A 141,682-nucleotide genomic window follows, 5' to 3' on the forward strand; every position below is an offset into this window, starting at 1 on the left:
AATCGCTGTATCGCGACAGGGAATCAGAGCAGCAGAGAAGAGGGGAACGAGACACTCTCGTCTCGGAGAGAACCGAGCGCTCGCAGGGAGGAGGAGGCTCTGACCGCGGAGCACCGACACCGCGGTAAGAAGGAAGTCAATCCGGCTGCTGATTCACGGGACTGGGAACAGATCAGGTCTGGTGGGAAAGGTGGGATTCACTGAACGGCGACCCGATCCAGTTGGAGTGACGGGTCGGGAGCTCGTGGGAAGGTTGCTGTTGCCAGGGGCAACCGCAGGACGCGAGTCGGACCCGAGCCAGGCAGGACAGTCGCTTGTGAAGAAAGACAACAGCTGTGACAGTATTTTACTGATTTACTGAAAGACATGATTAATGGAGAGACAATAGAAAATAGAGCAATGACATGGACTGAAAGTAGAAAGTAGAACAGTTTGTCACAAGCGAGTAATCATTTCATTTTCCAAGAGAGCCCCTCCCACAGGTGATGTTGTTTCTGGTGACTGAACGAGTAGCGTTGAGAGCAGATGTGGACGTGCCCAGCAGTGGGTGGAGAAAACAACACCGAAGAAACAGAAGAACAATTTCAAATGAAAAAGACTAAATGATTTACATTCCAGGAGAGAGAATCAGACAATGTGCTGATTCAGTCTGTGTGACTGACAGGACAGATGATCAGTGGGGCTGAGTTTGTACCTCCCTCATGAAGATAAGGGCAGAAGTATGGAAAGAGTTTCTCAGTGAAGGAGGCAGTGAAGGTGTAGATATGAGACCTGTTGTCCACATTGTAAAAGGAGACCTGTCCCCCCTCATAGTCCACATACACCCCCACCTTCTGGGGCTTCTGGCTCAGGGGGAGGAAGACTGAGGGTCCAGCCCAAGCCCAGTACTCATTCCCATTCCTCAGACACACAGCCCAGTAACCATCCTCAGGGCTCAGTGTGTTCTCCTCCTTCCTGTTGATGGACTCTCTGACGACTCCTAAATCCCAGTCAGTCTTCTCCCCCACCTCCACCTCCCAGTAGTGTCTCCCTGAGGTGATCCCATCCTTTCCCAAGACACAGACAGTATCAAATCTCTCTGGATTGTCAGGGAGATCCTGTCGTGCGTCTCCCAGTCTCACTTGTTTCCCATCCTCAGACAGGATGAGATCAGGATGAGCTGTATTGGGGTCCAGAGTCACATCAGCTGGGGATCAGAGAGCAGACAGACAGGATGAAATGATCTGTATCTCACTCCTCTCTCAGATGAAAGTACAGATGCAGGTGTCTAGAGTGTGTATCAGGATTCACACCAGCAGAAAGCTCACTGCAGTAAACTACAGTTCTGTTCAGTCTGCTGATTTCAGCTGGACTGGGCCTGCCTGTCCTGAAACACCCAGGGCATTCAGTGACAAAGATAAAACTGAGCGATGGATTAATTAATCACACCAAACCCATTGTCCTCTTTTCCACTGTTCTGTTACAGTTTGAACGTGATGCCTGCAGTCACAGGTTCACATCACTGGTTTGGGTTGAACTCGTCTGCAGTCACTGGCGCTTGTTTGTGTGCAGCAGGTAAAAATAAAGAAAACACTTCAGAAAGTGTCAGTATTGTGTGGCCAGCGTGTAGTGGACATTACAGTGTGGACAGGACAGGTCCAGATGCTCTGGATGTGTTCTGATATGACTGGAGAGACTGGGCAGGCGGACCTGTGGAAATGGGGTCTCCTGGGTTGGTCAGGACAGACAGGCCCAGCCCGGCTGAGATGAGCTGTGAGCGTGTGCAGAGCTCTCACACTGCGAGAGTCTGGCTCCTGTGGGAGAAAGTGTCTTTAAATCTGAAGGAGACCTGATGATCCACTGTGTGCAGATCACACGGCTGAGGGCATCTCTATACTGATGGATACATTATTTCTCAAGAAGAAAAATAAGCAAACTGTCTTTTCATGGTTATTCTGGTTCCTCTCTATCAGTTAGATTGTAAAAGTCTCATTAAGACAAAATTCTTAGAAGCTGAAATTGCTGCCACTTCATTAACAATAACAGGACCCTGAGTCACACAGGCAGTAACTGCAAGCTTGTCTCCTCCTGCGCTGCTGAGGACAGTAAGAAAAAGGATCTGTTGTTTGTGTGTGTTAAGAGCTGTCTGTCAGTGTATTGAACTCTGTCACCTGAATTAAGGCTGAAGTTGTCTTTACACAAGACAGGGGAACCCGAGAGAGAACAGACAAAGCTTGTGTGTCTTTTTTCTTGTTCGTTACACACAAATCAGTGTAATACGTATGGAAACCTGAAAAACAGACACTGTGGGTCAGTTGTAACGAAGTGACCCAGCGCACTAACTGGAGCTCAGCCCCTGGTCAGCACACAGCTCCGTGTTAAACCAGCGCGCCAACTTCAGACCAAGAGCAACGAACTTGGCCGCTGAAATCAGTCCGCAGCTCCGATCTGGGTGTGAATTGAACATTTTTGTTATTTTTTGTGGTGATGAGGCTCTACAATTGTATTTCTTAAGGGAAAGCAGGGATATTCAGAAATTGGGGGAACAGATATTAAAGTTATGTAGTCAAATGTAAAGGTTAAAGAAATAAAAATACTGAAATCCCCATCTTTTTAAAAGTGATGATTTGTGTCTGTTCTAGATGAAGGCAGTCTGCAGGAATGGCTGTAAGAGCTGATGGAAGGACATCTGTGGATATTACTGCACAGAATGATTTCACCTCAATAACTTTCCTTACTCGTCTCGACATCAGTTTGCTGGACTAATAATGAATTTCCCACCAGATCTCACTGTTTTCACTGTTTGTGTTTGTTGAGCCATGTGTTGGTGACCCTGCTCTTCAAGGCTCAGCTGTGTGAGTCTGCAGGTGTGTGTTCATACTGAAGATCACGATGGTCAGGTCCAGTATAACTCCTACAGGCAGCGCCTGGCTCAGACAGACTACAGAAGGAGAGAACCTGGCAGTGCTGCTGCAGACCAGTGAAGAGAGCTTTCCCTGGATGGCCAGGAGAGAGGATGGAGTCACTGGTACTGAACTCCTCTGTGCAGAACCGTGCGTCTCGAGAGCAGTGCCAGCAGGAAATGCCGAGTGGCCCTCAAGCTAATAGCAGCGAGGGGCCACACCTCCTCCTGGGTACCAGTGCAACAGCTCCAGAGCAGCTGAGAGTTACCATGGAGATACAGCAGGGAGCCCAGAGACTCCCCCTGAGCCAGGAGACACTGACCCACGGTGCGAGGGAGCAGCATCCTGAAACTGAGGACAGGGGCTCGGCCTTCAAGACCACAACAAAATCAGACAAAATGGTGGAGGAGCTTTCTCAGCGCAGCAAAGAGGGACTGAGTGAGGCAGAGCAGGGACAACCAAGGACTCTGCTACGAGAGTTTGCAGATGTGTTTGCTGGAAGAGAGGAAGACTGTAATCGTACAAACGAAGCTCAGCGCACCATCGACACTGGCGAAGCAAGACCCATCTGTATCCCTCCCCCCGCCTGGCCATCCACAAGAGAGCCGAGGCAGAGGAAGCAGTCCAGGGTCTGACTGCAGCAGGGGAGATCGAGCCCTCTGACAGGCCCTGATCTCCCCCTGCAGAAGGACGCTTCACTGCTGGTCTGTACAGACTACAGGGACTCAACAACGTCACCAAGAAGGACTCTTGTCCCCTGAGCCACACTGACGAGGTGCTGGATTATTTCAGTGTAGATTCTAGTTTACAGGTTTAACAGGATTACAATCCTATGTTTCACAATGATGGAATAGAGAACTGCAGTTCTGGCACAGTGTTGGAGTCCAAATCCTCATCAATCCTGGTAAAGACAAAGCCCATCTGAGGGACTTTGCTCACAACATTAAACACGTCAGCTGTGTATAAAGCAGGAGTTACAACATCTCCCCCTGTTAGAGTAAGAGCCTGTATTGACCCCTGTGACCCTGCTGTGACCTTTGTAAATGACAAGTTCCTGTCAGTGACAACAGACTCACCTGCATGTTTGCGAAGCCTCTCAAACTCTGAAAACAGAGAGAAAGATGTTAGAGAGCTGAGAGCACATTCCTGCTGGAGTCTGGTCTCCAGGTGTGCAGTGTTGTGTGTTGTAGTGCTGTGCTGATCTCTCAGGCAGGACAGTAACACACAGGAGTGTGCTGTCTGGCCAGTGGAGCTGTGGGTCTGTAAGAGACACTGACAGCTCATCCAGCTGTACTGGAACAAACTACTGATCCTGAAGAAAACCCCACTAATCTGTCAGGAGATTATGATTGAAAAACACAGTCATGAGGATCTTGTGTCCAGATACAGTCAGGGGGAGGTAAATAAAGTAAAAAATATGAACATGAAGGTAAACATGATTACTAATAGCACCTAATATGAATTAAATTTTGAAAAGATACAATGTATAAATTAATTAAAATAAAAATAAAAATAAAAACATAAGATAAGTATAACATGAAACATGAAATAAAAAGTTACATTTCCTAACTGACACTTAACACTTTTTTTCTTTTGTTAAATTCTGAAGAACATTGAGGGAAACACAAACCTTCCTCTGAGAGCCTCTTGACTTCCTCTCTGAGTCTGTCCTCCAGCTGACACACAGCCCTCCTCACAGTCCCCAGACACAGATCAGGGTGAACAGGGATGTCAGACCAGTCCTTGGGGTGTGGAGGGGAGCACAGGGAGGGGAAACTCTACAGCAGGAGAGACTCAGAGTCATGGGGGGTCACAGCCCTCTAAGGCAATAAGTCACCTATGAGTCTGAAACCTAGAGCCCAGTATAGATCACTAAGAGTCACACAGTGAGCTCTCTCTGCTCTCTGTAGATACTGTATCTGCTCTCTACAGTGTGTGCTGACCTGTAGGACTCTCTGCTCTCTGTAGATACTGTATCTGCTCTCTACAGTGTGTGCTGACCTGTAGGACTCTCTGCTCTCTGTAGATACTGTATCTGCTCTCTACAGTGTGTGCTGACCTGTAGGACTCTCTGCTCTCTGTAGATACTGTATCTGCTCTCTACAGTGGGTGCTGACCTGTAGCTCTCTCTGCTCTCTGTAGATACTGTATCTGCTCTCTATAGTGGGTGCTGACCTGTAGGACTCTCTGCTCTCTGTAGATACTGTATCTGCTCTCTACAGCGTGTGCTGACCTGTAGGACTCTCTGCTCTCTGTAGATACTGTATCTGCTCTCTACAGCGTGTGCTGACCTGTAGGACTCTCTGCTCTCTGTAGATACTGTATCTGCTCTCTACAGCGTGTGCTGACCTGTAGGACTCTCTGCTCTCTGTAGATACTGTATCTGCTCTCTACAGCGTGTGCTGACCTGTAGGACTCTCTGCTCTCTGTAGATACTGTATCTGCTCTCTACAGTGTGTGCTGACCTGTAGGACTCCCTGCTCTCTGTAGATACTGTATCTGCTCTCTACAGAGTGTGCTGACCTGTAGGACTCTCTGCTCTCTGTAGATACTGTATCTGTTCTCTACAGTGTGTGCTGACCTGTAGGACTCTCTGCTCTCTGTAGATACTGTATCTGCTCTCTACAGTGTGTGCTGACCTGTAGGACTCTCTGCTCTCTGTAGATACTGTATCTGCTCTCTACAGTGTGTGCTGACCTGTAGGACTCTCTGCTCTCTGTAGATACTGCATCTGCTCTCTACAGTGTGTGCTGACCTGTAGGACTCTCTACTCTCTGTAGATACTATATCTGCTCTCTACAGTGTGTGCTGACCTGTAGGACTCTCTACTCTCTGTAGATACTATATCTGCTCTCTACAGTGTGTGCTGACCTGTAGGACTCTCTGCTCTCTGTAGATACTGTATCTGCTCTCTACAGGTCAGTGTGTGCTGACCTGTAGGACTCTCTGCTCTCTGTAGATACTGTATCTGCTCTCTACAGTGTGTGCTGACCTGTAGGACTCTCTGCACTCTGTAGATACTGTATCTGCTCTCTACAGTGTGTGCTGACCTGTAGGACTCTCTGCTCTCTGTAGATACTGTATCTGCTCTCTACAGTGTGTGCTGACCTGTAGGACTCTCTGCTCTCTGTAGACACTGTATCTGCTCTCTACAGTGTGTGCTGACCTGTAGGACTCTCTTCTCTCTGTAGACACTGTATCTGCTCTCTACAGTGTGTGCTGACCTGTAGGAATTGGATGTGGTCCTCAGTGTGGGAGAGCTGCTCCAGCTCAGTGTTTCTCCTCTTGAGCTCAGTGATTTCCTGCTCCAGCTCTTTAATGATCCCTTCAGCCCTCCTCTCTGCTGTTCTCTGCTTCTCCTCTATCAGCTCAATGAGCTCAGCCAAGCTTCTGTCAATGGAGACCTGGAGAGCAGTGAAGAACTGTAAACTGTCCTCCATCTCTCTCTGGGCACAGCTCTGCGGAGACACCAGGAGACTTCATGAGGTAACAGGAATTACTGAAATAATACTGACATGTCAGAAATGAGTAATTATTTGTATGTATATACAGATTTTAATCCTGAAAGTCCACAAAGTCTACATACAGGAAGGACAGCATTTGTAGTGTAGCCCCACCTGGGTGACACAATCTTCACCAGCAGCCCCTCTACACAGAAAGTCTGATTATCATATACTGTAGTTATAATTGGGGGGGTTATGAAAATGGTGAAAATCAGGAATTGACCGAGCGGTTTAGTCTACAAGTGAAAAAAATATTCATAACCCCCAACTTGTAAGTGATTCTCCAGAGTATACCCGAGCGGCTGGGATCCACAACTGTTCTGTATAACGTGAATTCCTTGTTCTCTGGCAGAAATTTGCTGGAAAGTAATAATCCTCTTGTAAACAAATATTTATTACAATGAGAAGACACAAGCTACACTAGACACAAAAAGAAACATGCGACACACAAGTGACTCTCTATGTACTGTACAATATTTACAAAAAAGGCTTTTCAGAGACCCAGCATCCTAATCACCCAGAACCCCCCCAGACTTCTACTGAGCAGTAAACTCTTCATGCCTACAGAGGCCACATTATAGATTAGCTGCCTTCTAAATAAATACAAATCAACTCGCAGTTACACCTCTCTCTCTTCACCCAGGATGCCACAAAATAAATGTTTTGTAAACATCCCTATAACCCTGTCCTTAAAAATGAACCCTAAGCAGGAAAGACGTTTCTAACCGATGTATCTTTTAGCCAGGAAACCCAACCTCCCTAAAACACAGAACAGCTCTCTCTCTCAGGGTTCAGATACTGAGCTCCAGTCAGGTTTGGTCTGGATGATCATGAAGTCGAGGCTCTCGCCTGGCGCAAGCTTCAAGTTCCAACTCTTCCGGACTCCTCTCTCTCCTCTCCTCGTGTCCTCATTCTTGTTTCTTACTCTCCATCATTGCTCTTAATTATCTCACCCTCTACAGCCAGGGGGCGCTCCTACTCTGTCCTGTCCCTAGTTTCCAGTGTTTTGCTGTCCTTCCAGTGTCTCTCTCTCTGGGGCTCATTCACCTTCGCTCAGCGTTGAGGTTCGGATGTCCTGAGACCCTCCTAGGACCAGGTCGCCCCACGTCCGCTACCTGAGGGCCTACAGTGCCTTGCGAAAGTATTCGCTCCCCTTGAACTTTTCAACCTTTTGCCACATTTCAGGCTTCAAACATAAAGATATACATTTTTTATTTTATGTGAAGAATCACCAACAAGTGGGACACAATTGTGAAGTGGAACGAAATCTATTGGATTTTTGAAACTTTTTTAACTAATAAAAAAATGAAAAGTGGGGCGTGCAAAATTATTCGGCCCCTTTACTTTCAGTGCAGCAAACTCACTCCAGAAGTTCAGCGAGGATCTCTGAATGATCCAATGTTGTCCTAAATGACTGATGGTGATAAATAGAATCCACCTGTGTGTAATCAAGTCTCTGTATAAATGCACCTGCTCTGTGATAGTCTCAAGGTTCTGTTGAAAGCGCAGAGAGCATCATGAAGACCAAGGAACACACCAGGCAGGTCCGTAATACTGTTGTGGAGAAGTTTAAAGCCGGATTTGGATACAAAAAGATTTCCCAAGCTTCAAACATCCCAAGGAGCACTGTGCAAGCGATCATCTTGAAATGGAAGGAGTATCAGACCACTGCAAATCTACCAAGACCTGGCCGTCCCTCTAAACTTTCAGCTCAGACAAGGAGAAGACTGATCAGAGATGCAGCCAAGAGGCCCATGATCACTCTGGATGAACTGCAGAGAACTACAGCTGAGGTGGGAGAGTCTGTCCATAGGACAACAATCAGTCTTACACTGCACAAATCTGGCCTTTATGGAAGAGTGGCAAGAAGAAAGCCATTTCTCAAAGATATCCATAAAAAGTCTCGTCTAAAGTTTGCCACAAGCCACCTGGGAGACACCCCAAACATGTGGAAGAAGGTGCTCTGGTCAGATGAAACCAAAATCGAACTTTTTGGCCACAATGCAAAACGATATGTTTGGCGTAAAAGCAACACAGCTCATCACCCTCAACACACCATCCCCACTGTCAAACATGGTGGTGGCAGCATCATGGTTTGGGCCTGCTTTTCTTCAGCAGGGACAGGGAAGATGGTTAAAATTGAGGGGAAGATGGATGCAGCCAAATACAGGACCATTCTGGATGAAAACCTGTTGGAGTCTGCAAAAGACCTGAGACTGGGACGGAGATTTATCTTCCAACAAGACAATGATCCCAAACATACAGCAAAATCTACAAAGGAATGGTTCACAAATAAACGTATCCAGGTGTTTGAATGGCCAAGTCAAAGTCCAGACCTGAATCCAATCGAGAATCTGTGGAAAGAGCTGAAAACTGCTGTTCACAAACGCTCTCCATCCAACCTCACTGAGCTCGAGCTGTTTTGCAAGGAAGAATGGGCAAGAATTTCAGTCTCTCGATGTGCAAAACTGATAGAGACATACCCCAAGCGACTTGCAGCTGTAATCGCAGCAAAAGGTGGCTCTACAAAGTATTAACGCAAGGGGGCCGAATAATTTTGCACGCCCCACTTTTCATTTTTTTATTAGTTAAAAAAGTTTCAAAAATCCAATAGATTTCATTCCACTTCACAATTGTGTCCCACTTGTTGGTGATTCTTCACATAAAATAAAAAATTTATATCTTTATGTTTGAAGCCTGAAATGTGGCAAAAGGTTGAAAAGTTCAAGGGGGCCGAATACTTTCGCAAGGCACTGTAGGTTTCTATACGGCTTCTCCTGAACAGCTGAGCCCGGGCTAACCCCCGTCTCACCGCTACACATAGGGTCTTCCTCACCCTCATGCCATTCCACAGTTCGTCCCTTCAGACATCCCTGACATTAATGTGATCTTATATTGTGTGTGTCTGCCCTGCTCCTTGACCATCATGAACCCTCCTCTTCCTCAGGTATACTAAGGTACACTTTACTATTGTTTCTGCTCAAGGGACCCCCAGACCCCCCAGACTTCAACAAACATCCTCCTTGCTTTAAAGTTAGAAGAGTTTACTCTTCCCAGTGTCACAAACCTTATCTAAATTCTAGTATACACTGCTCAGTCACCTAAAGCTGGAACAATATAAATAAACTGTTATGAAGGTAGTTAGAGTAGTGGACTCTATGTGGAGTCCCGGCAACAGGGTTGTTGTTAACAGCCGGAATTAAGCAAAGAAGTTGAGAGTACTTATCTAGGAAAAGTTCCAAACGGAGAGCCAGAGACGGTCAAGAAGTTGTAGTCAGAAGGGAAGCCTTTGTCCAGAAACCAGGAACACACACAAGTAGATACTAACGCAAAGCAGGAAGTGTAGCTCATCAGATAGACTCCAATCCTGAGCAAGGTGACTACTGTGAGCTAGGACCTGGAGGTGTGGTACACACAGCTCCGTGCAGTTGCCCCCCCCACAGACGGCACAAACGATGAGAACCACCTCATTTGTTAGTGCTGCGTTTGTGCTGCTTTCGTTCCCGAGATATAGCGCCTTGTTTATTCGGGGTCGTGACGCCACTCAGCCCCCCTGCAACATTGTAGGGAAACATATAACGTCTTCTTTTTTGGGGGGTGACCTTGTCCAGCCCCCCTACAACGTCGTAGGGGAACTGGACTGGTTACAATCGTTAGTGCTGCATTTGTGCCGTTGAAAGTAGAGTTTGTGCTGCTTTGTCAGGTGACATGGTCACGTGATCACCCGAAAAACAAGGCACAATCTCTCGGAAACGAAAGCAGCACAAACGCTGCTGTTAATGACACAAACCGGCAGAAACATGGCACTAACGAATGAGGTGGGTTTCATCGTTTGTGCTCTCTGTAAGGGGGCCAGCTTCACGGAGGTGTCTGATTGGTTATCTAATTCTAGATGGTTTACACCTTCCCCTGCTGACTGAGGTACAGACCTGTGACTGAGGTGCCCTCTGCTGGCGGAAAACTGATATTGTGACATAAACATAATTTTGTCCTTTAAATGGACAATGACTTTATCTTCCCAGTCTGTCTAAGTGTCCTCTCTCTGTGGAGGAGAGAGCAGTGACCCCAGCACTGAGCCCTGCAGTACCCCACTCAGAAGGATTGACAGGACTCACTTTGCTGAGCTCCATTGCCTGTTTGATCTCCTCCACCTTCTTCAGTCTGTCCTGGATCATCTGTTGTACTTCTGCCTCAGTCTTCCTCAGCTGAGTCTGTGGATAAACAGGGGAACAGAGGCATTGCATTCACTGCTACTGGTGCTCATACACTGGGCTGGTCAAAAGAGGCTCACACTGACACTGAGCTGGTCAAGAGACTTTTACACTGACAGTGAACTGGACAAGAGACTCTCACACCGACACTGGACTGGACAAGAGACACTCACACCGACACTGGACTGGACAAGAGACACTCACACTGACACTGGACTGGTCAACATGAAATTAATGTCTGTTAGGGTCATTCTGTGTGAGCTCAGTGTGAGGGAATGTTGGGATTGTCAAACACTGTATGTATAAAGCGGTAGTAATTAGTACAAGTTATCAGAGAGAAATAAGAAAGGTCACCTTCTTCTCTGTCCACTCTGTCTCTGCAGGGACAGTGCTGTGTGTCTTGTGGTCAGTCTCAGTACACAGCACACAAACACAGGTCTGGTCAGTCCTGCAGAACAGCTCCAGGAGTCTCTCATGCTTCTCACACAGCCTGTCCTCAAGGCTCTCCACAGGCTCAATCAGTCTGTGTCTCCTGAAAGCAGCTCCTTGATAGTGAGGCTGGATGTGAGTCTCACAGTAAGAGGCCAGACAGACCAGACAGGATTTCACAGCCTTGAGTTTTCTCCCAGTGCAGGAATCACAGGACACTTCTCCAGGTTTAGCACAAAGTCCTTCATCACTGCTGACTCTGGTCCTCTTGAACTGCTCAGTGATTTCTGCCAGACTTCTGTTCACACTGAGATCAGGTCTTATAGGAAATTTCGTCTTACACAGTGGACACTGACACACATCACTGCTGTCCCAGTATCCTCCAATACAGGCCAGGCAGAAGCTGTGTCCACATGGAGTGGACACTGGGCTGGTGAATGTGTCCAGACAGATAGAGCACAGGAACTGCTCTTCGGACAGGACACTGCTGGGTGAGGCCATTCCTGAGCACAGAGAAGCAGAAACAGAGCCGATCAGAGGAGATGATCAGCACCATCTCAATACAACACAAACAGCAAAAAGTAATACAGGTGAGTAACTCCAGAAAACAATACAGCAGAACAAACAAAATTCTCTGTCCCCCGATCTAGGCTAGGCTAAATATTCTGCACCAACCGGGTACTGCCTGACAGGATCAGGCATTTTTTCTGTCACCTGACACATCATAGCAAGACAAGAAGTTTGTGGATCCACAACAGGTAACACATTAAACACAAAACACATATCTAAAACTTGACAACAGATACACCATCAAGTTACACAATGCAGGGCCACACAAGCCGTGTGACCAGAGCAATAACACAGCCCTTCCTCACAATTACAGTATATACCGGCATTTACTCACACAGTAGATACACACAAACTACAGACAAGAGCAGAAAAACACCTGAAGAAACTCACCTGGAGATACTGGTACACAGACACACCTGGACTGAAACTAGAATACTGCAGTACAGGAAACCCCAGACTGGACTGACTGGGAGAGTCACTGGGAGCTTAAACTGCAGAGAACAGCACTCAGGAAACTGAAGTCTGAATCAGAAACAAAACTGAAAGTTAATTCTCCAGCGTCTGTCGTAACACAACTTCCTGCAAGAGCAGCACTTACAGTGTCTCCTCAACAGTTTTGTCCCTAAATCCTCAGCACACTCCTCCAGCACAGAGGAACAGGCTGCCTGCTGTCCAGACCTGTCCCAGTCCTCAGCACAGCAGCTCTGCTCTCTATTGTAGTGAAGGAGCCTGCAGTGTCAGAGCTGAAGCTGCAGGAGAGAGAGTCCAGCTCCAGGTCCAGCCTTTCCCTCCCTGAGCTCTTTATTCCCTCTGTCCTTTCCCTCCTCTGCCAGTCAGACACACCGCAGCTCAGTCCTCCTCACACAGGGCCAGGGCTCCAGTCCAGCAGGTGCTCATGTCTTCATGAAGAGGAAACAGGGCAGCAGCTCTTCCCAGCGACAGTGTGCAGCTCTGCAGGTCTCTCTCACTTCTGGACAGAGACGCAGTGGAGCTCCTCCCTCTCCAGAGCTGCTGTGCTGTGTGGCTCCTCTGCTCTTAAAGGAGCAGGATTAATAGACGTCTGGGGTTTTTAGGATGTTATGCCTCTGAAAAGCCTTGTCTGGAAGTACTGTACATAGAGTAACTTGTGTGTTGTATGTGTTGTTGTGTGTAGTGTAGTGTTTGTATTGTTCTCATTAAGAAATATTTGTTTAACCAGGCGTACATGGATTATTACTCTTTCCAGGACAGTTTGCTAGAGAAAAAAGAATTCACGTGCCTCTATACCAGCCTCTTGGGTATATTCTGGAGAATCACTTACAAGTTGGGGATTCGGAATAATTACTTTACTTATTGACTAAGCTGCTCAGTCAATTTGTGATTCTCACCAGTTTTGTGACCCTGTTCATAACAGTGTTGTTAATGACACTCAGAGAAGTTATTATACTTTTGGTTTTTAGCTACATTTACATTTAGATATATTTTATATTTTAGCCACAGTACCAATTTTTTTTATTTTAGTTACATGATTCCATATTAATATTCCCTCTTAAGTGAATTTAAAGAATTACAATAGTGAAACAGACAGTGTGAATGAAGACGTCATTTCACTAATATCTAACACACCCCCAGAGCCACCTGTCACTCTTCAACGGTCAGAGAGAAGCTCAGCTGCTACCACTCACTCTGAGCGGCTCCTTCTGTCTAGAACAAGTGCTGCAGCCACAGTTATGATCAGCAGAGGAGACTGAAGAGGCCTTCGTCCTGGAGCAGGTCCTGTGTGTGCTGCCACAGGATGGGAAGATCTGGATTGAAGAGCAGAGCCCCGTCTCCTCTGAGGAAGTGGCAGGACTCACCTGGCTGTGAGGAGGAAAGGTCTGGATGAGAGCGTACAGAGCTCAGAGCCCATCGCTCTCTGGCTGGGTAGAGTCTCGAGGGAATGGGCAGGTCGCTGCAGATGAGAGGCCCCTGAAAGCAAGGCAGCAGTGCCTGTCTGTTACAGTGCAGACAGAAGGAACATGAAAGGCCCCAGCGTCCCGTCCCTGCAGTGAAGATACTCGGGCACAGTAAGTCACACACCTGAGTCATCTGACTCAAGGGACTATATCCTCCCGGTGACAACTGCGGACTTTAGACTGGCAGGGCACAGTCGCTGATAAGAGCAGACCTGATAACAGCCTGGGTGTGGTTCCCCTGACAGGTGCGGCTTCATGGCATTCATGGAGATGAGGGGGATACTCTGAGGCAGACACTGCTGTTAAAGTCGGTGGACAGAGCTCTAGTCTGGCCACGGGCACATGACCGAGAGCTCACCAGGCCCAGTGATCCTCTAACAAGATTCACCTATTCTGGCAGAATCATCAAGATGATCAGGTAGAAGCCCTCAAGCACACGGCACCACCAGGTCTTGGGGCAAGCACCAGCTCCTGGAAAGAGAGAAACAGTCTGGAGCCACTCCCTTTCCCTGTGCAGATGACCTGCACCACCCTAAAGAGAGGACAAGGCACGGAGCAGGGAGAGAGGCTGAGATCCAGGAAGTCCCGTGCAGCCGGAGGATGCCGGCGCTGTGCCTGAGCTCCACAGGAGGAAGAGCTCACCCGCGGGGAGAGGCGCACTGCGTACTCTCCCCACGGCGTACCCGGGCAGGGGATATGGGCCAGATAACAACCCGGGCTCAAACTGCCACACGACTTTATTGTCCAGGCTGGTGCAATGACATCAATAAGTCCTGTCAGACATGTCCAGAGCGCCAGCGCACAGGCAACATCAAGCATCGCTCCTCTGCTGGTCATTCTCTCACAGAGCGGGGGCCAGCGTCAGCCTCAGGAGAGAAGCAGAACAGGGAATCGATACGCTGAGGTCATTCATGATTATGTGACCCAGTGTCCCACAGCCTTCCCCTTAAACACAATTAAGACCCAGCAGATCTTGAATGAGCTTATTATAACAGACCAGGGGCCGAACTTCACTTCAACATTGTTAGGACACGTGTATGCCTTCTTGGGAATTGGGGGATTAAAGACATCACATGACCACCCAGACACTGCCGGCTTGGGCGAGCAATTTAGTCCGACCCTGAAAACTAGGCTGTGAAAATGCCTGAGATGGGATCTGGCTGGATATTTCATGTCTGCATAGCGAGCGGAGCCTCAGGCTCCCGAACTGCTCTGTGGCCGTACAGCACCAGGACCCCTGTCCGCCCTGAAAGAGGCATCGGAGAGCGAACAGCCCTGTCAGCCGCTGAACCTCAGAAGTCGTGTTTTAAAAACGAGGGCTGAGCCTGAGGACCTTCAGGGCTTTACATTAGAAAACCTGTCGTCGCCCCAGCAAAAACAAACGGCTCAGTACGCCCGCGTCTCTGGTCACGACCAGGTGGGACCGAGCAGCTCAGCGAGTCCTGCTGCTGTCGCCACCATCCGCCTGCAGCCTCCTCGCAGAGCGGCAGAGTCCCTTGAGGAAGGACCTGTGATTGATGAAGTGTTTCTGCCGGACAGGAAACAGACGGAGCAAACCTGCCGTATTTATTTACTGAAGAGGGGTCGGAGCGGGAGCTGGAACAGCAGACTCTTCCCAGAGGTATTCCCAGGAGTGACGTTGGAGGATTCCCCAGCTCTACTGTCGCTAGAGCGCCTTCCCGAGGAGCAGGGACAGGGCGTGATCAACGCCTCTTGCTCTGCTCAGAGATATTCCTGGGAGGACAGCAGTGATACAACCCCGTACTGAGCTGCTGAAGAGGGGCCAGTCCAAAACGTGGCCCCCGGAGGACTCGTCATTCCACCTCGCATTCCAGCACGGTTCCCACTTAGCCTATTTACGGCTGCCTCACACTCTCCCCTGTGCTCAGTATTAGGGTTTTTCCTGGCTAGAGCCACCCCGTCTTTCTGCGATTCGTTACGTCTTGGTTTTTGGCTTCCTGACCCTGGTTTGTTCTCCGACTACGTCTCCTGGTTTTGGTTTGGTACTTTGATTATTGTACTGGCTTCGACTCTCGGCTTCCTCACTGTTTACTGCTCCGCTTCCTGATTTTGTACCTTTGCACCGGTTTGTTTACCTTCGATGTTCGGACCTCGGTATGTTTAATCGACTACACCTCTGGAGCTTGTCCTGATTTTTCTGCATGGGGTCCTCATTAATATTCTGTAACACGCAGGGCTCCGGTGTGCTAGTACAGGTGTGAGACAAGAAGGAGACACCTCGTGAACACTGGACATGACAGACCGCTCGTGAGTGAACGGTCCAGTCCCGGAGCTCTGGGACAAAGACAGACGGGAGTTTAAGGTTCTGTGTGGACTTTACCTCACTTGATAAAATATCCCAGTTTGACACTTTCCCAGTGCTGGAGAGGCTGGGAAAAGCCGCACATATCCGCACACGGGACCTCTGTGAAGGATATTGGCAGGCAGCACTGACTGAGCAATCTAAACACTTAGCCGCTGTCACATCGCCCGGAGCTCTCTTTCCCTGAGGAAAAGGGCTCAGGACACAGTTGAAGGTCACGCCTTCTGGATCACAGGGGCTGCAGCAGCTTTCCAGGGACTGATGGATGAAGAGCTGAAGGAGTGAGGAATACGCAGGAGCGAACAGCTGTACCTCTTCTTACACCTGTAACTCCTTCCCAGAAACCCTTTCATGCAGCAAAAATTCATAGACCGTAAAAAAAAACTTATTTTCATTATTTCTTATATGGAAAAATTACAATTTGTTCCGGACCTCAGAAAAGTCACCTCTACTTTTACTTTTTTTCACCCAAAAATGACAAAAGAAAAATAATAACATTCATTCATTCTGTGGTTTGTGTTTTTAGTAATAAAAACACTGCTTACCTAGTAAGATATCATTAAGTAGAGAACAGTACTGAACAGTAACCACTTTGAGTGATTCTTGTGTAATTACACACACACTCACAATTTTCATTCTCTTATCGCCTCTAGGGTCCATGATGAAGTCTGAACCACAGATATTCTTATGAAAAGTAAGAGCACTGACAACAGAGAACAACACACAAAGCAAGACCCAGAGACCTGCATGACCCGTGTGTCTGGTGTCAGCTCTCTCCCACTCTAGTTAGAGCAGTGTGATGATCACACTCAATATGAGTCACACGACGCCTTCCTCTTCACTCTCTACACCTGGCAGAGGTTTCCAAATTATTCTCACGTTGCTTCTTCCTAGTTTCAGAGTTTACTTTTGTTATTTGAAGGGTGGGTAATAATTCACAGACTTCCTAGTATTGAACATTCATAAACAGAGGTGCGGGTGGATATCGGTGATGTTGTCATCTACAGCTCTCCTGGAATGAAGACAGCAGCACTTGAAGCACTCTTCCTGATGCACAAATCAGGACGTGTGTCACACTGGTACAACATTTTAAGATGAGGGTCCAGTATTTCATGATAGGTAGTTTTAACACACTCCCTTGTGTTTTAGTTAGTCTGGTAATTGTGAGACACTCCCTAGAGTAAGCTAGAGTGGACTGCAAGTTCAACGCAGTCTTTGTCTTATGTTCCGCTGTGTTGAAGGTGTGTATAAATGAACCCAAAACGTGACGTGGTGTTAGAAGCAGTGCAGTTGAAGTAAACATCGGTTGAGGAAGGAATTGCAGCACACTACAAAAAGAGAATTTGCTGGTGAAAATGGAGAAATTACAGCCACCCCCCAGTCTGCAGGTCTCAGGTAATATTGCTGACAACTGGAAACAATTTAAACAGCGATTAGAAGTATATTCAGAGGCAACTGGTGCAGGTGAAAAAACGGAAGCGTCTGTTTTATTACATATCGTAGCATTTTTATGCGCTTCGTGCAGGAAATATCAAGTGTCACGAGATCAAGGCCCCACAATCAAAGACTGGCTCAGTTTAATGAGGCACAATTAATGGAAATTAATGGGCTGCTGGACTCTTCTTAGACTCTTCGATTGCGAAACGCCTGGAATATTCCCCTGTTACCCCTTGTCCCACCAGTTCAAGTACAAACCTTCGATGCCTCACCTGTCTCTCCCGGCCTGATCAAATGGCAAACGACTCTATTAACATTACAGATCGGCGCCACTCACTGTGAAGAAGCACGTGGTTTTTTTCTTGGTGAATCACCCACCCACCCTCTGGTACTAGGATACCCGCGGGTATGGAAACATGATCCGCATATTTCTTGGACCCAGAAGGAGCTTCTGGCCTGGGGAGAGCAGTGTCGCTCTAGGTGTGGTCGCCAGCCCATGAAAGTAGCCACAGCTCCCTTACGACAGGACGGATTTTCTCAGATCCCTTCGCAGGATGCGGATCTGCCAGAGGCGTCGAGTGAACAGAGAGCCTGATCTCTTCCCCGCCGTCGCCCACACGATTGCGCTATTGACTTACTACCAGGCTCAATCTCAAACACTGAGGCTGAGGCTTCAGAGGGCTGCAGGAATAATTCGGCCATCTCCATCTCCGGCGTGTGCGTGCGGGCTTCTTTTTAGTAGACAAGAAGGACGGGGCCTTCGACCGTGTATAGACCGTTATCGTGTATGAAAGGAAATGACAGTCACGAATCGCTATCCGTTAGCGCCGACACCGGCAGCTGTAGAATCCGTCCCTGGGGCTCCAGCCCGCAGGACCGTGTTCACCGTGTCAGGGAGGGATTATCACGCCTTGTTCAGCACAAACGTGGTGGCAATCTGTAGAGGCGCCCCTCCCACGGCCAGAAGATACAAGTTGTAGGTTATATCCTTTCCCCAGTCGGCGTCGAGATGGACCCCAGTACAATTTCCGCCATCAAAGACTGGCCTACTCTAAAACATCTGAAGCAAATTCACAAACCCGCTCACTTCATCCCTTTGCCATCGTTGCCAACTGCCCGAGAAACGGCGGATTTATTTGTTATTGTCTTCAGATTGCATGGTGTATCTAAGGACATCGTTTCAGACTGGGGTCCCCAACTCAGCTCTACATTTTGGAAGATCTGCAGATCTTTCGGAGCCTCTGTCTCTCTAACCCCGGGCTGTCATCCTCAGGCCAACGGGCAACTGGAGCGCATCAGTCAAGCCCTGCAAACATTTCTTCGAGCCTACGTCTCCTCCTCCTCACATGACGACTGGGTTTTGCTTCTCCCTCGGGCCGAGTATGCTCATAACTCTCCCTCTTCTTCCTCAACACGCACGTCTCCCTTTCAGTGTGCACCTGGACACCAGCCTCCTCTTCCTCAACAGACACGTCCCCCTTTCCGTGTGCACCTGGACACCAACCTCCTCTTCCTCAACAGACACGTCCCCCTTTCCGTGTGCACCTGGACACCAGCCTCCTCTTTCTCAACAGACACGTCCCCCTTTCCGTGTGCACCTGGACACCAGCCTCCTCTTCCTCAACAGACACGTCCCCCTTTCCGTGTGCACCTGGACACCAGCCTCCTCTTCCTCAACAGACACGTCCCCCTTTCCGTGTGCACCTGGACACCAGCCTCCTCTTCCTCAACAGACACGTCCCCCTTTCAGTGTGCACCTGGACACCAGCCTCCTCTTCCTCAACAGACACGTCCCCCTTTCAGTGTGCACCTGGACACCAGCCTCCTCTTCCTCAACAGACACATCCCCCTTTCCGTGTGCACCTGGACACCAGCCTCCTCTTCCTCAACAGACACGTCCCCCTTTCCGTGTGCACCTGGACACCAGCCTCCTCTTCCTCAACACGCACGTCCCCCTTTCCGTGTGCACCTGGACACCAACCTCCTCTTCCTCAACAGACACGTCCCCCTTTCAGTGTGCACCTGGACACCAACCTCCTCTTCCTCAACAGACACGTCCCCCTTTCAGTGTGCACCTGGACACTAGCCTCCTCTTCCTCAACAGACACGTCCCCCTTTCCGTGTGCACCTGGACACCAGCCTCCTCTTCCTCAACACGCACGTCCCCCTTTCAGTGTGCACCTGGACACCAACCTCCTCTTCCTCAACAGACACGTCCCCCTTTCAGTGTGCACCTGGACACCAGCCTCCTCTTCCTCAACAGACACGTCCCCCTTTCAGTGTGCACCTGGACACCAGCCTCCTCTTCCTCAACAGACACGTCCCCCTTTCAGTGTGCACCTGGACACCAGCCTCCTCTTCCTCAACAGACACGTCCCCCTTTCCGTGTGCACCTGGACACCAGCCTCCTCTTCCTCAACACGCACATCCCCCTTTCAGTGTGCACCTGGACACCAACCTCCTCTTCCTCAACAGACACGTCCCCCTTTCAGTGTGCACCTGGACACCAGCCTCCTCTTCCTCAACAGACACGTCCCCCTTTCCGTGTGCACCTGGACACCAGCCTCCTCTTCCTCAACAGATACGTCTCCCTTTCAGTGTGCACCTGGACACCAGCCTCCTCTTCCTCAACACGCACGTCCCCCTTTCAGTGTGCACCTGGACACCAGCCCCCTCTTCCTCATCACGCACGTCCCCCTTTCCATGTGCACCTGGACACCAGCCTCCTCTTCCTCAACACGCACGTCCCCCTTTCAGTGTGCACCTGGACACCAGCCTCCTCTTCCTCAACAGACACGTCCCCCTTTCAGTGTGCACCTGGACACCAGCCTCCTCTTCCTCAACAGACACGTCCCCCTTTCAGTGTGCACCTGGACACCAGCCTCCTCTTCCTCAACAGACACGTCCCCCTTTCCGTGTGCACCTGGACACCAGCCTCCTCTTCCTCAACACGCACGTCCCCCTTTCAGTGTGCACCTGGACACCAGCCTCCTCTTCCTCAACAGACACGTCCCCCTTTCAGTGTGCACCTGGACACCAACCTCCTCTTCCTCAACAGACACGCCCCCCTTTCAGTGTGCACCTGGACACCAGCCTCCTCTTCCTCAACAGACACGTCTCCCTTTCAGTGTGCACCTGGACACCAGCCTCCTCTTCCTCAACACGCACGTCCCCCTTTCAGTGTGCACCTGGACACCAGCCTCCTCTTCCTCAACAGACACGTCCCCCTTTCCGTGTGCACCTGGACATCAGCCTCCTCTTCCTCAACACGCACGTCCCCCTTTCAGTGTGCACCTGGACACCAGCCTCCTCTTCCTCAACAGACACGTCCCCCTTTCCGTGTGCACCTGGACACCAGCCTCCTCTTCCTCAACAGACACGTCCCCCTTTCCGTGTGCACCTGGACACCAGCCTCCTCTTCTTTCAGATTCTTCTCTAGACAGCCAGGGACCCTCTGGTCAAGAGTATATTACTAACCTCCGGAAAGTATGGAAAACAACCAGAGCCACAGCGTTGAGATCACAGGACAGCCAGAGGAGATCAGCCGATAGACATCGCCGACAATTTCCCCGACTTCGAAGAGGACAACACCTCTGGTTATCAGCCCTCAGCTCACCTCTGCATCAGCCTTCCCACGAGCTGGGGCCACGACACATCGGCCCATTCCGGGTCCAGGCGCAAGTCAGCCCTGTGACCTACCGTCTAGAACCGCCTCCAAGTCCTAGGATTCATCCCACCTCGTCTCCCTGCTTGAACCCTTCCCTAGACCCCTCCTTGCCCACCCCCACCCCGACTCCCGGGCCACACAGTTAAGGAGACTCTGGATTCCCTCTAGCGTTCGGGGGTCCCTTCTGCACAACTGGCCTACATCCTGGTAGAAGGGCTTTGGCCGAAGTGAGACCCAACAGTGAAGTCGTCCTCCTGCAGGACCACCTGACTCTCCGGGTCTTTTTTTACCCCACCTCCACCCGCCAACTTTATTTTTTATTTTTTTTCACTTATTAGACAATAACAAAAAAAATATTATTTCAAAATCTTCTACTAATATTCGTAACATCCTGTGCCATTAAAGTGCAGTATGTCTCTAATGGGCTCCAAACATTCCTACACTCATTAAGTTTCCCCTGTAAATTATATGAAATCTTTGCAAGTTTAACTTGTGATACAGCCTCTCTAATCCATTCTTTGTACGGAGGTCCTGTACTGTCCACCCATTTTCACAATAGGATTTTTTTAGCAATAATACAGAGAGTCAAAAAAGTATTTTTGTATTGATTTGCTACTTTAACCCTTTAATCCTTTAGAAAGACGGGGCCCAGTCGTTCTCCCGCAGAGCCAGCCTCTCCCGCATCACCTCCGGATCCTCCTCCGCCCCGAAGCGCAGCTGGATGGCCGCCAGTCTCGTCGTCTGCCCTCGGGGACGTCCAGCAGCACCGAGCCAGGTGACCGGCCATCTCCTCCCGCCTCCAGCCACTCATCCATCAGAAAACCTGTCTTTGTCCCAGCAAAAACAAAAGGCTCCATGCGACTGAGTGAGGTTCAGGGCCAGTCAGCCGATCCCTGTCAGTCCAGTCAGTCAGTCAGGGCAGGAGAGTCCAGCTCAGTGCACTGAAGGAAGAGGCTCTGACTGAGCTTCAGTTTGCTCCATCACACTGAGGCAGATTAGAAACTGTGCGGTCCAGCTGATGAGGTCTGACCTGCCTGTGTCCAGTTCTACTTTGCAAGTCAGAGCTGAGAGCAGACTCCCGCCCTCATCCCCTTCTTTCAGAGCGACGAGTAACAGACGCTGGGCTCACTGTGCTGCTGCAGCGTGATGATGGCTGGAGCCCAGGCGCAGGTTCCAGTGTGCTGGGTAAGATGATCTAGAAACGGCGCTGGAGGCAGGAGCAGGACATACAAGTGGGGTTTGATACAGAAGGACCGGCGGACAGTTCGCGAGCAGCGCGCTGAAACAAGCCAGGCTCCCAGCTGGGAAACAGAGAGGGGAGGCTGAGAACGGTGAGGAAACTGGGAGAAAACTAGGAGAAGGGCGCAAAGAAATGAAGCAAGAAAACACCAAGAGGAACAAAAAGGAACATCAGGCTGATGAAAAATGAAAAGGAAATGAGGCACAAAATGAGCAAGACAGAAAGGAAAAAGAGGGAAGAAGGAGGAAAAGGAATCGCTGTATCGCCACAGGGAATCAGAGCAGCAGAGAAGAGGGGAACGAGACACTCTCGTCTCGGAGAGAACCGAGCGCTCGCAGGGAGAAGGAGGCTCTGACCGCGGAGCACCGACACCGCGGTAAGAAGGAAGTCAATCCGGCTGCTGATTCACGGGACTGGGAACAGATCGGGTCTGGTGGGAGAGGTGGGATTAACCGAACGGCGACCCGATCCAGTTGGAGTGACGGGTCGGGAGCTCGTGGGAAGGTTGCTGTTGCTAGGGGCAACCGCAGGACGCGAGTCGGACCCGAGCCAGGCAGGACAGTCGCTTGTGAAGAAAGACAACAGCTGTGACAGTATTTTACTGATTTACTGAAAGACATGATTAATGGAGAGACAATAGAAAATAGAGCAATGACATGGACTGAAAGCAGAACAGTTTGACACCAACGAGTAGAATAATTGTATTCTCCAGGAGAGCCCCTCCCACAGGTAGTGTGCTGATTCAGCCTGTGTGACTGACAGGACAGATGATCAGTGGGGCTGAGTTTGTACCTCCCTCATGAAGACCAGGGCTGTTATAGGCAGCGGACGTGGGGCGTCCTGGATGCTAGGCGGGTCTCAGGACATCCGAACGTCAACGCTGAGTGAAGGAGAATGAGAGACCCGGAAATATAAAGCCCCAGAGAGAGACACCGGTAGGACAGCAAAGCACAGGAAACTAAGGACAGGACAGAGCAGGAGCGCCCTCTGGCTGCAGAGGGCGTGACACCCATCCTTTTCCAGGACTGAGACTCTCACTCTCACACAATCACACAATCTGACTGAGACTCTCATTGTCACAGAATGATAATTCCCTCCTGACTCCAGCTGTGCTGTCAGAGCTGTACCTGGTCTGGAGACAGAGATCTGCTGGACCAGCAGGATGATCAAACACAGCGACTTCAAGTGATCAGTCCTCATCCTGTAACTCACAGTCAGAGAGTGAGTAAAGACACAGGAGCACTGATTCACCTGATGACCAGTCCTCATCCTGAAACACACTCTCACACAGTCAGTAAAGACACAGGAACACTGATTCACCTGATAACCAGTCCTCATCCTGTAACACACAGTCAGAGAGTGAGTAAAGACACAGGAGCACTGATTCACCTGAGGACCAGTCCTCATCCTGAAACACACTCTCACACAGTCAGTAAAGACACAGGAACACTGATTCACCTGATGACCAGTCCTCATCCTGTAACACACAGTCAGAAAGTGAGTAAAGACACAGGAACACTGATCCTGCACTGTGTCGTTTCACTAGTCTGTCTCATAGCTGAGATGCCCTGAATGTCTTTTGGAGTCCAAATGAAGCCATTTGACAATCAAACAGTGATTTAAATGCTCTGGGAGTGTTCTGTGACTTTTCTATTGCTTTCAAAGTTCATTGTTCACTCTGACCATGATGTCAGACATACTGACAGCTCATGTATAACACAGGATACTGACATCACTCTATGAAATGAACCAGGTTCAAGTCACAGTGCTTTTTTAAAGTCAATGACTCATGAAGGAAGCACAGTGAAAGACCACAGTACACTAATACTGACAACCTCACACTGTCAACAAAATACAGATCTGGGCTCAATTCTAATTGACTTCAAAGAACAAAGACATCCAAAATGTCAACAGAAGCTGCATTTAAACAGGATTTACTGTAAAGGGGACATAGTAATACAGAGAGACAGCAGTACTGTTCAGACAGCAGAGTTTTTACTGTTGTTCAGAGCGGAAAATACTGGAGTCATTTAGTGCCACAACAGGGAATCAGTCACTGAAGAAGTACAACCAAGGCACAGTCTGTCTTCATGTCCCCCTGCCTCGTTCTGCTCAGAGACGAGAAAACTACTTCCTGTTCCCATTTCAGGAAGTTCTGAACTAAAGAACTCGAGTGACTTTTACTTTCATCTTCAGCAGGACAGATCTGCCCAGTGTCAGGTAAATACACCCATTTTAATACATATATATATATATTGGCCAGATGTCAGGAGGCAGTGTGCTGGACTGTAAGTCTGTCAGGAGAGTCTGCCAGATGTGCTACAGTGCTGCTGTTGTGTGCAGGGAGACCTGCTGTCTGCTCACCTGCTCACAGCGCAGTCAGGAGCAGGTGAGCAGGACACTTCCTTAGGCTCCTGGATCCGGTCTGGGTGCTGGGTGCTGCAGTGTCCAGTGGATTCTCACCTCCACACGCCCAGCCTGATCAGCGTGTCTGGAGACAGAGGCATAATGTCTCAACTGCAGGGTCCAGTAAAGACACCTGGATTCACAGCCTAAATTAAAACAAGGGTGAAGATCTCTTTCTAATCTGTGAGCTCTGATTCCCACAATCCAGACACCGCAGATCTCGAATTACCTCCACAGAAGGTGCTGTAGAATAATGCAGCATCAGAAAAGAACAGATGCTATTACAGACAGATGTGCTGTTTGAGGTCACTGCACAGACTACAGGTCCACACCTGCACACGGACAGTGGCAGGCACTGCGCTCTCTGCTCTGAGGGGCTGCACTGCTGAAACTCACTGAGTCCCCAGACTGGGAACAACCTCAGGGCTCCCCTTTCCCTTCTCCCCAGTCCCAGCACTTGTTTCACCCAGTCAGGGCAGAGACCTGAACAGTGACTTCCTGCCCTTCCTCACAGGCTCCTCCAGTCACATGACATATGGCTCCACCCCCCGTCACTCAGACTGTAAGGACACGCCCCTTCCTGTCTGGTGTGAACAGTTTCCTGATGGAGAGACTTGTAGTATAATACATGAGATTATACTATTGTGAACATGCTACACAGTGTAGCTGATGAGCTCTTAGCCTGTTTGTTGTACTTAGCTCTCTTTTTCAGGGTTAAAAGCAGAAAATAAATGAGTAAAGATATTGAAAAAAATATTTATTTCATTATACTGAATCACAAACACTTCATGGTATTTGATTAGGCAATACAAAAACAATGAAATCAGTTTTGGGATTTTATAACCATCTTAAAAAAAGGTGAAAAAAATTATGAATCTCAAAAATCTCAATTAAAAGGAAATAAAACAGAAACAAGAAGTCAAAGGAGAACAATTTGATCTATGCAAGAGTTGAACTAAATGATTTATTTTCCCAGAAAGCTCCTGCCACAGACAATGTGCTGATTCAGTCTGTGGGACTGACAGGACAGATGATCAGTGGGGCTGAGTTTGTACCTCCCTGATGAAGACCAGGGCTGAAGTATGGAAAGAGTTTCTCAGTGAAGGAGGCAGTGAAGGTGTAGATATGAGACCTGTTGTCCACATTGTAAAAGGAGACCCGTCCCCCCTCATAGTCCATATACACCCCCACCTTCTGGGGCTTCAGGCTCAGGGGAAGGAGGACAGGGGGTTCAGCACGAGCCCAGTACTCATTCCCATTCCTCAGCCATACAGTCCAGTAACCATACTGGGGTCTCAGTGTGATCACCCCCTTCCTGTTGATGGACTCTCTGGCGACTCCCAATGTCCAGTTAGTCTTCTCCCCCACCTCCACCTCCCAGTAGTGTCTCCCTGAGGTGATCCCATCCTTTCCCAAGACACTGACACAACGATCAAATCTCTCTGGATTGTCAGGGAGATCCTGTGGTGTGTCTCCCAGTCTCACTTGTTTCCCATCCTCAGACAGGATGAGTCTGGGATCAGCTGTATTGGGGTCCAGAGTCACATCAGCTGTGGATCAGAGAGCAGACAGACAGGATGAAATGATCTGTATCTCACTCTTCTCTCCGATGAAAGTACAGATGCAGGTGTCTAGAGTGTGTATCAGGATTCACTCCAGCAGGATGCTCACTGCAGTAAACTACAGTTCTGTTCAGTCTGCTGATTTCAGCTGGACTGGGCCTGCCTGTCCTGAGACACCCAGGACATTCAGGGACAAAGATAAAACTGATGGATTAATTAATTACACAAAACCCGTTGTCCTCTTTTCCACTGTTCTGTCACAGTTTGCACGTGATGCCTGCAGTCACAGGTTCACATCACTGGTTTGGGTTGAACTCGTCTGCAGTCACTGGCGCTTGTTTGTGTGCAGCAGGTAAAAATAAAGAAAACACTTCAGAAAGTGTCAGTATTGTGTGGCCAGCGTGTAGTGGACATTACAGTGTGGACAGGACCGGTCCAGATGCTCTGGATGTGTTCTGATATGACTGGAGAGACTGGGCAGGCGGACCTGTGGAAATGGACTCTCCTGGGTTGGTCAGGACAGACAGGTCCAGCCCGGCTGAGATGAGCTGTGAGCGTGTGCAGAGCTCTCACACTGCGAGAGTCTGGCTCCTGTGGGAGAAAGTGTCTTTAAATCTGAAGGAGACCTGATGATCCACTGTGTGCAGATCACACGGCTGAGGGCATCTCTATACTGATGGATACATTATTTCACAAGAAGAAAAATAAGCAAACTGTCTTTTCATGGTTATTCTGGTTCCTCTCTATCAGTTAGATTTTTTAAGTCTCATTAAGACCAAATTCTTAGAAGCTGAAATTGCTGCCACTTCATTAACAATAACAGGGGCCCTGAATTACAAACGACGCTCAACGCTTCATCGACACTGGTGAAGCAAGACCCATCTGCATCCCTCCCCCCGCCTGGCCATCCACAAGAGAGCCGAGGCAGAGGAAGCAGTCCGGGGTCTGACTGCAGCAGGGGAGATCGAGCCCTCTGACAGGCCCTGATCTCCCCCTGCAGAAGGACGCTTCACTGCTGGTCTCTACAGACTACAGGGACTCAACAACGTCACCAAGAAGGACTCTTGTCCCCTGAGCCACACTGACGAGGTGCTGGATTATGTCTCAGGGTAGCGCTGGTTCAGCTCTCTGGACCTGTACAGCAGCTACCGGCAAGTTGAGGCGCCCAGAGGTCAGGCCAGAGACTGCCTTCTCCAGAGGTCAGGGCTGTGGCAACACACGCTCCAGCCTTCTGGACTGTGCCCTGCCCAGCCAGCTCTGAGCGGCTGATGGGAAGGGAGCTCAGTGGCATGCCCAGGTCAGAGTGCCCGGTGTGCCTTGATGACCCTCATTCTCCAGGTCCTGGACAAGTGAAGAAAGGTCAGGGACCTCATGAGGAGGACAGGTCTCAAGACTCACTGAAGACATGAATCTCCTACAGCAAGAGACTGGTTTCCTGGGAGCTTCTGAGCCAGAAGGTGTCTCCACAGCCCCTGAAGAGGAGCCACAGTAAACTCCTGGCCAGCCCCCCGGTCAGTTAAGGATGTGAGGAGTTTCATTGGACCGACCTGTGACTCTGCTGTGACCTTTGTAAATGACAAGTTCCTGTCAGTGACAACAGACTCACCTGCATGTTTGCGAAGCCTCTCTAACTCTGCAAACAGAGAGAAAGATGTTAGAGAGCTGAGAGCACATTCCTGCTGGAGTCTGGTCTCCAGGTGTGCAGTGTTGTGTGTTGTAGTGCTGTGCTGATCTCTCAGGCAGGACAGTAACACACAGGAGTGTGCTGTCTGGCCAGTGGAGCTGTGGGTCTGTAAGAGACACTGACAGCTCATCCAGCTTGTTATCACACAGTCCAGCTCCACACCTCCCACTGCCTCCAGTACAAAGACAAGGACAGGAGTGACTGAGCAGCCTCCTCACAGGAGTCTGAGCCCTTTCTCTGATCCAGAGCTTCTGACTGTGAAGCACTGAGGCAGAGCTGAGGCTCAGGGACAGAGAGCAGTTCAAACTCCACTGTGGGAGGAGCAGCATCACACAGCTGAACACACCCCTGACACACAAGATCACCCTCCTGCACACTAGATCTCAACACAGACAGCAGTGAGACACAGCTGTTCACACACCTGATCTCAACACAGACAGCAGTGAGACACACCTGTTCACACATCTGTTCATAACACAGAAGAAGAGACACAGTTTCTTCATAGTAGATTGATTTACTGACATAGACAGGTGTTTTGAACTTCACTAACAAGCTGTGTTCACACAGTAATACTCACTGACTCCAGGCACTTTCTCCACCTCCTCTCTGAGTTTGTCCTCCAGCTGACACACAGCTTTGCTCAGAGCCCCCAGACAGAGATCAGGGTGAACAGTGATGTCAGACCAGTCCTTGGGGTGTGGAGGGGAGCACAGGGAGGGGAAACTCTACAGCAGGAGAGACTCAGAGTCATGGGGGGTCACAGCTTTCTAAGGCAATAAGTCACCTGTGAGTCTGAAACCTAGAGCCCAGTATAGATCACTAAGAGTCACACAGTGAGCTCTCTCTGCTCTCTGTAGTTACTGTATCTGTTCTCTACAGTGTGTGCTGACCTGTAGGACTCTCTTCTCTCTGTAGATACTGTATCTGCTCTCTACAGTGTGTGCTGACCTGTAGGACTCTCTGCTCTCTGTAGATACTGTATCTGCTCTCTACAGTGTGTGCTGACCTGTAGGACTCTCTGCTCTCTGTAGATACTGTATCTGCTCTCTACAGTGTGTGCTGACCTGTAGGACTCTCTGCTCTCTGTAGATACTGTATCTGCTCTCTACAGTGGGTGCTGACCTGTAGGAAGTGGATGGGGTCCTCAGTTTGGGAGAGCTGCTCCAGCTCAGTGTTTCTCCTCTTTAGCTCAGTGATTTCCTGCTCCAGCTCTTTAATGATCTCTTCAGCCCTCCTCTCTGCTGCTCTCTGCTTCTCCTCTATCAGCTCGATGAGCTCAGCCTGACTTCTGTCAATGGAGTTGCGAAGAGCAGTGAAGACCTGCACACTGTCCTCAATCTCTCTCTGTCCACAGCTCTGAGGAGACACCAGCAGACTTAATGAGGTAACAGGAAGAAGTGAAATAACACTGAAATGTGACAGTTAATTCATCAATTGCACTTATATAAATCTTCTCATCCAAAAGTGCTTTACATCTAGGAAGGAAGACACTCCACACACCACTGTAATCGGCTCACACTTGGGTGACACAAAACAACATCTTGTCCCTTATCTGGACTCAGTTTTATCTTTCTCAATCTTCCAAAGTCCTTTGTCTGTGGAGGAGAGACTAGTGACCCCAGCACTGAGCCCTGCAGTACCCCCCTCAGAAGGATTGACAGGACTCACTTTGCTGAGCTCCACTGCCTGTTTGATCTCCTCCACCTTCTTCAGTCTGTCCTGGATCATCTGTTGTACTTCTGCCTCAGTCTTCAATAGCTGAGGCTGTAGACAAACAGGGGAACAGAGGCACTGAAGTCACTACTGTTGGTACTCAAACACTGGACTGAAATTCAAGTAAAACCACAACTGAAACTGTTTGTTAAATCATTTATGTTCACATATCACTGTCCAGACCACTACACTGAGTCTGTTCCTTTGAAGATGCTATTTTTGATTGCTAGGTATACACTACAGCTTTGCTAAAGGAATATCAGTTCATGAAGTAACATCACACCTCCTGATCAATACTCTAGTGATAAATCTACTAGGTGAAAAGTTTATATAAAATATTTAGTCCTAAACCCACCTTTTTCTCTCTGCATTCCTGCTCTAAAGGGACAGTGCTGTGTGCCCTGTGGTCATTTTCAGTACACAGCACACAAACACAGGTCTGGTCAGTCCTGCAGAACAGCTCCAGGAGTCTCTCATGCTTCTCACACAGCCTGTCCTCAAGGCTCTCCACAGGCTCAATCAGTCTGTGTCTCCTGAACGCAGCTCCTTGATAGTGAGGCTGGATGTGAGTCTCACAGTAAGAGGCCAGACAGACCAGACAGGATTTCACAGCCTTGAGTTTTCTCCCAGTGCAGGAATCACAGGACACTTCTCCAGGTTCAGCACAAAGTCCTTCATCACTGCTGACTCTGGTCCTCTTGAACTGCTCTGTGATTTCTGCCAGACTTCTGTTCACACGGAGATCAGGTCTTTTGTAAAATGTCTCTTTACACAGTGGACACTGACACACATCACTGCTGTCCCAGTATCCTCCAATACAGGCCAGACAAAAGTTGTGTCCACATGGAGTGGACACGGGGCTGGTGAATGTGTCCAGACAGATAGAGCACAGGAACTGCTCTTTAGACAGGACACTGCTGGGTGAGGCCATTCCTGAGCCCAGAGAAGCAGAAACAGAGACGATCAGAGGAGAAGATCAGCACCTTCTCAATACAACACCTAAATAAACACCTGAATGTAAAAGTATTCAGTTGCAGACAGAAACACAACCACTACAGCAGCTCTTTGGAAACACACCTGTAGATACAGGTACACAGACACAGTGCAACAGCTCTTTGGAAACACACCTGTAGATACAGGTACACAGACACATTTCAACAGCTCTTTGGAAACACACCTGTAGATACAGGTACACAGACACAGTGCAACAGCTCTTTGGAAACACACCTGTAGATACAGGTACACAGACACAGTGCAACAGCTCTTTGGAAACACACCTGTAGATACAGGTACACTGACACAGTGCAACAGCTCATTGGAAACACTCCTGTAGATACAGGTACACTGACACAGTGCAACAGCTCATTGGAAACACTCCTGTAGATACAGGTACACTGACACAGTGCAACAGCTCATTGGAAACACACCTGTAGGTACAAGTACACTGACACAGTGCAACAGCTCATTGGAAACACACCTGTAGATACAGGTACACAGACACAGTGCAACAGCTCTTTGGAAACACACCTGTAGATCAGCACCATCTCAATACAACACAAACAGCACAGAGCTGATCTGGAGGGGCAGGACACCAAAATATAATGTTGACCTAGTTCAATTTTGCTGGTTAAAGAAAGGTAATACAGCAACTATACCAGTAACACACCAAATATTACAACAGAACCAACAGAACAAACAAATCTCTCCTTGTTCCCCCTCTACTCCAGGAAATATACTCTGAGCCCCCAGGTTAATCTTATTTAACAGGGTGAGGCTGCAGGTTCTGTAACCTGACGCTGCAAGACTAGATGAATTTATGGATCCACAACAGGTAACACATTAAACACAAAACACAGTTAAAAACCTGAACCTTGCAAGAGAGAGCTTGCTATTCTGTGTTTTTTAGGGAAGTAGGGTTTCCAGGGTAAAGATACCTGGGTTAGAGATGTATTCCCTGCTTAGCGTGCAGTTTTAGAATCGGGAGATAGGCTGCTGTTTATTATGTGGCAGCTGGGGTGCAGAGAGAGAGTTTTAACTGCAGGTTGTATATCATTCAGTTAGAAGGCAGTTGATCTGTTATTTGGCCTCTGTAGGCTTTAAGAGTTTAATAGAAATCTGAGGGATTTCTGGGTGATGATACAGAGACTCAATAGAAGAGTTTGTATCTACAGCACAACACAGTCAGATATACACACAACATCACACTGATACAAACTAACTTTGATTTCTGTCATGATACCAATACACACAAGGAAAATCACAGGAACGCATTTGAAATTACTGTATTAAAAGTATAAATACCGATAAACACAGTGTGAAAGATGAAGAATCAGTCACATCTTAGCACATAAAATCAAAACCTGATAGCACAGTGAATATTATTGTGATTTGGCCACCAGAAAGCATGGCCAGTCAGGTCATAGAAAAATACGGGACATCAAAATATAACGATGAACTAGTTCGATTTTGCTGGTTAAAAAAAGGAAATGAGGGTAACTACACCAGTAACACACCAACAATTACAACAGAACCAACAAATCACTCACTTTTTCCCCTCTATACCAGGGTAAATACTCTGAGCCCCCAGGTGAACCTTATTTAACAGGGTGAGGCTGCAGTTCTGAACCTAACACAGCATAATAAGACCAGACAAGTCTGTGGACCCACAACAGATAACACATTAAACACAAAACACATATCTAAACATTTACAACAAATACACCACCACGTTACACAAAGCAGGGCCACACAGGCCACGTGACCAGAGCAATAACACAGCCCTTCCTCACAATTATATACCAGCGTTTACTCACACAGTCAATACACACAAACTACAGACACAAGCAGAAAAACAACAGAAACTCACCTGGAGATACTGGTACACAGACACAACCGCCTTGACACTAGAATACTGCAGTACAGGAAACCCCAGACTGGACTGACTGGGAGAGTCACTGGGAGCTTAAACTGGGGAGAACAGCACTCAGGAAACTGAAGTCTGAATCAGAAATGAAACTGAAAGTTAATTCTCCCGCCAAACACAGCTTCCTGCAAGAGCAGCACTTACAGTGTCTCTTCAACAGTTCCTCCCGTCCCTAAATCCTCAGCACACTCCTCCAGCACAGAGGAACAGGCTGCCTGCTGTCCAGACCTGTCCCAGTCCTCAGCACAGCAGCTCTGCTCTCTATTGTAGTGAAGGAGCCTGCAGTGTCAGAGCTGAAGCTGCAGGAGAGAGAGTCCAGCTCCAGGTCCAGCCTTTCCCTCCCTGAGCTCTTTATTCCCTCTGTCCTTTCCCTCCTCTGCCAGTCAGACACACCGCAGCTCAGTCCTCCTCACACAGGGCCAGGGCTCCAGTCCAGCAGGGTGCTCACAGTAGCGTGGTGCTACAGTAGCTACATTTAGCAAGGCAGCACCTTTCAAAGTAAAAGTCCCCTAAAACCTGCCTCAGGAATAAAAATCCTGGACAAGGTAAAGTCACATTTATATCCCACAAACAATTTGTACATCCTCAAAACTACTGTAGGTGGAAAGAGATAAAGAGATCCACAGGTAATAGGAAATTGCCATTCTTCATTCATTTTTGCATTCCTGACAAAAAAAAAGTAGCTCAAATCTATTCAAATCTATTCTACGGACCTTCAATTAATAGTATATAACCATGGTTTTGCCAGATAAGCGTCTTGCAAATGTTGTTGGGGTTTATAGGAACACTTCCTGCTCCCACCCTGGGACCATGCAGTGATGGACAGGGAAAAGTTTACACAACAACTATGATCCCACCCAAACTAATACTGACACTGAAGATCATAGTATTGCGCCCCAAACCACACAGAGACACAGAGTGACACGGAGTAACCGTATGATAATAAAAAGGTTCTTGGGCACAGAGTGGATGACCGGCAATGTCCCGAAAAGACAGAAACTGTACCGCATCTGTAAATCACCCGACAGACAAACAGGTGGAGTGCGATGCTTGCAGGGGGTGGTTTCATTTTGGTCGTGTAGGTCTTACACAGAACGTCAAAGATACTGAATCTGTGGGGTTTCTGTGTTGCTCAGAAAAATGTGATGTTAAAGTCACGCCATTAAAAACTGGGTTCGGTTTCATGAACAAATGTGAAGCAATCAGCAGTGTAATACATAATAAGTCTGCCGTGACCAAAAAAAAGTAAACTGGATTATTGGTGTTCAAACAGAGCTGGATTTTCTCATGTTTGGGGCTTATTGTGGGAGGACAGACAATAAACAGACGTTTCCCAGGACTGGCAGGTTGGGCTAAATGGTGACAACATGTAGTGCATTTGCATGTAGTGCAAATATGTGAAAGGATTTATTCAAATCATACCAGCTGCACCATTAAAGGTGGTACGGTATGTTTAATTGAATCAGGTGTTCGATTGTGGCACGACTTGACGTGCAGCAGCCCGGCTTTTCGGGATGCAACACAGGGAATTGTTCAATCGGATTCGGCCAAGAAAAAAACTTTGTAGTAAGTTATACGAAGAGGCGATTGTTTGCGGTCCTGTCCCACCATATCCGGCTGTGCCCATAGCTCTTCTGATAAGTGAGAAACACACTCAAAGGGCTGTCAAGCAACTTTTTACAGCCGTTAGAGACCAAGGAAAGAGGCGTAATACAGTACCTTTTCAAATTTAAAGTGATCGCTCCATAGTGTTGCGTGGAGCATCGGTAAATCTTTTCAATGGGGCACGATGGAAAACTATCTCAAAAGGTGTGGGAAAGCTGTCAGTGGGGTTGTGCAGGACCATGAATTAAGGTGTACTTTAGATTGGGCCGGTTAAAGTCATGTTATGAGGCAAGCTAGTGAACTCTGTAAAAAGCAGTATAGTGGAGAGTGTCAAACGTTCAATGTCGACATGTATATATTTTTACCCAGAAGACTGACACAGCTTGGCATTGTGAATCTCTTTTTCTCGTGCTTTTATTTAATGTGGCACTATGCACTGGGATAGGGGGAAGCTGTTCACAAGCCAATAGCATTTAAACCACCCACAATGCTGCAAGTAAGTGTTTTACACACTAAGCAGGTCCTCTGACCTTTCCAAGCCTTGCTTTGGGTTGTGAAACCTTTTAACATTTTTTTAAATGATTTTTTTCAATAAGGCACCTAGAGTTGAGAGTTCTGCATAAAGGACCCGTCGTACTAATTAATAACCCAATCTAAAAGCTTCACAGCTCAAGGGCAATGTATCCATAGATTTTGCCAAAGCTACTGTATTTGAATCAAATGGCTTTTTTATTCCTTTTTAGGAACATATTTATAGCAACAAAGTATGCCTGGGGGTGTTTTTTTACAGCAAGAAAGCAAGAAATGATGTTCTGTCTGTACAACTGAAACACATTTTGGAGGACTTTCACAATGCTTTTAACGACGCCCACATCGTTATCGACAATGACAATGTCTCTGGAAGAGGCCTGCGGGCTGTAGCTGTCCGCCTGCAGGAAGGAGATCCAGGAAGGAGATCCAGGTGTACGATGGTGGCGGTGGAGCCCCTGTCCAGCAAGGCCTGTCACAGCCTCCCCTGTACCGACAGATGGATGACAACACAGCTGGGTTTCAGGAGCAGTGAGGATGTTGTGCACACAGAGCTGGGTAGGTGGTCCAGGAGAGACTGGGTGGAGAGTCCACGGTGCGCCTACAGTCAGCATGGACCCCCGGCCACTTCCTTGTTCTGACGGGGCGGCAGCTTAGGCCTCCATGTCTGGGCCTCATGGGGGTGTACTGGCAAGTTCAGCATAAACACCATCATCAAGCATCAAGTATGCTGACGATACCACAACCGTGGGCCTGATGACTGACAATGATGAGACAGCTTACAGGGAGGAGATAAAACAACTTGGAGACTGGAGCCAAACCAATAACCTATGTCAAAGCAAAAACACAGAGCTGATTGTTGACTTCAGGAGACAAGGAAAAGTCCACTCCCTCACCTACATCGGATGGACTGCTTCAAATTCCTAGCTGTTCATATCTCTGAGGACCTCACATGGGCACTCAACACCTCCAGTCTCATCAAGAAGGCACAACAGCGGCTGAAGAAAATACGCCTGCATCCACAGATCCTCACCAACTTCTACAGATGTACGGTGGAGAGCATCCTGACCAGCTGCATCACAGTCTGGTACGACAACTGCACCGCCTCCGACCGCAAGGCCCTGCAGTGGGTGGTCAAAACTGCCCAACACATCATCGGCAGTGCCTTACCATCCATCCAGGAAATCTACAACACCAGGAGTCTGCAAAAAGCCACCAAGATTATGTCTGACCCCACTCACCCCAGTCATAACTTGTTTGTCCCCCTACCATCTGGCAGAAGGTTCCGGACACTCCAGTCGCACACACCTAGACTACAAAATAGCTTCTTCCCCAGAGCCGTCAAGCTGGCGATGCCCCCACTCCCTCCCATCATGCTATGATCTCTCCTCACGTCTTCCTGTACCCACAAGGACTGTACTCCAACACCACTACATACACGACAACTGAATGTCAGCCGAAATTGTACTTAAAACTGTACTAGTTGGACTATTTATTCATCGCCGAATTACTTTTGCACTGTTTTTGTCCAGTTTGTGTACTTTTCCATGTTTGTGTACTTGCACAGTTTTTGACAATTTTGCACTGGCACCATACTGTTGTTTACACTGTTATTGTGTTTCAGTCTATTGTCTTGTCTGCTGTTCTATACAGTATACAGTATATATATACTGCACCTGAGAGACTAATGAGAAACACATTTCACTATACAATGCAGCCTTGAAAGTATAATGACAAAGTTGAATCTGTGTGATCTGTGTTAAAGAAATAAAAAAACCTGTAATCTCCATCTTTTTAAAAGTGATGATTTGTGTCAGTTCTAGATGAAGGCAGTCTGCAGAATGGCTGTAAGAGCTGATGGAAGGACATCTGTGGATATTACTGCACAGAATGATTTAACCTCAATAACTTTCCTTACTCGTTTCAACATCAGTTTGCTGGACTAATAATTAATTTCCCACCAGATCTCACTGTTTTCACTGTTTGTGTTTGTTGAGCCATGTGTTGGTGACCCTGCTCTTCAAGGCTCAGCTGTGTGAGTCTGCAGGTGTGTGTTCATGCTGAAGATCACGATGGTCAGGTACAGTATAACTCCTACAGGCAGCGCCTGGCTCAGACAGACTACAGAAGGAGAGAACCTGGCAGTTCTGCTGCAGACCAGTGAAGAGAGCTTTCCCTGGATGGCCAGGTGAGAGGATGGAGTCACTGGTACTGAACTCCTCTGTGCAGAACCGTGCGTCTCGAGAGCAGTGCCAGCAGGAAATGCCGAGTGGCCCTCAAGCTAATAGCAGCGAGGGGCCACACCTCCTCCTGGGTACCAGTGCAACAGCTCCAGAGCAGCCGAGAGTTACCATGGAGATACAGCAGGGAGCCCAGAGACTCCCCCTGAGCCAGGAGACACTGACCCACGGTGCGAGGGAGCAGCATCCTGAAACTGAGGACAGGGGCTCGGCCTTCAAGACCACAACAAAATCAGACAAAATGGTGGAGGAGCTTTCCCAGCGCAGCAAAGAGGGACTGAGTGAGGCAGAGCAGGGACAACCAAGGACTCTGCTACGAGAGTACTGTACTCGTACAAACGAAGCTCAGCGCACCATCGACACTGGCGAAGCAAGACCCATCTGCATCCCTCCCCCCGCCTGGCCATCCACAAGAGAGCCGAGGCAGAGGAAGCAGTCCGGGGTCTGACTGCAGCAGGGGAGATCGAGCCCTCTGACAGGCCCTGATCTCCCCCTGCAGAAGGACGCTTCACTGCTGGTCTGTACAGACTACAGGGACTCAACAACGTCGCCAAGAAGGACTCTTGTCCCCTGAGCCACACTGACGAGGTGCTGGATTATGTCTCAGGGTAGCTCTGGTTCAGCTCTCTGGACCTGTACAGCAGCTACCGGCAAGTTGAGGTCCCCAGAGGTCAGGCCAGAGACTGCCTTCTCCAGAGGTCAGGGCTGTGGCAACACACGCTCCAGCCTTCTGGACTGTGCCCTGCCCAGCCAGCTCTGAGCGGCTGATGGGAAGGGAGCTCAGTGGCGTGCCCAGGACAGAGTGCCCGGTGTGCCTGGATGACCCTCATTCTCCAGGTCCTGGACAAGTGAAGAAAGGTCAGGGACCTCAGGTGGACAGGTCTCAAGACTCACTGAAGAAATAAATCTCCTACAGCAAGAGACTGGTTTCCTGGGAGCTTCTGAGCCAGAAGGGGTCTCCACAGCCCCTGAAGAGGAGCCACAGTAAACTCCTGGCCAGCCCCCCGGTCAGTTCAGGATGTGAGGAGTTTCATAGGACCGTGTGAGGAAGCGTAGTTCTGAATTATACTGTTCTGCAGACAGTGAGTGGAGTAGGATAAGGGGGAGGAGATGATGAGGAAGGTTGACAAACAGGGGACGACAGTGAACTGGTGCTCAGGAGGTGTAACAAGTCCAGGGGGAAATCCGGGGCGAAGTCCAAGGTCCTAATCCGAGTGATCCATCCACAACAAAAACAAGACAAAGTTGAAAACCGGAACGGGATCCAGTACAGGGACAGGGACAGGGACAGGGAAATAATACAGGATACAGGATGACGACGCCAGACACTACAGTATGAGCCCCGGACTCAGCAAGGTTAGGATGCCGCGGACTTCACAGCACAGCACAGCACAGAAACTGCCCTGGTCAAAGTCACTAACGATCTTCTAATAGCTTCTGATTCTGGTTCTCTTTCCATACTCATCCTTCTTGATCTCAGTGCTGCCTTTGACACCGTTGACCATGACATCTTACTTTCTCATCTTGAGACTGTGCTTGGAGTTTCTTATACTGCTCTAAAATGGTTCAAGTCTTACCTTACTAATCGCTGTCACTTTGACTCTCCTAATTGGTATACAGTAGGTCTGAAATTGGTCTTGTCAAGTTTGGTGTTCCTCAGGGCTCAATACTGGGCCCCTTGCTTTTCAGCATTTACATGTTTCCACTTGGTCAGCTTTTAAGATCACATGGCCTCAGCTATCATTTCTATGCTGATGATATTCAAAAATCCATCCATACCAAACCTGATACTGAGGTGGTTGTCTCTGTTCTATCTAATTGCATCTCTGACATAAAAACTTGGATGACTCAAAATTTCCTTCATCTTAACTGTGACAAGTCATGATTATTGGCACCCTCCATCAACTTTGTAAAGCCAGTCCTGTAACCCTATCTGTAGATGGCTCTGTACTTGAGCTTCAGTCTAAATTGAAAAATGACCTTTAACATTTGACCCACATATGCAGCATATTGTCAAAAGATTTTTTCTACGTTATCACTAACTGTGCCTGAAAAGCTGATCAACACAAATGTGTTCTCCCGAATCGAATACTGTAATGCTCTACCCTTTAGGATATCTAAATCTAAAAAACAAACTGCAGTATGTCAAAACTTGGCAGCCAGAATCCTGACCAGGTCGAGTGCAAGTGTTCACATTACTCCTATCCTGGAGTCCTTGCACTGGCTTCCGGTCGAATTCCGTGTGGACTTTAAAATCCTCATGCTCACCTATAAGGCTCTGCATGGCTTGGCACCTCAGTACCTGTCTGAACTATTATCGCCCTACTCCCCACCTCGCAACCTTCGCTCTTTTAATTCTGCTCTCCTTAGTGTCCCCCAAGCCCGTCTACATTGTATGGGTGACAGGGCCTTCTCCTGTTATGCCCCCAAGCACAGGAACTCTCCGCAAAGATATTTGAGTCACCTTCTCTAAACTCTTTCAAATCCAGACTCAAAACGTTCTACTTTAGAAGAGCCTTTACTGAACTGGTTCTATTCTTTACCCCTCTGCTCCTACTATACTTAGTACCACCATCCACAGTCTCCCCTGTGTATTGTAATTGTGTTTTATCTTGTGTATTCTTTTTATTTATTGTTGTCATTCTGCGAAGTGCTTTGAGAAGCCACCTTGGAAGGCGCTATATAAAATAACTTTTTATTATTATTATTATTATTATTATGACTGACCAGGGGTGGAGCTCAGGGTCAGCTGTCTTCAGGGAGGTGTGCCAGTGTTTAGGGATCCATAAGACTGGGAGACTCCAGTACATCCCCAGAGTGATGGGTTACTGCTTCAATCTGACACCTGCTACACAGCTCACTGCCGCCCACCAGAAGGACTGGGCCAGACACTCTAGACAGCTTGTTCCAGTCTCCCACCACTCTCTGTGTAAAGGTGTCTGTTCCAGAGCTCATCCTCCAGTACCTGAGCCTGTGTGCCTGTGTCCAGTGTGGACTGGAGAGCAGTGGGTGTCCTTCAGTGGGACCGGCTGCTTCACTGTAACACCTCTATCTGGAGGAGCAGAGGGACAGACATCCTGTCTCTCTCCCTCTTCTCTGCTCTCATTTCACCCTCTTCCTCCCTTAACAAGTCCTTCCTCTCCTCTTAGTCTCTCACAGTTAGTGAATTTCGAACTCCTGTCTCAGGCTGTTGTGTTCAGTGTCTTGTGTGTCTGCAGGCTCCTAGTTGTCAGTGTAGATTCTAGTTTACAGGTTTAACAGGATTAAAATTCTCTGTATTTTCAATCAGCTGTCCTTGCCAGTGGTACAATGCAGATGCCACTAGTGAAACTGGACAGAACCCAAGAGCAAGTGCCCGGAGAGCAGCTTAGATTCCTTAAGACACTAGATTGGCTGGAGATCAAGAGTGCCGGTACAGAGGAAAAGTGAAGGGAAGATTAAGTGATAATAGAATAACTGATTGCAGGCTGGAGGAACTTAGACAGCCCTGGCTGGTCAGTTATGAAAGAAAAAGGGAAAGGTCATCTCTTTGCATCCCAGGAGAAAAAGAAACAGGGCTGACAAGACGCAGCACCAGCCTTCAGTAAAACTGTCCGCCAAAGCCTGTTGACCGAAGTCAGGGAGCCCAGGCCAGCAGGGTGTCACTCTCTTGGCTTCAGAGTGGACTCCTGAGGAACAGAGGCCGCATAGTCACTCGAATAGCCCAGGGTGTCGGTGGACCAACAGACCGACACGCTGCACAGGGAGGAATCACGAGGGGTCCAACCAGCAACAGCCGGGCAGGGAACTCCAGCACAGCGGTCCAGTTGGGGAGCCCAGGAGCTGGTCACAAGAAAAACACATTTTTTGCACTTTAAAGAGATAGTATTGCATTTAAAAGAGAAAATTATTGACAATTATTTTATTTTTACAATATGGACTTGTGTTTAAACTATAAAATGATTGCATTTAACTGCATTAAGAAGTGACAGTTAATTAGTGAACAATATTGACTACTATTTTAATATATTATATTATAATATTGTGCCATGCAAAGCAGCATTAACTGTAACAACACAAGAATATCATCACAAAGTGGGAGGGGAAATTGTCCGGAGAATCCGGAGAACGTGATGATACTTTAGATGGGTGGTCCAGAGGGTAACTGTAGTGGAGTCAGTTGAATTGGACAGTTTGTGTTTCTGTTAGGGTGTCGTTGACATCTGGAGACGTCCATGAATCCTGAAGTTAGAGTTGTCATGGTGCAAACAAGAGTCATCAAAACAGTCAAGACTTGATTTGAGGCTACTTTCCAAAGAGATAGAAAATCTCTTTACAGATGTGCAGAGGAGTTCGGCAGTTCTGACAGATGACAGAGGCATTTTTTGTACATCTGGATTTATGAAATCTAAAAACATATACCCGATATTTGAAAAGAATCTCCTGGACAATCCTCAGTTTTGTAAAGGATGCTGCTTTGAAATGTAAAATAAGACAACTTGCTATTAATTCTAGTTAATTGTAAAAGAAACAGAGGCGATGCAAGTGTTAAAGCCGTAAGCGATCTTCCTCAAATTACTAACTCTACCCAGGAAGAGAAAGAAAACCTGAACCTGCTGCAACTGCAACCAGGTGAGATCTGGAATCTTGGAAAAAGAAATTAGAATTTAAATTGATCAGTAAGTTAAATATTAATGGTGTAATTATGGACAGTCCTCGAGATATATCTTCTCAAGTTGCTGATTTCTGTAAAAGGGCAGGAGAATTCAGACATTGACTCATTCCTGTTCTCCAGAAGGACAGGTGCTGGATGTGTAGACGAGTCAATTCAATCGCAATGTGACCAACAGATCACACAGAGTGAAATCAAAGTAAACATTTTAAACAGAAAGACAATAGATCTCCCAGGAATGAGGAACTGATTGGTGGATTTTACCATTTTTATCAGTTAGTAGATGTATTGATAGACTTCCTATTTAGTGTCTTCAAGAAATCCGTGCAAATGACAGAAATGCCCTCTCCTTATAAAACAGGGAGTGATCTCTCTTACACCCAAACCCAACAAGGACAGTTTAATATTAGAACACTGGAGACCTGTGACACCGCTGGACAACGATGTGAATCTCTTAGCCTGAGGAAGGACAGACTGACGGTAGGACTGGATCAGATCACTGATGAGTCGCATTCTGGTTCATGAAAGACAGACATAGATGTAATAATACCTGTTAATTGAAATTGGGTGGATTGCAGTGATATTCTAAAAATTGACAGCTTGATGTTATTTGATACGTTTATAAAACTTTTGATAAAGTAGAACCCAATTAGTTTCAAATGCGTAGTGTTTTTGATCTGGTCTCTACTTTCAAAATGTTATTAAGACAGTTGACAATGGAGGCCACAGCTCAGTGAGACTATTCACAGGAACTTCTCCAAGACTTTCAACTGGTAGAGGTACTGTATCTGACAATGATATCTGCCCGATATCTCCTTTTCTGTTCTATTAGCAACTCAGACGTTGGCTGTACATATCAATAATAGCACTACAAAAGGTATTAATATTGAAGGAAGAGAAATTAAAATTTGTCAGCTAGTGGATGATAATACTGTTTTCTTTAAGGATGGAAGAGAACTGGCTGATGCAGTTGGAGGTAGAAATGTGTTTTCAACTGTTCCAGGTTTATCATTTAATATGAGCAAATGTGAACTATTTTGTCTTAAATATTTTGATTTAGGAAAAAATGATAATACACCGGTAAAGGAAGTGATAATACAGTACTCTATATCTGGGCATTAAAAAGAATAGAGATGTGAGTTAGGTTTTGCATTCATTTTAGACAAAACAAAACAGAAAAAGTTTTCAGTCGTGGTTAATAAGACATTTATTGCTGGCAGGTGGTGACTTACTGTCAAAGCAGAGGGTATTTCTCCTTTTATGAGCATATTTTGCACACACCTAACTATATACTTATTTTATATTTATTTTGTATTACTGTATGTATTTTAATTTTTCGTCTTTTCCGATGTCTGTTTTTGCTTGTCTTTGACTGGGGTGCTGTAACACCTCAATTTCCCTTCAGGATCAATAAAGTCTTATCTTATCTTTTGCCAGTGCTTCACTTTCTAAGGACATCAGTGAGGATGTTGACAAAGTATTAGCACTTCATATGGAAGAACAATTTCATGCAATCAGAAACCATTCTCTTGTTAAACCCAAAACCAAGGTGGCTTGAATGTTTCAGATGTTTATACCTCGTATATAACCTTCCAAATCAACTGGATTAGAAATTATATTAAAAACAAACATAATATATGGAGCCTGATTCCCCAAACTGTTAAATACAGCTGACCTCGGCTTTCTATTAAAACATCATTCTGTTACAAGTAAAATCCTGACTAGGTTATCTAACTTTCACATTCAGGTCTTACTGTCTTGGAATTTAATATAAATGGAATTTCTCACCACATACAGTACATACTATAAATGGAGTAATAAAGAACAAAACTAAAAGTATATTTTTGCAAACATGGTAGAATGGGAAGTTGCAGTTAGTGGGACGATAGCTAAAGAAGGTAGATTGTTGACTTATGCTGAATTTTTGGAGAGATTCCAGTTACCTCTCAGGAAAATGACACAGTCTTTGACATTATTCCCGAGAAAGTGCTGAGATTGACCAAAGGTAATATCTGCTAATAAAAGGTAGGAAGTGCCATGATACCCACACAAGGAATGTTTGCATCCCCAGCTTCATTCCTCCCTGCACATCCTTCTGGAAAGCATTGTTTGAACATATGAACTGGAAATGAGCCAGGACAGTCCCTGACAGACAGGGCCTTACAAACAAGGTTAAAGACATAACTTTTCAAACTGTTCACAGGTTTCAACCAGCTACACTAAAGCTGTGTCAATTCAGACCTGAGCCAGACGAGTGATGTGTGTTCTGTGGGCTGGGAAGGAAACTCTGAGAGCCAGAGCTCACTGCCCTCAGTTTCCCCAAAGAGCTGCTTCACCCAGACTAACTCAGACCGAGTTTTCTGTCCCCTTCCACCACTTAACAGAGACAATCCATCAAGACCTCATTGCTTCAACTCTCTTATGCCACTGGCACGGTGCTCTGTCATTGAGGTGCTTCATGAACAAGAACTGACCTGTGTCACTGCATTAAGTTCCGCTTGAATCTGCCTGAATGACTCCAGGTCTATCCTGATCTAGATCCACCTGAATGACTCCAGGTCTATCCTGATCCAGATCCACCTGAATGACTCCAGGTCTATCCTGATCCAGATCCACCTGAATGACTCCAGGTCTATCCTGATCCAGATCCACCTGAATGACTCCAAACCCCCAGTCACTAACCAGTCTGCTGCCCATCGCTGAGCCTGTGGCTCCAATTTCTAAACCAGCTCAGCCCCCCGTCTGCTCCTGCCCCGAAAGCTGCGCTCTCTTCCTGCCCAGTCCTGATCACCATTGCTGCTCCTCTTGCTTGCTCTCCATCACTCTTCGTCCTGCCTCGGTTGTAGTGCTGAGGCTGGCTGGTGTCACTGTGGCTCGGCTCGGGCCTGTGAGCCTCAGGACCAGCTGGCTCAGGGGGCTCTTCTCTGGGCTCCTCTCTCTCTCTCTGTGTGTGTGTGTGTGTGTGTGTGTGTCCCAGTGTGTGAGATATTGCTGTTTGATCTGTGCTGTGATGTGGTTGAGTCTGGGTTGTGCTGCTCTAGCAGTGCTGTCCTGAGGCTGGCTGGTGTCGGTGTGGCTCAGGTCAGTGAGCCTCAGGACCAGCTGGCTCAGGGGGCTCCTCTCTGGGCTCAGCTCTTGGCTCAGCAGGGCCTTGTGGTGGTAGGAGTGACTACTCTCTGACCTGCCTCAGTCCTCTCCCCCTCCTCGTTGTCTCCGCCAGCCTGAAATCACCGAGCTCTCGCACTGGGACACCAGCCTGTCTGCAAGACGCCCCATCACAGCTCTGACACACTTATCTGACACTTGTATACACACACACACACACACAGCTGTTTGGATGGACTTTATCTTTCAGCATTTTAATGTGAATGTTCTGTTAATGTGTTATACTATACAAGACGTAAATACAGATCTGGAAAAATAACATGCATTTAAAATTCATCTGTTAGTAATGCTGGGTAGATATAACATCCACAACACAAAATGATCAATACCAAATGAGAAAAAACACAAATGATGTACAGTACGTATGTAAAAACTTTAACTTATTATGTTTAGATTTGTAGTGTCCTCTACCAGTGTATTGTTTTGTTGTTGTCTGTGTCTGATGGTGACCTTCATTCTGTTCTTACAAGGGGGAAACAACAGTAAAACAGTCCTGTTACAATAGGAGCTACAGTCCAGTACAGTAGAACAGTCCTGTTACAATAGGAGCTACAGTCCAGTACAGTAGAACAGTCCAGTTACAATAGGAGCTACAGTCCAGTACAGGAGAACGGTCCTGTTACAATAGGAGCTACAGTCCAGTACAGTAGAACAGTCTGTTACAATAGGAGCTACAGTCCAGTGCAGTAGAACAGTCCTGTTACAATAGGAGCTACAGTCCAGTACAGTAGAACAGACCCATTACAATAGGAGCTACAGTCCAGTACAGTAGAACAGTCTGTTACAATAGGAGCTACAGTCCAGTGCAGTAGAACAGTCTGTTACAATAGGAGCTACAGTCCCAGTACAGGAGAACAGTCCTGTTACAATAGGAGCTACAGTCCAGTACAGTAGGGTGGTTATGTTAAGTTGGGGGTCACAGTGTAATGGTACTCACAGAACAACTTATGAGTACTGACATTAGACACATAACATGAAGAAAAAATAGAAAAATTTGACACAATAAACGGTGGAACAAAATTGTTTTCCAGGAAAGCCCCAACCAAAAATAACGTGCTGATTCAATTAGGAGAGACTGACAGAAGAGATGATCAGTGGGGCTGAGTTTTTACCTCCAAGGTTGAGATTAGGGCTGAAGTACGGAAAGAGTTTCTCAGTGAAGGAGGCAGTGAAGGTGTAGATATGAGACCTGTTGTCCACATTGTAAAAGGAGACCTGTCCCCCCTCATAGTCCACATACACCCCCACCTTCTGGGGCTTCAGGCTCAGGGGGAGGAGGACAGGGGGTTCAGCACGAGCCCTGTACTCATTCCCATTCCTCAGACACACAGCCCAGTAACCATACTGGGGGCTCACTGTGATCCTCCCCTTTCTGTTTCTGGACTCTCTGGTGATGCCTAAATCCCAACCACTCTTCTCCCCCACCTCCACCTCCCAGTAGTGTCTCCCTGAGGTGATCCCATCCTTTCCCAGGACACTGACAAAAGTATCAAATCTCTCTGGATTGTCAGGGAGATCCTGTGGTGTGCTTCCATGTCTCACTTGTTTCCCATCCTCAGACAGGATGAGACTGGGATGAGCTGTATTGGGGTCCAGAGTCACATCAGCTGTGGATCAGAGAGCAGACAGACAGGATGACATGATCTGTATCTCACTCCTCTCTCAGATGGAAGTAGATGACAGACTTACTGAGACTGTGATGTAACTGGTGATGACTGTATGTTTTGAACTGAAGAAGGAAAGTTTTTTCAGTGACTGAATTCAGATTCCTAGAGAATCACAGTTGAATTGTGAGACACACACAAGTGGTCTTTCTTTCACAGACACACACTGTTAAACTCCAGGAGTGTGTTAAGAGCTCCATCCCAGAGGCGTCAGTCACTGTGGTGTGGAAATGACATTGTGCTCCTGTCAGTGACTCCAGATACTGCAGAAGAAGTGTTATGTCAGGTTTACTGTGTTTTGTGTTTCTTGGTTCTTTAATTTACCTTCCTTAGTTTTAAATAAATTGGATCCTTAAATCGTTGAAACACATCAGTTGTGTGCAGATCCATTTTAACGCATCATATCGCTATGATACTAGTATCTGGAAGCACCTCGCAAAACCACCAGGTGGAGCTAATAAAACTTAACCTCTCATGTACGGCATTTGAGCTGTCGCCAGAAAACGCCTGGTTTAGAATCCCGGTCACTGCTGAGGGACAATCTTTTTCCAATTAAGAATTTAAGTTGTATACTCTTTAGACTTTTAATAATTTTAAACTGTGTATTACAGCATGTGAATCATTAAACATTAAAAAGTTGGTATATTTTATAAAAGCAAGATTGCTCAGTTGGACAAAAGTACACAACCTCCCACCTTCATCATAAGTATTTTACTGTAATTATGCTTAAATATTTTATGCATTAAAGTCTTTACAGAAGATATTATTAATAATGAATGACCTTGGACAGGCTATAAGCTCTAAGTATTACTGTGGTCCACTTTCTTTGCAACCGTCTGCATCAGTTTAACTCATTTACATTGCGATAACGAGTGCAAATATTCATAGGAAAGGTTTAAACATTATAACTTTTTATAAAGTATATAAACTTAATATAGTCAGAAGGAGCATGTAAAAACTTTTCCAAAATAGCCACAGTATGTAACCGAATGAAAGACTTTGATGCTTAAAATGTTTAGGAAGAAAGTGGAATACCGGTGTGTATTTTTTATTTAAACTACCAGTACCAACCATATGCAGTTTACATAATATGTTTATATACCTACATTAATATAGCTTATGACCTTCAGATGCATTATGTTCCTCTTCTTTTCAAGCTCAGCTACTAAAATTTTCCTTTAGTTGTAAAATTCCATATTAATATTCAATATTAAGCAGATTAAAACACGCACAGTAAAGACATTAAATGATTAAATCTTTCCACGACCGACCAACGCACCACGAGTGCCCCTGTCGGTCATTTTGGCCAGTCAATTACGTACCACGGTACAAAGCGGTGAACTGTGGATAATTTTGCGCGGTACAGGGTTGTACCGTGCATTTTGAATGGTTGCATTTGTATAAAGCAGGAGTTACAACATCTCCCCCTGTTAGAGGAAGAGCCTGTATTGACCCCTGTGACCCTGCTGTGACCTTTGTAAATGACAAGTTCCTGTCAGTGACAACAGACTCACCTGCATGTTTGCGAAGCCTCTCAAACTCTGGAAACAGAGAGAAAGATGTTAGAGAGCTGAGAGCACATTTCTGCTGGAGTCTGGTCTCCAGGTGTGCAGTGTTGTGTGCTGTAGTGCTGTGCTGATCTCTCAGGCAGGACAGTAACACACAGGAGTGTGCTGTCTGCCCAGTGGAGCTGTGGGTCTGTAAGAGACACTGACAGCTCATCCAGCTGCACTGGAACAAACTACTGATCCTGAAGAAAACCCCACTAATCTGTCAGGAGATTATGATTGAAAAACAGAGTCATGAAGATCTTGTGTCCAGATACAGTCAGGAGGAGGTAAATAGAAAATAACAATGATTAAAAATTGCACCTGATATGAATTAAAATAAGAAAAGATAAATTGTATAAATTAATTGATAGCCATGATATTAAAAATTGAATCATAACATGAAAATACCATGAAACAGGAAACAAAACATTAAAAACTTAAATTCTCTAACTGGAACTTAAACCTTTTTTTTTATTTTGTTGAATCAGTAAGGAAAAGGAGTGAAACACAAACCTTTCTCTGAGAGTCTCTTGACTTCTTCTCTGAGTCTGTCCTCCAGCTGACACACAGCCCTCCTCACAGCCCCCAGACAGAGATCAGGGTGAACAGTGATGTCAGACCAGTCCTTGGGGTGTGGAGGGGAGCACAGGGAGGGGAAACTCTACAGCAGGAGAGACTCAGAGTCATGGGGGGTCACAGCCTTCTAAGGCAATAAGTCACCTGTGAGTCTGAAACCTAGAGCCCAGTATAGATCACTAAGAGTCACACAGTGAGCTCTCTCTGCTCTCTGTAGATACTGTATCTGCTCTCTACAGTGTGTGCTGACCTGTAGGACTCCCTGCTCTCTGTAGATACTGTATCTGCTCTCTACAGTGTGTGCTGACCTGTAGGACTCTCTGCTCTCTGTAGATACTGTATCTGCTCTCTACAGTGTGTGCTGACCTGTAGGACTCTCTGCTCTCTGTAGATACTGTATCTGCTCTCTACAGTGTGTGCTGACCTGTAGGAAGTGGATGTGGTCCTCAGTGTGGGAGAGCTGTTCCAGATCAGTGTTTCTCCTCTTGAGCTCAGTGATTTCCTGCTCCAGCTCTTTAATGATCCCTTCAGCCCTCCTCTCTGCTGCTCTCTGCTTCTCCTCAATCAGCTCGATGAGCTCAGCCTGGCTTCTCTCAATGGAGTTTCGAAGAGCAGTGAAGACCTGCACACTGTCCTTGATCTCTCTCTGTGCGCAGCTCTGAGGAGAAATCAGGGACTTCATAAGGTAACGGGAATGAATTAAATAATCCTGAAATGTCAGAAATAAATACTTACTTGCATGTACTATGTATTCAATCCACAGGTCCACAAAGTTCTTCACATACAGGAATGACAGCATTTATAACCTCACCTGGGTGACACATTCTGCACCAGTAGCCCCAAAGCAAATCTGATTTAATTATAATAAACAACATCTTGTCCTTTAACTGGACAGTTTTATCTTCCCAGTCTTCCTAAGTGTCCTCTCTCTCTGGATGAGAGAGCAGTGACCCCAGCACTGAGCCCTGCAGTACCCCACTCAGAAGGATTGACAGGACTCACTTTGCTGAGCTCCACTGCCTGTTTGATCTCCTCCACCTTCTTCAGTCTGTCCTGGATCATCTGTTGTACTTCTGCCTCAGTCTTCCTCAGCTGAGTCTGTGGACAAACAGGGGAACAGAGACACTGAAGTCACTGTTGCTGGTGCACTAACATTGCACAACAGGCTCACACTGATACTGACACTGGGCTGGTCAACCGACTCTCACACTGATGCTGGGCTGGACAACAGACTCTTACACCAGGGAAGTTGTGCTAAGATACAGTACCATCAGTTTCTGAATGTATTGATCATAGCCACTGATCCATATTCTAGTGATTATAATAATTTAATTCACAATAATTTTATATTAATATATAACCATAAATCCACCTTTTTCACTCTGCATTCCTGCTCTAAAGGGACAGTGCTGTGTGCCCTGTGGTCATTCTCAGTACACAGCACACAAACACAGGTCTGGTCAGTCCTGCAGAACAGCTCCAGGAGTCTCTCATGCTTCTCACACAGCCTGTCCTCAAGGCTCTCCACAGGCTCAATCAGTCTGTGCTTCTTCAGTTTAACAAGGTCATAGTGAGGCTGGATGTGAACTGAACAGTATGACATCTGACACATCAGACAGGATTTCACAGCCTTGAGTTTTCTCCCAGTGCAGATATCACAGGACACTTCTCTAGGTTTAGCACAAAGTCCTTCATCACTGCTGACTCTGGTCCTCTTGAACTGCTCAGTGATTTCTGCCAGACTTCTGTTCACACGGAGATCAGGTCTTCTGTAAAATGTCTCCTTGCACAGTGGACACTGACAAAGATCACTGCTGTCCCAGTATCCTCCAATACAGGCCAGACAGAAGCTGTGTCCACATGGAGTGGAAACGGGGCTGGTGAATGTGTCCAGACAGATAGAGCACAGGAACTGCTCTTCAGACAGGACACTGCTGGGTGAGGCCATTCCTGAGCACAGACAAGCAGAAGCAGAGATGATCAGAGGAGAAGATCAGCACCATCTCAATACAACACCTAAATAAACACCTGAATGTAAAAGTATTCAGTTGCAGACAGAAACATAACCACTACAGCAGCTCTTTGGAAACACACCTGTAGATACAGGTACACAGACACAGTGCAACAGCTCTTTGGAAACACACCTGTAGATACAGGTACACTGACACAGTGCAACAGCTCATTGGAAACACTCCTGTAGATACAGGTACACAGACACAGTGCAACAGCTCATTGGAAACACTCCTGTAGATACATGTACACTGACACAGTGCTGCAGCTCATTGGAAACACACCTGTAGATACAGGTACACAGACACAGTGCAACAGCTCTTTGGAAACACACCTGTAGATACAGGTACACTGACACAGTGCAACAGCTCATTGGAAACACTCCTGTAGATACAGGTACACTGACACAGTGCAACAGCTCATTGGAAACACTCCTGTAGATACATGTACACTGACACAGTGCTGCAGCTCTTTGGAAACACACCTGTAGATACAGGTACACAGACACAGTGCAACAGCTCTTTGGAAACACACCTGTAGATACAGGTACACTGACACAGTGCAACAGCTCATTGGAAACACTCCTGTAGATACATGTACACTGACACAGTGCAGCAGCTCATTGGAAACACACCTGTAGATACAGTTACACTGACACAGTGCTGCAGCTCATTGGAAACACACCTGTAGATACAGGTACACTGACACAGTGCAGCAGCTCATTGGAAACACACCTGTAGATACAGATACACTGACACAGTGCTGCAGCTCATTGGAAACACACCTGTAGATACAGGTTCACAGACACAGTGCAGCAGCTCATTGGAAACACACCTGTAGATACAGATACACTGACACAGTGCTGCAGCTCATTGGAATGCTGCAGTACAAGATGCCCAAGACTGGACTAACCGGCAGAGACACTTTATCAGGGATGATCTACATTCTGGGAACTGAGTCACTAACACATTCATCTTTAAAAATATGTATTATTCTACTAAACACAACCAATTTTAAAACACTCACATTTGAGCTACTAAAATTAATCCCATGTCTAAAATTCAACACATTCCTCCAGCACTCAGTAGGATCAGCCTGTCCTGAAGGATCTATTCCAGTCCTCAGAAGATCAGCCTACCAGACTCTTTATCATAGTTACAGTAACACAGCTCACAGGTCTAATATCCCTCCTGACAGACACATCACACAGTCCAATCCAGCCCACACATACCTGTACAGATTGTATAGTGTCAGAGTTGAACCTGCAGGAGAGAAAGTCCAGCTCCTGGTCCAGATTTTAACTGGTCAGGACTCAGACAAAACTTAACAGGGCAGCAGCTCTTCCCAGCGACAGTGTGCAGCTCTGCAGGTCTCTCTCACTTCTGGACAGAGACGCAGTGGAGCTCCTCCCTCTCCAGAGCTGCTGTGCTGTGTGGCTCCTCTGCTCCTGAAGGAGCGGGATTAACCCTTTCCACCCCGCTGGGCTCCCAGACTCTCTCAGCACCACTGACACCAGTCCACCGCCCAGCTGAGTCCCTGCAGGGGTCAGCCTGCAGCCCCAGCCAGGAGCCCTTCCACAGGACAGACAGGCTGCTCTTTCTGCTTCAAGGTCAATCCAGTTTCCACATGACAGTGGAAATTAATGAACACCAGTGCAGCTCCTACTCTGTCCTGTCCCTAGTTTCCCTGTGCTTTGCTTGTCCTTCCTGTGTGTCTTTGTCTGGGGCTATATATTTCCGGGTCACCCTTTCCTCCTCACTTAACCTTTTTGGTTTCGGATGTCCTGAGACCCCCCTAGCACCAGGTCGCCCCACGTCCCTGGCCTGAGGGCATAGGTTTCTACCTGACCTTGTCTGACCTCCTGAGCCCGGGCTAACCCCTGTCTCTCCGCTACGCACAGTGACTTTTTTCTCTCTCCTGCCATTCCGACATCTGTGACCAACAGCAGCTGAAGATCATCAGAATGAGTATGAACATTCTCGTGTACAGCGTCTTGTTGTACACAAGGTTGTCTCGAGGAGTTTTCAGTTTCTTTCCTGTTCACAATTGTAACCTGCAGGACTCCCAGACTTTGAAGTGCCCTGAGCTGGAGCAGCATCTGCTGCCATCTTGGCTGACTGGCTGACTGTTCGAGCACTCTTACATGAGCTCAGACTCTGGGGTTAGAAAAGGAGGCTGGCCAGGGTCAGGGTTAGAGACACTGTTAGAGACTTTCACTTTGATCAGCGTTACTGTACGGTTCCATTCTGTCTGGGATCTGTGGGAACTGGGGCTCCTAAGCTCACACAGCGCCTGTGAGTGATCCGTCTGTTCCAATACCCGCCTCCCCTCCATGATTCCATAATCCCTAGCAGGCAAAGTGAACTGGGTCACGTCAGGTCATTTGCAAAACCACTTTATACCATGCGGAGCCTACCCGGCAAACAACGAGCGCAAGGCAGGGTACACCCTGGACAGGACACCAGTCCATCATACATGGGGACAATTTGGAGGCCATGGTAAAGGCCAAGGGGGGAAAATTTGGCCCGGACACCAGGATAACTCCCTACTCTTATCGAGAAATGCCCAGGGATCTTTAATGACCACTGAGAGTCCGGACCTCGGTTTAACGTCTCATCCGAAAGACGGAAGTGAACTGGGTGAACATTAATATTAAATATTAAAGTGAGTATTAATATGAAGTGAAACTATTTGCTTCTAGATGAAGGCAGTGTGCAAGAGCAACTGTAATAGCTGATCCGTGGATATTACAGCTCGGAAGTCTTCAACTCAGTAACTTTCATTATTCATTTTAACATCACTTTGCTGGAGTGATAATTAAGTTACCGGCCCACCACTGCTTTTACTTGTTGAACCGTTTGTCGCAACTCCTGCTCTTCACGTTTCAGGAAGTCTTCAAGAACGTGATGGCCGGGTAAAGGAAAACTCATCCTTTACTCTGTCGCTCCTCTCCTCTCCTCCTTTCACTTTCACCCTTCTCTCTCTGCAGGGCCCAGGCTTGTCGTGCACAGAGAGGGAGGAGGGAGATCAAATCATTCAGGAGCAGTGACTGGTTCATAACACCACTGATCCTACATGTTTATAGATGATTGTCTCTGTAATACCACTTCATGGTTCTGGAGTATCATTAGAATCAATAGCCACAGTGGCTTTAATGATTAGTATTCAAAGGCAAGTATACACCATTACCAACCTCAGGCGTGGTTCCGGTTGTCCTCCGGAGGGCGGGTGTATAGTGAGGCCACGCTTGCCTGGTAAGTGACGCGGGAGGGTGTTGACTATCAGGCATGCAGGAGCCTTCAGACCTCCGTCTCTGGGCAACATGTGGCTTGGAGATCCTCTGAGGAACCTGGCTGGCTGGCGTGTGTGTGTGTGTGTGTGTGTGTGTGTGTGTGTGTGTGTGTGTGTCTTCAAGCTGTCTTGTGTCCAGGTTGTGCTCTTCAACTGAAGCTGTACAGCACCTGCTGCCTCATGTTTGTCTCTATCACACTGTCAAAAATGGCGGAAACGATCCTGCTGATGGTGTTTGACAGGGATTGGGCAAAGCGCACTTCAGCTCTCAGGTTTCCTGTTACTATTTAACAGGGTATATAAGGGTATAAAGTATAAGGAAGTGTCCTTCAGATGTTTATCTGCTGTTGTCACCTGATTCAAATATTCACACAGTTCTTACTGAAAAAATCAGGTTTTAGCAGCTTTGCAGGTATTTGTCTGCCAACTGAGTACAAGGTCAAAGTTCCCGTCGTAACTCTTGAAACTGAAGGGGTTGTGCTGTGTGACTTCTCCTGAAGGCTTCACTGGCAATGAAGCCCAGCAGGAGCACCTTCAGCAGCGTCCCTGAGGAGTCTGCTTCCTGCGCCAAGCCTGTAGGTTTTCATCCTGGCAATGGGGGACTGTGGCACAGGCCAGCAAGAGCGATAGTCCTGCCTCCTGCAGCAAACAGAATATCACCTAGAGCCCAATCTCTCTGTCAACCCAGGTGCTACAGAATGAATGGAATGGGAACATATCTCCGTTTTCTAAAGATGCGCCCACCAACCAGGAGAGAACGTTTTTAACAGAGGGGACTCTGTTTCCTAAAAACAACAGAATGGCAAGCCGTCTTAACAAGGTTCAAATACTGAAATCCCGTCTTAAAGGCTGATCAGAACAAGGACCTCCCGCCTGGCCCTGTCTCTTCATCTTTTCTCCATCCCTTCTCCCCTCTCCTCTGCCCCTCCTTCTCCTCTCTTTGTATGGATCTTCCTTGATTGTTGAAGCTTCTTAATGATATACCGAGAGCTTAGCTAAACAAGATACACCAAAACCAATTCCTTTGATCGGTGTGTCTCAGAACCCCTCCAACTCAGCAAACACCTCAGCTCCTTTCCCGCTGGGAAGCTCCCGAGAACTGGCGCTGTCGATACTAGCCAGGTGTTGCCCATTGTCTCTGATCTACAGTTTTTCATACAGCAACCTTTCAACATGTGATTAACACCTGCCAATCACAGAGAGGGGAAAAAAGTCACTTTAAAACAATTGTTTAACTTTTATTCAAAAATACAAACCCAAATACACTGGCAAAAAGCTTATTGAATTCCAACAGACTGCAGATTCCTAACAGAATGATAAAATACAGTGTCAACATGACGTGTAACACCTGCTGGTGTGTAGCTGAACTGTGACAGAGCTACTGTCACGACTATAGTCCCCCCTCCTTAAGGGTGCTCCAGCCCTTTCACTAAGACTTTATTCTCTGCACCTGTTCCCTATTCCCAGCCCACCTTAAAAGCCAGGCGCTGACGCTCATCCGGGCTCCGCATCTGATTTCCATATCATGCGAGTCCGGGACCAGGAAGCGCCTGGTCCCGTTAAGGTTTTAACCTCTGTTCCCGTTCCTGTTCCCCGTCCGCCGGTTCCGACCCGGCCTTCGTGGTTTTTAATTCCTTCCTCTGATGGATCTCCTGGTTTTGGACTTACCTTCATGTTTTGGATACTCTATGGATTACTCTTTGGGATTGTTCGCCTCGGCCACGCCACGCCTTCCCCGTGCACCAGCGCACCTTGGACACGCCCCCTTGTCTTCAGCCCCGTTTTCCTGCATGACTTTTCCCTAGTGTTCCCCCACTCCGTCGGACTGTGTCGTCCGCATAGGGTCCGGAAAGAACTGTTCGTTACAGCTACAGTGAGGAAAATGATGTGTTTTTGTGCGGTCGATGCAGTTACCATGAGCAGCACTGCAGTGTAAAGGTGTATTCCAGGCTGAAAAGAGAAGAAAGGACACAACGTTTCGGCTGTGGAGTCTTCTTCGGGTGTGGGGTTCCGCAGCTGAAACGCTGTGTTTTCTTCCTTCTCTTTTCAGCCTGGAATACACCTCTACCTGTTCCTTTGCAGTCTGCACATGCTGACGCAGCTGCCTGCTTGAACTAGTACTGCAGTGTTACTACACTATCACTACTTTCCAATACAAACTGTTCACATCAGTAATCACTCTAGTGCGTGTGAATATAACAACAGTTCTAAACAACAGGTCATTCTGCCCATCTACTGTACAAACTGTATATGGTTCAACTGCTAGTAGCTAATCTGATCTGATTGTATGTGAACACATGCAGATTTTAAAAAGAACAGTGTGCATTCTGTGCATTCTTAAGAAGAACTGACAATTTATAACTTACAAAAAAAACAGGATTGTAGTCTGTACTTCTCAGGCATGTAAATACATTTTTACATTTTAAGAGGTGTTAAAGTACACAGACAAAAGAGTTTAAAAACACTTCCATAGCGCTCCAGGCAGAATCTTTTATTTTAACTTGCATTGTGATAGAGGCACAGATATTTTACTTTTAATCAGGACTTGTGTTGCAGTGTACATACGTCACATGTAAAGAAGTGCTATTCTGAATTTGTTAAAACATGGCGTTTTTTTAAAGATTAGAACAAGTCCCTTTATCACTCTCCTAGTGACCCGGGTGATAAAACAGGCTGCACAATCTCACAAGACACAGCAGTCCAACACCACCCAGACTGTGCACATACTGTAGATGCTGAGTCAGTCCTTGACTGAGGTTTTTTCCTTTAGAAACGTTTCTGTCGCTGGAACAGTGTGCAGTGTTGGGTCAACAGGAACCATGTCACAGAGCCACTAATAACGCCGTAGAGATTTCCACTCTTCTAGGACACCCCTTGATCACAATGTGTTTGTCTGACTGTATTTCTCAAGGTCTGGTCTCGCCACCCCTCAGCTGGAGTACAGTGTACCCCTGTCAGAGGGGTGTAGCCAGAGGAGGGGTGGACACCCCTATATATGGACTTGCCACCCCATCCTAGATGTTACCTTTAATCCTGTATTGTTTTACATTTACCAACGAAAGTAACCATAAACATAAGAAACAATTCCAATGCATCTGAAAAGTTTTTGAAGAGTTTACAGCACATGTAGCCTTTACTTTAAATGGTCAGCAAATATGTGGATCATTGTCGATCGTTGCCATGCAGCTCAGTGAAAGTGTCAGAGATGAAACATCTAATATAATCAGAACTGTTGTTGCATTTGTAGGAACAAGTCAATCCGTTTAATGCGCAGCTGAAATATCACATCACTACAACATCCATTATCTTTCCGCACAAGGACATCGGGGCTGCTAGCAGGCTTGTCAGAACAGTCCAAGCTGCACACATTCCAGGAGGGTGAATTCAATGTATTAGTGTGAAAGTGAAAGACAGCCATCTTGCTCTGTGCGTCAAGCGATCCCCCGACTTACTTGAGACGAATATTCTGTGATCCTAATAAAGTGGTCAGTGATTGGCATTGAACGACTTTGTTCTTTAAGAAACAGGACGCTCCTGCATGAAATGATTCTGACAGTTTACACCATTTAGTCAAACACAGTGCCCTTCTATGTTCAATACCTTCTGTAGCCATATTTCATGTTGGTGAATCGTGAGGAAGAACCAGGTATTGTACGGTTAGCAGATGAAGAGGATGAGTCTTCTTCTTGATCTTCATTGGACCCTTAAGATAAGAAATTATAATATGAAATTATTATTCTTACAGCTTTAGGTGACTGAGAAGTGTCTCTTAGATTTTAGATAAAGTTTGTCTTAAACTTTGTGAGTAAACTCTTCTAACTTCAAAGCAGAGAGGATGTTTGCTGAGGTCTGGGGGGTCACTTGAGCAGAAACCATTGTAAAGTTTACCGTAGTATACCTGAGGAAGAGAAGGATTAATGATTGTCAAGGAGCAGGACAGACACAATATAAGAGCACATGAAAAACACAGAGAAGAGGAAGAAACAAGAAGCAGGGAACAAGGAGAGGAGAGAGAAGAGTCCAAAGGAGTTGGGACTAGAAGCTCACGCCAGGCGAGAGCCCCGACTTCATGATCATCCAGACCAAACCTGACTGGAGCTCAGTATCTGAACCCAGCCAGAGAGAGAGAGAGCTGTTCTGTGTTTTTAGGGAACGTGGGTCTCTTGGGTAAAGATACCTCGGTTAGAAATGTCTTTCCTGCTTAGGGTGCAATTTTAAGGACAGGGATGTAGGGATATAGGTTCCCATTAATTTTGTGGCATCCGGGGTGCTGAGAGAGAGATTGAACTGCAGGTTGCTTTGTATTCAGTTAGAAGGCAGCTCATCTCTTATATGGCCTCTCTAGGTAGCAGTCTGGGGTTTTCTGGGTGTCCAGAACGTTAGGCCTCTGAAACGCCTTGTTTGTAAATACTGTACATAGAGTAACTTGTGTGTTGTGTATTTTGTTGTGTGTAGTGTAGTTTGTGTCCTCTCATTGGAGTAAATATTTGTTTAACCAAGTGTGCCTGGATTAGTACTCCTCTCAACAAAGCTGTGCCAGAGAATAAAGAATTCATGTGCCTCCAACTACACCAGCCGCTCGGGTACATTGCTAGAAATCACTTACTAGTTGGCGGTTATGAATAATTATTTCACCGATTGGCTAAACCACTCGGTCAATTTCCGATTTCCACCAGTTTCATAACCACCCATTTGTAACATTATAATAAAAATAATAGCAGTAGTGTATATATAATATGCTGTAGAATGTACATGTACAGTATATACAGTATATATGCTGCCCATACTACAATCCCCCACGTGTCTCTACAGAACAGAGCAGCTCTCTCCCTCTCTCTGTTTGGGGAAGTGTGTTACTGGGTGTTAAGTGACTCACTTTGTTTTCTATACTAGAACTCTGGTGACTGGGTTGGCCATTGCATATGGTTTACATTGTTTTCATGTTCATCAAACCTTTCAGTGATCACTCCTGTCCTACGGACATCCAGGAAAGAAATGCTTCACCTTACAGTACGATGAACATGATCATTCACAGAGGCTTTGATTTCATTGGTATTTACTTTGCCCTCTAAGGGGATGACTGCACCTTAACCGAGGCAGGAAACTGCACCCCACAGCATAACAGAGCCACCAGAACCCTTCACTGTGGGAAACAAGTGCCTGTAGGCTTCTCTAGGCGTGTGCCACACGTGTACTCGTCCATTGGTGCCTGTAGGCTTCTCTAGGCGTGTGCCACACGTGTACTCGTCCATTGGTGCCTGTAGGCTTCTCTAGGCGTGTGCCACACGTGTACTCGTCCACTGGTGCCTGTAGGCTTCTCTAGGCGTGTGCCACACGTGTACTCGTCCATTGGTGCCTGTAGGCTTCTCTAGGCGTGTGCCACACGTGTACTCGTCCACTGGTGCCTGTAGGCTTCTCTAGGCGTGTGCCATACGTGTTCTCGTCCACTGGTGCCTGTAGGCTTCTCTAGGCGTGTGCCACATGTGTTCTAGTCCACTGGTGCCTGTAAGCTTCTCTAGGCGTGTGCCACACGTGTTCTCGTCCACTGGTGCCTGTAGGCTTCTCTAGGCGTGTGCCACATGTGTTCTAGTCCACTGGTGCCTGTAGGCTTCTCTAGGCGTGTGCCACATGTGTTCACGTCCACTGGTGCCTGTAGGCTTCTCTAGGCGTGTGCCACAGGTGTACTCGTCCACTGGTGCCTGTAGGCTGCTCTAGGCGTGTGCCACACATGTACTCGTCCACTGGTGCCTGTAGGCTTCTCTAGGCGTGTGCCACACATGTACTGTACTCGTCCACTGGTGCCTGTAGGCTTCTCTAGGCGTGTGCCACACGTGTACTCGTCCACTGGTGCCTGTAGGCTTCTCTAGGCGTGTGCCACACATGTACTCGTCCATTGGTGCCTGTAGGCTTCTCTAGGCATGTGCCACACATGTACTCATCCACTGGTGCCTGTAGGCTTCTCTAGGCATGTGCCACACGTGTACTCGTCCACTGGTGCCTGTAGGCTTCTCTAGGCGTGTGCCACACGTGTACTCGTCCACTGGTGCCTGTAGGCTTCTCTAGGCGTGTGCCACACATGTACTCGTCCATTGGTGCCTGTAGGCTTCTCTAGGCATGTGCCACACATGTACTCATCCACTGGTGCCTGTAGGCTTCTCTAGGCATGTGCCACACGTGTACTCGTCCACTGGTGCCTGTAGGCTTCTCTAGACGTGTGCCACACGTGTACTCGTCCACTGGTGCCTGTAGGCTTCTCTAGGCATATGCCACATATGTACTTATCCTCTTGCTGAGAACAGAGTGAAGGATGAGTCACTTGTCCATATGACTTGTTTCCACTGCTCAGTAGATCCCTGCCTGTGTTCTCTGTACCAGTTTACAGTCAAAGGTTCAGTTTTAGATGTAATAAGGGGTTTATGCACTGAAAGCTGACCACAATATCCAGGAATACAGGGAGGAGAGACTGTAGACCCAGAGAGAGAGCCTCTCCTGTAGCTACAGGAATACAGCTGACCACAGACCCAGACTCTCTCTCTCTGGGTCTACAGTCTCTCCTCCTCCCTGTATTCCCGTAGCTACAGGAGAGACTCTCTCTGGGTCTACAGTCTCTCCTCCTCCCTGTATTCCTGTAGCTACAGGAGAGACTCTCTCTCTGGGTCTACAGTCTCTCCTCCTCCCTGTATTCCTGAAGCTACAGGAGAGACTCTCTCTCTCTGGGTCTACAGTCTCTCCTCCTCCCTGTATTCCTGTAGCTACAGGAAAGACTCTCTCTCTGGGTCTACAGTCTCTGCTCCTCCCTGTATTCCTGTAGCTACAGGAGAGACTCTCTCTCTCTGGGTCTACAGTCTCTGCTCCTCCCTGTATTCCTGTAGCTACAGGAGAGACTCTCTCTCTGGGTCTACAGTCTCTGCTCCTCCCTGTATTCCTGTAGCTACAGGAGAGACTCTCTCTGGGTCTACAGTCTCTCCTCCCTGTATTCCTGTAGCTACAGGAGAGACTCTCTCTCTCTGGGTCTACAGTCTCTCCTCCTCCCTGTATTCCTGTAGCTACAGGAGAGACTCTCTCTCTCTGGGTCTACAGTCTCTCCTCCTCCCTGTATTCCTGTAGCTACAGGAGAGACTCTCTCTCTCTGGGTCTACAGTCTCTCCTCCTCCCTGTATTCCTGTAGCTACAGGAGAGACTCTCTCTCTCTGGGTCTACAGTCTCTCCTCCTCCCTGTATTCCTGTAGCTACAGGAGAGACTCTCTCTCTGGGTCTACAGTCTCTGCTCCTCCCTGTATTCCTGTAGCTACAGAAGAGACTCTCTGTCTCTGGGTCTACAGTCTCTGCTCCTCCCTGTATTCCTGTAGCTACAGGAGAGACTCTCTCTGGGTCTACAGTCTCTCCTCCTCCCTGTATTCCTGTAGCTACAGGAGAGACTCTCTCTCTGGGTCTACAGTCTCTACCCATGTGGAAGCACCTGTTTTGAATATACTTTGTATTCCTCAGTTACTCCAGTGTTTCCTTTATTTTGCCAGTTACCTGTCGCTCTGTTGAGACAAAATGATCTATATATGTGAAAACTCAACCTCTTCTGTGTGGTTCACACAGCTTCGGTATTTAGGATTCTGAACTACCCATGTTTTTCCCTTTTATTTAATATCAAACTACAGTAGCATAACACAGGTCTTCTTGAATAGTTATGGTGCATAATATTGCATTTTAATGGAATATTCAAAGTAAATCCTTCTACAAGGGAATGAAGGGAAGCAGCAAGACATCCAGTACTTATTGCAGTCCATTACCAGTGAAAACTGGAGGATGTTATTTTGTATTTGTTCCAAATGCGGACCGCTATCCGAGCAGCGGGAAGTGTCATATCTCAATTTATGACAATCCGGGCGGAGTGGTGGCTCTGGGGCTCGGGATCTGCGCCCGTGTGCTGGAAGGTTGCCGGTTTGTATCCCACGGCCGGCAGAGGAATCCTACTCCGTTGGGCCCCTGAGCGAGGCCCTTAACCCCAGCTGCTCCAGGGGTGCTGTATAAATGGCTGACCCTGCGCTCTGACCCCCAGCTTCTCTCCCTGTCTGTGTGTCTCAGGGAGAGCAAGCTGGGGTCTGGGAAAAGACACATTCCTAATGCAGGAGATTGTATATGGCAATTAAAATGATTTTATCGTATCTCTCGTTTATCTCTTAATTTGCCACTTTGGACTCAATATTGATGTGGTTCGATTGCCAAACAGTATGATCTCGAAATTCAATATTATTTAGTAATGCTTGATGCAATCAGATCTCCATCTGTTTCATTATAAATTGCTCTTCAGTTAAAGACCAAACAGGTGATATCTACAAGCCTGCTCTCGGACAGCCCTTGTTTCTAGGGTCTTCAAGCAGTCGGTGGTCTTTTGCCTGCAGTCTAACCGTGTGAGCACTCTATTGAGCATCAGCAGAATGGAACATGGTGTTCGTGGCACACATGCTATCTATAGGGATGATTTTAAGGTTTGTTTGCCTGCTTTTCGCTGAACCTTAATGCAAGGCATGGCTCTCTTGCAGGGAGTTTTACAGATCCACAGGGAGAAGAACTGCCCCATTATTCACAGATGTCCCCCAGGTGGGGGAGGCATGCAGGCATGGCTGTTGGCCAGAGATGATATCAGATAATGGGGAAAGTGTTAATGGATTGTAGCTGGCAGGGCTGATGTCCATGAACCTGGTCCACACCTCAGACAGGGGCAAGCGTGTCTCTCTGATTGTCCTTCGCAAACTAACATGTCATGATCTTAGCAATCTGCCCCAGAGTCACAGAATGATGTACTGGACCATTTAACTGGGTGACACTCTTATGCAAAGCAACTTTCATTTGATCGATGCATAAGCAAGCAGTGATTAGCAGTCACTGGAGCCCAAGTTACTTACCCTTACCCCTCTTTCCAGATGCAGCAGCTGTCAAAGAAAACAACAGACACATCAGGGTAGCATTTAAAACTGAACAGGTTTTAAAAGAACTGAGTTCAACACCTTTCTCTCAGTTCTATAAGCTCTAGAATTAGCTCAATCGCAGGTGTGTACAGTCAGGAAGTGAGTAAGTGTTTTGTGTAATCTGCACAAGTGCAGAAGTATTGAAAATATTCATGCAGAGAAAGAGACGTTTTTTATCTTCTCAATATATAAAGATAAAAATAAATGAAAGAGTATTCTTACATTTTCATATTACTATTACCCAATCAATCTTCATTATTTATATCTTTTATTGTTTTAGTATTACAATACTACACAACATACAATCACACACATTCAGTATCCTAATCTACATCAAACACTAAAACTAGAGCAGTGAAGAATGAAGGAAAAGACAACCAGTCACAGTAGGAAACACTTACTCTTCTCTCGGTCCAGAGTGTCTGTCAAAGGAAGAGCAGAGAAACAGCAGTGAGACAGAGAGCAGTTTCTCCAGGATCTCCCTGAGAGCAGAGTCTCTCCTACAGGACTCCTCTCCTGTGTCTGAGGAGTAAGGAGTCACTCTGTCCCTTTCACACACTCCACACTGACTCCTGCTCCTGACTCCATTCAAGACAACGAACTGACTACCATGACTTCCAGAGACACACAGGAAAGCACAAAAATTCCAATTCAATGCTATAAATACTATTGGCTATCGTCTTTTAATAAGAGTATCTTTTATTACTCAAATATAAAATATAAACTAAACTATATCAAACACTAGAAACTGTGCAGTAGAGGACTGAGGAACATGAAGGACAGCAGTGATGAGAGAAACACTTACACTTCTCTCTGGTCAGAGTGTCTGTCAAAGGAAGAGCAGAGAAACAGCAGTGAGACAGAGAGCAGTTTCTCCAGGATCTCCCTGAGAGCAGAGTCTCTCCTACAGGACTCCTCTCCTGTGTCTGAGGAGTAAGGAGTCACTCTGTCCCTTTCACACACTCCACACTGACTCCTGCTCCTGACTCCATTCAAGACAACGAACTGACTACCATGACTTCCAGAGACACACAGGAAAGCACAAAAATTCCAATTCAATGCTACTGTATAAATACTATTGGCTATCGTCTTTTAATAAGAGTATCTTTTATTATTTAAATATAAAATATAAACTAAACTACATCAAACACTAGAAACTGTGCAGTAGAGGACTGAGGAACATGAAGGACAGCAGTGATGAGAGAAACACTTACACTTCTCTCTGGTCAGATCGTCTGTCAAAGGAAGAGGAGAGAAACAGCAGTGAGACAGAGAGCAGTTTCTCCAGGATCTCCCTGAGAGCAGAGTCTCTCCTACAGGACTCCTCTCCTGTGTCTGAGGAGTGAGGAGTTACTCTGTCCCTTTCACACACTCCACACTGACTCCTGCTCCTGACTCCATTCAAGACAACGAACTGACTACCATGACTTCCAGAGACACACAGGAAAGCACAAAAATTCCAATTCAATGCTATAAATACTATTGGCTATCGTCTTTTAATAAGAGTATCTTTTACTACTCAAATATAAAATATAAACTAAACTATATCAAACACTAGAAACTGTGCAGTAGAGGACTGAGGAACATGAAGGACAGCAGTGATGAGAGAAACACTCACCGATCTTTCTGTTCAGAGTGTCTGTCAAAGGAAGAGGAGAGAAACAGCAGTGAGACAGAGAGCAGTTTCTACAGGATCTCCCTGAGAGCAGAGTCTCTCCTACAGGACTCCTCTCCTGTGTCTGAGGAGTGAGGAGTCACTCTGTCCCTTTCACACACTCCACACTGACTCCTGCTCCTGACTCCATTCAAGACAACGAACTGACTACCATGACTTCCAGAGACACACAGGAAAGCACAAAAATTCCAATTCAATGCTATAAATACTATTGGCTATCGTCTTTTAATAAGAGTATCTTGTATTACTCAAATATAAAATATAAACTAAACTATATCAAACACTAGAAACTGTGCAGTAGAGGACTGAGGAACATGAAGGACAGCAGTGATGAGAGAAACACTTACACTTCTCTCTGGTCAGATCGTCTGTCAAAGGAAGAGGAGAGAAACAGCAGTGAGACAGAGAGCAGTTTCTACAGGATCTCCCTGAGAGCAGAGTCTCTCCTACAGGACTCCTCTCCTGTGTCTGAGGAGTGAGGAGTCACTCTGTCCCTTTCACACACTCCACACTGACTCCTGCTCCTGACTCCATTCAAGACAACGAACTGACTACCATGACTTCCAGAGACACACAGGAAAGCACAAAAATTCCAATTCAATGCTATAAATACTATTGGCTATCGTCTTTTAATAAGAGTATCTTTTATTACTCAAATATAAAATATAAACTAAACTATATCAAACACTAGAAACTGCGCAGTAGAGGACTGAGGAACATGAAGGACAGCAGTGATGAGAGAAACACTCACCGATCTTTCTGTTCAGAGTGTCTGTCAAAGGAAGAGCAGAGAAACAGCAGTGAGACAGAGAGCAGTTTCTCCAGGATCTCCCTGAGAGCACAGGCAGACCCCTGCAGTGAGAGCTGACAGTGTTGCTGCAGCAGACGCCTCTAACTCCACACCTGCCCACAGGGACACTCAGATTCCCAGAAAATCAGACTCAGGAGAGTGCAACTGGACAGGGTTCAGAAAGAGGAACACGAGCAGTTCTGTGTGAATCACTGCACACATCTGTCTCAGCTGGACAGACTCATTAGTCTGTCTCTATCTGTACACAAGCATTTCGATAAGGGGCAGACAGGAATCTAAATTCACACTGGTGGACTAAGAATTACTTTGATTAATAAAACACAAATTACTTCAATTTAAAAAATGCTCTTTTCATAAATGTGTATAAGTTGTTTCATTCACTATATTTTAATTGAAAACAAATTACAGAAAGTATGAAAGACTAAAATGCACACTACCTAAATGCTGCAATCATCTGTTAACAAGGGTATAATTTCTAAAACATAAAATAATTACGTTTTGAAACAAAAAGGCAACAAACCCGATCAAAATCAATGGACATTAAGTGTATGGTTACAGAAACATAAGACATATCTCATGAAGAAATCCTAACATCTTTGAAATAAGAGCAGCAAAGGATGACCGATAATTAAGAAGAAAGTAGGAATGGGAAACACTTACTGTTCTGTGAGCTCAGAGAGTCTGTCAAAGGAAAAATTAAAGAGTTTCAATACAGAAAGAAACAGTATTGAAACTCTTTAATTTTTCCTTTGACAGACTGGTGAAAATTCAGATTAACTGAAGTCTGCAGTCATCTTAATATAAGAGTAACATTTCTTACTGGTGGGTTAGAAAAAAATAAGGAGAACACCACAAACCACCTAAACATCACTTGACACCAGAACTGTAGGATTTGTGGAAACAAAACAGACCATCACTAAATCCTGAACTGTATCAAACACTAGAAACTGCGCAGTAGAGGACTGAGGAACATGAAGGAGAGCAGTGATGAGGGAAACACTTACACTTCTCTCTGGTCAGAGTGTCTGTCAAAGGAAGAGCAGAGAAACAGCAGTGAGACAGAGAGCAGTTTCTCCAGGATCTCCCTGAGAGCAGAGTCTCTCCTACAGGACTCCTCTCCTGTGTCTGAGGAGTGAGGAGTCACTCTGTCCCTTTCACACACTCCACACTGACTCCTGCTCCTGACTCCATTCAAGACAACTAACTGACTACCATGACTTCCAGAGACACACAGGAAAGCACAAAAATTCCAATTCAATGCTATAAATACTATTGGCTATCGTCTTTTAATAAGAGTATCTTTTATTACTCAAATATAAAATATAAACTAAACTATATCAAACACTAGAAACTGCGCAGTAGAGGACTGAGGAACATGAAGGACAGCAGTGATGAGAGAAACACTTACACTTCTCTCTGGTCAGATCGTCTGTCAAAGGAAGAGGAGAGAAACAGCAGTGAGACAGAGAGCAGTTTCTCCAGGATCTCCCTGAGAGCAGAGTCTCTCCTACAGGACTCCTCTCCTGTGTCTGAGGAGTGAGGAGTCACTCACTGGGACATGTGAATGGACAGCTACTCTGGGACATACAGTGTATCTGTCAAACACTGCCTCCGGGACAAGTGAGGCCCAAGAGCACACACACAGTACTCCCCACAATACATACACGGTACAATCATCTCATAATAAGAGTAACATTTCTTACTAATGGATTAGAAAAAAATAAGGAGAGCACCACAAACCACCAAAACATCACTTGACACCAGAACTGTAGGATTTGTGGAAACAAAACAGACCATCACTAAATCCTGAACTGTATCAAACACTAGAAACTGCGCAGTAGAGGACTGAGGAACATGAAGGACAGCAGTGATGAGGGAAACACTCACCGATCTCTTCGGTCAGAGCTTCTGTCAAAGGAAGAGGAGAGAAACAGCAGTGAGACAGAGAGCAGTTTCTACAGGATCTCCCTGAGAGCAGAGTCTCTCCTACAGGACTCCTCTCCTGTGTCTGAGGAGTGAGGAGTCACTCTGTCCCTTTCACACACTCCACACTGACTACTGCTCCTGACTCAGCTGAACACAAATTCTATAAAATCACTCAACATTTGAAAGACATGGCTACCACAAACACACAGGAAAGCAACAGTTCTGTACAGAAGGACAATACACATCTGTCACAGGTGAATAATCTCATGTCTGTTTGTACTCCCAGACACGTGTGTGAAGACAGTAGCTGTGTTAAACTACACACACACTCGACTCCCAATGAACACAGCAGCAGTGTTACACTACACACACACACTGTCTACTCCCAATGCACACAGCAGCAGTGTTACACTACACACACACACTGTCTACTCCCTGCAGATGAAAGAAAGATAAAGTTTTAAAGTCTAGTAGTATAAAACGCAGGACTGATATCTATTCATTCAGAACATAAACAAGGAATTAATAATCGATTTTGTTTGCAATTCCTGTTGAAACAAAACTGCGTATCATTTTACAGAGCCTGCATACAGAGATGAACAACTCCCTAAGGAGTGTACAATACAACAGAAAATCAAAAAGCAGATCCTCAGTTCAGAGACTCACGATATTGAATGCATGACATGCATGATTAGTGTTGAATACTTACTATTCTGTGTGGAGAGTTTATCTGTCAATGAGAAGAAGCAACAGAAATCGGTCACAAGCATTTCATTAGTCAAAGCAGTAAATCCAGCTGAGAACTGGTGAGCGGACTGACAATTAATAACTCAACACAACAACACACATCTTCAGTGCTACAGGGTGCTGAATATGTACAGATGCCTCTCTGTGTTGGATCACAATATTTGATCATTGATTTGTATCTGTGAAACATGGGGTCATACCTGCAGCCAGAAGGACTCAAGTGTTGACTCCAGTAGGACTAAGGTGATGAAAAATTAAGCACCCAGACCTGAATGGAGCCGAACTTTAGAGAGAGAGAGTGATGCACGGCTGCCATGATAAACCCTACTGCATTCGTACTGAGTCACTGGTCACACAGAGAAACACACACTTACTGTTCTCTGCAGAAAGAGTATCTGTCAATGAAAGAAAGAACAATCAGATACAGTACATAAGGAAAGCCAGGTAACAGTAGAAGTGACTTACGAAAAGCACTGAAAGAGGTGAGGAAGAACATCCTACAACCCCACAGACACACAGGGACAATAGCATAGCCTGAACACATACAGGACAGATGCTGAACACACTTGCTTCACATATACAGTATTTGCTGCCACGGGAAGGATGTCTAGCTTGCAGCTGGCTGAAAGCCACTGTTTTCTAGATAAGAGGAGCATATCTGTATGGTCTGTGTTTATCATCACAGCTGATAATATCTGACATCAGGCTTCAAACCACTTTGAACTCTTGTGGTTGTGGAGAGAATTACCGGCCACCTTGCCTGAGATGCTCATTATTTAACGATTAAACTACTGTATACCGTACATTTGAGGGAAATTCAGGTGGGAAGCTGCGTCGGCATGCATTGGCGGCAGAGGAACAAGTAAACGTTTATTCCATGCTGAAAAGAGAAGAATCACAACGTTTCCGGCTGTGGATGTTCTTCAGGTCTCAAGAAGGTGTCACCTGTTGTCAGATACCAGTAGGGGGCAGATTCAGACCCTGTGCGGGGCTGAGAGTCCAGATCGTTAGGCAGTACCGGGGTCAGGAGGTGGGAAGGCAGAATCGTTAACCAAGAGCAGCGAGACAATCGGGCGGCGAGAGGTACTGTATGGCTCAGGTGAGCAGAAGAGGTGAGGTAGAAAGGGTTAAGTCGAACACAAGGGGGAAAGTGGTTGGATAATAGGTTCATTGCAGCTGGAATGTGGTGGCGAGTGCGTGGATGTGTGGAGACTCTGACACCTGCAGAAGGCTCCACATCCGAAACATTGTTTCTCTTTTCTTTCCAGCACATGAAGGAAACGACGCGTTCTCTGGTTCTCTTAAAACCATTCTTGTGAAGTTAAGGATAAACCCCCGAAAAATCCAATTTATGATCACGTTGAAACGGAAAACAAAGAAAAAATTACAACCCGAAACCAAAACAAAGTTTCAAAGGTGAAAATACTGTGATAACAGAAATGGCTTACCCCTTTCTGCGGCAGCACTTCCTGTTGGTAAAGAACAAGAGCAAACAGTCAGTCCAGCAGAGATCTGCACCCCACTCACAGAAACAAGGATTAAACAGAGTTTAACTCAAATGTTTTCAGAAAAAGAACCATTAGTTCCACTCCCAGTTTGAACTCCCTGTGACACAGGCCTGTTCCCAGTTTGAACTCCCCGTGACACAGGCCTGTTCCCAGTTTGAACTCCCCGTGACACAGGCCTGTTCCCAGTTTGAACTCCCCGTGACACAGGCCTGTTCCCAGTTTGAACTTCCAGTGACACAGGCCTGTTCCCAGTTTGAACTCCCCGTGACACAGGCCTGTTCCCAGTTTGAACTTCCAGTGACACAGGCCTGTTCCCAGTTTGAACTCCCTGTGACACAGGCATGTTCCCAGTTTGAACTTCCAGTGACACAGGCCTGTTCCCAGTTTGAACTCCCAGTGACACAGGCCTGTTCCCAGTTTGAACTTCCAGTGACACAGGCCTGTTCCCAGTTTGAACTCCCCGTGACACAAGCCTGTTCCCAGTTTGAACTCCCCGTGACACAGGCCTGTTCCCAGTTTGAACTTCCAGTGACACAGGCCTGTTCCCAGTTTGAACTCCCCGTGACACAAGCCTGTTCCCAGTTTGAACTCCCCGTGACACAGGCCTGTTCCCAGTTTGAACTCCCCGTGACACAAGCCTGTTCCCAGTTTGAACTCCCCGTGACACAGGCCTGTTCCCAGTTTGAACTCCCCGTGACACAGGCCTGTTCCCAGTTTGAACTTCCAGTGACACAGGCCTGTTCCCAGTTTGAACTCCCCGTGACACAGGCCTGTTCCCAGTTTGAACTTCCAGTGACACAGGCCTGTTCCCAGTTTGAACTCCCCGTGACACAGGCCTGTTCCCAGTTTGAACTCCCTGTGACACAGGCCTGTTCCCAGTTTGAACTTCCAGTGACACAGGCCTGTTCCCAGTTTGAACTCCCCGTGACACAGGCCTGTTCCCAGTTTGAACTCCCCGTGACACAGGCCTGTTCCCAGTTTGAACTCCCTGTGACACAGGCCTGTTCCCAGTTTGAACTCCCTGTGACACAGGCCTGTTCCCAGTTTGAACTTCCAGTGACACAGGCCTGTTCCCAGTTTGAACTCCCTGTGACACAGGCCTGTTCCCAGTTTACTGCTGTCTCTTCAGCAGGGCTATCAGCAGTACTATGGTCTGTCATTCTTCTATAACACTGGTTCTCAAACTGTGGCACGTGGAGCGCCCTCAGGTGTACCGCTAGATGACCCTGGAAATGTGTTGTGTGCGCTGAAAAATTGGGAATTAAAATGGAATAATTAAAAATGATGTAAATGTGTCACCTGTTATTTACTTAATCGGTTTCAGAAAGCTTGAGTCGGGTTCTCATATTCTGTATTTTAATAAAATGAGTTTGTGTGTCAAATACGCAGCGCACGTACTTCGCTACGTCGATACAGCGCGCGCTAATACTCGAGCGTGCAGACTCCTCTCGAGCTTTCAGAGACGCAGCCGAGCGCCACGCTCGCCAACAGAACAAGCGGTCGAAATTGAATACCTCACAAAAATCAAGTACTATGTCCTGGCTGAAAGGAACAGACGCCAAGAGTACTGACGCCGGCTCCGACAGATCACGCACACCCGCTGAGAACCAGGAGGATTATACATCGGCCACATCAAAACAAGAGGACACCCTGAGGAACTGTCCTGTTGCCTTGTCTGGGAAGGGGGTGGGGAAGAGAGGGTTTTCAAAATACCCCACGTTTCATGTTCATTGGTAAAGTAACTGGGATGAGGTTTAACTGTGTGAAATGTCCCCTCTGAGCAATAACAGTATCCTCTGTTTTGCTGCCAGATTTTACAAAAGAATCTGTTAATTGGGTTGAAGAACTCTCTCCTCAAATTTCCTTTTTGTGTTTGTCTGAGTCAACATGAGCTCGCGAGTCAACTACACCTTTATTTGCCACCGAGACAAAAGTACCAGGCTTACACACCAAACTTTCAGCTTCCCAGTCTGCTCTGCCACTTTGAAAATACAGAAATTGATTTTTTTAAGTTCTGCTGTGAATTTACACTTTCACTTTGGCACTGTGTTTGAGGGCAGGAAAACGAGAAACTAAATAGGGAGCCTTCTGAGGGGATGTAAGGAGTAAAGATACTGATATTGATGTGTTTAAATCATATTAAAAAGGTACTCCCCACAGCACACACACACACAGTACTCCCCACAATACACACACACAGTACTCCCCACAGCACACACACACACCGTACTCCCCACAATACACACACACAGTACTCCCCACAATACACACACACAGTACTCCCCAGAATATACACACACAGTACTCCCCAGAATATACACACACACAGTACTCCCCAGAATACACACACACAGTACTCCCCACAATACACACACACAGTACACCCCACAATACACACACACAGTACTCCCCACAGCACACACACACACACAGTACTCCCCAGAATATACACACACAGTACTCCCCACAGCGCACACACACAGTACTCCCCACAATACACACACACAGTACACCCCACAATACACACACACAGTACTCCCCACAGCACACACACACACAGTACTCCCCACAATACACACACACAGTACTCCCCACAGCACACACACACACCGTACTCCCCACAATACACACACACAGTACTCCCCACAATACACACACACAGTACACCCCACAATACACACACACAGTACTCCCCACAGCACACACACACACAGTACTCCCCAGAATACACACACACAGTACTCCCCACAATACACACACACAGTACACCCCACAGCACACACACACACCGTACTCCCCACAATACACACACACAGTACTCCCCACAATACACACACACAGTACACCCCAGAATATACACACACATAGTACTCCCCAGAATATACACACACAGTACTCCCCACAATACACACACACAGTACACCCCACAATACACACACACAGTACTCCCCACAGCACACACACACAGTACTCCCCACAATACACACACACAGTACTCCCCACAGCACACACACACACAGTACTCCCCACAATACACACACACAGTACTCCCCACAGCACACACACACACCGTACTCCCCACAATACACACACACAGTACTCCCCACAATACACACACACAGTACTCCCCAGAATATACACACACACAGTACTCCCCAGAATACACACACACAGTACTCCCCACAATACACACACACAGTACACCCCACAATACACACACACCGTACTCCCCACAATACACACACACAGTACTCCCCACAGCACACACACACACCGTACTCCCCACAATACACACACACAGTACTCCCCACAATACACACACACAGTACACCCCACAATACACACACACAGTACTCCCCAAAGCACACACACACACAGTACTCCCCACAATACACACACACAGTACTCCCCACAGCACACACACACACCGTACTCCCCACAATACACACACACAGTACTCCCCACAATACACACACACAGTACACCCCACAATACACACACACAGTACTCCCCAGAATATACACACACACAGTACTCCACAGAATACACACACACAGTACTCCCCACAATACACACACACAGTACACCCCACAATACACACACACAGTACTCCCCACAATACACACACACAGTACACCCCACAATACACACACACAGTACTCCCCACAGTACACACACACAGTACACCCCACAACACACACACACACTGTACTCCCCACAATACACACACACAGTACTCCCCAGAATATACACACACACAGTACTCCCCAGAATACACACACACAGTACTCCCCACAACACACACACCGTACTCCCCACAATACACACACACAGTACTCCCCACAACAGACACACACAGTATTCTCCACAACAGACACACCGTACTCCCCACAATACATACACACAATATTCCAACAAACACACAGTACTCCCTATAATACACACACACAGTGCTCCCCACAGAACACACACAGTACACCCCACAATACACACACACAGTACTCCCCACAATACTCACACACAGTACACCCCACAATACACACACACAGTACTCCCCACAGTACACCCCACAGTACACACACACAGTACACCCCACAATACACACACGCAGTACTCCCCACACTACACACAGTACTCCCACCACGCATACGGTACTCCCTACACTACACACACGCAGTACTCCCCACACTACACACACACAGTACTTCCCACAGCACGCACACAATATTCATCACAGTACACACACAGTATTCATCACAGCACACACACACACTCACCGTGGTCTTCAATCAGCTGTTCTGCAATGGAAAGAAGAAAAAGAGGTTTAGTTCAGTGACACGAGACTGATCACAACAATGTCTTCAGCAGTGCTCCTTTCAACAATCACTTCTAGTGTCTTTAAGGAATTCCAATACACAATAGAATCTGAATATAAAACAACATATAAGAACAAAAAAAATCAAAAGAGACATTCGATTTAAGGAAAAACATTCTAAATTAGCTGAGTGTAAAAACACACCTCCTCAGATGAAGTCAGTATTATATTTTGAAAGAAATAAGTTTCAAGTCTGTATAATGTGACTGTTTCAGTAACAGTTTCTGTTCTTCAGCTGTGATATACATTGTGTGCTGTGGTAACACATCCACGTCTATTGTGCTGTGACATTACAACAAAATCCCAGCACACTCTTCAGAAAATGTCTCAGTAGTGTGAGAGTGCTCACTAAGACAGGTCTGTCCCTGTCACTCTGTCTGTCCACCTCTATTATGAGGACGTACCTTTCTCCCAAACATCTGTTTCAAACTCCTTTTATAAGGGAGAGACATGCTCAACGATCTGTATAACGTGAGTGAGCTTTGACTTATTTCCTTTTGCTCTGGCATAAATTGTGTGATGAAGTAACAAACCCACAGGTGTAAGAGTGACGAATCTGACATGCCTGTCCCTGTGAGAGATTCACTCTGATTATCTCAGGAAGCTGGTTGTATCTCCCAGACCAGTAACAATGAGGAGCAGCTGATATAGCCACACTGGCAACATTACTACAGATGAAAGAACTGACTGGGACTAATGTTGAGAGACAAATTCAGCACCAGAGCAGACAGGGGTCTGTTTTTGGAGGTAATGTTAGAGTAATGTAAGAGTTCTGTAAGAAAAATGTCATATTGCTTCCCTGGTGTCACGGATGTCAGAAAGGACGAACTGTGGAAAGACAGGACAGGATGAAAAGACCCTATGTGTAGCGGCGAGACGGGGGTTAGCCGGGCTCAGCTGTTCAGGAGAAGCCGTATAGAAACCTAGGCCCTCAGGTAGCGGACGTGGGGCGACCTGGTGCCAGGCGGGTCTCAGGACATCCGAACCTCAACGCTGAGCGAAGACAGACTGAAAGACCCGGAAATATATAGCCCCAGAGAGAGAGAAACTGGAAGGACAGCAGAGAACCGGAAATGAGAGACAGGACAGAGAAGGAGGGCCCGCTGGCTGCAGAGGGCGTGACACCTGGATTTCAAAGGAAGACAGTAATTACTCTTCTCTTTACATAGAGCATCTGTCAATCAAAGCAAAACAACAGTAAATTACACCAGGAAAACCTTTTCAACAGAAAACGGTTTGGAAAACACTGTAAGAATTCAGATCAATACCTTTCTTTCCCATTGAGAAAGTGTAGAATTAGATGAATTAAACTAGACAGTCCTGAAATCCAGTGTGTTTTTAAGCAGGGTTACTGCTTACTATCACACTAGTGACAGAACCTGAGCAGAACCACTGGCTGGTGCATAAATATCTGAAACTAGATTTTCCACAAAGGATAACACTCAACTGAGCATCAAGAATATTGTTCTGAAATAGTCAAAAGAAAACATAGGAAACCCAGAAGAAACAACACTTACTTTTCTCTCTGGAAAGATTCTCTGTCAACGAAAATAAATGAACAATCATATTATGAAAATGTAATGTTCAGCAGATTTAATAAAATAGTAAGAGAAACTGGTCAAATACCTCTCTCCCTATGGACTGTGACATGGCGATACATGATCATAGCAAGACCAACAAGAGCACAGAGCACGAGGACCAGGATCACCCAGAAAGCCACCATCCAGGGAGAGACTCGGGGGAAGAGTTCACCTGGAAAACACAGCATCACAGCTGCAGAGCTGCACAGAGTCAGGGCGTCCTGAAGGCTGTGAACAGGAGCCCCTGCTACTCACTGGGGACGTCGATCTCTGCCTCCCTCACTTGGTTCAGCTGCTGCTGATGAACTCGGCAGGTGAACCTGTTGGTGGCGCTGTGCTGCACGGTCACCTGTCTCCTCACAGTGAAGAGGTCCTGGCTGTCCCTGTGCGTCTCTGTGGGGTCGGCAGTCAGGCTCTGTCCTTCACTGTCCAGCCAGACAACTTCAGGCTCTGGGAACCAGCCTTTAGACTCACAGCCCAGCCTGACCCCCTGAGCCTGGTGCGTCTCCAGAGAGATCGCCGTCTGGGTGCCCACAGCTGAAAGGACATTTGAGAGTCAGCTTTGCCTTTTATATGAGTTTTAAGTGGAGTATCTGAGTTGTTTTCCATCCTGTAATTTGTATTTAAAAGAACTTTTGCCCTTTCAGATTTCCTTTATCAAATCAATAATTAAATACTATGATATAATCCAGTGTGTGATTGTCAGGAGCTGGCTCTCTCATTAGAATGAATAAAGTCTGTAAACAAACAAGACATAGCTGTGGGCATGCCTATAAGAGCAGGCTGAAGTCTTCCCTGCAGGGAGAACGAGTCAGTCATGGGTTAGCTGCTGAAGAAAAAGAAAAATCAGGTCTCCCACTCCAGACGGCCCCACCCTTCTCCTCCTGTCCGACACTGCAGACGGCCCCACCCCTCTCCTCCTCTCCTCCTGTCCGACACTCCAGACGGCCCCACCCCTCTGCCCTGCTGTCAGACACTCCAGACGGCCCCACCCCTCTGCCCTGCTGTCCGACACTCCAGATGGCCCCCACCCCTCTGCCCTGCTGTCCGACACTCCAGACAGCCCCACCCCTCTCCTCCTCTCCTCCTGTCCGACACTGCAGACGGCCCCACCCCTCTCCTCCTGTCCGACACTCCAGACGGCCCCACCCCTCTCCTGCTGTCCGACACTCCAGACGGCCCCACCCCTCTCCTCCTGTCCGACACTCCAGACGGCCCCCACCCCTCTGCCCTGCTGTCCGACACTCCAGACGGCCCCACCCCTCTCCTGCTGTCCGACACTCCAGACGGCCCCACCCCTCTGCCCTGCTGTCCGACACTCCAGACGGCCCCCACCCCTCTCCTCCTGTCCGACACTCCAGACGGCCCCACCCCTCTGCCCTGCTGTCCGACACTCCAGACGGCCCCACCCCTCTCCTGCTGTCCGACACTCCAGACGGCCCCACCCCTCTGCCCTGCTGTCAGACACTCCAGACGGCCCCCACCCCTCTCCTCCTGTCCGACACTCCAGACGGCCCCACCCCTCTGCCCTGCTGTCCGACACTCCAGACGGCCCCCACCCCTCTCCTCCTGTCCGACACTCCAGACGGCCCCAACCCTCTGCCCTGCTGTCCGACACTCCAGACGGCCGCACCCCTCTGCCCTGCTGTCCGACACTGCAGACGGCCCCACCCCTCTGCCCTGCTGTCTGACACTCCAGACGGCCCCACCCCTCTCCTCCTGTCCGACACTCCAGACGGCCCCACCCCTCTGCCCTGCTGTCTGACACTCCAGACGGCCCCACCCCTCTCCTCCTGTCCGACACTCCAGACGGCCCCACCCCTCTGCCCTGCTGTCCGACACTGCAGACGGCCCCACCCCTCTGCCCTGCTGTCAGACACTCCAGACGGCCCCACCCCTCTCCTCCTGTCCGACACTCCAGACGGCCCCACCCCTCTCCTCCTGCCCGACACTCCAGACGGCCCCACCCCTCTCCTCCTGTCCGACACTGCAGACGGCCCCCACCCCTCTGCCCTGCTGTCCGACACTCCAGACGGCCCCACCCCTCTCACTCTGCATCAACAGTGCTGTAACAGTTCTAATGTTTTTTAATGTACACCATTAAACAGAACTCGCTCAGTACAAAAATTATTAAACACTCTCATATTGAACATACAGCTCAGTATTTGGGCATTATATTTATATGATTGCACTCTGATAGAGGTCAGTTCATTTTTTTAACTAAATCAATTTATCCACGTATGACAGTTACTTAATACACCTCCTCCCTGGGTCACGTACTGTATGAGGTGACTTGTGTTGATTCGGCGTTGTGTAGAATCCTCCTGTGGTTCCATTAATTGTTCAAGTTCTGGGAAGTTTGCGTTTTATATGTAAAGACGAAGCTACACAGCGAGTTCCTCCCGCAGATGAATACAGTGGAGTGAGCCTACTGCCGTCCCAGCGGCCCCCACAGGGCTGTGTCATACTCTACATCTCTGTCTCCTCTTCGCTGTGAGGAGACAGGTGGCCCTCCAGGCCTTGTGCTCCTGGACCTCTGTGTGTGTGTGTGTGTGTGTGTGTGTGTGTGTGCTGTGGAGCGCTTTCACTTTGCTCAACACGCTTCTAGATGAAATGTGTTAACATACATTCTCAGCTGCCAACCACAGCATCAGAGAGACTGAAAACTTTAATTGAACCAGCAGACCAAAGACCGCATGTGCTTATATCACTGGTATCTTTTCATGAGATCATACTGGTCACTTGACTGGTCATTTTCTCACAAAAATGCAGTTTTAGGCCACTTTCGGTAAGAATTTCCCTGTCCTGTCGCTCTCTAGCATGTCCTCCTGCAGGTTTGATCTTTCCCGGGAATAAAGAGAGGAGGATACTCACCTCTGACTGACACATGAATGACAGCCTCATTGTACCAATTTACAGACTGGACAAAGCACGTGTATCTCCCATGGTCAGATCCTCGCACCCGTGTCAGTTGTAAGGAAGTGTTGCCTTTGCTGAGCTCCTCTAGAAACAGTGCAGCTCTTCCCCTGTAGGTCAGGACTTGATCTTGCAGCTCTGGTCTTTGCTTGCGGTATAAAAACACAGGCTTAGTGGGTTCATCCCTGAACCAGCGGATCTCCAGTCCCTCAGCGCTGATCCTGGGTGAGAGGTAACAGGGCAGGACAGTGTCTTCACCAGCCACAGCGACAACAGGACCAGCTGGACCAAGAACCTGAAACGTCTCTGGAGAGAGAAAGGAGACACAGACTGAGACTCACATTGTCACACAACATCACCTGTCCCAGACACCCTCACACGTTACAGAGAGAGAAAACACACAATTTCACACTGTCACACACTCTGAGACTCTCACTGTCACACAACCACACTCTCTAAGACTCATTGTCACACAGTCACTCACTCTGAGACTCTCACTCTCACACAACCACACACCCTGACTGAGACCCTCACTGTCACACAGTCACACACTCACTCCGAGACTCACTGTCACACAGTCACACACTCACTCGGAGACTCTCACTCTCACACAAGGCGTCGACCGTCTCTACGCTGAGATAACGACACGGCTTCAACAGTCCCTAGGCTGAGATAACGATATGGCGTTGCACTTTCGCCCTGAAGCAACGGGACTGCACTGCCCTGGAGAGTCAGTGGGAGGGTGAGGGTGAGGAAGGCAGAACTGTACCTGGTCTGGAGACAGAGGGCTGCTGGAGAAACAGGACGATCAGAAACAGACGCTGTGGGCGACCAGACTCCATCACTGCAACACAAGCACGCACAGGCTCAGTGACAGCACTGACAGCCCTGCTTTCTCTCGGAAAGTCACCCAGCCCTTGCACTGCTGTCACACGCCCTGATCGGGACTGCTGGCATTCCAGCAGGCTCATCAGGGCTCCTCTGAGAGCTGCTTTTCAGACACTGTCAGGGGGACCTGCCCCTCACTGGAACAGGGGAGTTCACGCTGTTCAGGCTGGGAGCCCCTTCCTGAGCAAGATCTCTTAACCAGAGCCCCGTTAAAAACCAGTCTAGAATCACTCCACATCACCGAGCTATTAATTAAACTAATGTGCTAGGATATCTACACAGACTGATTTGCTATAAGCACCGTGAGAGCAGATCGAGCGTCTGAAAAAGACACTGCAAGATGTGGGGTGAAAAGTAGTCTGTAGTTTCTGGCAGCCTCTCACAGAAATCCTCAGGGCCGGGTGATTAAATAACAACACTCTTCAGACCAGGAGCCATTCAACACTCAGGCACAGAAACGCCAGGGTAGTCATAATGTTTAATAAAACACTGCACATGGTTAATGAATAAAAGAAGCAGCCTTAAACTCAAAGCCTTCATTTTCCTTGGATGTACTTGACACTTTCCAGGAGCAGAGAGGAGGTAAGGACAGATAGGCGGGGTCACTCTATGAACACCTGTCTGACAAGTTGTGATCAGAAAGAGGCGGCTGTGATTCACTGCGGCAGCTGAGTGAGAAGGAGCTGGAGCAGTCTCTGAACTGGGTGTCTCCCGCAGCCTGGGCGCGCAGAGTTACTGGATATATGCGTAAAAGAAGTGTGTGAGATTTAGGATCTGACGTATCCTCCCAACTTCTGTTAAACACCTCATTTCCTCTCATCCCCAGCTTCCTAACGGACAGAGGCTCAGGATAAAGGCCATTTCTATCGCGACAACCATTAAAATCACCTCCTAACAGCATCCTCCACAGACTGGCGCTGAATCTGTCAGGTACAGGGCGGACTTCAAAATCCTTCTGCCTACTTACAAGGCTCTCAGAGGTCAGGCACCTGTCTATCTAATGAAACTTATTAATGTTTACCATCCAAGTCGCCTGCTTAGATCACAGAAAGCAGGTCTACTTCATATTCCACGCATTAATAAAATAACAGTTGGCGGTAAAGCCTTTAGTTACAACAGTTTAAACAGTCTCCCACCCCATATTCGGGATCAGTCAGTCTCGGTATTCAAATCCAGCCTGAAGACCTATGACTTCAGCCTAGCCTACTCACACCTTACATCATAGCCTGCTGCAGCCATGGCTGCTGGTGCCATTGTGTGTCTGTGTGTTGGCCCACCAGGTAGATACATCTGTTCTGACCAGACTATCCTGTTCTCCTCCCCACATGTCCGGATGGCGCCTGGGCTGGGCACCGGCTGAGTTGGATGCTGCATCACTGCCATGGATCCAAGAGGAACACCGTGGATATAGCTATCGTCTGGGAGGAATTTACTGGTCTACAGAGATCTGCATGGAGTAGTGACACACAGAAGACATGATGGCTGGGTTAATACCCTTATTTAATTTATTCCTTTTTTTAATTGTATGATGTTACAGAGGGGTTGGGCAGCCAGTGGACCTTGGACCTCTAGAGGTTTTTTTCTCCTTACTGAGGAGGTTTTGGTTCCTCTGCTCCGTTGTCTTCTGGTCTTTTCTGCTCTGTATCCACAGTCTGCCTGGTCACTTGCTTTGTCAAGCGCCTTGGGGCTGCCTTGTTGTTGTGTGGCGCTATATGAGAATACACTGAATTGAAACTCAAAAGAAACTGCTCCACGCAGAGACAGGGAGAGTTCAACATGTGTCTCACACCTGCACTGATCTTCACTACTTCAGTTACAGTAAAACAAAAATCCTTCAAACCCTGGAGCAAGTCAAAGTGAAACTGAAACTCCTTCCCTCAGTCAGACTGGCTGTCTGAGCCCATTTCCTGGCAGGAGACTCCTGGGAGAGGTGTTAATGGGGCCAGCAGGGGGCGCTCACCCTGCGGTCTGTGTGTGGGTCCTAATGTCCCAGTATAGTGACGGGGACACTAGACTGTAAAAAGCTGTCGTCGTTCGGATGAGACCAGAGATCCTGACTCTCTGTGGTCATTAAAAACCCCAGGGTGTTTCTCAAAAAGAGTAGGGGTGTGACCCCAGCGTCCTGGCCAAATTTCCCCCTGGCCTCCTAATAGATACGCTGTCTCTGAACTGGCTTCATCGCTCTGTTCTCCTCCCCAGAGGTGTGTAAGAGTGGACTGGTACAGTACATCATCCAGGTGGGGCTGCACACTGGTGGTGGTGAAGGGGAGACTCCGTTATTATTATTATTATTATTATTATTATTAAACCACTCGACTTTCCTCAAAGGGGCACCACTGGGCTACAGATACCGTACCTGTTGCGCTGGAAAACGTCGGTCAGACTTTTGCACAGTACACCTCTGCAAGGTGGCATTAGTGTGCACCAGACCATAGCGGTATATATGTAAGATATATATATATAATGTAACGCAACGGGGGCTCAGGCGGGCGCCCTTGCCGCATCAGGTCGGCCCCACACCGTCCGGGGCTCGAACCCGGGACTTCCGCGTCACTCAACAGGGACCCAGCCCGGTGAGCTAAAGAGAGATCTCTCTACAGCCCAGTAGCTGTAGTCCTGCTATCACAGGGAAGGGCGGTGACGTCACCTGCTCTGGTACGCCGGCTCTTACACAGTACCTGTCGGCCGTAAGCGTTACAATAATATATTAACACGGCCAACAAAACTTCAGAAAACTTATCTGATTTGAACAGGTTCATTTGAGAGAAAAAGTTCCGACCTACGGGTATTTCAGCACCCTCTGAAAGAAATCAAACTCGGTATTTGAAGCGTTTAAAGGCGAGTGCGGCACTACAGATCTGTCTGCTGCGGTACTCGCTCATCGGCTACTTGTTCGCTTGCCTGTGATCCACAGGGATGAACGCCGGGGGGGGTCAATATTTTGCGAGGTAGAGAGAAATCGCTGGGAGGCCATTTTGCCTGGATAAACCGCGGACTATGACCAAACCCGCGGTGCAGGATAACAACAAGAGCCCCAGTAACCAGCCCGCCAGCCCGCTTACCTGTGTCCTCTCTCGGACCCGCGGCACTGCGGATAGCCAGGCGAGCCGGATCGCGATTCCCGCGAGGATCCGACACAAAACACAAGCACGGGCTGGCTCGGTTTAGCCCACGACACGGTGACTGTCTGGCCGCGCACGGATAAAAATAGCATTTACATTTACTTTCACTTTCGACGGGTATTTTTGCTGGATCTGGATCAAACAGCACGCCCTCCAGCAGGGACGAGCGCCCTAACCAGATGGTCTTCAAACTTAATTTTCAGTAAAAAGTAATTTAAGATCAAAATGGGAAATAATCTGTGTCGACTGTGTCTGTAAAGTGCAAAGAGTTTCACTTGGTATGTAATTACTGAGGACTTTATCCGACGTCTGTTGCATGTGGAACACGTTTTGACTGGTTTCCTGTCCAGGGTGTGCGAGAGTGTGTGTCTGTGTGTGTGCTGTGAGGGACTGGTGTCCAGGGTGTGTGAGAGTGTGTGTCCTGTGATGGACTGGTGTCCTGTCCAGGGTGTGTGAGAGTGTGTGTCCTGTGATGGACTGGTGTCCTGTCCAGGGTGTGTGAGAGTGTGTCTGTGTGCGGGCGCAGCGGTGGACTGGTGTCCTGTCCAGGGTGTGTGAGAGTGTGTCTGTGTGCGGGCCCAGCGGTGGACTGGTGTCCTGTGCAGGGTGTGTGAGAGTGTGTCTGTGTGCGGGCCCAGCAGTGGACTGGTGTCCTGTCCAGGGTGTGTGAGAGTGTGTGTCTGTGTGCGGGCGCAGCGGTGGACTGGTGTCCTGTCCAGGGTGTGTGAGAGTGTGTCTGTGTGTCTGTGTGTGTCCTGTGATGGACTGGTGTCCTGTCCAGGGTGTGTGAGAGTGTGTCTGTGTGCGGGCCCAGCGGTGGACTGGTGTCCTGTCCAGGGTGTGTGAGAGTGTGTCTGTGTGCGGGCCCAGCGGTGGACTGGTGTCCTGTCCAGGGTGTGTGAGAGTGTGTCTGTGTGCGGGCGCAGCGGTGGACTGGTGTCCTGTCCAGGGTGTGTGAGAGTGTGTCTGTGTGCGTGCCCAGCGGTGGACTGGTGTCCTGTCCAGGGTGTGTGAGAGTGTGTCTGTGTGCGGGCCCAGCGGTGGACTGGTGTCCTGTCCAGGGTGTGTGAGAGTGTGTCTGTGTGCGGGCCCAGCGGTGGACTGGTGTCCTGTCCAGGGTATATCCTGCCTTGCGCCAGTTTCTTACCTGAACAGACTCCGGTATCTCCGCGACCCAGAGGTGAAAGCAAGGTGATGATGGTTTTCAGAGGAGTCTTTCTCTCACTTCCTGCATAAGACACACTTTATTACCCATATACAATTTCCTGCATCAGGAATGTGTCTTTTCCCAGACCCCAGCTTGCTCTCCATGAGACACACAGACAGGGAGAGAAACTGGGGGTCAGAGCGCAGGGTCAGCCATTTATACAGCACCCCTGGAGCAGCTGGGGTGAAGGGCCTCACTCAGGGGCCCAATGGAGGAGGATTCCTCTGCTGGCCATGAGATTCGAACCAGCAACCTTCCAGCCACAGTCACAGATCCTGAGACAGAGCCACCATACCGCCCTTAGAGTTACTGTACCTCTGGCAGTGTGAAACACGACACATGAGAGTAAAATAAAGACCCAAATGAAAGGGGTTTTGTCCCTTACAAAAATTAAATATATTGCATAATACCAGAAAATATTTGGACTTATCTTTCCATATAATGTAAAATGTTTAGTTCATAATACACATTCTTAAGATTACATTTGTAATATAATTAAATATACAGTATATATTTTAACAAACATATTTCCAAAGAATCCAAAATATATGATATATGAGATATGCAATATGCAGAGTCGTCTTCTGGGCATCTTTTTATTTTCCACCAGACCTATTTGGCTTAATTATTTATTCCACATGAATCCACTTTATTTTGAAGTTCCTGTAATTCACTAAAAAGTCCACCTACTGTAATTAGGCAGGTGAGTAGAATCTGACAATCAGATAGACGACTTGCTAACTGTGCTGTCACTTCATTCGGTATATCTGTACATGCAAGTTTGTTCATGTAGTTGTTGCCACAAAATTCAATCGGAGCAATTCGGACAGGAATGCAGTCAATTCTGGATGACATGTGGAATTTTGTGAACTTACAAGTTGTACCATACAATTTGTGTTGTCCTGCAAATGAAAATTTAACAGTGCAATGAGTTACTCAGCAAAAAAAAATCAAATGCTGTACATACAGGTACATACAGTGGTGTGAAAAAGTGTTTGCCCCCTTCCTGATTTCTTATTTTTTTGCATGTTTGTCACACTGAAATGTTTCAGATCATCAAACAAATTGAAATATTAGACAAAGATAACACAAGTAAACACAAAATGCAGTTTTTAAATGAAGGTTTTTATTATGAAGGGAAAAAAAAATCCAAACCTACATGGCCCTGTGTGAAAAAGTGATTGCCCCCCCTGTTAAAACATAAATCAACTGTGGTTTATCACATCTTTGGAAAGCTGAGTTCAATTTCTCTAGCCACACCCAGGCCTGATTACTGCCACACCTGTTCTCAATCAAGAAATCACTTAAATAGGACCTGCCTGACAAAGTGAAGTAGACCAAAAGATCCTCAAAAGCTAGATATGCTGCGATCCAAAGAAATTAAGGAACAAATGAGAAACAGAGTAATTGAGATTTATCAGTCTGGAAAAGGTTATAAAGCCATTTCTAAAGCTTTGGGACTCCAGCGAACCACAGTGAGAGCCATTATCCACAAATGGCGAAAACATGGAACAGTGGTGAACCTTCCCAGGAGTGGCCGGCCAACCAAAATTACCCCAAGAGTGCAGCGACGACTCATCCAAGAGGTCACAAAAAACCCCACAACAACATCCAAAGAACTGCAGGCTTCACTTGCCTCAGTTAAGGTCAGTGTTCATGACTCCACCATAAGAAAGAGACTGGGCAAAAATGGCCTGCATGGCAGAGTTCCAAGACGAAAACCACTGCTGAGCATAAAGGCTCGTCTCAGTTTTGCCAGAAAACATCTTGATGATCCCCAAGACTTTTGGGACAATACTCTGTGGACTGACGAGACAAAAGTTGAACTTTTTGGAAGGTGTGTGTCCCATTACATCTGGCGTAAAAGTAACACAGCATTTCAGAAAAGGAACATCATACCAACAGTAAAATATGGTGGTGGTAGTGTGATGGTCTGGGGCTGTTTTTCTGCTTCAGGACCTGGAAGACTTGCTGTGGTAAATGGAACCATGAATTCTGTTGTCTACCAAAAACTCCTGAAGGAGAATGTCCAGTCATCTGTTCGTGACCTCAAGCTGAAGCGCACTTGGGTTCTGCAGCAGGACAACGATCCAAAACACACCAGCAAGTCCACCTCTGAATGGCTTAAGAAAAACAAAATGAAGACTTTGGAGTGGCCTAGTCAAAGTCCTGACCTGAATCTGATTGAGATGTTGTGGCATGACCTTAAAAAAGCGGTTAAGGCTCGAAAACCCTCCAGTGTGGCTGAATTACAACAGTTCTGCAAAGATGAGTGGGCCAAAATTCCTCCACAGCGCTGTAAAAGACTCATTGCCAGTTATCGCAAACGCTTGATTGCAGTTGTTGCTGCTAAGGGTGGCCCAACCAGTTATTAGGTTTAGGGGGCAATCACTTTTTCACACAGGGCCGTGTAGGTTTGGATTTTTTTTTCCCCTTAATAATAAAAACCTTCATTTAAAAACTGCATTTTGTGTTTACTTGTGTTATCTTTGTCTAATATTTCAATTTGTTTGATGATCTGAAACATTTCAGTGTGACAAACATGCAAAAAAAAAAGAAATCAGAAAGGGGGCAAACACTTTTTCACACCACTGTATATACTGCATCAAATGTATTTCCTAGGGCATTTAAAAAATATATTTTCTATTCTTTGAATATTTCTAACAAGCATCCATTCATAATGTCTTTAACTTAGCCCATGTTATACAGCTGTGGCTGGGGAATGTTGTTAATGTAGTTACTGAACCCTTTCCAGGGTACTGTACTGGACTGTATCTACTGGTATTTGTCACCGGTGGATACAGTACATCCTTTGACATCCTTTCCCCTAGGGGGCGCTCCACATGCCCGAGTCCTAGTTTGATTGCTGTATTATTTCCAGGTGTTAAGAATCAGTGTTGATATTTAAGCCTCGAGCTTCCCATACTCGGGGCTCAGCGTTAGGACACGGATGTCCGGAGGCCCGCCTACAGTCGTCTGAGGGCACAGGCCCTGCCAGAGGCATCCCGCCCCCCGAGCCCGGGGTTCTGGATGACCTGGCCCCCGTAGGTTCTTGGGCTGTTCCCCGATTTCCCCTGTGTCTGTCTGCGTGGGTGGCTCGCCTGGCTTAGGGTTATTGGACCGTGCCCTGACTTACCCCCATCACGGATCCGCTTGTTTGCCTTGTCTTTCCCTGTTTTCACCGGAGCGGACAACCCTTGTGTGTTTTCCCTGATGTCCGCCTCCTGTTTCTCTCGGGGCTACGCCGCCCCGCATGGGGGGTAATTGGCAACGCTCCGCGGGAGACAGAGGCCCGTCCGTGACAGTATCCATGCGCTGTCTCGATCGTAAACCCCTCCTCTTAAGGACGCCCCAGCCCGTCCTTGTTCAGTACTCATCCCCTGCACCTGCCTCCGGCTCCTGCCCCTCGTCCTATAAAAGCCGGGCGCTCACTCTGTTCCGGGCTCTGCATTGGTTCCCGCACCAGGCGAGTCCGGGACCTGGAAGCGCCTGGTCCCGTCAAGGTTTTAGTTTCTGTTCCTGTTCCCGTTCCCGTGCCGGTCCCGACCCGGTTCTTGTCTTGGATGGATCGCCTGGCTTTGGACTTTTGTCCCGTTTTGGATTCCCCTTTTGGACTCAGCTCTGGATTGTTTGCCTCGGCCACACCAGCGCACCGCGGACACGCCCCCTGTCTTCATTCCCGACTCCTGCCTTTCCCCCCCGGTTTTCCTCACTCTACCCCGGATTGCCTCGTCTGCATAGGCTCCAGAAAGAACGCCTTCGTTACACACTAATATTCTTTTTAGTCTGTCCCTCTATCTGTCAAATCTGTCTCAAAGGACATTGAACAATTGTCACTTAAATAAAATAGCATAAATCTTCAACAAGCAACTGGATACTTTCTGTCAATTGCAACGGAAAAGAATACTTGTTTATCTGATGCAGTTCCCGGCATCTACACAATGTGTGGTTATTTTTTCATTTAGGACGTTATATAATACATACTTGATTGGGGTATCCAGGACAAGGACTGGACAGCATTTACACAATTCAATTATTTGAATGAAGGAATTATTACAGATTACATTAATGTTTGTTGTGGCCCTGTAAACAATTGTATTTATTTTTTACTGTACAGTTCAGTGTACACAAAAATACGCAGATCTTTTGACTTACCGTAGCAGTTTTGAGGTATTTTATTTGTATCACTGTGTGGATCTGTTTTAAGGTTTCAGCTAATTCTTTTTTCTGTAACCTGCTGTGGAAACGGTGTATTTAATAAGCATGTTTGGGGCCGTGTACTGCTTAGAATTACAATTGCCACTACAATTGTGAAACACATCCTGTTGCCTGGTTTCAAATGGAAAAAATAAGAGATTGCAGCATGTGGAAAATTATTTTACTCGTTTGTGTCAAACTGTTCTACTTTCATTCCATTTTATTGCTCTATTTTTAATTGGCTCTCCATTAATATGATATGGCCAGCAGCCATATCACCCTGAAACTCACCCTGTCAGCCCCCTGGAGCTCAGCAGATGTGAGCCTGGTCAGGTCCTGGAGGGGAGACTCCTGGGAAAGCTAAGGTTGCTGCTGGAAGAGGACTTAGTGGGGCCAGTAGGGGGCGCTCACCCTGTGGTGTGTGTGGGTCCTAATGCCCCAGTATAGAGACGGGGACACTAGACTGTAAACAGGTGCCGTCCTTCGGATGAGACGTAAAACCGAGGTCCTGACTCTCTGTGGTCATTAAAAAATCCCAGGGTGTTTCTCGAAGAGAGTAGGGGTGTTTCCCCAGTGTCCTGGCCAAATTTCCCATTGGCCGTTACCAGTCATGGCCTCCTGATAACCCCCCTCTCTGAACTGGCCTCATCACTCTGCTCTCCTCCCCACTGAGAGCTGGTGTGTGTGAGCAGACTGGAGCATCATCCAGGTGGGGCTGCACACTGGTGCTGGTGGAGGGGATCCCCAATACCTGTCAAGAGCTTTGAGTGGAGTGTCCAGAAAAGCGCTATATAAGTGTTAGCAATTATTATTTTTATTATTATTAATAATGTCTTTCAGTAAAACAGTAAAATACTGTCACAGCTGTTGTCTTTCTTCACAAGCGACTGTCCTGCCTGGCTCGGGTCCGACTCGCGTCCTGCGGTTGCCCCTGGCAACAGCAACCTTCCCACGAGCTCCCGACCCGTCACTCCAACTGGATCGGGTCGCCGTTCGGTTAATCCCACCTTTCCCACCAGACCCGATCTGTTCCCAGTCCCGTGAATCAGCAGCCTTATTTTGCTATTGTACTTCTTTAAATCCACTTAAGAGGAAATATTAATATGGAATCATGTAACTAAATAATAAAAATTTGGTACTGTGGCTAAAAATAAAAATATATCTAAATGTAAATGTAGCTAAAAACCAAAAGTATAATAACTTATCTGAGTGTCATTAACAACACTGTTACAAACTGGGTCACAAAACTGGTGAGAATCACAAATTAATTGAGCGGCTTAGTCAATAAGTAAAGTAATTATTCAGAATCCCCAACTTGTAAGTGATTCTCCAGAATATACCCAAGAGGCTGGTATAGAGGCACGTGAATTCTTTTTTCTCTAAAAAACTGTCCTGGAAAGAGTTATAATCCAGGTACACCTGGTTAAACAAATATTTCATAATGAGAACAATACAAACACTACACTACACACAACAACACATACAACACACAAGGTACTCTACTGTATGTACAGTACTTACAGACAAGGCTTTTCAGAGGCCTAACATCCTAAAACCCCAGACGTCTATTAATCCTGCTTCTTCAAGAGCAGAGGAGCCACACAGCACAGCAGCTCTGGAGAGGGAGGAGCTCCACTGAGTCTCTGTCCAGAAGTGAGAGAGACCTGCAGAGCTGCACCCTGTCGCTGGGAAGGGCTGCTGCCCTGTTTCCTCTTCATGAAGACATGAGCACCTGCTGGACTGGAGCCCTGGCCCTGTGTGAGGAGGACTGAGCTGCGGTGTGTCTGACTGGCAGAGGAGGGAAAGGACAGAGGGAATAAAGAGCTCAGGGAGGGAAAGGCTGGACCTGGAGCTGGACTCTCTCTCCTGCAGCTTCAGCTCTGACACTGCAGGCTCCTTCACTACAATAGAGAGCAGAGCTGCTGTGCTGAGGACTGGGACAGGTCTGGACAGCAGGCAGCCTGTTCCTCTGTGCTGGAGGAGTGTGCTGAGGATTTAGGGACGGGAGGAACTGTTGAAGAGACACTGTAAGTGCTGCTCTTGCAGGAAGCTGTGTTTGGCGGGAGAATTAACTTTCAGTTTCGTTTCTGATTCAGACTTCAGTTTCCTGAGTGCTGTTCTCCGCAGTTTAAGCTCCCAGTGACTCTCCCAGTCAGTCCAGTCTGGGGTTTCCTGTACTGCAGTATTCTAGTGTCAAGGCGGTTGTGTCTGTGTACCAGTATCTCCAGGTGAGTTTCTTCAGGTGTTTTTCTGCTCTTGTCTGTAGTTTGTGTGTATCTACTGTGTGAGTAAATGCTGGTATATAATTGTGAGGAAGGGCTGTGTTATTGCTCTGGTTACAGGGCTTGTGTGGCCCTGCATTGTGTAACTTGATGGTGTATCTGTTGTAAAGTTTTAGATATGTGTTTTGTGTTTAATGTGTTACCTGTTGTGGATCCACAAACTTCTTGTCTTGCTATGATGTGTCAGGTGACAGAAAAAATGCCTGATCCTGTCAGGCAGTACCCGGTTGGTGCAGAATATTTAGCCTAGCCTAGATGGGGGGACAGAGAGTTTTGTTTGTTCTGCTGTATTGTTTTCTGGAGTTACTCACCTGTATTACTTTTTGCTGCTTGTGTTGTATTGAGATGGTGCTGATCTTTTCTGATCGTCTCTGTTTCTGCTTCTCTGTGCTCAGGAATGGCCTCACCCAGCAGTGTCCTGTCTGAAGAGCAGTTCCAGTGCTCTATCTGTCTGGACACATTCACCAGCCCAGTGTCCACTCCATGTGGACACAGCTTCTGCCTGACCTGTATTGGAGGATACTGGGACAGCACTGATGTGTGTCAGTGTCCAATGTGTAAGAAGAAATTTCCAATAAGACCTGATCTCAGTGTGAACAGAAGCCTGGCAGAAATCACTGAGCAGTTCAAGAGGACCAGAGTCAGCAGTGATGAAGGACTTTGTGCTAAACCTGGAGAAGTGTCCTGTGATTACTGCACTGAGAGAAAACTCAAGGCTGTGAAATCCTGTCTGGTCTGTCTGGCCTCTTACTGTGAGACTCACATGGAGCCTCATCTGAGAGTCACAACATTGAAGAAGCACAGACTGATTGAGCCAGTGAAGAGCCTTGAGGACAGGCTGTGTGAGAAGCATGAGAGACTCCTGGAGCTGTTCTGCAGGACTGACCAGACCTGTATTTGTGTGCTGTGTACTGAGACTGACCACAAGACACACAGCACTGTCCCTGCAGAGACAGAGTGGACAAAGAAGCAGGTGACCTTTCTTATTTCTCTCTGATAACTTGTACTAATTACTACCACTTTATACATACAGTGTATGACAATCCCAACATTCCCTCACACTGAGCTCACACAGAATGACCCGAATAGACATTCATTTCATGTTGACCAGTCCAGTGTCAGTGTGAGTGTCTCTTGTCCAGTCCAGTGTTGGTGTGAGGGTCTCTTGTCCAGTCCACTGTCAGTGTAAGAGTCTCTTGACCAGCTCAGTGTCAGTGTGAGCCTCTTTTGACCAGCCCAGTGTTACTGCACCAGTAGCAGTGAATTCAGTGCCTCTGTTCACCTGTTTATCCACAGACTCAGCTGAGGAAGACTGAGGCAGAAGTACAACAGATGATCCAGGACAGACTGAAGAAGGTGGAGGAGATCAAACAGGCAGTGGAGCTCAGCAAAGTGAGTCCTGTCAATCCTTCTGAGTGGGGTACTGCAGGGCTCAGTGCTGGGGTCACTGCTCTGTCCTCCACAGAGAGAGGACACTTAGGAAGACTGGGAAGATACTGTAATGTCATTGTCCATTTTAAGGACAAAATGATGTTTGTGTCTCGATATCAGTTTCCCGCCAGCAGAGGGCACCTCAGTCACAGGTCTGTACCTCAGTCAGCAGGGGAAGGCGTAAACCATCTAGAATTAGATAATCAATCAGACACCTCCGTGAAGCTGGCCCCCTTACAGAGAGCATAACGATGAAACCACGTCATCCGTTAGTGCCATGTTTGCGCTGTTAAAAGTAGTGTTTGTGCTGCTTTCGTTTCCGAGAGATTGTGCCTTGTTTTTCGGGTGATCACGTGACCATGTCCGGTGACTTTCACCTCCAGTGACCCCGTCTGCCCAGTTCAAGTGCTCTGTTACTGGTGTGAGAGGAACAATTCTGCAGTTGTGTTTCTCTGTTTGCTGGTGTGGGGGGCGGCGGTGGACTCATCCTGAAACTCGGTTCACACCATGCCCCTTCTCTCAATGACCGGCTTGTTTTCGTGTCATCTTCTCTGTTCTCCTGCAGGTTTTGTCTTCACACCTTTCTTCACCCTTCTGCACTTGGCATTCCTGAGTGGCCTCTCTGCCCCTCCTGCCTCCTCCCCTCTCCCAGCTTCTGTTCTCCTGTGCTCTTTAATCCTTGCTGTCTGCCGTCTTTCTCACACCTGAAGAAGGCTTCACAGACGAAACGTTGTGTTTTTTCTCTTCTCTTTTCAGCCTGGAATAAACCTATTACTTGTTCCTTTACATCCGCAACTGTTCTGATTAGAGTGTGATATCGGTGACAATTTTTTAATTTTCCTGATTGCACAAACGCACAGAAGATACTGTCATGATCGTTACTCCTCCTCTTAAGGGCGCTCCAGCCCTTCCTCGTTCTGTCCCATTCCCCACACCTGTTCCTTATTCCAGCCCCTCTTCAGTTCCACCTTAAAGCCAGACGCAGGCGTTTGCCCGGCGCTTCTCGTTGAATTCCGCATCGTGAGAGCCCGGGGTCCTGCCGCGTCCGGCTCCGTTATGGTTTTAGTTTCCTGTCCCTGATTCCTTGTCCCGACCCGGTTCTGGTTTTTAATGACTTTGGATGGATCCCCTGGTCTTGGACTTTGCCTCCCGTTTGGGATTTCCCTTTGGGATTTCTGCTTGGATTGTTCGCCCCGGACTCGCTTCCCCTGGACACCTGCTCACCTCCGACATGCCCCCTGTCTCCTGACCCACTCCTGCAGGATATTTTTCCCTCTTGTTTCTTCACCTTTCGGATCGTGTCGGCCGCATAGGGCCCGGAAAGAACTGTTCCTGACAGATGCTGGTATTAAAAGCAAAATCCATCGCCGCCCCCCACCCGGTCACACAGAGGAACACAACTGCAGAACTGTTCCTCTCGCACCAGTAACAGACGCTTGAACTGGGCAGACGGCATGGTCATGTGATCACCCGACAAACAAGGCGCTATATCTCGGGAACGAGAGCAGCACAAACGCTACTACCTGTATCAACGGCTCAAACGCAGCACTAACGATTGAGGCTGGTCCGGGTCCCCTACGACGTTGTAGGGGGGCTGGACAAGGTCACCCCCTAAAACAGAAGACTTTATATGTCGGGAACGAGAGCAGCTGGGAAGTTACTTTCAACGGCACAAACCGGCACAAACGCAGCACTAAGGAATGGGACCGGTTTGGTTTCCCTTTGGGGGGCTGAGTGGCATCACGACCCAGATAAAACAAGGCGCTATATCTCAGAAACAAAAGCAACACAAACACAACACAAACGAATGAGGTTGTTTTCATCGTTTGTGCCGTCTGTAGGAGGGCTGTGTTCACCACCACACCTCCAGCTCATCTGTGATGTGGCCTCTGTAGGCATGAAGAGTTTACTGCTCAGTAGAAGTCTGGGGGGTTTCTGGGTGATTAGGATGTTGGGTCTCTGATACACCTTTTTTGTAAATATTGTACAGTACATAGAGAGTAACTTGTGTGTTGCATGTTTTGTTTTGTGTCTAGTGTAGTTTGTGTCTTCTCATTGTAATAAATATTTGTTTACAAGAGGATTATTACTTTCCAGCAAATTTCTGCCAGAGAACAAGGAATTCACGTTATACAGAACAGTTGTGGATCCCAGCCGCTCGGGTATACTCTGGAGAATCACTTACAAGTTGGGGGTTATGAATATTTTTTTCACTTGTAGACTAAACCGCTCGGTCAATTCCTGATTTTCACCATTTTCATAACCCCCCCAATTATAACTACAGTATATGATAATCAGACTTTCTGTGTAGAGGGGCTGCTGGTGAAGATTGTGTCACCCAGGTGGGGCTACACTACAAATGCTGTCCTTCCTGTATGTAGACTTTGTGGACTTTCAGGATTAAAATCTGTATATACATACAAATAATTACTCATTTCTGACATGTCAGTATTATTTCAGTAATTCCTGTTACCTCATGAAGTCTCCTGGTGTCTCCGCAGAGCTGTGCCCAGAGAGAGATGGAGGACAGTTTACAGTTCTTCACTGCTCTCCAGGTCTCCATTGACAGAAGCTTGGCTGAGCTCATTGAGCTGATAGAGGAGAAGCAGAGAACAGCAGAGAGGAGGGCTGAAGGGATCATTAAAGAGCTGGAGCAGGAAATCACTGAGCTCAAGAGGAGAAACACTGAGCTGGAGCAGCTCTCCCACACTGAGGACCACATCCACTTCCTAAAGGTCAGCACACACTGTAGAGAGCAGATACAGTATCTACAGAGAGCAGAGAGTCCTACAGGTCAGCACACACTGTAGAGAGCAGATACAGTATCTACAGAGAGCAGAGAGTCCTACAGGTCAGCACCCACTGTAGAGAGCAGATACAGTGTCTACAGAGAGCAGAGAGTCCTACAGGTCAGCACCCACTGTAGAGAGCAGATACAGAATCTACAGAGAGCAGAGAGTCCTACAGGTCAGCACACTCTGTAGAGAGCAGATACAGTATCTACAGAGAGCAAAGAGTCCTACAGGTCAGCACACACTGTAGAGAGCAGATACAGTATCTACAGAGAGCAGAGAGTCCTACAGGTCAGCACACACTGTAGAGAGCAGGTACAGTATCTACAGAGAGCAGAGAGTCCTACAGGTCAGCACACACTGTAGAGAGCAGATACAGTATCTACAGAGAGCAGAGAGTCCTACAGGTCAGCACACACTGTAGAGAGCAGATACAGTATCTACAGAGAGCAGAGAGTCCTACAGGTCAGCACACACTGTAGAGAGCAGATACAGTATCTACAGAGAGCAGAGAGTCCTACAGGTCAGCACACTCTGTAGAGAGCAGATACAGTATCTACAGAGAGCAGAGAGAGCTCACTGTGTGACTCTTAGTGATCTATACTGGGCTCTAGGTTTCAGACTCACAGGTGACTTATTGCCTTAGAGGGCTGTGACCCCCCATGACTCTGAGTCTCTCCTACTGTAGAGTTTCCCCTCCCTGTGCTCCCCTCCACACCCCAAGGACTGGTCTGACATCACTGTTCACCCTGATCTGTGTCTGGGGGCTGTGAGGAGGGCTGTGTGTCAGCTGGAGGACAGACTCAGAGAGGAAGTCAAGAGGTTCTCAGAGGAAGGTTTGTGTTTCACTCCCTTTCCTTACTGATTCAACAAAATAATAAAAAAATCACTGTTTTAATGTCAATTAGAAAATGTAAGTTTTTTATTTCATGGTTCATCATTGATTTAAAGTTTAGCTTTTCATTTAATTCAAATTCAAAGTTTTGTTTTATCATATTTATATTCAGATTTCCTTAGTATCAACAAAATAAAATAAATCAAGTTTAAGTTTAAGTGTTTAAGTATCAGTTAGGAACTTTTTATTTCACACTATATTTATTTGATGTTTTTATTTCAATTTTTCATATCTTGGTTATTAATTGATTTATAGATTTTTTCTTGTCATAATTTAACTCATAATAGATGCAAATTGTCATCATGTTTACCTTCAAATTCATATTTATACTTTACTCACCTCCCCCGACTGTATCTGGACACAAGATCCTCATGACTGTGTTTTTCAATCATAATCTCCTGACAGATTAGTGGGGTTTTCTTCAGGATCAGTAGTTTGTTCCAGTGCAGCTGGATGAGCTGTCAGTGTCTCTTACAGACCCACAGCTCCACTGGGCAGACAACACACTCCTGTGTGTTACTGTCCTGCCTGAGAGATCAGCACAGCACTACAACACACAACACTGCACACCTGGAGACCAGACTCCAGCAGGAATGTGCTCTCAGCTCTCTAACATCTTTCTCTCTGTTTCCAGAGTTTAAGAGGCTTCGCAAACATGCAGGTGAGTCTGTTGTCACTGACAGGAACTTGTCATTTACAAAGGTCACAGCAGGGTCACAGGGGTCAATACAGGCTCTTCCTCTAACAGGGGGAGATGTTGTAACTCCTGCTTTATACACAGCTGATGTGTTTAATGTTGTGAGCAAAGTCCCTCAGATGGGCTTTGTGCTTATCAGGATTGATGAGGAATTGGACCCCAACATTGTGGCACACAGTGGGGACCCCAACACTGACCCATGTCTTAGGGTCCCCAGTACACAGATTGAAGACCCCATCACTGTGTCAGGACTGCAGTTCTCTATTCCATCATTGTGAAACAGAGGATTTGGATCCTGTTAAACCTGTAAACTAGAATCTACACTGACAACTAGGAGCCTGCAGACACACAAGACACTGAACACAACAGTCTGAGACAGGAGCTCGAAATTCACTACCTGTGAGAGACTAAGAGGAGAGGAAGGACTTGTTAAGGGAGGAAGAGGGTGAAATGAGAGCAGAGAAGAGGGAGAGAGACAGGATGTCTGTCCCTCTGCTCCTCCAGATAGAGGTGTTACAGTGAAGCAGCCGGTCCCACTGAAGGACACCCACTGCTCTCCAGTCCACACTGGACACAGGCACACAGGCTCAGGCACTGGAGGAAGAGCTTTGGAACAGACAACTTTACACAGAGAGTGGTGGGAGACTGGAATAAGCTGTTTAGAGTGTCTGTCCCAGTCCTTCTGGTGGGCGGCAGTGAGCTGTGTAGCAGGTGTCAGATTGAAGCAGTAACCCATCACTCTGGCGATGTACTGGAGTCTCCCAGTCTTATGGATCCCTAAACACTGGCACACCTCCCTGAAGACAGCTGACTCTGAGCTCCTCCCCTGGTCAGTATGCAGCTCCTCTCGTGAACATGCAGCAGGGTGTGTGGTTTCTCTCAGCACAGCTGAGCTCCTGAATCAAGTAGAGACACCATCACTGCTGGTATCTGTGTCTGGGTTGAATGGGCTCTCTGGGTCCAGCTGGGCCAACACTGGAGACTCTGCAAGGACAGCTCTTGCTGTTCAAATGCACATTGACAGTCTTCACTGCAGAGGGAACAAGCTGCTTTGCATGTGAGAAATATAAGGAGTTCAGCAACGTCAGCAAACAAGGGGTCAAACCAGCAGTAGTAGGAGGCCGGTCCAATGAAACTCCTCACATCCTGAACTGACCGAGGGGCTGGCCAGGAGTTTACTGTGGCTCCTCTTCAGGGGCTGTGGAGACCCCTTCTGGCTCAGAAGCTTCCAGGAAACCAGTCTCTTGCTGTAGGAGATTCATGTCTTCAGTGAGTCTAGAGACCTGTCCTCCTCATGAGGTCCCTGACCTTTCTTCACTTGTCCAGGACCTGGAGAATGAGGGTCATCCAGGCACACCGGGCACTCTGACCTGGGCACGCCACTGAGCTCCCTTCCCATCAGCCGCTCAGAGCTGGCTGGGCAGGGCACAGTCCAGAAGGCTGGAGCGTGTGTTGCCACAGCCCTGACCTCTGGAGAAGGCAGTCTCTGGCCTGACCTCTGGGCACCTCAACTTGCCGGTAGCTGCTGTACAGGTCCAGAGAGCTGAACCAGGGCTACCCTGAGACATAATCCAGCACCTCGTCAGTGTGGCTCAGGGGACAAGAGTCCTTCTTGGTGACGTTGTTGAGTCCCTGTAGTCTGTACAGACCAGCAGTGAAGCGTCCTTCTGCAGGGGGAGATCAGGGCCTGTCAGAGGGCTCGATCTCCCCTTCTGCAGTCAGACCCCGGACTGCTTCCTCTGCCTCGGCTCTCTTGCGGATGGCCAGGCGGGGGGAGGGATGCAGATGGGTCTTGCTTCGCCAGTGTCGATGGTGCACTGAGCTTCGTTTGTACGAGTACAGTCTTCCTCTCTTCCAGCAAACACATCTGCAAACTCTCGTAGCAGAGTCCTTGGTTGTCCCTGCTCTGCCTCACTCAGTCCCTCTTTGCTGTGCTGAGAAAGCTCCTCCACCATTTTGTCTGATTTTGTTGTGGTCTTGAAGGCCGAGCCCCTGTCCTCAGTTTCAGGATGCTGCTCCCTCGCACCGTGGGTCAGTGTCTCCTGGCTCAGGGGGAGTCTCTGGGCTCCCTGCTGTGTCTCCATGGTAACTCTCGGCTGCTCTGGAGCTGTTGCACTGGTACCCAGGAGGAGGTGTGGCCCCTCGCTGCTATTAGCTTGAGGGCCACTCGGCATTTCCTGCTGGCACTGCTCTCGAGACGCACGGTTCTGCACAGAGGAGTTCAGTACCAGTGACTCCATCCTCTCACCTGGCCATCCAGGGAAAGCTCTCTTCACTGGTCTGCAGCAGCACTGCCAGGTTCTCTCCTTCTGTAGTCTGTCTGAGCCAGGCGCTGCCTGTAGGAGTTATACTGTACCTGACCATCGTGATGTTCAGCATGAACACACACCTGCAGACTCACACAGCTGAGCCTTGAAGAGCAGGGTCACCCACACATGGCTCAACAAACACAAACAGTGAAAACAGTGAGATCTGGTGGGAAATTCATTATTAGTCCAGCAAACTGATGTCGAAACGAGTAAGGAAAGTTATTGAGGTGAAATCATTCTGTGCAGTAATATCCACAGATGTCCTTCCATCAGCTCTTACAGCCATTCCTGCAGACTGCCTTCATCTAGAACTGACACAAATCGTCACTTTTAAAAAGAAGGGGATTACAGTATTTTTATTTCTTTAACCTTTACATTTCACTACATAACTTTAATATCTGTTCCCCCAATTTCTGAATATCCCTGCTTTCCCTTAAGAAATACAATTGTAGAGACTCATCACAACAAATAAATAACAAATCTGCTCAAATCACACCCAGATGTGACAAAACACATTTAAGACTCACACTAAATATTTTCTTATTTTCAGTTCTCTTCACTCCCTGGGATATCTGAAAAAACACTGTCGCATACAGTATATAAAATGCTTTACATACAGCTACTTATGTGCAATAAAATTAATTTTTAGTAAATTACCCTTATTAATAAGCATGTTAACTAAGTTTTTTATCAATAAATGTGGTTTCACTGGAAAGCAGTTTTAGTTAAACATTACAATCCTTTCTTTTTTTTACAATCCTGCCGTAGTGCCGGTGTTGTTTCCCCTCAGGACAGGCAGGCCCAGTCCAGCTGAAATCAGCAGACTGAACAGAACTGTAGTTTACTGCAGTGAGCTTTCTGCTGGAGTGAATCCTGATACACACACTAGACACCTGCATCTGTACTGAGGAGTGAGATACAGATCATTTCATCCTGTCTGTCTGCTCTCTGATCCACAGCTGATGTGACTCTGGACCCCAATACAGCTCATCCCAATCTCATCCTGTCTGAGGATGGGAAACAAGTGAGAGATGGAGACACACCACAGGATCTCCCTGACAATCCAGAGAGATTTGATACTGCTGTCTGTGTCCTGGGAAAGGATGGGATCACCTCAGGGAGACACTACTGGGAGGTGGAGGTGGGGAAGAAGACTGAGTGGGATTTAGGTGTCGCCAGAGAGTCCATCAACAGGAAGGAGGACAAACCACTGAGCCCTGAGGATGGTTACTGGGCTGTGTGGCTGAGGAATGGGAATGAGTACAAGGCTCTTGAAGACTCCTCAGTCCTCCTCCCCCTGAGCCAGAAGCCCCAGAAGGTGGGGGTGTATGTGGACTATGAGGGGGGACAGGTCTCCTTTTACAATGTGGACAACAGGTCTCATATCTACACCTTCACTGCCTCCTTCACTGAGAAACTCTTTCCGTACTTCAGCCCCTGTCTACATGAGGGAGGTACAAACTCAGCCCCACTGATCATCTGTCCTGTCAGTCACACAGACTGAATCAGCACACTACCTGTGGGAGGGGCTCTCCTGGAGAAAACAATTATTCTACTCGTTGGTGTCAAACTGTTCTGCTTTCAGTCCATGTCATTGCTCTATTTTCTGTTGTCTCTCCATTAATCATGTCTTTCAGTAAATCAGTAAAATACTGTCACAGCTGTTGTCTTTCTTCACAAAGAACTGTCCTGCCTGCCTTGGGTCCGACTCGCGTCCTGCAGTTGCCCCTGGCAACAGCAACCTTCCCACGAGCTCCCGACCCGTCACTCCAACTGGATCGGGTCGCCGTTCGATGAATCCCACCTTTCCCACCAGACCCGGTCTGTTCCCAGTCCCGTGAATCAGCAGCCGGATTGACTTCCTTCTTACCGCGGTGTCGGTGCTCCGCTGTCAGAGCCTCCTCCTCCCTGCGAGCGCTCGGTTCTCTCCGAGACGAGAGTGTCTCGTTCCCCTCTTCTCTGCTGCTCTGATTCCCTGTCGCGATACAGCGATTCCTTTTCCTCCTTCTTCCCTCTTTTTCCTTTCTGTCTTGCTCATTTTGTGCCTCATTTCCTTTTCATTTTTCATCGCCGTCGGCTCATCAGCCTGATGTTCCTTTTTGTTCCTCTTGGTGTTTTCTTGCTTCATTTCTTTGCACCCTTCTCCTAGTTTTCTCCCAGTTTCCTCACCGTTCTCAGCCTCCCCTCTCTGTTTCCCAGCTGGGAGCCTGGCTTGTTTCAGCGCGCTGCTCGCGAACTGTCCGCCGGTCCTTCTGTATCAAACCCCACTTGTATGTCCTGCTCCTGCCTCCAGCGCCGTTTCTAGATCATCTTACCCAGCACACTGGAACCTGCGCCTGGGCTCCAGCCATCATCACGCTGCAGCAGCACAGTGAGCCCAGCGTCTGTTACTCGTCGCTCTGAAAGAAGGGGATGAGGGCGGGAGTCTGCTCTCAGCTCTGACTTGCAAAGTAGAACTGGACACAGGCAGGTCAGACCTCATCAGCTGGACCGCACAGTTTCTCATCTGCCTCAGTGTGATGGAGCAAACTGAAGCTCAGTCAGAGCCTCTTCCTTCAGTGCACTGAGCTGGACTCTCCTGCCCTGACTGACTGACTGGACTGACAGGGATCGGCTGACTGGCCCTGTGCCTCACTGGGACTTTCCTCAGGAGAGCAGCGTCAGGTGCAGAGGGCAGGGAGCTGTGTCCCAGCTCAGTGTGGAGTCTCACTCCTGTGCTGTAACATCAGCACCAGCCAGCAGTCTGGAGTCCAGTTCAGGGCTGAGAAGTCCCAAAGACAGAAGGAAGACTGGCAAGGAGTTTGTTAGGTCTGGGGTTTAGTACAGATCAGTGGCTCCAGAGAGAATTCAGTCTTTCAGTGTTGCTGCACTCCTGGATGAGTCTGAATTCTCTGTCGTCTCCACAGTGGAGCAGACCAGTAGAGTTTATAGTTGGAAACTGGGAGCCAGAGGGTGAGGCGCACCAGCAGGTCTCGGAAGAGATGTGGATCGTCTCCCAGTGCAGGGAAGACCGGCCGAGGAAGTGTGAGCCCGCCTGAGGGTGCCAGGAGGTCCCAGAGTAGGGAGGGGACAGGCTTCTTCCTGGGAAAGGGAAGACTGGCCACGGGTGGGAGAGCCCTTCTGAGTGTGCCAGGGGCTCCAGGGAGCAGAAGGAACGAGTCTAGAGAGTGCTGAGGAAGAGGAATGGAGAACTCGGGAGTTCAGCAGGAATTAGTCTGTTCCAGATTTCTCATGGAACAGAGGACTGCAGACTTGTTCCCTGTGGGAAGAGGAGCTGAAGGTCTGTTGGGGAACGAATCCCTCTGGGCAGGACTGCTTCCTGGTCATAGGGTTTGGGGGAGCAGCTACAGGTGATGGGGTCAGGGTGAGGGAGTGAGGGGGTTTGGGAGTGGGGTCACAGGTGATGGGGTTACAGGTGATGGGATCAGGGTGAGAGAGTGAGGGGGTTTAGGAGTGGGGTTACGGGTGTTGGGGTCAGGGTGAAGGGGTTACAGATGTTGAGGTTAGAGGTGTTGGGGTCAGGATGAGAGAGTGAGGGGGTTTGGGAGTGGGGTTACGGGTGTTGGGGTCAGGGTGAAGGGGTTACAGATGTTGGGGTTACAGGTGTTGGGGTCAGGGTGAGAGAGTGAGGGGGTTTAGGACTGGGGTTACAGGTGATGGGATCAGGGTGAGAGAGTGAGGGGGTTTAGGAGTGGGGTTACGGGTGTTGGGGTCAGGGTGAAGGGGTTACAGATGTTGAGGTTACAAGTGTTGGGGTCAGGGTGAGAGAGTGAGGGGGTTCGGGAGTGGGGTTACGGGTGTTGGGGTCAGGGTGAAGGGGTTACAGATGTTGGGGTTACAGGTGTTGGGTAGGGGTGAGAGAGTGAGGGGGTTACGGGTGTTGGGGTCACAGGTGTTGGGGTCAGGGTGAGAGAGTGAGGGGGTTTAGGACTGGGGTTACAGGTGTTGGGGTCAGGGTGAGAGAGTGAGGGGGTTACAGGTGTTGGGGTTGGGGTGAGAGAGTGAGGGGGTTTGGGAGTGGGGTTACGGGTGTTGGGGTCAGGGTGAAGGGGTTACAGATGTTGGGGTCACAGGTGTTGGGGTCAGGGTGAGAGAGTGAGGGGGTTAGGGATGTTGGGGTCACAGGTGTTGGGACTGTGTTGTCTTGAAGGGGCCAGTGTGCAGTGAGGGAGCTGTGTTTCCCAGTCCCCTCTGCTGGAAGAGTCCACTGTGTTCTTACAAAAGGGGCTGAAACTCTTCAGAGGAATCGTTACGTGTCGTGTGATTATGATCACATGGCACAGCACTGAAACCAGTACGACCTACGATTTTGCTAGAATTTACATGAAGCCTTGATGCTAGACTTGTTGATCGCTCTGGGAATGTGTTCCGCTTTCCCCTTTCACTGTGTTATGGTACTGGCATAGACCTAACAAGTCATCACACACAGATTCCAAAATATATCCCCACTGCGACTTCACCACAAGGTAAAACTGCGGCTCTTTAAAGTGCTTCGAGATGAATTTTCGGGGACGAGAGCCAAAGTGTCACACCCCCTCACCCCTCTTGAAGTCCTCGAACTGGTTTAATTCCTGTCCTGTACTGGACTCTACACTTAAAGGGCTGTGGAGACAAGTACCACTGTGACACAGGAGCGCTGTTGTCATTCGTACGGTGTGACCATTTGACAGCTCGGTGGTCAGTCTCAACAAGATAATCCTTCCCTGACAGGTAATACTGCAAAGTGCCAGAGCCCACTTTACTGCTGGGCACTGAAATCCCCCCAGTAGACCTGCAGGCACAGGGGAAGAGTTTCCTGCTGATCTACAGGATGGGCCTCCTGTTCTCCCCTCTCCCTGCAGTAACACAGTCTGGACCACGAACGGCAAGTCAGAATCCAGACACTGCGCCCTGGGTCTGCACACAGTTCCCCTTTCCAGTCAGTACCTGCTCGCTCTCATGCTTCAGTCCAGAAGAGGCTCTGTTCCTCGCTGTCGTTCTGGTCAGATCTGTGGGAGACTCTGGGAAGAAACCTGCGGTACCAGCCCACGAGTCCAAAGGAGGATCAGACTTGTTTTCTCCGGGCTGGCCGCAGTTTGTCAAGCAAGGCCTTGATCTTGTGTACCTGGTGCTCCAACACCCCACTGCTGACAACATACCCCAGGAACAACACCTCCTTCCGTAATGAAGAGCTCTCCGCTGCTTTTCCTGCCAGTCCTGCCTTGTGGATCTGCTGGAAGAGCCCTTCAGGTGCTGAGGGTCTTCATTCAGGAGAGCTGTAGACGACAACATCACGACCTCCGAACAAGTAATTGCACCCTGGTGCACGCAAATTCCAAAATATATCTCGACTGCGGCTTCAGCGGAGGAACACTGTTATATCGCTCACAGAGTCCGTTTGGGGGTTACGACGCTGCTGTGCTTGGGGTTTGGGGGTTACCTCTTTACGGTACTGACGTGCCTTGGCGGGTGTCAGTTACGAGTTGTGCACAATGAAGAGCGGACATCTCAGTCCCTGGTCTTCCTCGGTGTCACACTGGCGGCGAGGAAGGAGCTTTCACTCCACCACCCCCCTGTTCCTCACTGGACCTGTTGAGCCTCCAGCGCCCTGGACTCGCTGGCTGGACTCTTTCAGGACTCACTGGGCTGCGCCTGAGCTCACAAACGTGCCAGACGCCCGGAACAAAGCGATCCTCGTGCACTGCCTGGGGACCGGGGACAGCACGGCGCGTTGTCCACACTCTCGGCCCGCTGCAACCCTTCAGTAACCCTTTAGTAAGTAAGTAGTAAGTAAACAAGTAACAGAAATGTCCTTTGATACAGAAGTGTGACCAGAACTGGTCTGAGAAAAGACTGCACAGTCCTCCTCTTCCTCTTCTGCTCTTCTCTTCACTCTTCTCCTTGGATCTTCTCCCTAACTCTTCCCTCTCTGGACACTTGAGGATTCAATCCAGTTCACTCTGTGTCTCCCACTTCTCTCTCCTCACGTTTCCACTGCATCTCCACTCTTCACTCTCACTCTTCACTGAGCACCAGATCTTCACTGGCTGTCCCAGCTGACCGGGTGCAGCCTGTGTGTGAGCAGCTCTCATGTCCCTGACATGGCAGCGCAGGTCTGCTGGCTCCTCTCCCCTCGTGCTGAGAGAGCTCCTGTCTGTGCGGATGGGAGACCAGGGGCCTGTGGACTCAGGCTGTGCTCCCTGTCTCTCTCAGCTGTGGGGAGACGATACGCCGCTGCCTCACTCCTGCAGCAGCAGTGCCTCAGCTCAGTCCTGCTTGACCAGCCCCTCTGCTCCCTGCAGCACACTGGGAGCCTTTCATGGGCCTGAGAAATGAGCGACCACACAGCCATCTGCCCAGAATCCAAGCTGTATCTCCTCAAGCAGCCCTGGATTTCTGACTCCCACAGGCCTGGAAGACAGACCAGCCCTCTAGCAAAAACACTCCTGTTCCTTCCTGCTGGAGCCCAGATGGAGACAGAAACCTTTGCTCTTCCCAGTGGATGAATCAGCCCAGAGGAGCAGGGTATCCTGACAGCTCCTCTCCCACTTCAAATCCCTCTTCATCACAGAGCAGAAGACTCACTCGGATCAGATGGGCCTCATTCAGCAGGGTGTCCCCATGAGCAGGCAGTAATATTGGCTCATGGTCACACACAGGCCCAACAGGATTTTTTTTCCTGAGGCAGGTTTTAGGGGACTTTTACTTTGAAAGGTGCTGCCTTGCTAAATGTAGCTACTGTAGCACCACGCTACTGTGAGCACCCTGCTGGACTGGAGCCCTGGCCCTGTATGAGGAGGACTGAGCTGCTGTGTGTCTGACTGGCAGAGGAGGGAAAGGACAGAGGGAATAAAGAGCTCAGGGAGGGAAAGGCTGGACCTGGAGCTGGACTCTCTCTCCTGCAGCTTCAGCTCTGACACTGCAGGCTCCTTCACTACAATAGAGTGCAGAGCTGCTGTGCTGAGGACTGGGACAGGTCTGGACAGCAGGCAGCCTGTTCCTCTGTGCTGGAGGAGTGTGCTGAGGATTTAGGGATGGGAGGAACTGTTGAAGAGACACTGTAAGTGCTGCTCTTGCAGGAAGTTGTGTTTGGCGGGAGAATTAACTTTCAGTTTCATTTCTGATTCAGACTTCAGTTTCCTGAGTGCTGTTCTCCCCAGTTGAAGCTCCCAGTGACTCTCCCAGTCAGTCCAGTCTGGGGTTTCCTGTACTGCAGTATTCTAGTGTCAAGGCGGTTGTGTCTGTGTACCAGTATCTCCAGGTGAGTTTCTTCAGGTGTTTTTCTGCTCTTGTCTGTAGTTTGCGTGTATCGACTGTGTGAGTAAATGCTGGTATATAATTGTGAGGAAGGGCTGTGTTATTGTTCTCGTCACCCAGCCTGTGTGGCCCTTCATTGTGTAATTTGATGGTGTATTTGTTGTAAATTTTTAGATATGTTTTTTGTGTTTAATGTGTTACCTGTTGTGGATCCACAAACTCTTTGCTCTATGTGTTGTATTGAGATGGTGCTGATCATCTCCTCTGATCGTCTCTGTTTCTGCTTCTCTGTGCTCAGGAATGGCCTCACCCAGCAGTGTCCTGTCTGAAGAGCAGTTCCTGTGCTCTATCTGTCTGGACACATTCACCAGCCCAGTGTCCACTCCATGTGGACACAGCTTCTGCCTGGCCTGTATTGGAGGATACTGGGACAGCAGTGATGTGTGTCAGTGTCCACTGTGTAAGGAGACATTTCCTATGAGACCTGATCTCAGTGTGAACAGAAGTCTGGCAGAAATCACTGAGCAGTTCAAGAGGACCAGAGTCAGCAGTGATGAAGGACTTTGTGCTAAACCTGGAGAAGTGTCCTGTGATTCCTGCACTGGGAGAAAACTCAAGGCTGTGAAATCCTGTCTGGTCTGTCTGGCCTCTTACTGTGAGACTCACATCCAGCCTCACTATCAAGGAGCTGCTTTCAGGAGACACAGACTGATTGAGCCTGTGGAGAGCCTTGAGGACAGGCTGTGTGAGAACCATGAGAGACTCCTGGAGCTGTTCTGCAGGACTGACCAGACCTGTGTTTGTGTGCTGTGTACTGAGACTGACCACAGGACACACAGCACTGTCCCTTTAGAGCAGGAATGCGGAGTGAAAAAGGTGGGTTTATGGTTATATATTAATTTAAAATTATTGTGAATTAAATTATTATAATCACTAGAATATGAATCAGTGGCTATGATCAATACATTCAGAAACTGATGGTATCTTAGCACAACTTCCCTGGTGTAAGAGTCGGTTGACCAGCCCAGTGTCAGTGTGAGAGTCAGTTGACCAGTGTCAGTGTCAGTGTGAGCCTGTTGTGCAGTGTTTGTGCACCAGCAACAATGACTTCAGTGTCTCTGCTCCCCTGTTTGTCCACAGACTCAGCTGAGGAAGACTGAGGCAGAGGTACAACAGATGATCCAGGAGAGACTGAAGAAGGTGGAGGAGATCAAACAGGCAGTGGAGCTCAGCAAAGTGAGTCCTGTCAATCCTTCTGAGGGGGGTACTGCAGGGCTCAGTGCTGGGGTCACTGCTCTCTGCACAGAGAGAGGACACTTAGGAAGACTGAGTGCAAACGCTGTTCCATCCTGTCACGCCCCACACTCTTCCTCACAAACGCTGTTGCATTCCCAAACGCACTGTTTCACAATCTCATTCCCAACTGAACCCATCACACTCCCACAGGCACCAGATTCCACAAATTCTCACTCCCGGACCAATTATCCAACCACATCCCCTCCCCTTCAGTATTTAGAGTTCCCTCACACACCAACCCTTGCTCACTGTTGAGAAGCCTCCTGCAGAACTCTCTTGTGTGTGTAACGATCAGTACTTTCCGGGCCCTATGCGGACAACACAATCCAGAATTGTGAGGACAATAGGGAAAACAGTCATGCAGGAATTCAGGGGGCGTGTCTGAGGAGTGCAGGTGTCCAGGGGGAGTGAATCCGAGGCGAACAATCCAAGGGTATATCCAAAGGGGGAGGCAGAGTCCACGACCAGGGAATCCATCCAAACGAACTAAAAACACAAACCAGGTCAGAACCAGCAGGGCAGGGAATCAGGAACAGGAAACTAAAACCCGGACAGAGCCAGACGCAGCAGGACCCCGGGCTCTCACACAATGGGATTCATTGAAATGCCTGCGTCTGGCTTTAAAGGTGGAACTAAGGAGGGGCTGGAATAAGGAACAGGTGTAAGCAATGGGGGAAAACGAGGAAGGGCTGGAGCACCCTTAAGAGGGAGAGTAGCGATCGTGACAGTTTGCAGGGATAATTGAATACAAGGATGAAGACAGGGAGTGTATCCAAAGTGCACTGGTGTGGCAGGAGAAGGAGAAGGAGAAGGAGAAGGAGAAGGAGAAGGAGAAGGAGAAGGAGAAGGAGAAGGAGAAGGAGAAGGAGAAGGAGAAGGAGAAGGAGAATACTACAAGGGGGCTTCTCAATAGTGAGCATGGAAAGGTGTGTGAGGGGAGTTTAAATACTGAAGGGAAAGGGGTGTGATTGGATGATTGGTTAGGGAGTGAGAATTCGAGGAATCTGTGCCTGTGAGAATGTGAAGGTTCAATCAGGGATGAGATTGTGAAGCAGTGGTTCTGGGAATGCACCGTCGTCTGCGAGGGAGAGTGTGGGGTGTGACAGTGCGCCTTTCTAAGCCTTTAGATTGATCTCCTGGTACCTAATCCTTGCTCCTGCCTTTTGACCACGCCTTTTGGGTTTCATTCTTGGATTGTCCTTTGGATTTCCCTCGTTACCGGACTCATCGCCTCCCTAATTGACCAAGCCCCTGGATTACGTCTTTTGGATGCTGTGGGATTCACAGTTACACATAAGGATCCTCCTATTCTACCGATCGGTTCCCTGACAGAGAGGACAGTTAGGAAGATAATGAAAGTCATTATCCAGATAACGGATGAGATATTCTGTCACCCAGGAGTGGAGTGACCCACATAGTGTGTGAAGTGTTTCCCTTCTCTTTTGAACTGAAATGATTAATGTACCAGCAATTAATTTGTTCACTCTCACATTTTAATACTATTTTTCTTATTCCTGTTAACTCAGAAAGTCTCCTGGTGTCTCCTCAGAGCTCTGCAGAGAGAAAGAGATCAAGGACAGTGTGCAGGTCTTCACTGCTCTTCGAAACTCCATTGAGAGGAGCCAGGCTGAGCTCATCGAGCTGATAGAGGAGAAGCAGAGAGCAGCAGAGAGGAGGGCTGAAGGGATCATTAAAGAGCTGGAGCAGGAAATCACTGAGCTCAAGAGAAGAAACACTGAGCTGGAGCAGCTCTCCCACACTGAGGACCACATCCACTTCCTACAGGTCAGCACACACTGTAGAGAGCAGATACAGTATCTACAGAGAGCAGAGAGTCCTACAGGTCAGCACACACTGTAGAGAGCAGATACAGTATCTACAGAGAGCAGAGAGTCCTACAGGTCAGCACACACTGTAGAGAGCAGATACAGTATCTACAGAGAGCAGAGAGTCCTACAGGTCAGCACACGCTGTAGAGAGCAGATACAGTATCTACAGAGACCAGAGAGAGCTCACTGTGTGACTCTTAGTGATCTATACTGGGCTCTAGGTTTCAGACTCACAGGTGACTTATTGCCTTAGAGGGCTGTGACCCCCCATGACTCTGAGTCTCTCCTGCTGTAGAGTTTCCCCTCCCTGTGCTCCCCTCCACACCCCAAGGACTGGTCTGACATCACTGTTCACCCTGATCTGTGTCTGGGGGCTGTGAGGAGGGCTGTGTGTCAGCTGGAGGACAGACTCAGAGAGGAAGTCAAGAGGCTCTCAGAGGAAGGTTTGTGTTTCACTCCCTTTCCTTTGTGATTCAACAAAATAAAAACATCAGTGTTTAAATATCAATTAGAAAATGTAAGTTTTTTATTACAAGGTTCTTAATTGATTTAAAGTTTAGCTTTTCTTCATTGAGTTCAAATTCAATATTTTGTTTTATCATATTTATATTCACCTTTCCTTAGTATCAACAAAACAAAAAACATCAAGTATCAGTTTTTGTTTAAGTATCAGTTAGGATACTTAAGTAAGTTTTTATTTCATGTTTCATGTTATATTGATCTTGTGTTTTTATTTCAATTTTAAATATCATGGCTATTAATTAATTTATACATTGTGTCTTTTCATAATTTAATTCATATTAGGTGCTATTTGTAACCATTGTTATTTTCTGTTAATTTACCTCCCCCTGACTGTATCTGGACACAAGATCCTCATGACTGTGTTTTTCCATCATTAACTGCTGACAGATTAGTGGGGTTTTCTTCAGGATCAGTAGTTTGTTCCAGTGCAGCTGGATGAGCTGTCAGTGTCTCTTACAGACCCACAGCTCCACTGGGCAGACAACACACTCCTGTGTGTTACTGTCCTGCCTGAGAGATCAGCACAGCACTACAACACACAACACTGCACACCTGGAGACCAGACTCCAGCAGGAATGTGCTCTCAGCTCTCTAACATCTTTCTCTCTGTTTCCAGAGTTTGAGAGGCTTCGCAAACATGCAGGTGAGTCTGTTGTCACTGACAGGAACTTGTCATTTACAAAGGTCACAGCAGGGTCACAGGGGTCAAAACAGGCTCTTACTCTAACAGGGGGAGATGTTGTAACTCCTGCTTTATACACAGCTGATGTGTTTAATGTTGTGAGCAAAGTCCCTCAGATGGGCTTTGTGCTTATCAGGACTGATGAGGAATTGGACCCCAACACTGACCCATGTCTTGGGGTCCCCAATACACAGATTGAAGACCCCATCGCTGTGTCAGGACTACAGTTCTCTGTTCCATCATTGTGAAACAGAGGATTTTAATCCTGTTAGACCTGTAAATTAGAATCTACACTGACAACTAGGAGCCTGCAGACACACAGATCACACCAATATGAATTTAATCAATCACCAGTTCGTGATGGGCTATCATCAAAGTGGTTTAAGACTTTTACAAAAAATCTCTTTTGTCTTGTCTTCCTTTAACTGGACCCTTCAAAACCAGTTTGTACTCCCTCTCAGTTATCCCTAAGGAGGACAAAGAGAGTTATGGAACAACTAAAGGTTTATTCCCTTCTGAATATTTCTTGTTCCTTTGCAGCTACCTAATTGAAGTAGAAAGAGATTTTTGCAATTCATTCTGGATAATTGCAAATTTAAATTGGAATTCATATTATATGAATCTAATAGATCTAAAAGGTTGGAGATTTATTATGTGAGAGTTTTTGGATTTATTCATGACAGTCAGACCCAGGACAATATCAGGAGAACACTCCACATGTTTTAGTAAAGGAGAACAGACCAGAGCAATCCCAGTGAGCTCAGGCACTAAAAAAGCTTCTGACTGTGTGAATGTAGAATATTTGTTTGAAGTATTAGAGAGGTCTGGATTGAAAGAAGAGTTAATTGTTTTTTGATAACTGTACACTCACACCCCATAGTTAGAATACAGGTAAATGTCAACCTCACAGGCAGCACTTCTTTAGAAAGGGGGACACTTCAGGGATCCCCACTAACCCCCATTCTCTTCACTCTCTATATCGTACCCCTTGCCCATGTAATTAGGCAGGATCATGGCATAAAGGGAACAATAATAAAATATATAAGATTATATGTAGTATAATATAAGAGAAGAAGCTGCGCTGGAGAGGCTGGCGCAGGGGCAGCACAGCCACTCTTCAGCAGGGAGGTCTGCAGGCTCCTGTGTGACTGTGGACTGTGGCTCTGTGCCTGTAGTGGGGAAACAGACAGCCTGTGCTGTGTCACAGTCACTGCTGCAGCAGCAGGAAAGCTTCCTTCAGCTCAGAGCTGGGATTGTAGGGATGAGAGCTGGAATCTTCAGCTCAGAGCTGGGATTGTAGGGATGAAATGGGGTCTTCAGCCCAGAGTCAGATTCAGCAGGGTTCTAGTCCCTACATGGACAGAGACTGATGTCACTTGTCATTCCTGCTCTGTCTTCTTCTCCCAATCAGCTCGCCTTTTCCTTATCTCTGTCTGGCTTACATGTGCTTGTGAGGAGCAGTAGAGGAGGTCCGCAGTAGACCTTACTAATAAGGGCAGAGGAATAAACTTCCATATGCAGTATGATGCATTTGGGTTATACCACCCCTAAAAGCTCTGCTCCTTGCGGCATCACACTGGAGAGTTTCATAACTGCTAACCAAAGCCTAGTGTTCAACACTGTGACAGGATGGAAGATCAGTGATCACTCTCCAGCTGAAGGGAAACTCATGTTTCAATAGGAAGAAGCTCAGCTGTCAGGTATCAGGACCACAAGGACCCACAGATTACTGACTTTACTGACCCACTGAGATTAGATCTGAGTGTCTCTCAGAAACACTTTCCCATTCCAGTCAGACCCCCAGACACAGAGTCTGAATATTTATAGTATCTTGTGTGATAAGAACAACTAGAACCTTAAACTAGCTTAAACCAGCTACAGATTAATAGTAAAAGAATGTAAATATAAAACAGACAGGAAACAAAAATTGTTCCTGTAACTGGAAACTCACAATAATCCTCCAAACATAAGTGAGTGAGGATCTTCTCAATTATTACATCTATTTTTTCATAATTATGTATTCATAATTTGTTATGATTATACAATCCATTATTTTATCTTTAGAATTATGTGTATCAATTATAGAATCCTGCGGAACATCTCAGAACAGACCCACAAGTGTCACGCCCTCTGCAGCCAGATGCCGTCCTGATACCAAATACCTGGCTTTCCTCGGTTTGTCCCTCCCAGCATCCATGATTGAATGTTGAGCTGGCTCTCCTATCATCATTGCTGGATATCACTTTGAGCGGGCCTGGCTTTCCTCTGGTTGATCACTCCAATATCAGTGATAGGATGTTGAGCTTTTTTCCGTTTCTCTATTCTTATTGCTGGATATCACTCCAGACATCCGTGCCTGTGAGCGGGTCTAGTTCCTGGTTTTCCTTGGGTTGTCCACTCCGATATCAGTGATTGAATGTTGAACGTGTTTTTGCCCAGTCTGCGTTGTTTTTTTTTACCGGGTTTTTGTGTTTTTATTTTTGTTTTTTGCTTGGTGTTTTGATTCTTTCACTTCTTGGTTTCCCCTTCTCTCTGGTCCACCTGCCCCCTGTGTCGTGGAACTCTTGGTTCCTACCTGTTTTGTGTGTTTTGTTACCCTGGTTTCCCAGGTTTATTTCTGTTTTTGTTTGTGCTTGTTTACATGTCTTTTTTTTAAGTCTCCAGAGCACTACCCTGGCCCTCCCTTCCTCTACCCAATAAAGGTTTCTACCCTGGAAGAGGGGGCAGCTCTTAGCTGTGGACTCCCGGAGGTTTCCTTTCAGTTAAATGAGGTTTTTACTCCCCCCAGTGCTGTGCAGCACATTTATTTCTATGGGTGTCAGGAGCCGCCCATGAAGGGGGGGGGTACTGTCACGCCTTCTGCAGCCAGAGGGCGCTCCCACTCTGTCCTGTCCCTAGTTTCCTGTGCTTCGCTGTCCTTCTCTCTCTAGGGCTATATATTTCCGGGCCACTCATTCCCCTTCGCTCAGCATTGACGTTCAGATGTCCTGAGACCCGCCTAGCACCAGGTCCCCCCACGTCAGCGGCCTAAAGGGTATAGGCTTCTATACAGCATTTCATGAACTCATGTACCGCTGAGCCCAGGTTAACCTCCTATTCCACAGCTTTGCATAGGGTCTTTTCCCGCTCTCCTGCCATTCCACAGTTCGTTCCTTCCGACATCCGTGACAACAAGATGATCATGGCACCTATAGTGGTAACAAGAAGCAGAACATGTTGAGTTTTATTTCCTGCAGCTGTTTCAGAGACGGCTCAGCTGTCTCTCACCCTTCTCTAGAGAGATCACTGCCCAGTAGACCTGTCTCCAGACCCACACACTTTACAACACTAGAGCCCTGCAGGGCAGAGCTACAGAGTGCAGGTTCTCACTGGCTCGTGTACAAGTGAAGTCATTCTCTTCACGGGGAACAAGGAGATGAGCCAAATTCAGTCATGTTCCAGCTTCTCTGACCTTGTTCTCTCAATAATGTTTGATACCCAAGATCACTTGTTCCTACTATCTGTTTTTTTGTAGTACTTATTTATTATTTCTCACAAGTCAATAGTTTATACAATGTAGTAGAATTTAACCCTCTGACTGCTCTACTTTCCTGAAACCTTTTACTCCCTCTTGTTAACCTCCTGATAGCAGCTTAGGAAGGTTACCTATGACCCTTCAGCCATCTGCCCAGTTTCACTGCCAGTGTGAGATATATATATTCTCCCTCCACCACAGGACCTGTCTGCCCCTCTATTCCTTTATCCCAGCTTCTCTCTTCCTGCCATCTCTTTGACTTTCTCTCCAGCTCCTGCAGGGCCTGTCCAGTCAGTGGAATTGCTCTGGACTGCAGCTTAGGCCACTATTAATATTAAATTTAGCTTCTGTGTTTCCTCAGTGTGACACAGTGTCTGAGCTCTAAGAATGTGTAAGAATATAATAGTACCTTATAGTAGCTGGGAGATATTTAAGTTTAAACTCTGGGACCTTTTCCAGGGCAAGTGAACTACAATGATCTGTTTCCTGCAAAAAAAAAGAACTACACTCACACTCTCCAGCTGTAGGGAAGGGAAGGGGCAGTAGGGTACTGAGCCATGAATTGTCCTTTGAGGAATAGATTTTGTTTCACTTAGAATTAGTGGTGCAAAAAATTCATAATGTTTGTATATACATGGTCCATATCTAGGTTTATACAACGGATAGTTCTGGTCCTGAAAGCTGATTGGCTGACATGCTGTAATCTCTGATATATGCCGGAAGGAATTTTGACTTTTTACTGTGTGATAAAGAAATATCACTGCCTGATAAATAACGGTCAATCACATCAATCAAATAGGCTTTTTTTTAATTATCTTGCAATAATGTGGCCAAGAGCAGCTAGAACAAAAATTTACACCAACCACTGCTTCCGTAGCACAATGGTGCAGAAATGATCAAGCGCTCGGTTAGAAGCAAGGACGATTATGTCTGTAAACACGAGAGGAATTCACTAAGGAATGATCGGAAACCTAATTTTAATGACAAAGCGCTTGATATCCTGGCAGGCACTGAGACCAGCACCAGTGGGAGCACTCCTGCAGCGAAAAAGAAAATGCCTGACGAACTTGGGATAAGACAGTTTTTAAAAGCTTGTGCGATCAGTGGAAATGTTCAAAAAAATTTGCACAAGAAATAAAAAAAAAACAAGTCATTTATTCCTTTATCATATTTGCTAGCTTATGTCCTCTCTGCTAGTTAATGTTACTTGTACTGTAGCTGTGTTTCTGCGTTGCGTATCAACGAGGGACTATGTGCTCTGGCAGAGGAACGTAAACAGCTTAATTTTCATGTTAAATAATTTTTTTAAATAAAAATTCATTCTATACAGCAATCTCATGTTTGGCAATCATTTTATAAAGGCAATAGGGCACTCGCAACCTGTGCTATATCATGAATCGATATCATCTTTCAACTGTGACCATATTCATGATATCACGATAGCACAGCCTTATTGCTTAAACAATATAGGGACAAATAAAGCAATGTAAAATAGAAAGAAAAACATGTTTTGGTTGTTGTGCATCTTGGGTGAGATATACAGTCCAGTATATGTATATACATAATCTATAGTATTTACTGTATATCTATATCTGTATCCATCTACAGTAGAGTACAGATGCAGTCTGTACAGGACACACCTGCTGTTTTATTCCCACAGTGACAGGACTCTGGACCCTGATACAGTGAACACAGCCTTTGTCCTGGTCTTCTCTCTTCAAGTCTGGCTCCTCTCAGAGCTCTGATCTCTGTTCCCACAGTGTCTTGGTCCCTCACACCACAGCTCCCCTGTGTGACAGGGTGTGTGTCTCAGCGCTGCTCCCTGAGTCTCTCCTGACTTGACTACTCCTCACCTGCAGGGGTCGCTGTTTCCCCAGCCTCACTCAAGGCTCTCCCTGTAGACACAGCTGAGGAAGAAGGCAGCCCATCAACTCTCTCTCTGACTCTGCTCCTGTCTGTTAGAGGGAGACACACCCAGCTGCTCCTTCCTCTGTCAGCCGTCCAGATAAGAGCACAGGGGTGTTAAAGTGCAGCACTGCCCTCCAGGACCAGCCCATAGAGTCCCTGCAGAAGGAGTGAATCACTCCTGCTGCCGATTGAGTTGTGTTTCTGTCAGGATGTACTTCTTGACAATTTTCCAGAGTCTCATCATTAATGGCCATAATTGAATCAGATTCAAATTCAGCAATTGTTTCTTGGTTGGGACAAACATATTTCACAGGTACAATCTGACTTTAAATTTCATATAATCTGCAGGAGACCCTTGTGATGTTTCCTGTTTTATTCCCACAGCTGACGTGACTCTGGACCCTGATACAGCTCACTCTTCTCTCTCCCTGTCTGAGGATAGGAGGGGAGTGAGATTGGGACAGAAGAGTCTCTGTGTCAATCCACACAGTTTTGATTCCTGGCTCTGTGTCGTGAGCAGGGAGAGTTTCACCTCAGGGAGACACTACTGGGAGGTGGAGGTGAATGACTGGTGGAGAATAGGACTGAGCAGAGAGTCTGCAGAGAGGAAAGGAGTCTTCAGCTTCTCTCCCCAGCAGGGTTACTGGTGTCTGACCCTTCTGGTTTCTCTGCTCTCACTGACCCTGTGACTGATCTCCCCCTCAGTCTGCAGCCCAGGAGGCTGGGGGTGTGTGGATATTGAGGACAGGAAGGTCTCCTTTTACACAGTGGAGTCCAGGACTCTCATCTACACCTTCACTGACATGGTCTTCAATCAGGGGGAGAAGATCTATCCTGTCTTCTGGACCTGGGATTCAGATAAAGACCTTGTGCTGCTGCCTGCTGTCAGCTGTGGAGATTAAACTATTGATAGTATTGGTAGTTTAAACAAAAAATACACACCAGTTTTTCACTTTCTTCCAAAACATTTTAAGCATTAACGTCTTTCATTTGGTTAAATACTGTGGTTATTTAGGAAAAGTTTTTACGTGCTCCTTCTGACTATATTAAGTTTATATACTTTGTGAAAAGTTATAATGTTTTAACCTTTTCTGCAAATACTTAAGCTCATTATCGCAGTAAAAAAATGCATACTTTCTAGAATTTGATTAATGGGGAATATACTTTAAAATGGAATCACATATCTAAAGCAATTAATAATGATATAATTGTATTCATATACTGTAGCTCAAATTATCATACTGTAGTAGTACACTTTCTTTGGAAATGTCTGCATCAGTTTAACTCAGTGCCATGTGATTACATGTGTGGAGTGATCACTTTAGCATGTGCCTTGCATGCCTGAGGTCAGGCGTTTGAGCCCCCAGCTGTCACCATGAGATTTCTTTTAACAAATAAACATTTCTTTGAAAAACTAAAATAGATCATATTAGGGACACTATATTGACATTTGTGATATTTCTAAATATCACAACATGTTCGAAGCTAAGTGATTTATTAATAACAACAAATAATTTTAAACTGCCACTACCGTCATAATTACTGATCATAAATATTATCGACACTATATTGAATTTGTTGGTATTTCTAAATATCACAAAACGTTTAAAATTCACATCCTTGCAAAACAATCATGACGTTCTCATCCAATCCAAGGTTTGATGTTTTTTTTTATTTTGAAACCGTGATCTTGACAAACTCGTTGAGAGCGCCTTACATTACAAACATTCTTCATGAAATTCTTTAAGACAAAGGAAGGAAGAAGGGTTATTTTTTGGCACTCCAAGATTCTGACTGATTTAATTCCCCTCATTTAGCTGAAACGGATAAAGAAATCATGCAGTAGTTACAGTAAGGGAACAAGTAATACAGTAGGTAATATCAAGTAACAATAATTCCATGCTGAAAAGAGAAGAGAAAACACAACGTTTCGGCTGTGAAGCCGCCTTCCGATATTTGCTTGTCAGTATAGTACACGTTTATCTGTACCATTACTGCAGGTACTACCGGACTACGGCCAAAATCACGAAGCCTCTCCCACACCAAATAATGAAGATGAAAAGAAATGGGAAGTCAACAAGAAACAGCTTGTGAAAACTCCAGCTGAATCCCCAGATTTAAATCCAACTCAAACAAGTGTTGTGCATTGGTAATGTCATCTCCATTAAACAATGTGCTTATCACGCAAATCCTGCTTAACTAAAACTTAGACACAAGAAGAGTATTATTGGAATTTCTCTGTAACTGAGGAGTTAAAGAGGAGACACGTTGTGTATCGCCTCTTTTTACACTTATACAAAAGAAAATTCCAATGTTGATGCGACACGGAAGATATTATGACTAATGTAGAGCTTTGTCTTTGTCTGTCATTGAAAAAAATGACCACAGGCTCTTTTCCCCGGTGTGTGGTGAAATATGGAAAACGGGTTTTTTATTTTATTTTATTTTACTGAGAGTGTGAACATTGAGTGAGCACCGGGGTGCTCAGTGAGACTAATACAGTGACATTACTGAGATGGATAGTTTTAGTAAATATGTTGACAAATATCTGAATTTTTGCAAGATAAAACTGTATCCAGCTACGTGACCTAGCCCATCATGAAATTGTGGAAAAGAGGTTTAGTGGGCAGCATTACTCAGTGTTTTAATACACTGTACAGTATAACAGTATAAAGCAAGTATGTTTTTTTAATGTTTGTAATCGCTATTCTTGCAAGTACATTTTGGAGTCAGTTTCCTTCTGTGTGTTAGCTGGTGGGCAAACGTTTGAGGTGAAAATTCTTCCACAAGGAGTGTACCTTTAAAGCAGAGAAGATCGCACCAAGCTTTTTCGGCTCTGTATGTTGCTCAAGCCATTTCTCTTTATCACTTTCTTGAGTCATAGACGTGGGAAGACGCCTCCCCCATCGCCCTTCCCTTTTCCTGCCCCACCTGTTCCCATTTTTAACCATTCTGTGTCTCATCTCATATGTCTTATTTTTTTCGGGACTAGTCTGGTCATCTACACTCAGCTTTTTGAAAAACGTAGATATATGCATTTGTTTTGCCACCTAGCAATAGATAGCTCTAAGAGTGCCTGTCGACAATGATAGCCAATTAGGCTATGGCTACGCATGCATATCCCACTACATTAACATCATTTTCTTATTATTAAGATACAGTGAGCCAATAGCAAATTCCGTACGATTTTAAAAATCAAACACATGACATTAAAAAGCAAATCATGTAACGCAAACAAGGAAAAAAAATCTTAAAATACTTTGGACTGATTGGGTAGGCCTAGGATCAATCAGGGTGGGCATGGAGCCAAGAGGAATACATCTATCAACCTAATTTCACCAGGAATAACACCCAAGAAGTAAGTGTCCTGAAAGGACAAGTGGTTTTGGCTGAACCCGCTTGGCTGAGGGCTGACCCCCTAGCAAGAGGTCGAGGAGGCTGGGACCCCAAAAAATAACGAAGCGGGACCCCAAACCACCAAAAGCACAGAGGAGGTGAGGGAGGTGATCTGCGATGTTTGGCTTGAACTGTGGGTCGTTGCTGCAGTTGGATAGAAGGCTGGGGGAGTGCTTGTGTACACTACATTCACACTAAATTTACCTTATAACTGATCATAAAAAATTGTCATATATTCAGTCTGCCAAAAGGCTTAACTCACACCAGGCAAGGTGGTCTTTGTTCTTTTCTACGTTCAACTTCATCATTACGTACACTCCTGGCTCCAAGAATGTCAAAGCCGATGCCCTCTCCCAGCTCCATGACCCTCCGGATCTTGATAAGTCCCCAGAACCTATTGTTCCGTTCAACAAGATCATCGCTGCTGTTCAGTGCTCTGTAGATAATCAGGTCAGACTGATAAACTTTTTGTACCTAACCAATTGCGTTCTGCAGTCTTACAGTGGGGCCATGATTCCCGGTCGTCTGGACATCCGGGTGTCAGACGCAACCTTGATCTAATTTCTAGAGAGTTCTGGCGGTCTGCTACGGAGGCCGATGTTGCCGAGTATGTATGAACTTGCCCTGCATGTGCCAGAACCAAGAAACCCCGCTGCTAGAAGGCAGGACTTCTCCATCCTCTTCCCACCCTGAACCGTCCTTGGTCCCACAGCTCAGTGGATTTCATTACTGATCGTCCCAACAGCCACGGCAGCACCACCATGACGGTCATTAGGGATCATTTTTCGAAGGCAGCCCATTTCATTCTTTTCCCCACTCCGCCTTCTGCATGAGAAATTTGTCCAACATGTCTTTCGAATTCATGGAATCCCTGAGGATGTTGTCTCAGACAGAGGTCCTCAATTCATTTCCCTCTGGTTATCACCTGGAAGCTAATGGGCAGGCTGAAAGGACCAACCAGAGTCTCCTCACTTACCTGAGATCTTACTCTTCCGCTACCCAGGATGATTGGGCATCGCTTCTTCCCTGGATGGAGTCTGCCCACAATTCTTTGACCGGTAGCTGTCTTCCTTTTACTGTTCTTTAGGATATCAGCCGACTCTCACTCCTGAACCCCCCTCAGGCTCTGACACTCCCTCAGTTCGAGATAACATTTTAAACTCCAATGTATGTGGGGAACAGCCAAATCCTCACTTCAGACGAGTCTGCTAACCGTTATCGGCGCCCGCCTCCCGGCAGCGAAGGGGTCAATTTGTGTGGTTGTCCACAAAGAACTTACCTCTACGCCAACCCTCCAGGAAGCTCGGTCTCAGATACCTCGGTCCATTTCACATTCTCTCTCAAGTTACTACCGTTTCTTTTCGTCTGGCGCTTCCTCCAACTCTCAGAATTCATCCAACTTTTCATGTCTCCCTCCTGAAACCTTTCCATCATTCACGCCTCTCGAAGCCTCAACCTCGACCTCCTCCTCCTCATCTGATAGGTGGACTCCCGGCTTATACCGTTGACAACATCCTGGACTCTAGATGGAACCAAGGCACCCTACAGTATCTGGCTGACTGGGAAGGCTGTGGCCCTGATCATGGGTTCCTGAAAAAGACATATTGGATCAATATTCAATATGTCAGATCCTTGACTTTCATCGAGCCTTACCAGATCGACCAGCTAGGGCGTCCGGAGCCACCCTTGAAGGGGGGGGTACTGTCACACCTGCTGCTCTTTGGAATCCTCCACACAAATGGTCTCACCCCAATCAAGCAACAGCTGGAGGCAATCCCTCCAAACACTGCAGATCAGACCCATTAACCAATCAGGACAGCTCACTGGTTACTGCACTCTCCACACCCAGACATATTTAAACCCTCTCCCATTCTCATCTCACTGCTTGGCATTGGTAGCTCTTTAGGAACGCTTTCCCTCACATTTTCTCTTTTGCTCTCTCTAATATTACAAGTGGCCTTGTGTCAGGGATGTCTGAAGGGACGAACTGTGGAATGGCATGAGGGTGAGGAAGACCCTATGTGTAGCGGTGAGACGGGGGTTAGCCCGGGCTCAGCTGTTCAGGAGAAGCCGTATAGAAACCTAGGCCCTCAGGTAGCGGACGTGGGGTGACCTGAGGCAGGTCTCAGGACATCCGAACATCAATGCTGAGCCAAGGCAGAATGAAAGATCCGGAAATTTATAGCCCCAGAGAGAGAGAAACACCGGAAGGACAGCAGAGAACCGGAAATGAGAGACAGGACAGAGAAGGAGGGCCCTCTGGCTGCAGAGGGCGTGACACCTTGAATTCGGAACCTGTCCTCGACTTCGTTTCTCGTCTTGTGATTTGGCTTTGGTAGTACTGATAACTTTCCCAGTACATCTTTTCCGACCAGCGTCCAGAACTCCGCATAGGGTCCTTTAAACTGCATCAGCACTGCGTGCCGTTACAGAAAGTCTGTGAGTCTCAGAAGCTGTTCTTTACAGGGAAAACTTGGCTCCTGGCACCATCGCAACTATCTTCCTGCGTCAAACTTGATCGACTGTGTAGTGTATAGCTTATTAAGGATTTATTTCTTCTAGCAGATGTATACCTGTAGGTGGCAATGTATATATGTGTTACATGTGTATTGCTGGAAGGTTCGGAAAAAGCCCAGTAAAAAAATGGCTAATTATTTCTTTTAAAGGTCGTGTTAAAGCACATACACGACAGACTGTTTAAAACAGAAGCTTTAAACTCATTTAAGTGTCCTGCTTGTGTAGAGACTTCAGCACACATGCCATGAGAGGGTCGTGTAGTTTCTTGAATGTTCCTCTTTTAAATACGTGATTAAGTGTATGTAATGTATTTAATTTCTAGGTACCTAAGCATATTTATTGCAGTGTTTGCTCACAACTCTCAACAGAGTTCAGTTGTGAAAAAGAACACAGCCCAGCCCTGCCTGGTTCAGCACTGCTCCCTCCTGTCCACTCGTACTGCCTTCATGCTCTGTTCAGAGGAGACAGTCCTGCTGGGGTCAGGAGGAAGGAGGAAACCGAAAAACTGTCTGTTTACAGCATCTGTTTACAGGTGAGTCTCTGGGATCCCCATGACACTGTCTCTGGAAGAGAGTTCAGTCCACAGCTCTGAGTGTCCTGTCCTGCTCACTGTCCTGTCTCTGGAAGAGAGCTCAGCCCACAGCTCTGAGTGTCCTGTCCTGCTCACTGTCCTGTCAGTATGATAGCAGATGGACAGATTGATTGATGAGATGTCTTATATACTGGGCAAAGCTGTGTGAGTTGATCTTGTCAATACAGCTTGAGTAGTAGTCAGAAGACAGCCATACTGACACGCACAGTATTGCAAAATAAAGATACAGGGATGATATAGATTAATGCAGCAAGTTCAGGCACCTCAAAATGAATCTTAATTTTCATATAATTAAAATTGTATAAATGTCTCAAGGCAAAAGCATGAATCATCAATAAAAGGAGAAGATGAAGAAACGAGAGTCAATCTGTGCGTGTTCAAGCCTGTGAACAGCGTCTCCTGTCCTTGTTCACTGTACAGACACAGTCTCAGGCTCAGCGGGAGTGTTGCTCTGCAAACTGGGTGAGTCTGTTCTGAACAAACAGGTCAATACAGGTAAAGTGAAAGAAGGAGACAAATCTATTGCTGTAGCAGTCAACTCTGGAGACAGTTAATAGGATTATTTACTTAATAATAAGTTTTAAAAAGGAAAGCAGTCCTCACTTTACAGCCCAAATTCATCTCCTAGATGTCTACCTGCAGATACCCATCATTCAAGAGTAAAAGAGTTTGAGGTCAGTAATGAACAAAAGTTATTTGTGTGTTGTGTGTGATCGTGCTGGAGTGATACTAAGAGATGCAGGTGTTGCTCAGGATATCTGTAATCAGGGTTTCTGTTAATTGTAACTCAGCGGAGTGACCAGTCAAGGTGTTTGTGCTTTGGTAAAGTGAGCTGAACACATTGTATGATTCACAGAAAATGCCCCCCTGAACTCAAACAAGGAATGGATGAAGCTGTTCGTCCTGTAAATTCCATCAAGGCCAGCGCAACAAGTACAAGAGTTTGAAAGATTATTCCAAACAATTCAGCACAGGATGACTGGAGAGGCAGCCTTTTGCTACTACTAATAAAATGTATTTTATAATACGCCTTTGAAGGTGGCTTCTCAAAGCACTTTGAATGTTTTTAACAAAGCGCATTTAAAGCGCTTTAAACAAAGTGTTTTTTTACTACGGGAAATATTTTTAGCCCCAAAAAAGGGTCGCACTCTTAAAAAGGTTAAGAACGCCTGCTCAAAATAGTCGCTGCTGGAATAGTCTGTGTGAGAGGGGCTGAGCAGACTTGCACCCAAAAGTGACTTCATCACCTTCTCCGTCCAGCTTCACAGGAGCGTCTCACAGCACTGAGCGAGAACGAGATCAGAGCGCATGGCGGCTCTCTTTTTCTCACGGCGCTGCTCACAGGTTCCTCTCCAGCACAAGTTAAAATAGCTCACAGGAAGTTACACACATGTACTCAGTACTGCCGGGGATTACTGGACACAGTTGTGTCATCTGGTGTTTCTGGGTGATTTGGATAATTCCTCATGGACTCATGGCGCTGTGACTTTTTATAGATTGCAATATTTCTCTCAAGTCTGTTTTTACGGATAAAACTCTGGTGGCACCAGAACAAACTGTAAACAGTAAAATGTTGAATCCCTGATAGACATCAGCAGAGCTCCACAACTTTACACTGTCATCAAGGACACATCAACTACATTACTTAAATGGGCTGAATGATCTCAGCTTGTTTATACTCATTCTGATGATCTTCTGTTCCTCTTGTTAATTTATTGATTTTTTCTTGCCATTGTGACTTAGGCACTGAGGCACACTTAGCTGCTGCCCTGTTTCTTCTTCATGAAGACATGAGCACCCTGCTGGACTGGAGCCCTGGCCCTGTGTGAGGAGGACTGAGCTGCGGTGTGTCTGACTGGCAGAGGAGGGAAAGGACAGAGGGAATAAAGAGCTCAGGGAGGGAAAGGCTGGACCTGGAGCTGGACTCTCTCTCCTGCAGCTTCAGCTCTGACACTGCAGGCTCCTTCACTACAATAGAGAGCAGAGCTGCTGTACTGAGGACTGGGACAGGTCTGGACAGCAGGCAGCCTGTTCCTCTGTGCTGGAGGAGTGTGCTGAGGATTTAGGGACAGGAGGAAGTGCAGGAAGTTGTGTTAAGAGAGATGCAGGAGAATTAACTTTCAGTTTCGTTTCTGATTCAAACTTCAGTTTCAAGAGTGCTGTTCTCAGTGACTCACCCAGTCAGTCCAGTCTGGGGTTTCCTGTACTGCAGTATTCTAGTGTCAGTGCAGGTGTGTCTGTGTACCTGTATCTCCAGGTGAGTTTCTTCAGGTGTTTTTCTGCTCTTGTTTCTAGTTTGTGTCTATCTACTGTGTGAGTAAATGCCGGTATACTGTATACTGTAATTGTGAGGAAGGGCTGTGTTATTGCTCTGGTCACACGGCTTGTGTGGCCCTGCATTGTGTAAATTGATGGTGTATCTGTTGTAAATTTTTAGATAGGTGTTTTGTGTTTAATGTGTTACCTGTTGTGGATCCACAAACTTCTTGTCTTGCTATGATGTGTCAGGTGACAGAAAAAATGCCTGATCCTGTTAGGCAGTACCCGGTTGGTGCAGAATATTTAGCCTAACCTAGATGGGGGGACAGAGAGTTTTGTTTGTTCTGCTGTATTGTTTTCTGGAGTTACTCACCTGTATTACTTTTTGCTGTTTGTGTTGTATTGAGATGGTGCTGATCTTCTCCTCTGATCGACTCTGTTTCTGCTTCTCTGTGCTCAGGAATGGCCTCACCCTGCAGTGTCCTGTCTGAAGAGCAGTTCCTGTGCTCTATCTGTCTGGACACATTCAACAGCCCCGTGTCCACTCCTTGTGGACACAACTACTGCCTGGCCTGTATTGGAGGATACTGGGACAGCAGTGATGTGTGTCAGTGTCCACTGTGTAAGAAGACATTTCCTATAAGACCCGATCTCAGTGTGAACAGAAGTTTGGCAGAAATCACTGAGCAGTTCAAGAGGACCAGAGTCAGCAGTGATGAAGGACTTTGTGCTAAACCTGGAGAAGTGTCCTGTGATTCCTGCACTGGGAGAAAACTCAAGGCTGTGAAATCCTGTCTGGTCTGTCTGGCCTCTTACTGTGAGACTCACATCCAGCCTCACTATCAAGGAGCTGCTTTCAGGAGACACAGACTGATTGAGCCTGTGGAGAGCCTTGAGGACAGGCTGTGTGAGAACCATGAGAGACTCCTGGAGCTGTTCTGCAGGACTGACCAGACCTGTGTTTGTGTGCTGTGTACTGAGACTGACCACAGGACACACAGCACTGTCCCTGCAGAGACAGAGTGGACAGAGAAGCAGGTGACCTTTCTTATTTCTCTCTGATAACCTCTACTAATTACTACAGTGTATGACAATCCCAACATCCCCTCACACTGAACTCACACAGAACCCAAATTGACAATAATTTCATATTGACCAGTCCAGTGTCAGTGTGAGTGTCTCTTGTCCAGTCCAGTGTCAGTGTAAGAGTCTCTTTAACAGCCCAGTGTCGGTGTGAAAGTCGGTTGACCAGTTCAGTGTCAGTGTGAGAGTCTGATATCCAACACAATGCCAGTTTGAGAGTCTATTTTCCAGCCCAGTGTTTGAGCACAAGTAGCAGTGAATTCAGTGTCTCTGTTTCCGTTTGTCCACAGACTCAGCTGAGGAAGACTGTGGCAGAAGTACAACAGATGATCCAGGAGAGACTGAAGAAGGTGGAGGAGATCAAACAGGCAATGGAGCTCAGCAAAGTGAGTCCTGTCAATCCTTCTGAGTGGGGTAATGCAGGGCTCAGTGCTGGGGTCACTGCTCTCTCATCCACAGAGAGAGGACACTTAGGAAGACTGGGAAGATAAAACTGTCCAGTTAAAGGACAAGATGTTGTTTACTTATAATTAAATCAGATTTGCTGTGGGGCTACTGGTGCAGAATGTGTCACCCAGGTGAGGTTATAAATGCTGTCATTCCTGTATGTGAAGAACTTTGTGGACCTGTGGATTGAATACATAGTACATGCAAGTAAGTATTTATTTCTGACATTTCAGGATTATTTAATTCATTCCCGTTACCTTATGAAGTCCCTGATTTCTCCTCAGAGCTGCTCACAGAGAGAGATCAAGGACAGTGTGCAGGTCTTCACTACTCTTCGAAACTCCATTGAGAGGAGCCAGGCTGAGCTCATCGAGCTGATTGAGGAGAAGCAGAGAGCAGCAGAAAGGAGGGCTGAAGGGATCATTAAAGAGCTGGAGCAGGAAATCACTGAGCTCAAGAGGAGAAACACTGATCTGGAACAGCTCTCCCACACTGAGGACCACATCCAATTCCTACAGGTCAGCACACATTGTTGAGAGCAGATACAGTACCTACAGAGAGCAGAGAGTCCTACAGGTCAGCACACACTGTAGAGAGCAGATACAGTATCTACAGAGAGCAGGGAGTCATACAGGTCAGCACACACTGTAGAGAGCAGATACAGTATCTACAGAGAGCAGGGAGTCCTACAGGTCAGCACACACTGTAGAGAGCAGATACAGTATCTACAGAGAGCAGAGAGAGCTCACTGTGTGACTCTTAGTGATCTATACTGGGCTCTAGGTTTCAGACTCACAGGTGACTTATTGCCTTAGAAGGCTGTGACCCCCCATGACTCTGAGTCTCTCCTGCTGTAGAGTTTCCCCTCCCTGTGCTCCCCTCCACACCCCAAGGACTGGTCTGACATCCCTGTTCACCCTGATCTCTGTCTGGGGGCTGTGAGGAGGGCTGTGTGTCAGCTGGAGGACAGACTCAGAGAGGAAGTCAAGAGGCTCTCAGAGAAAGGTTTGTGTTTCACTCCCTTTCCTTACTGATTCAACAAAATAAAAAAAAGGTTTAAGTTCCAGTTAGAGAATTTAAGTTTTTAATGTTTTGTTTCCTGTTTCATGTTATCTTCATGTTATGATTCAATTTTAATATCATGGCTTTCAATTCATTTATACAGTTGATCTTTTCTTATTTTAATTCATATCAGGTGCAATTTTTAATCATTGTTATTTTCTATTTACCTCCCCCTGACTGTATCTGGACACAAGATCTTCATGACTGTGTTTTTCAATCATAATCTCCTGACAGATTAGTGGGGTTTTCTTCAGGATCAGTAGTTTGTTCCAGTAAAGCTGGATGAGCTGTCAGTGTCTCTTACAGGCCCACAGCTCCACTGGGCAGACAACACACTCCTGTGTGTTACTGTCCTGCCTGAGAGATCAGCACAGCACTACAGCACACAACACTGCACACCTGGAGACCAGACTCCAGCAGGAATGTGCTCTCAGCTCTCTAACATCTTTCTCTCTGTTTCCAGAGTTTGAGAGGCTTCGCAAACATGCAGGTGAGTCTGTTGTCACTGACAGGAACTTGTCATTTACAAAGGTCACAGCAGGGTCACAGGGGTCAATACAGGCTCTTACTCTAACAGGGGGAGATGTTGTAACTCCTGCTTTATACACAGCTGATGTGTTTAATGTTGTGAGCAAAGTCCCTCAAAGGGCTTTGTCCTTATCAGGACTGATGAGGAATTGGACCCCAACACTGTGGCACACTGTGGAGACCCCAACACTAACCCATGTCTTGGGATCCCCAATACACAGATTGAAGACATCACTGTGTCAGGCCAGCAGTTCTCTATTCTATGATTGTGAAACAGAGGATTTTGATCCTGTTAAACCTGTAAACTAGAATCTACACTGACAACTAGGAGCCTGCAGACACACAAGACACTGAACACAACAGTCTGAGACAGGAGCTCGAAATTCACTAACTGTGAGAGACTAAGAGGAGAGAAAGGACTTGTTAAGGGAGGAAGAGGGTGAAATGAGAGCAGAAAAGAGGGAGACAGGATGTCCGGCCCTCTGCTCCTCCAGATAGAGGTGTTACAGTGAAGCAGCCGGTCCCACTGAAGGACACCCACTGCTCTCCAGTCCACACTGGACACAGGCACACAGGCTCAGGCAATGGAGGATGAGCTCTGGAACAGACACCTTTACACAGAGAGTGGTGGGAGACTGGAACAAGCTGTCTAGAGTGTCTGCCCCAGTCCTTCTGGTGGGCGGCAGTGAGCTGTGTAGCAGGTGTCAGATTGAAGCAGTTACCCATCACTCTGGGGATGTACTGGAGTCTCCCAGTCTTATGGATCCCTAAACAATGGCACACCTCCCTGAAGACAGCTGACTCTGAGCTCCTCCCCTGGTCAGTATGCAGCTCCTTTTGTGAACATGCAGCAGGGTGTGTGGTTTCTCTCAGCACAGCTGAGGTCCTGAATCAAGAACAGACACCATCACTGCTGGCATCTGTGTCTGGGATGAATGGGCTCTCTGGGTCCAGCTGGGCCAACACTGGAGACTCTGCAAGGACAGCTCTTGCTGTTCAAACTCACATTGACAGTCTTCACCCCAGAGGATAGATGCTGCTTTGCATGTGAGAAATATAAGGAGTTCAGCAATATCAGCAAACTAGGGGACAAACCAGCAGTAGTAGGAGGCCGGTCCAATGAAACTCCTCACATCCTGAACTGACCGGGGGGCTGGCCAGGAGTTTACTGTGGCTCCTCTTCAGGGGCTGTGGAGACCCCTTCTGGCTCAGGAGCTCCCAGGAAACCAGTCTCTTGCTGTAGGAGATTCATGTCTTCAGTGAGTCTTGAGACCTGTCCTCCTCATGAGGTCCCTGACCTTTCTTCACTTGTCCAGGACCTGGAGAATGAGGGTCAAACTCTCGTAGCAGAGTCCTTGGTTGTCCCTGCTCTGCCTCACTCAGTCCCTCTTTGCTGCGCTGAGAAAGCTCCTCCACCATTTTGTCTGATTCTGTTGTGGTCTTGAAGGCCGAGCCCCTGTCCTCAGTTTCAGGACGCTGCTCCCTCGCACCGTGGGTCAGTGTCTCCTGGCTCATGGGGAGTCTCTGGGCTCCCTGCTGTATCTCCATGGTAACTCTCGGCTGCTCTGGAGCTGTTGCACTGGTACCCAGGAGGAGGTGTGGCCCCTCGCTGCTATTAGCTTGAGGGCCACTCGGCATTTCCTGCTGGCACTGCTCTCGAGACGCATGGTTCTGCACAGAGGAGTTCAGTAGCAGTGACTCCATCCTCTCACCTGGCCATCCAGGGAAAGCTCTCTTCACTGGTCTGCAGCAGCACTGCCAGGTTCTCTCCTTCTGTAGTCTGTCTGAGCCAGGCGCTGCCTGTAGGAGTTATACTGGACCTGACCATCGTGATCTTCAGCATGAACACACACCTGCAGACTCACACAGCTGAGCCTTGAAGAGCAGGGTCACCAACACATGGCTCAACAAACACAAACAGTGAAAACAGTGAGATCTGGTGGGAAATTCATTATTAGTCCAGCAAACTGATGTCGAGACGAGTAAGGAAAGTTATTGAGGTTAAATCATTCTGTGCAGTAATATCCACAGATGTCCTTCCATCAGCTCTTCCAGCCATTCCTGCAGACTGCCTTCATCTAGAACTGACACAAATCACCACTTTTAAAAAGATGGCGATTACAGTATTTTTATTTCTTTAACCTTTACATTTCACTACATAACTTGGATAGTCTCATCACCACAAAAAATAACAAATATGTTCAATTCACACCCAGATGTGACAAAACACATTTAAGAATCAATTCAATTCAACTTTATTTCTCATTATACGTACACAGGTGTATAGTATAGTGAAAAGTGTTTCTCACTAGTCACTCAGGTGCAGTATATAAATAGAACAGAAGATAAGACAATAGAAAGTAACACAATAACAATAACAGTAATGTGTAATAACATAACGTAATCAAAATTGTGCAAATATGCAAACAGAGAAAAGAATACAACAAGACAAAAACAGTGCAAAAGTAATTTGGGGAACAGTGCAAACACAGTATGGTGATTAATAAATATTACAACTAATACAGCTTTAAGTTTTTAAGTTTTAAGTAAGATTTTTGGCTTACATTCAGTTGTCATGTATGTAGTGGTGTTGGAGTACAAGTTATGACTGGGGTGAGTGGGTGTCTCAGGACAGGCAGGCCCAGTCCAGCTGAAATCAGCAGACTGAACAGAACTGTAGTTTACTGCAGTGAGCTTCCTGCTGGTGTGAATCCTGATACACACTCTAGACACCTGCATCTGTACTTTCATCTGAGAGAGGAGTGAGATACAGATCATTTCATCCTGTCTGTCTGCTCTCTGATCCACAGCTGATGTGACTCTGGACCCCAATACAGCTCATCTCTATCTCATCCTGTCTGAGGATGGGAAACAAGTGAGAGATGGAGACACACAACAGGATCTCCCTGACAATCCAGAGAGATTTGATCGTTGTGTCTGTGTCCTGGGAAAGGATGGGATCACCTCAGGGAGACACTACTGGGAGGTGGAGGTGGGGGAGAAGACTGAGTGGGATTTAGGTGTCGCCAGAGAGTCCATCAACAGGAAGGGGAGGATCACACTGAGACCCCAGTATGGTTACTGGACTGTGTGGCTGAGGAATGGGAATGAGTACTGGGCTCGTGCTGAACTCCCTGTCCTCCTTCCCCTGAGCCAGAAGCCCCAGAAGGTGGGGGTGTATGTGGACTATGAGGGGGGACGGGTCTCCTTTTACAATGTGGACAGCAGGTCTCATATCTACACCTTCACTGCCTCCTTCACTGAGAAACTCTTTCCATTCTTCAGCCCTTGCTTCAATGAAGGAGGTACAAACTCAGCCCCACTGATCATCTGTCCTGTCAGTCACACAGACTGATAGATTATCTGTGGGTGGGGCTGTCCTGGAAAGTAAATAATTTAGTTCTACTCTTGTTTGAGTCAAATTATTCTCCTTTCTCTTTATTTTATTTAAGGAGTTTAATGGCTGTGCTGATATATCGTACTTAGAGTAACGATACAGTGTGACCGTGGCTCCTATTGTAACAGGACTGTTCTCCTGTACTGGACTGTAGCTCCTATTGTAACAGACTGTTCTACTGTACTGGACTGTAGCTCCTATTGTAACAGACTGTTCTCCTGTACTGGACTGTAGCTCCTATTGTAACAGGACTGTTCTCCTGTACTGGACTGTAGCTCCTATTGTAACAGACTGTTCTACTGTACTGGACTGTAGCTCCTATTGTAACAGGACTGTAGCTCCTATTGTAACGGACTGTTCTACTGTACTGGACTGTAGCTCCTATATTAACGGACTGTTCTCCTGTACTGGACTGTAGCTCCTATTGTAACAGACTGTTCTCCTGTACTGGACTGTAGCTCCTATTGTAACAGGACTGTTCTCCTGTACTGGACTGTAGCTCCTATTGTAACAGGACTGATCTCCTGTACTGGACTGTAGCTCCTATTGTAACAGACTGTTCTCCTGTACTGGACTGTAGCTCCTATTGTAACAGACTGTTCTACTGTACTGGACTGTAGCCCCTATTGTAACAGACTGTTCTCCTGTACTGGACTGTAGCCCCTATTGTAACAGACTGTTCTCCTGTACTGGACTGTAGCTCCTATTGTAACAGGGCTGTTCTGCTGTTGTATCCCCCTTTAAAGAACAGAATGAAGGTCACGCAGGATCTATTTTAATCCAATGAAAAATATCACACTAAATTGTGAAATTTGTGAAGTCTGAGAGACCGTGACGCCTGGTGTGACTGTCCAAAGTGCAAACATATGCCAGCTAGCGAGGAATCACGGTGCTGTCATGAGGTGTGTTGTCCACGGGCATTTCTAAGGGAACACCCCGGTTACAGGCGCATCCCCATTTCTCAGCGCTGTGTCTGAACAGGCACACCGGGCAGGTCAGGCAGGGGCGGATTAAGGTGATCAGAGGCCCCTAGGCTACAGTACATGTTGTGTCTTTTTAGCTCTGAATCTATTGGACCATTGTCAGCACAGCGCGTAACGTAGGCAACAACAGCCTTTCTACGGCTCTCCGACACTTCGTGTTCAGACAAGCGTGCGGCTGCATTTTTCCAGTCACTATAGCCTACGGTCAGTGATTATCACCGTCTCTAAATAATTTACATGCGAAACAAAACGCTGCGCCTTTCGAAGGGGGATACAGCAGCCATTCTCTTGACTCGCCATTTCCGAGTTTTTCTTTTGAAGAGGGTTTTAGAGAAATACCTCTTTTGGCGTTTATGTCGTCTTTCCGATGCCGCAACATCCGCGTCTTGGTTTTGACTCAATTTCAGGCCCATTTTAGCCCAGTATGCCCGCATCTCTTCGTCTGTTTTACCCCAGCACGCTGTTGCGGCCCCTGTGAGCTCCAGCCACGGCGGCGGCTCGGACGCGGCTCGTTGGGCTTGCGGCAGATGGCCTCTGACTCGTGTTGCTTTGCTCCTGTTGCGGGAGCTGGCTTGTGTTACGATCCCTGCCTCCCGGCAACGAAAGAGGCAGAAGGCGGCGTAGTCTTAGTTCATTAGTCCACCTATCAGTGTGCGCTTTCACCACCCCACCTCCGGCTCATCTTGTGTTTAAGCACGAGTCTTTCCCTACCTCCTCGCTCAGCATCGGTTTTCCTTTCGAGCTACTTAGTTGCGCTACGCCTTCTACCGACTTTGGTTTCTCCCCTTTTACTACGTGTTTTTTAGATTACGGCTCGGCTTCGGTTGCTCTCTCCCAGTTTGGATCTCTGGCTTCCCCTGGACTCTCGGCTCTCTCCTTCGTCTGCGGTGTTTGGATCACGGCTCGTCTCTATCGGCTCCCGCGAGTGGGTTCATTACTTTGGTTTCGGTTTTCACTGGCCGAATCCGTAACCGCTTGTCCTCACCAGCAGCGCGGATGTGGACTGCGCCCAGGCTAGAGCTGGCCGCAGCTGACGTCTCAACCGCGGTTGTCTGCAAAGTTAGCTGTCAGTTAGCTCAGGGTTAGCTTGATTGCTGACCGGCTCAGCGCATTTGAAATAAGCAGTCAATCTGGGGTTCTTTTGAAGTAGATCCTGCTCTCTTAACCGCTCTGCATCTCGTTTTTGCGCCCCCCACCATCATACTGTAACGCTTACGGCCGACAGGTACTGTGTAAGAGCCGGCTTACCAGAGCAGGTGACGTCACCGCCCTTCCCTGTGATAGCAGGACTACAGCTACTGGGCTGTGGAGAGATCTCTCTTTAGCTCACGGGGCTGGGTCCCTGCTGAGTGACGCGGGAGTCCCCGGTTTGAGCCCCGGACGGTGGGGGGGCCGACCTAATGCGGCAAGGGCGCCCGCCTGAGCCCCCGTTGCGTTACAGTATTTTCTATTGCACATTTTGAGGCTACAGAGATCACCTGATGAATCCGCCAAAATAAATTTGAACTGCAAACCCATTACATCTAACCGATCATGAGTTCATTTCCTCACGAACCGAGAGTCCGTCCTTTGTGAACTGTAGAGGGGACTGACGACCAGCAGGCTGGGAGTTGTAGCCGGGGGGGAGTCCGAGGGATCGTAAGGTAACCAGCAGCTGACCCTGCTCATGTAAATAGACCTGTGTTCGTTTGGAGTGTTCTTTGAAGCTTAGCTGTTAATGAGTTACCACATTAACAGCTCTTTTAAAAAAAAACCGCACAATTGTATCTCGGAATTGTGACTTTAGATCTCAGAATTGTGACTTAAAATCTCGTATTTCCGAGTTCATATCTCGCAAGCTTGACATCGCTTCTGGCACCAGCAATAAACGTAGCCGGGCCAGGCTGCTCATCTGGCAAAAGACCGTGTACCTGAAAACGGGGAGATTCCCGTCACTCGCCGGGAGTATGCTTCTGTCTCTGACGCTCTGCCCGAGAGGGGCGGGGCTGTGTAAAGACCGCTAGAGTTTCTTCTTATTTCTCTGATCACTTCTTTCTGGATGGAGTAGATATAAAAGATAAAAATGCAATAAGAATTATATTAGGAACGTGTGCAATTCATATTGTATGCCTTCTGGTGTCTCCTTTTCGAATACAATGTTGAGGAGTATAAACTGGAGATTAGTTTGGACGATTGCTGATATTTATTGTCTTACAAATAAAGTTAAAGAAATTTCATTTCAGATCAGTCATAGATTTTATCCTGTTAAATTGACCACTTTCTAGATTTCAACACGAACGCGATGTGTATTGTGTAATAATGAGGAGGAAACTCTGTTACATTTGTTTGTTGACTGCATATATACAAAACTGGTTTGGATAGATTTGCCAAATGTGATGTTAAAAACTTTAAGGGTAAACGTTAAATTGAAAGATTGTGATGTTATTTTATATTTTGTTAGACCCGATTTGGATAAAGGATATGTTCTTATTATTTTGACGAAATGCTTAATCCACAAAAGTAAATGGTCTAATACGGTCTAATATGTGATACTGCTCCCTCTCTTCACGCTTTTAAAGTCCAATTCCTTTTTTTAATTTAAATTCTATTAGAAATTTAAAGAATCAAAAGGCAAGACATACAATGGAAATATGTAAAAAATATAAGTTTCAGCTTTATAATTGTAAATTCCTCTGCGTCTGATGTGTCTATTTCTGTATCTTTTTTTTTCATATTCTGTCTTTTTTTTTTTGTATTTTTGGTGTTTAAATAAAAACTTTTTTAAAAAGCCCGTCGTCCACTATTCCATCTGGAAATTATGGAAGCCTCACTGGTGGAAATGGGATTCTATAAAAATTAGTGTAATGCAGTGGTTCTCAAACTGTGGTACGCGTACCGGCAGTGGTACGCGACGTGCCGCCAGGTGGTACGCCAAATGACCCTGGAACTGTGTTGTGTGCGCTGAAAAATCGGGACGGGTTTTCATATTTTGTATTTTAATACGTGTCGAATACGCAGCCTACATACTACGATACAGTGCGCGCTAATACTTCAGTGGACACGAGAGATATTCTGTAATTCTATACCACTCTACAGGAATGTGTGCTACGGACGCAAGTGACCAATTGTATTTAAAAAAAGCTACTGTATCTCCAGCAAATAGGAATAAAAGAGAATGTGCGTGATTTTGGAACAATGCCAATGTTGTAAACACAGGAATGCGTAGAAATACGTGCTACGAACGCTGGTAATCTTGTGAGCACAGGAAAGCGTGATAGATAACAGAAAAATATTTCAGAACTGTTCTAATTTGAGTAAAATACCCCGAGCGTCTCTGTGTTTCGCTCCCATGCGCATGAAATAAAAACTTTAAATACGGAAATAAAAACGGAAACACGGAAAAATGCAAGCTTGCGTACTGCTAAAGCAGGTAAGCTACACTATTTTTGAAGAACCTTATTTCCCGTTGGCAAAAGAGCCGACACGTATTGTGTGTAGAGAAAAAGCTGCTGAACAGCTCGACCTGCTGCCCCCCTCCCCCTGAAAGACACAGTCATTCATAGAATTATTGATATGAAGGATTATATCAAAAGTACACTGATAGAGCGCGTTAAGATGAGCAGATGTTTTTCACTGCAATTAGATGAGTCTTTAGTCGATTTGGCCAATTTGCTCGTTTACGTTAGATACGAGTTTGAGGGCATGTCCCATGAAGACTTTCTGTTCTGTAAACCGCTACCAACAGGAACTACAGGAGAGCATATATTTCAGCTTCTGAATGAATTTATCGAAGAGAATGGCATCGACTGGATAAAATGTGTCTGAGTTTGTACAGACGGTGCTAGAGCAATGACAAGCCGACACAGCGGTGTAGTTGCACGAATTAGAGAGGTTGCTCCAGAAATGAATGGACGCATTACAACATCCACCGTGAGACCTTTGCCGTCAAGAAAATGCCCAACAATTTAATATCTGTTAGACTCTGTTGTGAATTGTATCAAGGCTCGAAAAATTAATTCACCTCTGCTTTGCTCAACTAAACAGGCTCACCCCTCTCACTGAAATGGTGCTTTTTTATTAGTTGTTGTTAATGTTTTTTTTCTGTAAAACACTTTGAGAAGCCACCTTTAAAGGTGCTATATCAAATAAAGTTTATTATTATAATATTTATTATATGTATGTGTGAGTATGTGCACATAAACTCATGTTGGTCATTGAGAATTTCTGGGGCTCCTATGAGATGATGACTTGTAGGTGGTACTTGGATGCTTTGGTTGGATTAGGGGTGGTACTTGGTCCAAACAGTTTGAGAACCACTGAGATACAGTATCTACAGAGAGCAGAGAGTCCTACAGGTCAGCACACACTGTAGAGAGCATATACAGTATCTACAGAGAGCAGAGAGACCTACAGGTCAGCACACACTGTAGAGAGCAGATACAGTATCTACAGAGAGCAGAGAGTCCTACAGGTCAGCACACACTGTAGAGAGCAGATACAGTATCTACAGAGAGCAGAGAGTCCTACAGGTCAGCGCACACTGTAGAGAGCAGATACAGTATCTACAGAGAGCAGAGAGTCCTACAGGTCAGCACACACTGTAGAGAGCAGATACAGTATCTACAGAGAGCAGGGAGTCCTACAGGTCAGCACACACTGTAGAGAGCAGATACAGTATCTACTGAGAGCAGAGAGTCCTACAGGTCAGCACACACTGTAGAGAGCAGATACAGTATCTACAGAGAGCAGAGAGAGCTCACTGTGTGACTCTTAGTGATCTATACTGGGCTCTAGGTTTCAGACTCACAGGTGACTTATTGCCTTAGAAGGCTGTGACCCCCCATGACTCTGAGTCTCTCCTGCTGTAGAGTTTCCCCTCCCTGTGCTCCCCTCCACACCCCAAGGACTGGTCTGACATCACTGTTCACCCTGATCTCTGTCTGGGGGCTGTGAGGAGGGCTGTGTGTCAGCTGGAGGACAGACTCAGAGAAGAAATGGAGAAAGTACCTGGAGTCAGTGAGTATTACTGTGTGAACACAGCTTGTTTATGAGGTTCTAAACACCTGTCAATGTCAGTAAAACAATCTTCTATGAATAATCAAGTGTGCCTCTTCTTCTCCATCTGTTATGAATAGGTATGTCTCACTGCTGTCTGTGTTGAGATCAGGTGTGCAGCAGGGTGATCTTGTGTGTCAGGGGTGTGTCCAGCTGGAGAAAGTGCTGTGTGATGCTGCTCCTCCCACAGTGGAGTTTGAACTGCTCTCTGTCCCTGAGCCTCAGCTCTGCCTCAGTGCTTCACAGTCACAAGCTCTGGATCAGAGAAAGGGCTCAGACTCCTGTGAGGAGGCTGCTCTGTCACTCCTGTCCTTGTCTTTGTACTGGAGGCAGTGGGAGGTGTGGAGCTGGACTGTGTGATAACAAGCTGGATGAGCTGTCAGTGTCTCTTACAGACCCCCAGCTCCACTGGCCAGACAACACACTCCTGTGTATTACTGTCCTGCCTGAGAGATCAGCACAGCACTACAACACACAACACTGCACACCTGGAGACCAGACTCCAGCAGGAATGTGCTCTCAGCTCTCTAACATCTTTCTCTCTGTTTGCAGAGTTTGAGAGGCTTCGCAAACATGCAGGTGAGTCTGTTGTCACTGACAGGAACTTGTCATTTACAAAGGTCACAGCAGAGTCACAGGGGTCAAAACAGGCTCTTACTCTAACAGGGGGAGATGTTGTAACTCCTGCTTTATACACAGCTGATGTGTTTAATGTTGTGAGCAAAGTCCCTCAAAGGGCTTTGTCCTTATCAGGACTGATGAGGAATTGGACCCCAACACTGTGGCACACTGTGGAGACCCCAACACTAACCCATGTCTTGGGATCCCCACTACACAGATTGAAGACATCACTGTGTCAGGCCAGCAGTTCTCTATTCTATGATTGTGAAACAGAGGATTTTGATCCTGTTAAACCTGTAAACTAGAATCTATACTGACAACTAGGAGCCTGCAGACACACAAGACACTGAACACAACAGTCTGAGACAGGAGCTCGAAAGTCACTAACTGTGAATTGTGAGAGACTAAGAGGAGAGGAAGGACTTGTTAAGGGAGGAAGAGGGTGAAATGAGAGCAGAGAAGATAGAGAGACAGGATGTCTGTCCCTCTGCTCCTCCAGATTGAGGTGTTACAGTGAAGCAGCCGGTCCCATTGAAGGACACCCTCTGCTCTCCAGTCCACACTGGACACAGGCACACAGGCTCAGGTACTGGAGGATGAGCTCTGGAACAGACACCTTTACACAGAGAGTGGTGGGAGACTGGAACAAGCTGTCTAGAGTGTCTGCCCCAGTCTTTCTGCTGGACGGCAGTGAGCTGTGTAGCAGGTGTCAGATTGAAGCAGTTACCCATCACTCTGGGGATGTACTGGAGTCTCCCAGTCTTATGGATCCCTAAACAATGGCACACCTCCCTGAAGACAGCTGACTCTGAGCTCCTCCCCTGGTCAGTATGCAGCTCCTTTTGTGAACATGCAGCAGGGTGTGTGGTTTCTCTCAGCACAGCTGAGGTCCTGAATCAAGAACAGACACCATCACTGCTGGCATCTGTGTCTGGGTTGAATGGGCTCTCTGGGTCCAGCTGGGCCAACACTGGAGACTCTGCAAGGACAGCTCTTGTTGTTCAAAAGGACATTGACAGTCTTCACCGCAGAGGGAAGATGCTGCTTTGTATGTGAGAAATATAAGGAGTTCAGCAATATCAGCAAACTAGGGGACAAACCAGCAGTAGTAGGAGGCCGGTCCAATGAAACTCCTCACATCCTGAACTGACTGGGGGGCTGGCCAGGAGTTTACTGTGGCTCCTCTTCAGGGGCTGTGGAGACCCCTTCTGGCTCAGAAGCTCCCAGGAAACCAGTCTCTTGCTGTAGGAGATTCATGTCTTCAGTGAGTCTTGAGACCTGTCCTCCTCATGAGGTCCCTGACCTTTCTTCACTTGTCCAGGACCTGGAGAATGAGGGTCAAACTCTCGTAGCAGAGTCCTTGGTTGTCCCTGCTCTGCCTCACTCAGTCCCTCTTTGCTGCGCTGAGAAAGCTCCTCCACCATTTTGTCTGATTTTGTTGTGGTCTTGAAGGCCGAGCCCCTGTCCTCAGTTTCAGGACGCTGCTCCCTCGCACCGTGGGTCAATGTCTCCTGGCTCAGGGGGAGTCTCTGGGCTCCCTGCTTTATCTCCATGGTAACTCTCGGCTGCTCTGGAGCTGTTGCACTGGTACCCAGGAGGAGGTGTGGCCCCTCGCTGCTATTAGCTTGAGGGCCACTCGGCATTTCCTGCTGGCACTGCTCTCGAGACGCACGGTTCTGCACAGAGGAGTTCAGTACCAGTGACTCCATCCTCTCACCTGGCCATCCAGGGAAAGCTCTCTTCACTGGTCTGCAGCAGCACTGCCAGGTTCTCTCCTTCTGTAGTCTGTCTGAGCCAGGCGCTGCCTGTAGGAGTTATACTGGACCTGACCATCGTGATCTTCAGCATGAACATACACCTGCAGACTCACACAGCTGAGCCTTGAAGAGCAGGGTCACCAACACATGGCTCAACCAACACAAACAGTGAAAACAGTGAGATCTGGTGGGAAATTAATTATTAGTCCAGCAAACTGATGTCAAAACGAGTAAGGAAAGTTATTGAGGTTAAATCATTCTGTGCAGTAATATCCACAGATGTCCTTCCATCAGCTCTTACAGCCATTCCTGCAGACTGCCTTCATCTAGAACTGACACAAATCATCACTTTTAAAAAGATGGAGATTTCAGTATTTTTATTTCTTTAACCTTTACATTTGACTACATAACGCTAATATCTGTTCCCCCAATTTCTGAATATCCCTGCTTTCCCTTCAGAAATACAATTGTCTCATCACCACAAAAAATAACAAAAATGTTCAATTCACACCCAGATGTGACAAAACACATTTAAGAATCAATTCAATTCAACTTTATTTCTCATTATACGTACACAGGTGTATAGTATAGTGAAAAGTGTTTCTCACTAGTCACTCAGGTGCAGTATATAAATAGAACAGAAGATAAGACAATAGAAAGTAACACAATAACAATAACAGTAATGTGTAATAACATAACGTAATCAAAATTGTGCAAATATGCAAACAGAGAAAAGAATACAACAAGACAAAAACAGTGCAAAAGTAATTCGGGGAACAGTGCAAACACAGTATGGTGATTAATAAATATTACAACTAATACAGCTTTAAGTTTTTAAGTTTTAAGTAAGATTTTTGGCTTACATTCAGTTGTCATGTATGTAGTGGTGTTGGAGTACAAGTTATGACTGGGGTGAGTGGGTGTCTCAGGACAGGCAGGCCCAGTCCAGCTGAAATCAGCAGACTGAACAGAACTGTAGTTTACTGCAGTGAGCTTCCTGCTGGAGTGAATCCTGATACACACTCTAGACACCTGCATCTGTACTTTCATCTGAGAGAGGAGTGAGATACAGATCATTTCATCCTGTCTGTCTGCTCTCTGATCCACAGCTGATGTGACTCTGGACCCCAATACAGCTCATCCCAATCTCATCCTGTCTGAGGATGGGAAACAAGTGAGACTGGGAGACATACGACAGGATCTCCCTGACAATCCAGAGAGATTTGATACTGCTGTCTGTGTCCTGGGAAAGGATGGGATCACCTCAGGGAGACACTACTGGGAGGTGGAGGTGGGGGAGAAGACTGAGTGGGATTTAGGAGTCGCCAGAGAGTCCATCAACAGGAAGGGGGAGATCACACTGAGACCCCAGTATGGTTACTGGACTGTGTGGCTGAGGAAAGGGAATGAGTACAGGGCTCGTGCTGAACTCCCTGTCCTCCTCCCCCTGAGCCAGAAGCCCCAGAAGGTGGGGGTGTATGTGGACTATGAGGGGGGACGGGTCTCCTTTTACAATGCGGACAACAGGTCTCATATCTACACCTTCACTGCCTCCTTCACTGAGAAACTCTTTCCATACTTCAGCCCCTGTCTTCATGAGGGAGGTACAAACTCAGCCCCACTGATCATCTGTCCTGTCAGTCACACAGACTGATAGATTATCTGTGGGTGGGGCTGTCCTGGAAAGTAAATAATTTAGTTCTACTCTTGTTTGAGTCAAATTATTCTCCTTTCTCTTTATTTTATTTAAGGAGTTTAATGGCTGTGCTGATATATTGTACTTAGAGTAACGATACAGTGTGACCGTGGCTCCTATTGTAACAGGACTGTTCTCCTGTACTGGACTGTAGCTCCTATTGTAACAGACTGTTCTCCTGTACTGGACTGTAGCTCCTATTGTAACAGGACTGTTCTCCTGTACTGGACTGTGGCTCCTATTGTAACAGGACTGTTCTCCTGTACTGGACTGTAGCTCCTATTGTAACAGACTGTTCTCCTGTACTGGACTGTAGGTCCTATTGTAACAGGACTGTTCTACTGTACTGGACTGTAGCTCCTATTGTAACAGGACTGTTCTCCTGTACTGGACTGTAGCTCCTATTGTAACAGACTGTTCTCCTGTACTGGACTGTAGCTCCTATTGTAACAGGACTGTTCTCCTGTACTGGACTGTAGCTCCTATTGTAACAGGACTGTTCTCCTGTACTGGACTGTGGCTCCTATTGTAACAGGACTGTTCTCCTGTACTGGACTGTAGCTCCTATTGTAACAGACTGTTCTCCTGTACTGGACTGTAGGTCCTATTGTAACAGGACTGTTCTACTGTACTGGACTGTAGCTCCTATTGTAACAGGACTGTTCTCCTGTACTGGACTGTAGCTCCTATTGTAACAGACTGTTCTCCTGTACTGGACTGTAGCTCCTATTGTAACAGGACTGTTCTCCTGTACTGGACTGTAGCTCCTATTGTAACAGGACTGTTCTCCTGTACTGGACTGTGGCTCCTATTGTAACAGGACTGTTCTCCTGTACTGGACTGTAGCTCCTATTGTAACAGGACTGTTCTCCTGTACTGGACTGTGGCTCCTATTGTAACATGACTGTTCTCCTGTACTGGACTGTAGCTCCTATTGTAACAGGGCTGTTCTCCTGTACTGGACTGTAGCTCCTATTGTAACGGGACTGTTCTCCTGTACTGGACTGTAGCTCCTATTGTAACAGACTGTTCTCCTGTACTGGACTGTAGCTCCTATTGTAACAGGACTGTTCTCCTGTACTGGACTGTAGCTCCTATTGTAACAGACTGTTCTACTGTACTGGACTGTAGCTCCTATTGTAACAGGACTGTTCTCCTGTACTGGACTGTAGCTCCTATTGTAACAGGGCTGTTCTCCTGTACTGGACTGTAGCTCCTATTGTAACAGGACTGTTCTC

The 141,682-nt window shown here is 47.1% G+C and overlaps 6 protein-coding genes and 1 pseudogene across 11 annotated transcripts; 3 read left to right on the forward strand and 4 right to left on the reverse strand.

Annotated features, from left to right (window-relative positions):
• Positions 1 to 336: 336 nt before the first annotated feature.
• On the reverse strand, positions 337 to 13,019 carry LOC148834095 (E3 ubiquitin-protein ligase TRIM39-like). The gene is made up of 7 exons (XM_088916486.1): positions 11,986 to 13,019; positions 10,951 to 11,528; positions 10,501 to 10,596; positions 6,107 to 6,340; positions 4,513 to 4,660; positions 3,959 to 3,985; positions 337 to 1,186 (listed from the first exon to the last, which is right to left on the reverse strand). The coding sequence occupies exons 2-7, from the start codon at positions 11,524 to 11,526 to the stop codon at positions 645 to 647; spliced, it is 1,623 nt and encodes a 540-aa protein (XP_088772612.1). The 5' UTR covers positions 11,527 to 11,528; positions 11,986 to 13,019; the 3' UTR covers positions 337 to 644.
• A 12,323-nt stretch (positions 13,020 to 25,342) lies between these two features.
• On the reverse strand, positions 25,343 to 32,979 carry LOC148834096 (E3 ubiquitin-protein ligase TRIM39-like). 2 transcript variants are annotated; one of them, XM_088916484.1, is made up of 7 exons: positions 32,428 to 32,979; positions 29,917 to 30,494; positions 29,517 to 29,612; positions 28,971 to 29,204; positions 28,426 to 28,573; positions 27,771 to 27,797; positions 25,343 to 26,152 (listed from the first exon to the last, which is right to left on the reverse strand). In XM_088916484.1, exons 2-7 carry the CDS (start codon positions 30,490 to 30,492, stop codon positions 25,608 to 25,610), a joined length of 1,626 nt encoding a protein of 541 aa, XP_088772610.1. In that variant the 5' UTR covers positions 30,493 to 30,494; positions 32,428 to 32,979; the 3' UTR covers positions 25,343 to 25,607. The 2 variants fall into 2 exon arrangements, with proteins under 2 accessions (XP_088772610.1, XP_088772611.1); XM_088916485.1 differs by having other exon boundaries at positions 32,629 to 32,912.
• Positions 32,980 to 44,840: 11,861 nt separating this feature from the next.
• LOC148834097 (zinc-binding protein A33-like) lies at positions 44,841 to 53,966 on the reverse strand. Of its 3 annotated transcripts, XM_088916117.1 has the most exons (7): positions 51,705 to 51,843; positions 49,836 to 50,413; positions 49,466 to 49,561; positions 48,888 to 49,121; positions 48,401 to 48,548; positions 47,852 to 47,878; positions 44,841 to 46,280 (listed from the first exon to the last, which is right to left on the reverse strand). In XM_088916117.1, exons 2-7 carry the CDS (start codon positions 50,409 to 50,411, stop codon positions 45,739 to 45,741), a joined length of 1,623 nt encoding a protein of 540 aa, XP_088772243.1. In that variant the 5' UTR covers positions 50,412 to 50,413; positions 51,705 to 51,843; the 3' UTR covers positions 44,841 to 45,738. The 3 variants fall into 3 exon arrangements, with proteins under 3 accessions (XP_088772243.1, XP_088772244.1, XP_088772245.1); XM_088916118.1 differs by lacking the exons at positions 49,836 to 50,413; positions 51,705 to 51,843 and adding an exon at positions 53,667 to 53,966; XM_088916119.1 differs by lacking the exon at positions 49,836 to 50,413 and having other exon boundaries at positions 51,705 to 51,857.
• Positions 53,967 to 55,618: 1,652 nt separating this feature from the next.
• On the reverse strand, positions 55,619 to 82,357 carry LOC148834098 (butyrophilin subfamily 1 member A1-like). Its single transcript, XM_088916120.1, has 21 exons — positions 82,216 to 82,357; positions 79,035 to 79,109; positions 78,224 to 78,571; positions 75,605 to 75,886; positions 75,396 to 75,521; positions 75,287 to 75,307; positions 73,672 to 73,692; positions 69,335 to 69,355; positions 68,261 to 68,281; positions 67,849 to 67,869; positions 67,101 to 67,121; positions 66,622 to 66,642; positions 66,218 to 66,238; positions 65,154 to 65,174; positions 64,750 to 64,770; positions 64,346 to 64,366; positions 63,942 to 63,962; positions 63,533 to 63,553; positions 63,129 to 63,149; positions 62,665 to 62,691; positions 55,619 to 57,467 (listed from the first exon to the last, which is right to left on the reverse strand). The coding sequence occupies exons 2-21, from the start codon at positions 79,105 to 79,107 to the stop codon at positions 57,358 to 57,360; spliced, it is 1,260 nt and encodes a 419-aa protein (XP_088772246.1). The 5' UTR covers positions 79,108 to 79,109; positions 82,216 to 82,357; the 3' UTR covers positions 55,619 to 57,357.
• A 6,993-nt stretch (positions 82,358 to 89,350) lies between these two features.
• Positions 89,351 to 99,742, forward strand: LOC148834099 (E3 ubiquitin-protein ligase TRIM39-like). The gene is made up of 7 exons (XM_088916658.1): positions 89,351 to 89,907; positions 90,357 to 90,934; positions 91,258 to 91,353; positions 93,894 to 94,127; positions 94,873 to 95,020; positions 95,714 to 95,740; positions 99,045 to 99,742. Exons 2-7 carry the CDS (start codon positions 90,359 to 90,361, stop codon positions 99,587 to 99,589), a joined length of 1,626 nt encoding a protein of 541 aa, XP_088772784.1. The 5' UTR covers positions 89,351 to 89,907; positions 90,357 to 90,358; the 3' UTR covers positions 99,590 to 99,742.
• A 5,324-nt stretch (positions 99,743 to 105,066) lies between these two features.
• LOC148834100 (E3 ubiquitin-protein ligase TRIM39-like) lies at positions 105,067 to 115,974 on the forward strand (annotated as a pseudogene). Its single transcript, XR_016091047.1, has 8 exons — positions 105,067 to 105,325; positions 105,620 to 106,197; positions 106,462 to 106,557; positions 108,169 to 108,402; positions 108,742 to 108,889; positions 109,585 to 109,864; positions 110,826 to 110,905; positions 115,457 to 115,974. The product of XR_016091047.1 is annotated as an E3 ubiquitin-protein ligase TRIM39-like (transcript).
• Positions 115,975 to 124,298: 8,324 nt separating this feature from the next.
• LOC148834101 (E3 ubiquitin-protein ligase TRIM39-like) lies at positions 124,299 to 140,402 on the forward strand. 2 transcript variants are annotated; one of them, XM_088916660.1, is made up of 6 exons: positions 124,299 to 124,874; positions 125,210 to 125,305; positions 125,651 to 125,884; positions 136,184 to 136,331; positions 136,923 to 136,949; positions 139,858 to 140,402. In XM_088916660.1, exons 1-6 carry the CDS (start codon positions 124,299 to 124,301, stop codon positions 140,400 to 140,402), a joined length of 1,626 nt encoding a protein of 541 aa, XP_088772786.1. The 2 variants fall into 2 exon arrangements, with proteins under 2 accessions (XP_088772786.1, XP_088772785.1); XM_088916659.1 differs by lacking the exons at positions 136,184 to 136,331; positions 136,923 to 136,949; positions 139,858 to 140,402 and adding exons at positions 126,224 to 126,371; positions 126,892 to 126,918; positions 129,767 to 130,311.
• Positions 140,403 to 141,682: the final 1,280 nt, after the last annotated feature.

This window comes from Atractosteus spatula, chromosome 5 (genome assembly GCF_055471065.1).
Source record: "Atractosteus spatula isolate fAtrSpa1 chromosome 5, fAtrSpa1.hap1, whole genome shotgun sequence".
Taxonomy (NCBI): Eukaryota; Metazoa; Chordata; class Actinopteri; order Semionotiformes; family Lepisosteidae; genus Atractosteus; species Atractosteus spatula.

What these genes read in the sequence shown, in the direction of transcription:
- LOC148834095 (XM_088916486.1), bottom strand. Translation starts at nt 11,526, where the DNA reads ATGGCCTCACCCAGCAGTGTCCTGTCCGAAGAGCAGTTCCTGTGCTCT. An exon ending in ACCACATCCAATTCCTACAG is followed by an intron (nt 4,661 to 6,106) that starts GTCAGCACACAC and finishes CTCCTGCTGTAG; the next exon opens with AGTTTCCCCTCCCTGTGCTC. An exon ending in GAGGCTTCGCAAACATGCAG is followed by an intron (nt 1,187 to 3,958) that starts GTGAGTCTGTTG and finishes TCTGATCCCCAG; the next exon opens with CTGATGTGACTCTGGACCCC.
- LOC148834096 (XM_088916484.1), bottom strand. Translation starts at nt 30,492, where the DNA reads ATGGCCTCACCCAGCAGTGTCCTGTCTAAAGAGCAGTTCCTGTGCTCT. An exon ending in ACCCCATCCACTTCCTACAG is followed by an intron (nt 28,574 to 28,970) that starts GTCAGCACCCAC and finishes CTCCTGCTGTAG; the next exon opens with AGTTTCCCCTCCCTGTGCTC. An exon ending in GGAGAAAGTGCCTGGAGTCA is followed by an intron (nt 27,798 to 28,425) that starts GTGAGTATTACT and finishes CTCTGTTTGCAG; the next exon opens with AGTTAGAGAGGCTTCGCAAA.
- LOC148834097 (XM_088916117.1), bottom strand. Translation starts at nt 50,411, where the DNA reads ATGGCCTCACCCAGCAGTGTCCTGTCTGAAGAGCAGTTCCTGTGCTCT. An exon ending in AGGAATGCAGAGTGAAAAAG is followed by an intron (nt 49,562 to 49,835) that starts GTGGATTTATGG and finishes GTTTGTCCACAG; the next exon opens with ACTCAGCTGAGGAAGACTGA. An exon ending in AGGCAGTGGAGCTCAGCAAA is followed by an intron (nt 49,122 to 49,465) that starts GTGAGTCCTGTC and finishes ATTTCTCCTCAG; the next exon opens with AGCTGCGCACAGAGAGAGAT.
- LOC148834098 (XM_088916120.1), bottom strand. Translation starts at nt 79,107, where the DNA reads ATGGAGTCTGGTCGCCCACAGCGTCTGTTTCTGATCGTCCTGTTTCTC. An exon ending in CGATCTGACCAGAGAGAAGT is followed by an intron (nt 66,239 to 66,621) that starts GTAAGTGTTTCT and finishes TTCCTTTGACAG; the next exon opens with ACACTCTGACCAGAGAGAAG. An exon ending in CACTCTGAACAGAAAGATCG is followed by an intron (nt 64,771 to 65,153) that starts GTGAGTGTTTCT and finishes TTCCTTTGACAG; the next exon opens with ACGATCTGACCAGAGAGAAG.
- LOC148834099 (XM_088916658.1), top strand. Translation starts at nt 90,359, where the DNA reads ATGGCCTCACCCAGCAGTGTCCTGTCTGAAGAGCAGTTCCAGTGCTCT. An exon ending in CAGAGTGGACAAAGAAGCAG is followed by an intron (nt 90,935 to 91,257) that starts GTGACCTTTCTT and finishes GTTTATCCACAG; the next exon opens with ACTCAGCTGAGGAAGACTGA. An exon ending in CAAGAGGTTCTCAGAGGAAG is followed by an intron (nt 95,021 to 95,713) that starts GTTTGTGTTTCA and finishes CTCTGTTTCCAG; the next exon opens with AGTTTAAGAGGCTTCGCAAA.
- LOC148834101 (XM_088916660.1), top strand. Translation starts at nt 124,299, where the DNA reads ATGGCCTCACCCTGCAGTGTCCTGTCTGAAGAGCAGTTCCTGTGCTCT. An exon ending in CAGAGTGGACAGAGAAGCAG is followed by an intron (nt 124,875 to 125,209) that starts GTGACCTTTCTT and finishes GTTTGTCCACAG; the next exon opens with ACTCAGCTGAGGAAGACTGT. An exon ending in GGAGAAAGTACCTGGAGTCA is followed by an intron (nt 136,332 to 136,922) that starts GTGAGTATTACT and finishes CTCTGTTTGCAG; the next exon opens with AGTTTGAGAGGCTTCGCAAA.